The sequence below is a fragment of the Mytilus galloprovincialis genome, chromosome 1, assembly GCF_965363235.1.
Source record: "Mytilus galloprovincialis chromosome 1, xbMytGall1.hap1.1, whole genome shotgun sequence".
NCBI classification, from domain to species: Eukaryota; Metazoa; Mollusca; class Bivalvia; order Mytilida; family Mytilidae; genus Mytilus; species Mytilus galloprovincialis.
The window spans coordinates 132,214,657-132,336,552 of record NC_134838.1 but is presented as its reverse complement, the minus strand read 5'-3'; the positions used below and the strand labels follow the sequence as shown (position 1 = coordinate 132,336,552).

The 121,896-nt window shown below is 33.2% G+C and overlaps 1 protein-coding gene and 1 long non-coding RNA gene across 2 annotated transcripts; both read right to left on the bottom strand.

Moving 5' to 3' along the window:
- Positions 1-6,956: 6,956 nt before the first annotated feature.
- On the bottom strand, positions 6,957-34,535 carry LOC143058093 (QRFP-like peptide receptor). Its single transcript, XM_076231592.1, has 3 exons — positions 34,103-34,535; positions 11,324-11,419; positions 6,957-8,362 (listed from the first exon to the last, which is right to left on the bottom strand). Exons 1-3 carry the CDS (start codon positions 34,365-34,367, stop codon positions 7,167-7,169), a joined length of 1,557 nt encoding a protein of 518 aa, XP_076087707.1. The 5' UTR covers positions 34,368-34,535; the 3' UTR covers positions 6,957-7,166.
- Positions 34,536-54,222: 19,687 nt separating this feature from the next.
- Positions 54,223-56,456, bottom strand: LOC143060330 (uncharacterized). Its single transcript, XR_012974026.1, has 2 exons — positions 55,985-56,456; positions 54,223-54,432 (listed from the first exon to the last, which is right to left on the bottom strand). It is a non-coding gene; the product is annotated as an uncharacterized LOC143060330 (long non-coding RNA).
- Positions 56,457-121,896: the final 65,440 nt, after the last annotated feature.

Here is a 121,896-nt window from a genome sequence, read left to right as displayed (position 1 = left end):
GTACGAACCCGGGGATTAAAATATCTAAACGTTCCCGCCCGGTTACACGTTACAGAATCATAAGATGAATACATGTATATAATTGTTCTCGTTCTAAAACTCAAGTAAAAATTAATATCATAATACGACAGGATTTAAAGAACGTAATATTTGATGATCATAGATAAATACAGTTAGGTTTCAAAAATGTGTGATGATTTTTGTTGCTAACTGATATTATTCTTTTCGCTTCTTATCGCCAAAATTCTTCTTGTCGCTAATTGATGAAACCGAGTACAAGTAGACAATTTAGACAAATGTTTAATAAAGACTAGGCTGATAGAAAAAAAATACTACTCGGACCTATAAAAAAAGTAAGTTCTTTAATTACACTCACACAACATATGTGTTACATAAGGACAAATTACAAGTCAAATACAATAAATGACAGAGTAGATAGGTAACTAATAATAAAAGTGTACTTTCTAAAGATCATAAAACTTGTAAGATACATGCATCTTTCTAAATGAAGGTAGATAGCTTCTTGATAAATATAGCTAGATTATACAATAACTGACAGTGACACAATGACAGCATATTTTGCATTTTCAGTACAGATGGGTATGTTGTATCATATTTCGGTATGTATTTCCGAAGTTTAGTCAGTCAGCCAGTCAGAGTCGATTTTTTTCTTCCCTCGCCGGGATTCGAACTCATGTTGCTGAGATATCGTGACACCAAATCGCCTGCAGCGCTAGACTACTCGACCCCCTTGGCTTCATGATATTAAAGCTTTCGATGGCTGGGTGTTACCTTTCCTCGTCAGTTTTTATCTAGCGTCGTAATACAGTACATGATATATAAGGCATGAAGATGGAAGGATTACAGATCAGATGAAATATCTATTGTAAAGGATCCTACATATAAATGCAAGATACAGTCACAGAAATAATTATAAATATAAGTACGTCTGAACAAGTGACAACTCTACAACAGATTTATCCATCGGACCACCAGCAGTGATGGTGATACATGGCTGTGTACATTGTGTATATACAACTTGTCTAAACATCAGTTCAACAATGTTAGATCTGTAAGTTTGCTATCGCAAATTTTTTGTTCTTCCCTCGCCGGGATTCGAACTCATGCTACTGAGATATCGTGACACGAAATCGCCTGCACTGTACCCGACGCGCTAGACCACTTGACCATATTGGCCTCACAATAATAAACCTTTCGGTGGCCGGGTGTGACCTTTCCTCGTCAGTTTTTATCTAGCGTCGTAATACAGTACATGATATTTTAGGCATGAAGATGGAATTGTTACAGATCAGCTGAAATATCTATTGTAAAGGATCCTACAAATTAATGCAAGATACAGTCACAAAAATAATTATAATTATAAGTACGTCTGAACCAGTGACAACTCTACAACAGATTTATCAATCGGATCGCCAGCAGTGATGGTGATACAAGTTAACATGGCTGGGTATATTCTGTATATATATATATATAACTCGTCTAAACATCAGCCCAACAATGTTAGATCTGTAAATTTGCTTTCGCAAATTTCTTGTTCTTCTCTCGCCAGAATTCGAACTTATGCTACTGTGATATCGTGACACCAAATCGTCTGCACTGTATCCGACGCGCTAGACCACTGGGCCACCAATCTTCAATATGAAATCAAACAGACATAGAAAAAAAAATTCATTGAAAAGGTGTTCAATATATATTTACATCTAAAATTATTTTTATACCGGGTTATAAGACTGTTGACAGTCTTCGGAGGTCACCTCGATGGTTAACTAGATGGTGTCCAGACTAAAATATAAACTGCGAAATGCTGAAACATATTACCGACTACATGCATAGTTAATTATTTAATTTTTCAAGTTTATATGCATAATTTGGATTTATATTTTAGTATGTTATAAATCAAATATGAAAATTTTAGTCAAATTGGTGAATTTGAATGCTTATGTCCCTTAAAGAAAAGAACTGTTAACAAAATATTGACTGGACAGCTGATTCAGTCTGGTTAATTCATACCTCAACACAAACAAAATCTATATACTGGTGATTAAAACACAGACACTTGTCAGAGAGATTTTTTTTCTGAGACGAGTTCCTGTTAATTAAAACCAGCAATATGGATTCTGCTTAAAACATAAAAAAAAAAATGCATGCATAATAGAAATATAGCTGCGAATACGTAGCTCTATTGTCCTTTGATTTTTTTTGTCTATGGTTCTCAAATATCAAAAATCATCAAAAGGACCTTAAGATCTACGTTTTCGCAGCTAAATAGAAATAATAATAAAGGGGGAAAGCTCTTTAGTCAATGATGTATTATAATATATAGTGAATCTCTTTCTTAAGATTTTTTTTTTAAAAGTTAAGGAATTATATAAATGATTTCTGTGTCTTCGTTGTTTATAAGCTGGTTTTCATCCAAAAGTTTACTAAAATTACTATTATTATTATTTGAATGATCAAAATATGGTTAAGCATGTGCATTGAATTTAAAATTGGATTTCATCTTTAACAGACAATTTACATAAATGACATTTACGATATCTTCACTTCTCAATGTTGAGGTTGTGTGAGCTTACTTCAAGTTAAGTTAACAGTCTTCTTCCATTTTCATTACCACAACTTCAATATTTTTCCAATTCGATTTTTTTAAAACTTACAATATGTTAATAACTGGTTCCCAACTTTTAAATGTTTAAAACAAATGTTAAATTCCTCATGGTGACGAGATTTAGACTGTATGACCCATTTTTTGGCTGGTTGTAGTAAATATCCCTCTCGCCCTCTGAAGTCAATTAAAGGTCATATTAATCAAGAACTGTGTGTCATACGCATGTTGCTTAGTATGGCTATATCTTCTGTCCAAGTTGGAGCAAAACATGAAAATTATCTAATTTTCCCTCCATATATCAGTTAATGTCTAAAAGTGTATGTATATGAAATTGACGCAAGATTACACTAAGTATTAACCTCGTCTTACGCCTTGCTCTATTCTAAAAGTGTCTGATATTTGAATATTTCATTGTACACAAGAAACAGCATTATTATATAAATTATTAATTATCAAAACAAATTGTTCTAAAATTTTCAGTTGATATTATCTTCTTATTAGCTCTGCATGTTTTGCTGCATCACATGCCGACTTTGCTTCAAGCATCAGAATACATATTGATCAATATCATTTATGAAATTCTTCTGTATAATCGTGCTGTTCTTCTAGTAAACCAAGATGTCATGGATTTTGATATTTTATAATGTCAGATTTAATTCTGATCTTTAAAACTGCTTCAATGAGTTTAGATAATGTTGGAGTAATTGTAATTACAGAGTAATGTCTACGATCTTTACAGCTTCACCTTTTTTTTTTAAAGAGGAGTTACTATCCCTGACTTATGTCAATTTGGTATATAGTAAAGTATAAAAGTAATATCCCAAAGTTGAACTTAGAATCGTAAACATCATTGACAGACATTATGGAACTACCTAATGAACTGAGAGCCTTGAGAAGTTGGATATGGAAAAGAGACGGAATGGAAATTCACCGCCAAATCTGACCAAGTATCGGTTCAGCTCACTTGCATGAAGATAGGTCAAAGAACCAGATACTACATCTAGGAAACCTGAGCCGGCCCTGTAAAGCAAGAACAAGCCACCATCTACCAGGAGACACAACGCTAACCGTTACGCCCAGTGGATGGCCAACAAAACAGCCGTTGTGTATACCTGCTACTCAAAATCAACAAACCACCAGCGTAGACCACATCACGCAAACCGAGGCAAGAAACACCATAATCGGTCAAGTACTTACACCAACAAAGTACAAAGGGGAACCAGTTGGGGTTATAGTCAATAAGGATACTGTCACCAGTCCTTACAACCCCAAAAGGCCTGCCATCGCCTGGTATTCTACACCTCAAAAAATGACAGAGACAAGCGCAGTTGGATCGACTTTGATAAAGGGTTTGACATCAACGACCCATACCTACTGCGCACACCACCACACACATCGCCCGTCAACATTGAATCGAAAGAGGCAATACAAACAGCCATGCTAGCAGAACGACCTGATACTCCGTACCAGCCACAACAACGCAGACGGAGTAAAATGAAGGCCAAACGACAAACAGACACCGGTCTGTAAATAGGGTTTTCCAGTCCGCAATATCCAGACAGGATAGCCGGACGTAAAACATCCACATATCATCATATTCCAAAGTTCTATAAGATAGCAAAGAAGACTTGGTACACTATATTATAAATTTTCAGTCAAAAAATCTGGTACAAAAATAACTTCAAAGCTTCTTTTACTTCATTTTGAGTGATACGTTAGCGCTGAAACATAGCTGTGCAATTATCATGTATATCAATATAAATAAGTTTGGTGTATAAACTGTCTTCTGATTGGTTAAAAGTATTACTTTTATTTGCAATGTTGTCAATGTTTATGGTGACACACCCACTCTGACGTTGTGTATTCATACGCCAACATGTGTGAACTTACGTTGTTATTGTTTGTTTTTTTTTTCAAAATGATTCCCTTCGTTGTTCTTTAATCAAAACATATCATAAACATAGATCTAAGGATTTCAATTTAAAAAATGAACATGAAACAAAGAAATGCAAATTATTTTCTTCTGTTTTACAAAAATATATTTATTATCCTCAGAAATCTGTTCAAATGTTGTTTTTTTTTTTTTTTTTACAAAAGTAGTGCGAAGGAACCCAGAGCGAACATGCTTAACCATGATATGTTCCAATTCAACATGCAACTAATTTTCAGAAAGGTGGATTTCAACCGCCGGAACATCCCCTACCCCTGGATCTGCCACTGATTCGTATATATTGCTACGAAACCTAAGAATAGCTTGGCGAGCCTCACTTTTTTCTTTGTTTCTAAAGCTCGTCAAACTTTCAACATTGTACGAATTGTGCAGATTTAATCTAAAATAAGTCCACGAACTTTTTTTGTTTTCTTCATTTGTCACTTTCTTGTGAAACGTCTCTTGAAAACTTCCAAAATTCCAATCTGCCCGAGCAAATACCCTTAAAAATTATTGACTTTCCAATTCCTCTTTTACGTCAAATTTTATCTTTATGTGCTTGTTCGTATATTGTGAACAATTTGTGGAGAAATCCAGATGACTTTTTTTTTAGGTAGGACGTTAACCAACGGTATAGACAGCATTATCTACCTGTACGCAGGTTCGTTCTTTACAGTGACATATACATAAAAGACAAGACAAGAAAGGACAAAACATTATTATTTAAGTCTCACCTCTTCAGATACTCTCAAAAGAGTTTTAAAAGAGACTATCTTATTATTAATTATTATCTAAAATGTATATACATTATGTACACTTGAATTAGCAATATAAAATATATCTTCTTTTCATTGCAGAATATGGCAGTATAAAAGTACATATAAGAATATGAATTTACCGTCATCAGACATATGCATAAAATTAACATTACATAGAGATTCTTGATAAAACAAATATAACTATTACAATGAAAATCTTCACACACTGGACAATTCATGTATGCATGTTGTTCGTATGTAGTAAAATAACATTCATAACAAGTGTTTTAAAAACAAATTTTATTTTTAATTTAAAGACCATCAATCAGTCTCAATTTTCGTAAGAGCCAAAGAACAACCTGTATAAAGTACGTAGTTTACTACTCGTTTGACATTAAATTATGTGTGCTTCTAATTTCCCTTTTTATTTTATTTTCATGAAAGTGGAAAATGTGACCACTGCGTGTCACTTCACTGTCAATTTCTTATTATATAGGATATAAAGAAAAGAAATATTTGACCCCGATCGTACCAAAAAGTAAAACACTCAAATTACCGAACTCGAAGGAAAATTCAAATCGGAAAGTCCGTTTTCAAATGGCAAGATTAAAAGCACAATCACAACAAACTGATAAAAACAACTGTCATATTTCTGATTTTGAACAGACATTTCCTTATGTAGAAAATGACGGATTAAACCTGGTTTTAAAGCTTGCCAAATTTATCTCTCACTTGCATGACAGTCACTGACTCACAGAAAATTCCATTATATTGACAACAATGTGGGAACAAAACAAACAGACATATAGGTTGCACCTGTCCTAAGTCAGGAATCTGATGTACAGTAGTTGTCGTTTGTTTATGCAATTTATACGTGTTTCTCGTTTCTCGTTTTTTAAAATTTTATATAGATTTATTTAGACCGTTGGTTTTCCCGTTTGAATGGTGTTACAAGTAATTTTGGGGCCCTTTATAGCTTGTTGTTCGGTGTGAGCCAAGGCTCCGTGTTGAAGGCCGTACATTGACCTATAATGGTTTACTTTTTTTAAATTGTTATTTGGATGGAGAGTTGTCTCATTGGCACTCACACCACATCTTCCTATATCTATATAGGTAAAAATGTCAAAAAATTCTGATAAATATTATTACGCAAACAATTATGTAAACCTGTGTGTTACAGTTAATTTGTAATAACAGTCTCTATAAAAAAAACTCCATTTTTAAACTAGCGACCTCTAATATAGGAATAAATGCAGCGTTTTTTTTTTTTTGGCGCAAACAAAATATTGTCTGTGGCGCAATTGAATTTTTTTTTGGCGCAAACGAAATGAACTCATATGTACCTGTTTTTCTCTTATTTCCATAATCTGTAATATGAGAAGCATATTTTTTTTTACCTCGAATGTGAAAGTGTTACTGTTGTTTCCAGTGACGGATCCAGAATTTTTTATAAGTCCGCTACAGTCATGCTTCAGTGATTCCCTATATATAATATACCAAATTTTCCAACCAAAGCGCCCCTCTGGATCCGTCTATGGTTTCTGTATTCTATTTGAAACTGGGTGTTTCTTTAATTAGTATTTCCTCATTCTTTTAATATATGAAATGAACTGTACACGTGCTAGAATTATATTATGCGAGTATAAACACGAAAACATTTGGCTGTTCGATAGTCATTGCAAATATATAATTCATGTTTGATTTGCAGTTTCCGTGACTTTTCTATTTATCATTTGGTTTATACCATGAAAATTATTTTTGTGATTTTATAATTACCAGATCTCATGAATTTGAATTTAACGTGTTAATAAGATTCCACAAAATATAATTTAATATTAAATTTCAATGAAATTCATACGTCGTCTATTTCTTCTTCGCTGTCAATGTATTTGAGTGACAGTTCTGTTTTCGACACACTGAGATACAGCTGTATATCTTCAGGTGCCTCCTCTATCTCCGGCATTATATCAGCTTTAAAAGTAGTTACTACATTGACAGGACTAATTGATCCTAGTCGGCTGCTTTCTTCATTGATTGTGGAGGGAATACTTAATGAGGTATCAAGAATTTCTTTTTTATGAGCTTTAAGTAGTCTTTTCCCGCCATTGCCATGCATGACGACAAGAGGAAGAGTATAACTTTTTCTCTCGATCATCAATGTATCTTTATCCGATTCACGTTTCTTGTCACTCCTACTGTCACGTGATCGACTTGACAAGTTCGAAGATTTAAGACTCGTGTTTGATGACCTTGAAAATCTGAAACTTCCTGTACCCGAAGACTTGAAACTTCCTGTACTTGAAATTCGTATGCGAGGTTTGACATTAGCATCTTGGTGTTTATTGTTCTGAGCAGGGGTATATCGAACGGCAAGCGAACGTTTAGTTCTATTTGACCTACATTTCAAAGCTCTGTAAAGATACTTTCTGAAACTTTGACTTGAATAGAAATATAATATAGGATTGAAAGCACTGTTAGAATGCCCTAACAATATAGTGAACGGCAAAACTAGCAAAAAGTTCTTGACACCTTCTGTTGCGAAATCTAAGTACAAACTAACAACATAATAAGGCAACCAACACACGGCAAATAATACTGCTAATGCTATTAACATCTTAGCGACTCGCTTCCGCCCGGACATAACATGTCTCCCAATACCTTTACTCGTTTCCGACTCTGTTCGCTGTAGGTTTTTATCCTCGGTCCACAATTTATTACCAATAAGACTATATGCAATGAAAATAACAATACCCGGTATAACATAAACAAACAAAAACAAACAGATATCATAAGCTTGCCGGTGTGTGATATGCGGCCATATTTCATGACAGAAATGAATTGGTTCTTCAAATAGATGTAAAGTGTTGACTTTCTTGACAATAAGTAATGGCGCCATGATCACAATAGAAACTATCCAAATGACTATAATAATTCTGGTAGCAGCTCTAGTGTTACTCACTCGACGGAATATCATTGGATGGCGGATAGCTAAGAATCTATCTACACTTAGTGTTGATATCGTAAAAATACTGGCAGCAACGGTTACTCCTGAAAGAAAGAAGAACTTTTGTATGGTAAACGTATGTAACCGCTGATAAAACAAGGTTTATTAAGTAGTTAAACCTGGAATTTGGACTAGCATTCAGTATACTCCCATTACAGTTGAGTTTACATTTTGTTGTAGTGTTATTATGACAAAGGTTAGAAGGAGGTTGAGCATTTACAAACATGTTTAATTACGCGACATCTTTTATATACCATTCTTCGTAAGCCACGAGCCTAGCCGAGGCCTAGCCATGAACATGTGTTTTATGTTTTACATATTATTTCCAATACACTTAAATATTCAACCAAGATAAAAAGATTTTTTTCCTGTGTAGGAATTCAGTCAATTCATACTTCAGACGTCATGAAAATAAACATTTTTGTTGGCATGACGCTCACCAATAAAACTTTTATAACATACAATTAATAAATGTTAAATATATAAAATACAATAATAAACACTAGCACACATTTAATTCTCTTTTCTAACTTATATCAAATGAGAACGCGAAAACACATGTTTTTTTCAGTCCTAAGTTATAGATATTTCATATCTTTTGGACAGTTTTGTGGTGTTTCGTAAATTATACCATAGCTTTTGTTGAAACCCTCGGCATTAACCTCACGAGACGAAGTCGAGTGAGGTTGCCGAGGGGTTTCAACAAAAACTATGGTATAATTTACGAAACACCACAAAACTTTCCAAAAAATATGAAATATCTGTTTTAACCTATTGTATCTTTCGCTGTTAAAAATTGTGTATTTCATATATTTTTATTTATTTACATGGAAATTGTTTTAATAAGAATCTTTGAAATAACCCTTTTCGGACCTTACACTTAAGGCTCCGCCTACTTTTTAAAACTAGCGCGGGCTTCAGAAACAGCGGGTATTCAGTTTGAAAATATTTTTCGACAGCGACGGATGCATCTTTACAGTGGTGACGAAAAGATGTTCTGGATAAGGACACAAGAACTTTCTAGTACAGATTTCTGATATTTTGGAAGATTGCTGCAATCCCAAACTTACGTACAGTTGAACTGCAAAGGGTAGGTTTTTTAAATTTTATTATTTGCTTTAAAAATGTTTTAATTTTTTTATATTAATGATTTTCACAAGAATCTGTCTGAGAGTTGTATGAATTATTCCACTTTTAACTTTAAACCAGAAGTCCATGAGGGAGGTTGGAGGGGTCTTGATCCCGCAATCCCGGGCTTTAAAACACGAAGTCCCGAACTGCTGGGCTTAAAACTCAAAATCCAGAGGTCCCGAAATTCGAAAAAAAATTCCCGGATCCAGAAAGGGTCAATCCCGAAATCCCGAGCTTAAAAACACCCGATCCCGGAGTCCCGATAAAGTTCCTATCCACCTTTTGCCCATGGCGTACATTAATTAAATGGGATATCAACATGTTCTCCATGAAATTCATTGACATGCGACGATATAATTAAAGAAAAAAAAATCGCTCATTTAGAGCTGGGATCAGCATATCTAAAGTATATATATATTCCTGTTTAGAGTAAACAAACGCTATCTAATTTTAACGGTCAAACATAGAGTATAGCCCCATTAAAAGTCTAGATGTCAGCAGTGTTTAATAAAACCGGGTGTGGATCAAACACTTTTAAAGTGGGGTTGGGGGTAAAGCAAGCCAACAATAAACCGGGTGTGGATCAAACACTTTTAAAGTGTGGGTGGGGGTAAAGCAAGCTAACATTTGAAAATATTATAAAATAGGTTATTTGTTTACCATATTTAAAGTTTTTTAAAAGGGGCGTACTCCCTTTCCTCCCCCCCCCCATTATCCCCTAACAACTATCCCGCCTGCCGAACAAACGGTTAGATGTGATTCGTGTAAATGTAGCTGTACAGTGGAGCCTACAGGAAGTTTACCATTTGATAACCGAAAATCAACATATTTTTAAACCTTTTTTGTTTGTTCTAGTCCTGAGCGAATTTTGGTTCATTTAAAATATAGGACAACAGAGTTGGTGTATGTGGGTTCGATTCCCACCCTAAGCAATCATTTATTTCAGCTGGTGCAAAGCGGGCAGTTTAGCTTAGTGGCCCCACACTAACTTTGTTGTTTCTATCAAAAAATTCAGGCGGCCGCGACCAGGTCTCGACTTTTTTTCTTTTGAATTCCTTATACAACAAAACCATGGTATAATTGTGAAAATTATACCATGGATAGCTATGGTATAATTTTCGGTTATTGGGATTTATACTCGAGTTGCACTCCCATAGGGTACATTGTACAGCTATAGGTTAAATATAAATAAATAGGATTGTTTTACATGTTCGGTAATAAATATGGTACGAAGATAGATGATATCGACAATTATCCATCATTATACTCTGATATATTATCTGATGCCGAGGTCATCTCAAGTTTATTACACGTATTAGCAAACAATACCAGATCCTATTAATTGTAATAGGATGACAAGATAGTCGGACCTAACAACGCTAACTTTGATTTAGGAATCGGAGGCTTCTTTTTGTGATTTATTTGAGTGTAATAGCAATGACAGAAGCAATCTTTTAGATAATGTAAACGTGTGCATGACTTACGTTTTAACAACCCTATAGAACTACAAACAGAAGCATTGAAGTCGAATAATTATCTTGATTGTCCATGATGACATTTCATTTTAAGTGATTATCTCTTGTGTGGAGTTTTAACTTAACCCGACTGAGTGTCCCTGAGTTTTTGTTTGTAACCGATATTCTGAGTTGCTCTTTGATCTTGATCGCCAATGACCTTTGATAATTATCTGATAATCTCAGTGGACGGAGTTATTTGACCATGAGTGCCCTGACGTTTGCTGATTAACGGATACTCTCAGTGGCAATAGACGTAAGTGATAGATGACCTCGAGCAATACCGAAAATTTGAATATCTGTGATGCGTACCTTGTAAATAGGCTGTTACCTTACACATAAACTCCCCATAGATCTTACCTTGTAAATAGGCTGTTACCTTACACATAAACTCTCCATAGATCCACACTCTGTATAAAGCATGACCAACAGCCATAGGAACACATATCAAGCTCACTGAAATATAGATGTATAAAGCATGACCAACAGCCATAGGAACACATATCAAGCTCACTGAAATATAGATGTATAAAGCATGACCAACAGCCATAGGAACACATATCAAACTCACTGAAATATAGATGTATAAAGCATGACCAACAGCCATAGGAACACATATCAAGCTCACTGAAATATAGATGTATAAAGCATGACCAACAGCCATAGGAACACATATCAAACTCACTGAAATATAGATGTATAAAGCATGACCAACAGCCATAGGAACACATATCAAACTCACTGAAATATAGATGTATAAAGCATGACCAACAGCCATAGGAACACATATCAAACTCACTGAAATATAGATGTATAAAGCATGACCAACAGCCATAGGAACACATATCAAACTCACTGAAATATAGATGTATAAAGCATGACCAACAGCCATAGGAACACATATCAAGCTCACTGAAATATAGATGTATAAAGCATGACCAACAGCCATAGGAACACATATCAAACTCACTGAAATAAGGATGTATAAAGCATGACCAACAGCCATAGGAACACATATCAAGCTCACTGAAATATAGGTGTATTAAGCATAACCAACAGTCATAGGAACACATATCAAACTCACTGAAATATAGATGTATAAAGCATGACCAACAGCCATATGAACACATATCAAGCTCACTGAAATATAGATGTATAAAGCATGACCAACAGCCATAGGAACACATATCAAGCTCACTGAAATATAGATGTATAAAGCATGACCAACAGCCATAGGAACACATATCAAGCTCACTGAAATATAGATGTATAAAGCATGACCAACAGCCATATGAACACATATCAAGCTCACTGAAATATAGATGTATAAAGCATGACCAACAGCCATAGGAACACATATCAAGCTCACTGAAATATAGATGTATAAAGCATGACCAACAGCCATAGGAACACATATCAAACTCACTGAAATATAGATGTATTAAGCATGACCAACAGCCATAGGAACACATATCAAGCTCACTGAAATATAGATGTATAAAGCATGACCAACAGCCATAGGAACACATATCAAGCTCACTGAAATATAGATGTATAAAGCATGACCAACAGCCATAGGAACACATATCAAACTCACTGAAATATAGATGTATAAAGCATGACCAACAGCCATAGGAACACATATCAAGCTCACTGAAATATAGATGTATAAAGCATGACCAACAGCCATAGGAACACATATCAAGCTCAATGAAATATAATTATAATTAAAAACCAATTGTTCAGAGAACCATTGATGGTCTTTCCACCAGTAAGGATCTTTTTTATATGAAAATATTAAAATTCGGTTTTAAACGTCAATTTTAGCGTCAAATGACAGCTTATTGGACGCTGATTCCAAAAATATATGGTTTCTATACAAAAAGATATACATAAGGGAAATCATTTTTTACTTCCGGTTTAAAAGATGTTATTTCCGGTATGTTTTGATAGTTTACTTGACACTGATTCCAAAAATAGATGGTTCTATATACTTTTACATTAAATTAGTACAAAAAATGGCTACTTCCGGTTTACAAAAGGTCACTGCCGGTTGGCTTTTTCAAGGTCACATTGCTTGCAACCTTTTGCCAAAAGTCCCATGGCTTTATCATGTATATATAAGAGGAAAAAGCAAAGGTCAAAATCTAGAACGTTAAATTTACCTATGACCTTGAGCTCAATTTCAAGGTCATCAACCAAGGACCTCAAATCAAAAGACTCTAGGCCTCTACTTTATATTGTTAATGAGTTATATTACCATACAACTAATATTAGATATAAAAGGGGGCAAAACTCACATTAAATGTTACGTACCCTTTTAAGTAAAATTTACATGTTACGACATGTCGCAACTAACAATTGTGTGAAAATATTTTGTCGATATCTTGTATGATTTCTGAAAATAAGAGATAACAAGCCAAAATCAAAAATTTGAACATGACCTTGACCTTTGACCTTGACCTCATTTTCATACTTTTTGAGCAAGGGCCTAAAATCAAAAGACCCTAGGCCTCTATCACTTATGGTTTTCCAGTTACAAATTTATTTCACTTATTTCAATACAAAAGGGGAAATTACTCTCATATGGGGTCTTCGTAAAGCTTCGGTCAAAATAAAACGTAACATCCTGAGGATATAACGAGCAATTTGGAAAAATAAATTTGTCACTTTCTTTTACGGTTGCGGAGGAGATCTGATAACAAGAAAAACAGTGTTTGGGGAGATAACTCTTACAAAGAAAAGTGTTTGGTTAAACAGGGTAAGTTTCAAAAGCGTATAGACTGTATGATCTCAAATACAAAAAAACTAAGCGACATCTTTTGAAACATTTTTACACCGCAAGAATAAAATTAGGCGGAAGAAAAAAAAAATAATCAGAACAAAATCAATAGGTCTTTCCACACGAAAGGTGGAAAGACCTAATTAATATTATTGTTACCGCAGTCATGAAGAAAAAAAATATTCAAATATACCCTGATTATTATTTGTAACTTCAGGCGCGTGTTTCAACTACAAAAAACACTCATCATTTGCACGTGACAATAAAGTTTTAGAAGACCATATCAGATATCAGATAGGAAGTTGAGGTGCACTGATAATCTAAATTGTCAAAAAGTTCAGCCAAAATAAGGTTACAGCCATCTTTGCTCGGGGTAGAAAATCATAAGTGTTTCGAAGAATTTAAAATGTTTTATTAAGAAAATATGGAGAAAATAACTCTGGACCGTTTCAATGGTTTTAAAAGTCACCATAAAAGTGATGATTAAAAAGAATAGATAATATGTTATTTAAATGACAATCAAAAGCAACACAAGTCAAACAAAGTCCTCATTAATTTGCATATCAAGCTCAAGATCGTCACGGCACTATAAAAAATGTTCACTGCCGGACAAACATATTTAGATAAAACCACGGTGTTTCTTACTTGTGTTTAGCACCGATATGATTCATTTCACTGTACAAAGTGTACAACCCGATGAAACAAGGAGAAAAAAGAAGGAAACGATAATACTAAACACATTCCTGTTTCTGTGAGTGTTAGGTAATTGTGTTAGTTGTACAAGGTTATTGACATTAAAGGTTTGTCTGTATTGTGTCTATCTTTTGAATTAAAAAGTATACTAAATGTTCAAGAATCGATACAAACTAATGCGTTTATCGACTATTTTAATATTCAGTTGTAAAAAAAAACCCGACGTAGTAGTTTCGTATTCTTTCTAATAATAATGATAGCAGTATATTGATCAATAACATAATATTTTCTCCTCTTTGTTTTTTAAAAATAAAATCTTTAATTTTAGTGGACACAAATACTGCAATATTCCTAATGAACATTCTTTTCCTTTATTTTTTCTCCAACCTTTCATTTAGAAACAGATATAAGGTTTACAAAGTTTGATATAGTTATATGTAAAATAGAAACAGATGTAAGGTTTACAAAGTTTGATATAGTTATATGTAAAATAGAAACAGATATAAGGTTTACAAAGTTTGATATAGTTATATGTAAAATAGAAACATATATAAGGTTTACAAAGTTTGATATAGTTATATGTAAAATAGAAACAGATATAAGGTTTACAAAGTTTGATAAGTTTGATATAGTTATATGTAAAATAGAAACAGATGTAAGGTTTACAAAGTTTGATATAGTTATATGTAAAATAGAAACAGATGTAAGGTTTACAAAGTTTGATATAGTTATATGTAAAATAGAAACAGATATAAGGTTTACAAAGTTTGATATAGTTATATGTAAAATAGAAACAGATATAAGGTTTACAAAGTTTGATATAGTTATATGTAAAATAGAAACAGATGTAAGGTTTACAAAGTTTGATATAGTTATATGTAAAATAGAAACAGATATAAGGTTTACAAAATTTGATATAGTTATATGTAAAATAGAAACAGATGTAAGGTTTACAAAGTTTGATATAGTTATATGTAAAATAGAAACAGATGTAAGGTTTACAAAGTTTGATATAGTTATATGTAAAATAGAAACAGATGTAAGGTTTACAAAGTTTGATATAGTTATATGTAAAATAGAAACAGATGTAAGGTTTACAAAGTTTGATATAGTTATATGTAAAATAGAAACAGATGTAAGGTTTACAAAGTTTGATATAGTTATATGTAAAATAGAAACAGATGTAAGGTTTACAAAGTTTGATATAGTTATATGTAAAATAGAAACAGATGTAAGGTTTACAAAGTTTGATATAGTTATATGTAAAATAGAAACAGATGTAAGGTTTACAAAGTTTGATATAGTTATATGTAAAATAGAAACAGATGTAAGGTTTACAAAGTTTGATATAGTTATATGTAAAATAGAAACAGATGTAAGGTTTACAAAGTTTGATATAGTTATATGTAAAATAGAAACAGATATAAGGTTTACAAAGTTTGATATAGTTATATGTAAAATAGAAACAGATGTAAGGTTTACAAAGTTTGATATAGTTATATGTAAAATAGAAACAGATGTAAGGTTTACAAAGTTTGATATAGTTATATGTAAAATAGAAACAGATGTAAGGTTTACAAAGTTTGATATAGTTATATGTAAAATAGAAACAGATATAAGGTTTACAAAGTTTGATATAGTTATATGTAAAATAGAAACAGATATAAGGTTTACAAAGTTTGATATAGTTATATGTAAAATAGAAACAGATGTAAGGTTTACAAAGTTTGATATAGTTATATGTAAAATAGAAACAGATATAAGGTTTACAAAGTTTGATATAGTTATATGTAAAATAGAAACAGATGTAAGGTTTACAAAGTTTGATATAGTTATATGTAAAATAGAAACAGATGTAAGGTTTACAAAGTTTGATAAGGTTTACAAAGTTTGATATAGTTATATGTAAAATAGAAACAGATGTAAGGTTTACAAAGTTTGATATAGTTATATGTAAAATAGAAACAGATGTAAGGTTTACAAAGTTTGATATAGTTATATGTAAAATAGAAACAGATGTAAGGTTTACAAAGTTTGATATAGTTATATGTAAAATAGAAACAGATATAAGGTTTACAAAGTTTGATATAGTTATATGTAAAATAGAAACAGATGTAAGGTTTACAAAGTTTGATATAGTTATATGTAAAATAGAAACAGATGTAAGGTTTACAAAGTTTGATATAGTTATATGTAAAATAGAAACAGATGTAAGGTTTACAAAGTTTGATATAGTTATATGTAAAATAGAAACAGATGTAAGGTTTACAAAGTTTGATATAGTTATATGTAAAATAGAAACAGATATAAGGTTTACAAAGTTTGATATAGTTATATGTAAAATAGAAACAGATATAAGGTTTACAAAGTTTGATATAGTTATATGTAAAATAGAAACAGATGTAAGGTTTACAAAGTTTGATATAGTTATATGTAAAATAGAAACAGATGTAAGGTTTACAAAGTTTGATATAGTTATATGTAAAATAGAAACAGATATAAGGTTTACAAAGTTTGATATAGTTATATGTAAAATAGAAACAGATGTAAGGTTTACAAAGTTTGATATAGTTATATGTAAAATAGAAACAGATGTAAGGTTTACAAAGTTTGATATAGTTATATGTAAAATAGAAACAGATGTAAGGTTTACAAAGTTTGATATAGTTATATGTAAAATAGAAACAGATAGAAACAGATGTAAGGTTTACAAAGTTTGATATAGTTATATGTAAAATAGAAACAGATGTAAGGTTTACAAAGTTTGATATAGTTATATGTAAAATAGAAACAGATATAAGGTTTACAAAGTTTGATATAGTTATATGTAAAATAGAAACAGATATAAGGTTTACAAAGTTTGATAAGGTTTACAAAGTTTGATATAGTTATATGTAAAATAGAAACAGATGTAAGGTTTACAAAGTTTGATATAGTTATATGTAAAATAGAAACAGATGTAAGGTTTACAAAGTTTGATATAGTTATATGTAAAATAGAAACAGATGTAAGGTTTACAAAGTTTGATATAGTTATATGTAAAATAGAAACAGATGTAAGGTTTACAAAGTTTGATATAGTTATATGTAAAATAGAAACAGATATAAGGTTTACAAAGTTTGATATAGTTATATGTAAAATAGAAACAGATGTAAGGTTTACAAAGTTTGATATAGTTATATGTAAAATAGAAACAGATGTAAGGTTTACAAAGTTTGATATAGTTATATGTAAAATAGAAACAGATGTAAGGTTTACAAAGTTTGATATAGTTATATGTAAAATAGAAACAGATGTAAGGTTTACAAAGTTTGATATAGTTATATGTAAAATAGAAACAGATATAAGGTTTACAAAGTTTGATATAGTTATATGTAAAATAGAAACAGATGTAAGGTTTACAAAGTTTGATATAGTTATATGTAAAATAGAAACAGATGTAAGGTTTACAAAGTTTGATATAGTTATATGTAAAATAGAAACAGATGTAAGGTTTACAAAGTTTGATATAGTTATATGTAAAATAGAAACAGATGTAAGGTTTACAAAGTTTGATATAGTTATATGTAAAATAGAAACAGATGTAAGGTTTACAAAGTTTGATATAGTTATATGTAAAATAGAAACAGATGTAAGGTTTACAAAGTTTGATATAGTTATATGTAAAATAGAAACAGATGTAAGGTTTACAAAGTTTGATATAGTTATATGTAAAATAGAAACAGATGTAAGGTTTACAAAGTTTGATATAGTTATATGTAAAATAGAAACAGATGTAAGGTTTACAAAGTTTGATATAGTTATATGTAAAATAGAAACAGATGTAAGGTTTACAAAGTTTGATATAGTTATATGTAAAATAGAAACAGATGTAAGGTTTACAAAGTTTGATATAGTTATATGTAAAATAGAAACAGATGTAAGGTTTACAAAGTTTGATATAGTTATATGTAAAATAGAAACAGATATAAGGTTTACAAAGTTTGATATAGTTATATGTAAAATAGAAACAGATGTAAGGTTTACAAAGTTTGATATAGTTATATGTAAAATAGAAACAGATGTAAGGTTTACAAAGTTTGATATAGTTATATGTAAAATAGAAACAGATATAAGGTTTACAAAGTTTGATATAGTTATATGTAAAATAGAAACAGATGTAAGGTTTACAAAGTTTGATATAGTTATATGTAAAATAGAAACAGATGTAAGGTTTACAAAGTTTGATATAGTTATATGTAAAATAGAAACAGATGTAAGGTTTACAAAGTTTGATATAGTTATATGTAAAATAGAAACAGATAGAAACAGATGTAAGGTTTACAAAGTTTGATATAGTTATATGTAAAATAGAAACAGATGTAAGGTTTACAAAGTTTGATATAGTTATATGTAAAATAGAAACAGATATAAGGTTTACAAAGTTTGATATAGTTATATGTAAAATAGAAACAGATATAAGGTTTACAAAGTTTGATAAGGTTTACAAAGTTTGATATAGTTATATGTAAAATAGAAACAGATGTAAGGTTTACAAAGTTTGATATAGTTATATGTAAAATAGAAACAGATGTAAGGTTTACAAAGTTTGATATAGTTATATGTAAAATAGAAACAGATGTAAGGTTTACAAAGTTTGATATAGTTATATGTAAAATAGAAACAGATGTAAGGTTTACAAAGTTTGATATAGTTATATGTAAAATAGAAACAGATATAAGGTTTACAAAGTTTGATATAGTTATATGTAAAATAGAAACAGATGTAAGGTTTACAAAGTTTGATATAGTTATATGTAAAATAGAAACAGATGTAAGGTTTACAAAGTTTGATATAGTTATATGTAAAATAGAAACAGATGTAAGGTTTACAAAGTTTGATATAGTTATATGTAAAATAGAAACAGATGTAAGGTTTACAAAGTTTGATATAGTTATATGTAAAATAGAAACAGATATAAGGTTTACAAAGTTTGATATAGTTATATGTAAAATAGAAACAGATGTAAGGTTTACAAAGTTTGATATAGTTATATGTAAAATAGAAACAGATGTAAGGTTTACAAAGTTTGATATAGTTATATGTAAAATAGAAACAGATGTAAGGTTTACAAAGTTTGATATAGTTATATGTAAAATAGAAACAGATGTAAGGTTTACAAAGTTTGATATAGTTATATGTAAAATAGAAACAGATGTAAGGTTTACAAAGTTTGATATAGTTATATGTAAAATAGAAACAGATGTAAGGTTTACAAAGTTTGATATAGTTATATGTAAAATAGAAACAGATGTAAGGTTTACAAAGTTTGATATAGTTATATGTAAAATAGAAACAGATGTAAGGTTTACAAAGTTTGATATAGTTATATGTAAAATAGAAACAGATGTAAGGTTTACAAAGTTTGATATAGTTATATGTAAAATAGAAACAGATGTAAGGTTTACAAAGTTTGATATAGTTATATGTAAAATAGAAACAGATGTAAGGTTTACAAAGTTTGATATAGTTATATGTAAAATAGAAACAGATGTAAGGTTTACAAAGTTTGATATAGTTATATGTAAAATAGAAACAGATATAAGGTTTACAAAGTTTGATATAGTTATATGTAAAATAGAAACAGATGTAAGGTTTACAAAGTTTGATATAGTTATATGTAAAATAGAAACAGATATAAGGTTTACAAAGTTTGATATAGTTATATGTAAAATAGAAACAGATATAAGGTTTACAAAGTTTGATATAGTTATATGTAAAATAGAAACAGATGTAAGGTTTACAAAGTTTGATATAGTTATATGTAAAATAGAAACAGATGTAAGGTTTACAAAGTTTGATATAGTTATATGTAAAATAGAAACAGATGTAAGGTTTACAAAGTTTGATATAGTTATATGTAAAATAGAAACAGATGTAAGGTTTACAAAGTTTGATATAGTTATATGTAAAATAGAAACAGATATAAGGTTTACAAAGTTTGATATAGTTATATGTAAAATAGAAATGTTGATATCGAAATCATTATTTAACAGAAATTTTGTAGATGAAAAGAAGAAATTTTAATATAGAAATATGTACAGTAGACATTTTAATATAGAAATATGTAAAGTAGATATTTTAATATAGAAATATATAAAGTAGACATGTTTATATAAAAAAATATGTAAACACAATTTTTTAATATAGAAAGATGAAAAGTATCAGTTTTATTACAGGAATTTGTAAAATAGAAATATATAAAGTAGAAGTAATGAAAAGGCCAATCAAAAACTTTCGTCAGCGAGGGTTTCACCAGCCCAGTATTCAGCACTTTGGTGTTGACATGCATATCAATTATATGGTCATTTCATAAATTAACTGTTTGCTGTTTCGTATCTCAGGCATAGAAAACCTTAGCCGTATTTGGCACAACTTTTTATAATTTTGGGTCCTCAGTGCTCTTCAACTTTATATTTGTTTGGCTTGCTAACTATTTTGATATGAGTCTTATCTAGACGTAACTACAAAGATCTCTGATAGAAATGTAACAGAGAAAATATTTGGCTTACACCTAAAGATCGCTGATAGCCATATTACACAGATAATAGTTAGCTTACCATAAAGATCTTTGATAGCCATGTTGCATAGATAATAATTGGGTTACCACGAAGATCGCTGATAGCCATGATAGACAGATAATAATTGGCTGCCCACCAAGATCGCTGTTAGCCATGTTGCATAGATAATAATTGGCTTACCCCAAAGATCGCTGATAGCCATGTAACACAGATAATAATTGGCTTACCACAAAGATCGCTAAAAGCCATGTTACACAGATAATAATTGGCTTACCACGAAGATCGCTGATAGCCATGTTACACAAATTATAATTGGCTTACACCAAAGATCGCTGATAGCCATGTACCACATATAATAATTGGCTTACCACAAAGATCGCTAAAAGCCATGTTACACAGATATTAATTGGCTTACCACGAAGATCGCTGATAGCCATGATAGACAGATAATAATTGGCTGCCCACCAAGATCGGTGATAGCCATGGCACAGAGATAATAATTGGCTTACCATAAAAATCACGGATAGCCATGTTGCACAGATTATAATTAGCTTACCACAAAGATCGCTGATAGCCATGTTACACAGATAATAATTGGCTTACCCCAACGATCGCTGATAGCCATGTTACACAGATAATAATTGGCTTACCCCAAAAGATCGCTGATAGCCATGTTATACAGATTATAATTGGCTTAAACCAAAGATCGCCGATAGCCATGTTACATAGATAATAATTGGCTTACCCCAAAAATCGCTGATAGCCATGTTACACAGATAATAATTGGCTTACCCCAAAGATCTTTGATAGCCATGTTGCACAGATTATGATTGACTTAAACCAAAGATCGCTGATAGCCATGTTACACAGATTATAATTGGCTTACACCAAAGATCGCTGATAGCCATGTACCACATATAATAATTGGCTTGTCACAAAGATCGTTAAAAGCCATGTTACACATATAATAATTGGCTTACCACGAAGATCGCTGATAGCCATGTTACATAGATAATAATTGGCTGCCAACCAAGATCGGTGATAGCCATGGCACAGAGATAATAATTGGCTTTCAACAAAGATTGCTGATAGCCATGTTACACAGATAATAATTGGCTTACCACAAAAATCACGGATAGCCATGTTACACAGATTATAATTGGCTTACCCCAAAGATCGCTGATAGCCATGTTACACAGATAATAATTGGCTTACCCCAAAGATCGGTGATAACCATGTTACATAGATAATAATAGGCTTACCACAAAGATCGCTGATAGCCATGTTACACAAATAATAATTGGCAGAATTCCTCAGTGGTTGATACACAAACACAAGTAAAACAAATATTATATTCCCAACAAATCCAAGAAGAAATACAGGAATATATACAATTGTCAAGATAACATTGGTATAACTCAAATCGACGCCAAATATTTCATCAAACAAAGCCAATATTTCGGCTGAATTAGACATATTGAATGGCAATACAACTGAAAATTCTGTACTATCCATTCTTTCACAACCGTCACACATATGAATGATATTTTACTTAAACATTATGTTTTCACATATTGCTTCAGAACCCATTTTCATTTTTACCAATAAAATGAGTACTTCACACGTAAAAGTGTTCAGTATCCAATGGTGGAATTCAAATTATTGCAGATATTTAATCACTAATTATTTGGTACATTGACTACATTCTCTAACCTTCAATCAACTAATGTTCACAAATTCTGGAGAACGTCACTTAAAATAAATAAATAAAATGTCACAAGGTTGAACAATGACGTGGGGATCTTTTAAAGTAATGGTATTGCATGCATAATCATCTTACTGTCTTGCACTTTATTTGATTAATGACTTATTGAACATATTAATGCGTAGACAAATTTCAAAAGATTTATCCAAAATAATGTTTAGAAAAGTAAAACAATTTGTGTCTTAAAATTCAGACAATATTAATGGAAAGATCAGGCTTGTATAACTTAGGACTCAATGAGTTTATCTACGATTACTAGTAACTCTTCAAATTGAATGTTTTATTAAATCACTGTATAGAAGCAATGGCCAAATCTTTCTATTGTATATATGATAACTGCATCAAGAAACTCACAACTGTGTAACTTGTACATCATTCTATCTGACAAAGAAAATTTCACTCTGGTGGCCGTCGACCATCTGACACAGACACTCTTACATTTCTGTCCTATACAGGAACGCACACACTGGTGACATTAGCACTATGTCTAAAAATAAATTCTCACTCTCACCTCTCTGTTTGAGACATAAACTCTCTTTATTTAGTGCCTCTAAATGGAACGCACACACTAGCACTCTGACATATAAACTTTACACACATGTGACATTATATCACCACTCTAAGTGTCACATACAGAACTCTCATACTAGTTACAATAAAACTCTGTCTGACACAGAACTCTCATACTGTTGACATAGTATCACCAATCTAAATGACACAGGACGTGTGACACGTAAACTCTATCTGACACAGAACTCTCATTATAGTGACACTTAAAATATGTCTGACACAGAACTCTCATACTAGTGACACTTGCACTCTGTCTGACCAAACACCGTCGCTTCTCATCAATAATTTAGAAAATCGATGTGGAATGAGTGCGTTTCCCACAGTTATTATTGTTGCCTTAATGGTATCGCTCACATTTTAGTTCGTGCGTTTCCCACAGTTATTATTGTTGCCTTAATGGTATCGCTCACATTTTAGTTCGTGCGTTTCCCACAGTTATTATTGTTGCCTTGATGGTATCGCTCATATTTTAGTTCGTGCGTTTCCCACAGTTATTATTGTTGCCTTAATGGTATCGCTCACATTTTAGTTCATGCATTTCCCACAGTAATAATTGTTGCCTTGATGGTATCGCTCACATTTTAGTTCGTGCGTTTCCCACAGTTACTATTGTTGCCTTGAATCGATTAAAGAGATCTGAACCCCGGTAAACCACTGTCGCCTAAATCTTAATAACAATAGACCAGTTAAACTTTACAAGAAGACCATGAAATACACTTATTATTGGGAAGTAGAAATGTTGTAACGAACAATGGTTCTCCATATTGACCCTCCAATAATCTTATTTTATATTGAAACAAAAATGCAAATTAGGTTACTTTATTAGCTTAGTGAAATCATATTCATCAATCTTTTACACAAAGGGAATATATCAGAATGTTTATTAGGTTTAGATACAACATGTAAAAGCTTTTCAATCTGATCTTTTCTTTGAGTAAACCTATTGTTTACATACTACAGTATTTAACAAACGCCTCTGTTTCTTTTAAGAACATTTGCACCACATATGATAAATATCTGTATACAGTTATCGCAGATATATTTTTTTCTTTACCTCGTGTATATTTTTTTTTTATAAAATGAAACTGAATATATGTTATGATATATCGTCTTTCCGTCTTAAATAAACACTTTTTATTTCTCTTTTGAAATTGTTATTACTCTCTATGTATTTTCCCTTCGACATCTTCCTTGGTTTTAAATCTAGGTACTTTTGTAATGCCCCCTTTATATTTTCATGGCCCTTTTGGTGGAAATGTTTGTTAACATTGGTATTTGTTCTGTCCCTGCGTATTTTTCTGGTCATCTGGATATTTCAATTGTTCTTTTGTAACTTGATACTTTGTATTTGTACTTATACCTCCCTAATTGTATGGCCCTTTAGGTAATAACAATAACGGTACCATTGCACCAGATGCGCATTTCGACAATACATGTCTCTTCAGTGATGCTCGTGGCAAAAATATGTGAAATCCAAAGCTTATATAAAAGATGAAGAGCTATAATCCAAAAGTTCCAAAAAGTATAGCCAAATCCGTGAAAGGAATCAGAGCTTTGCATGAGGGAGATACATTCCTTAATTTATAATAATTTGTAACATTTTGTAACTTTGTTGTCGACATGGTATATATTTTGCACTTAGTGTTTTATTGCTCACACGATATTTGTATTGCTATCTTGGTATTTCTATTTCCAGTTTGGCATTTTTATAACCACCTTTGCATTTCTATTCATTCTTGATATTTTATCCCCCTTTTGTGTTCTCACCTGACATCAAAATATTATTATCTCTCGATCTATTCGTATATATTTGCATTCCCCTCTTGATATTTGGCCATCATTATACTTTGTGGCTCTCTATTCATACTTTTATTTGAAAATATCAAAAATGTCTGGTTGTGATAAAGCATGTCAATTTTGTGAAGGTCATGGTGATGTGCATTACATTTCTAGAGTGTGTATTCATATAGGAAAATGTAGGGGTTAGCGTACAATACCAACTTCAAAGATCAATATAAAAAAATATATAACCTGCACATTTAGACATGTTCTCCATAAAAAAGTTATTGATGACGTCGACTCATTTGATTATCTTCATGATTGATTTTTATATTTCATTGTTTTATCGGTCAATGTATGACATAAAATTGAGAAAGGAAATGGGGACAACAACCCGACCATAGAGAAGACAACAGCTGAAGGCCAGCAATAGGTCTTCAATGTAGCGAGAAACTCCCGCACCCGTAAGCGTCCTTCAGCTGACCCTTAAAAAATATAACATTTTTACCAAACCCCAAACCCGTTCTCTGAGATTGTCAATTGAAATCAGACATTCCTAACATCGTCAACGGTAGATGCCATCTTGATTTTGTAAGGTATGAGGTCAAAACTCGTTTTGATATATCTAAGTGATAGACAAGAAAGCAACTGTTTCTTCTTTGATATAAGGCTATTCTTCATTTTATATTGAATATGTTTAACTTATACATCTACTCGTTCAATCTACTCATTGAACGACAAAAATATGTGACGTATAAAATTTTCTGATGACACACACGCGAATTGTTCTTTTAAAATTGTAACACGATGATGACTGCTATACCCATATTTTGACTATTTTATTCATTATGTCGTTTAGTTCACGCATCACTGTAAATATAACGGAATTTGATGAGACTGTCATACAAAGTGAGAGGTCGAAATCTATAAAACCAGGTTAAATCTACCATTTTCTACATTTGAAAATGCCTATAAATCTTCTGTTGTCTCTGATGTATTTATTAACAACTGAACATACTGTATGGACATTTGTTAAAGAGTGGTGTTGAAGGCTTGATGTCTTTGGATGTATTTATTAACAACTGAACATACTGTATGGACATTTGTTAAAGAGTAGTATTAAAGGCTTGATGTTTTTGGATGTATTTATTAATAACTGAACATACTGTATGAACATTTGGTAAAGAGTAGTATTAAAGGCTTGATGTCTTTGGATGTATTTATTAGCAACTGAACATACTGTATGGACATTTGTTAAAGAGTGGTGTTTAAGGCTTGATATCTTTGGAAGTGAGAATGCATGTTATGCTTTTGAAACATGTAATACGAAAAAGAACGCTTCATTATATGGGAATGAACTATTAGCCTACGTCACAGATTTCATGACTTATTTCGTCATATACCTCATCTCTTTAATGACGACAATCTATGCGTGAAACTGTGCTGAGTTCTTAATTTCAACAATACAGTCCATGTTCTAACAACAAGTTAATTTGCTAAATTGTACATTTTAGGAGAAAGAGTTCTGTGAACATTTATATCCATTAAAACGTCAAGATTGATCAAAGACTTAATGAAATTCAAATGTCAAATGGTCAGCAGCTTTTAAAATCATTCAAGCTTTCCTTTATTAGTATTGATGACGCAACGAATTTTAATGAAATGTTAGCAAGTCAGAAAAGTTATTGAAAACCTTTTAGCTGCTAGCTGTTTCTTGACAACAAGTTAAGAAAAATGTTTTATTTCAATGTTTTTGTTACCGTGTTACAGTTGTGTCAGTCGATTGATGAAGATTTATACCAACAAGTTTTATTAGATATTAAATTTGATCAATCTGGTAAAACCCAAGTTACCATTAGGGTTAGGGTAAGGGTTAAACTAACCATTTATTAATGTTTGAGTTGAGGGGCAGTGAATATATTTAGTGCACGATATAATTATCTTTAATGGCACATACACTAGTGAAATAAATTTAGGTCTTAAACAGATATATTAACTATACATAATTTGAAACGTTTGCACGATGAATCATTCTAGAGATGTTCATTCTTTTAATCAATTTTCAGACGTATCCACTGCGGCAAAGTGAGTACTGTTAAGACAACTCCCTTGCAGTAAATTTGTCAGGAGCTTTTCAGTTTATGATTGACGTTTACAAGTAAATAATAACTACTGAACGGTCTGAAATCCAACTTAACATATCTTAAAATGTAAAATAAAAACTCCTGGAAAATAAAATGCAAGTAAAATGTATTATTAATACCAAATTTACTCAAGAAAATGGTGGAATAACAAAAATACCGAACTCAAAGGAAAATTCGAAACGGAAAGCCACTTAACAAATGGCAAAAAACAAAATCTCTACACACTCTCTTACACGAACGGAAAATAATTGTTATATTCCACATTTCGGACAAGCATTTTCATAAGTAGAAAATGGTGGAACAAACCTGCTATAGCTAGCTTTACCTTTCACTTGTATTATTGTCGCCAAAAATTCCATTATATTGACAATAATGTGTGAGTACAGGCATGATAGGTCAACATATCAATAGTTCGGTTTCAGCAGTCAAATTGTGTTATAATCTTAATCTATTTAGAAACAAACAAATTGGTCAACAAACAAAAACAAAATGGTATGTACACTCTATAGACAAAGCACATAAGCACACATAAAAAAAACAAAAATGGCTATAACACAATGACACAATTGCGAGATGTAAACATATTGAGCGACGACAAAAGATTATTACCAAGAAATGGTATAAACAGTAAAGGTTAGAAATATACAAAGACAAATCAAAATAACACTATAACACGTAATTGAGGTGTGAAACAATGTCAATACCTAGACTCTATATGTCATTGTATTATTTGTGATACGCAATAATTATCAACAAGGTCCTGGTTTCTTCTGATGAACTTCTTTCTATATTCTGGTTCATGAACTTTCTGGTGAGATACCGATGCATGCTCTTGATATATTTAGCATGAAGAGATGATAGACGATTCACAGTTTCTTTGTGTCTGAATATGGCGATATAAGGTTTTTCAAAATAACAATGGTAGCACACGCTTTAAATTTATTACTGGGATAAAATGCTATATTTTGTTTAAAATAAACAAAAAGATCAAACATGATACAGAGAGGAGCAGGTGATCAGTATGCTGGAGTTTCTTATTTGTTGATTATAGCGGTAGCCTTTTCCCTAAGTTAGCGGAATTCCTATGGGAACGATCTGTAATCTCTTCTTACCGACATATTCACTATAAGTCAAATTTCCTCCTAACACTTGCTTAAACAAGAATATCAAAGACTCCACATAATTTAATTTCAGATATATTGATGATGTTCTTTCCACTAACATTCCAAGCTTTTCTTATAAGGTTCCATTTGCATATACTTCAGAATTAGAAATTAAAGAAACTTCAAATTTGACATTAGCGGTTATCTGAGTACCAGAATCTTAGAAAAACGATACTATTTCAATTTTGAATTATCAATTACTTCACCTTAGAAACAATATACCTATTTCAACTGCAATTATGATATATTTATTCGGAATATGACAGTTCTTGTCCATTCGTTTTTAATGCGTTTTGTTATTTGAAATTGCCATGTGATTATGGACTTTCCAAATTGATTTTCCTCTAAGTTCAGTATTTTTGTGATTTTACCTTTACTCAGACTTTGTAAAACGTCAAGAGTGTCAAACAAAAAGTTGACGAACAAGGGTTATGTCGGAGAACGTTTCGTTCTTTTTCTAAAAACAATTAATCGGAAGATACTAAGCCCGTGTTGATAAATATTCACAAATAATATACGATGGTCTTGAAGTATATGTATTCTCTTTGTTTATCATATAAACGAGTTATTGTGTTCTTTGATCTGTCTTTCTAAATTATTACTTTTGGTAATATTCATTTGACGTGGTTTGGTACCTATACATACCGTCATTGTTTTATTGTCTTGTGACAATTTTTGTATTGTCGTCTTTGGTTTTGCTTATTTGCTTTCTCTGTATGTTTTCTTGATTTTCTTTGTTGATATATTTGTTTGTTTATAGTGATCAAGAAAACAACTCAATTTAACTGTGGTATCCCTATATTTTTTTAAATATTTTTACCAATAATGTCCGTTTGTTTTATTCACATCTCATTGTCAATATAATGGAGTTTTAAGCAACTATCATTCAAGTGAGAGTTTTAGCTACTTTAAAACCAGGTTTAATTCACTATTTACTACACAAGACAACGCCTGTACCAAGTCGGGAATATGACAGATGCTATCACACGGTTCGATTCGTTTCAACATCAAATACTCCGTACCAACTTCACAAATAATGCACGATGGTCTTCAAGTATAGATTCTTGGTACTGACATTGTTAATCATCTTAATAGCGTGTTATAGTATTCTTTTATTTGTCTTTATGAATATTTCTTTTACAGTTTAGTCTGTTCTTGGTTATATCCATTTCATGCGACGCTGTACGTATACATCACGTCATTGCATTATTGTTCTATGACAATTTTTGTATTCTTATTTTTCATTTTTGCTAATGTTCTTTTCTTTATGCCTTTTTGTGTTTCCTTGATACATATGAGGTGGGTCTTTATTTGTACATCCCGTCATTGTGCTATTGTTTTATGGTAATTTTTGTATTCTTGTCTTTCATGATTGCTAATTTGCTTTGTCTAAATGCATTGTTTGTGTTACTTTGATATATATGACGTGGCTCTGTATTTATACATCCCGTCATTGTGTTATTGTGCTATTGTACATTTTAGTATTCTTTCTTTCATGATTGCTAATTTGCTTTGTCTATATGCCTTTTGTTCTTCTTTGTTTCAATTTGTTCGTTTTTATACTGGTTAAGATTATGACACCATGTTGACTGCTGTATCCATATTTTTGACATTTTTACCTATTATGTCAGTTTGATTTGTTCACACATTGTTGTCAATATATTAATGTTACTATAAAAGTAAGATATAAAACCAGGTTTAATATACCATTTGCTACATAAGAAACTACATGTACCAAGTCAGAAATATGATCTATGACAGTTGTTATCCATTCGTTTGATCTTTTGATTTTTAATTAGGGACTTTCCGTTTTGAATTTTCCTCGGAGATCAGTATCTTTGTGATTTTACTATTTTGTAAACAGAAAATAAAGATATTTGATTGATAATGAACAAAGATGAGATCACTGTTCCATTTTTTTTGGAGAAAGTTCACTTATTCATTGTTCAATTGATTACTTTAAATTGTATGCCTGAAATTAAAAAAAAAAAAAAGAAATTGATAATAAGTTGACGATATCGAAAGTTTTTGGAATGTAAATATTAATTTGAATATTTCAAATAAGTTGCTTTTTAGGAATCAATAAGTTACCGTGTAATAATCAATGTTTACTTATACTCTACAAACAAAATTGAGGATAATATGTTTAGAGAATATAATAGAAAATAAGGGACAGCATGATAAACAATTCTTGTAAAAGTATGTCAAACAAATGACGAGTAGAGAAAAGAATACAGTAACAGGTCATTTGTCATCTAAATAAATCAACAACAAGTCGTGTAACAGCTGCGAAATAAAGGTTTAAATAAAAGTCTAGACTAAATAACTGGATAAAAGTAAATCTACTAACATATAAGCGGATACTTTATCATCTATCTATATTGAATAGGTTGTTGAATTTAAATAGGTTTCTAGGACCATAAAACATGTTTTCATATTGCACCTTATGTTGTATCAGAAATATGAATACAATATATAGGTCGTTACACATGCTCTCTCATAGTGGAATATAGTTTTTAATAATTGAAGTAAGTGTTTCGGCATTCAATGGTTGAAATTCGAAATTCTCCTCATCTACAAAACTGACCTTCAAGCAAAAAGAAGTCCCGAAAGTGGCGTTTTACACCAACACCGAAGATATTTCATTACCGTCTGGTCGTCTTATAGTAATATTATAAATATTTTACTTATAGCATCGTTATATTAAACGTTAGACGTTAAGTATTAATCAATTAGTCAATCAATGCATCATCACGTTTGGATTAGCCGATATACCTAAAGACCTAAAAAGATTAATTACTCTAAAATTCTGATAAAAAGTGTCTTACATAAGTGCTGTTATATACACACTGTAGTAATATCATACAAAAGTAATCTGATAATTTAATAAACAGACTTAGATCATTGAGAAGGTTTCGGTTTCCTGTTATCTCTTTTTAGAAACGAGATAAGAATGGATTTGCCGTTCAGCTTATCATCTGAATCCCAATAACAATAGGTTAGAAGACGATATCAAAACTCCAGTCATCATTTACTAAACATTATTTTGGTAAAGGTAGTATGAATGTCTTTCGCCATTTTGGATTGTAAATAACAGGGATGATAAAGTCCAAATCATCAATCAATTATCAAAATTTGATGTTGAATGCAACTTTTAAACTACTGTGACTGACTTTCTATTTCAAAAAAGATTTCACTTATACATTTAGATATTTTTACAAACGTAGATTATTTTGCCTGATTTTTAATGTTTTAAACTTGACATTTTGAATGGAGGTAACTCTACAATAGTGCACTTTCTAAAGGAACTACATGAAATTTCATTATTTATTTTTCAGCCGAAATTACCTACGGTGACCCTATCCTTCCTCTGATTTTCTCAACGCTTCCTTCTCGTATTTTTTTTTTTTAAGTTCTTTCATTTAGTTTAGCTTCTAATCACATAATGTTTTTACCTGTATAATCGATATTTAAATATGTGTCATTTTGTCACAACCTGCAGCTTGAGAAAATGCTGGGTAATCTATAAATTCTATAATATTTTTGAATATATCACAGTATGTACTACGTTTTGGCAAAATTTGAACAAACTCTATATTTTTTTATTTATTTTCCCTTAACACATAAACAGTTAAATGCGTGCAATAACAAAAACCCAAAATGGAACAAAACAAGACAAATGCAAAGCTGTACTAGAGTTACAACAGCAATAAATAACAATCATCAGTTCGTCAGAATCTTAGAATTATTGAAACTGACTGTATATTTTCTATTTGTCAAATATAAAAACGGCAAACAATGTATTTATGTAGATGCATATCTTAGTTATAACAAAAACAGTAAAATCATTGCTATAGATTTTAGTTTATGACCGTCAATTATAGGGAAATATATTATAATGGAGCACACATTCTTGACTCTTTGATACACATCATCGCAGATTGCTAGTGATATGCGGCGTAGATGAGATGGAACCATTTACGTGAAGTTCAACCACACGGTTAAATTTTTGGACAAGCAACTGCATTATGTTACAGAACATACTTACAACAACCAGTAAGGGAACTTGATATGAGTAGTGTTTTGAATGCTGAAATTTCTAAGATAATATCATTATACAAGAGCGGAGATGTGAATTGATACAACCGAGTCAATTATCCACTAACGACCAAACGGACAAGGGTTTTTAAAACTTAAGAATTGAAACAATACTGCATAGAGATCAACTTAAAACCCTGGAATAATTACATGTAAATGTGAAGCAATCGAAAACTGATGTATGATAAAATCATAAAAGAACAAATTAGGACAAACAATAGCTAAACTACATCATACTGTCTTCTTTATAATACATACGTCTTTCTTAGAATAAGAGTATCAAAAATCAACATGTTTGTTAGTTAAGGTTTTTGGATATTTACAAAACTAAAGAGAGATCCTTTACATTTAAATGTTGTAATCATTGAAGCCTTTTTCCCCATTTCATAAGGATTCATATGTGGCAAAGAAAAAAAGGGAAAACGACAGAAGGTGTTTATTAGCAAACCAGGTAACCATACATTGTGGAGATAATAATTGATTTAAAGTGTATTCCTGATAGTATGGATGAATATTGATTATAACGTAAACGTTAAGAAAGTTAAATTCATATAAAAAATATTGACAGTTATATAAAATATATCATATGACATGTGTCATGTCTCATTTCTGTAACTTTTTTCACATATAATGTTAACTTTTCTACACTCATACTTAAGGCACAGGTTTTCAACTAGTTAAATCTTTGATATTTCCTTGTATATATTGCAACTGTATATTCTGAGGGTAACGTTTTAACAGTTATTCTTATGAATAAAAGAGCCCTTCTTACTCAGTATTGTTTGAAATTGTCTGTTTGTTTCATACATTATTGTCAATATAATGGAATGTTATGCGACTGTCATACAAGTGATATTTTCAGATAGCTTTAAAACCAGGTTTAACACACAATTCCGTACATAAGGTAAGCACTGTACCAACGGCAAGTAAGAAATATGACAGTGGTTTTCAAGTCAATGAATTTATAAGCTTTTGATTTTGACGTTTGATAAATGAAGGCAACAGTAGCATACCTGTTCAAAACTCATAAATTCATGGACAAAAAACAAAATCGGGGTAACAAACTAAAACCGAGGGAAACGCATTAAATATAAGATGAGAACAACGACACAACACAAAAATGTAACACACACAGAAACGGACCAAGCATCAGACAAAATGCCACGAGAATAACAAATATAAGGGACTTTTTGATTTGAAATGTTCTTGGTGTTCGGTATTTTTGGTATTTAACTTTTTGTGTATACATTGTCATACAGATATATATCAGATTCAAACTATAAAGAGAATAAACAATGTCAGTGAATAAAATATAAACTAATATAATGTACACCAACAATTTCTGAATATTATCAAGTACAAGGTTTTCTATGTTCTGCAATCGATGAACAGCAAATTTTCATCAATTTATCCTTGATAAAAATCATATCAGTAGAAATGTTTGCTTTGTTGAACTGGTCATGTCCGCAAAGAATTACACAGATTGTTATAAATTCAATGCCAAGGACAGTGTAATGTTAATTTCAAAGAAGACCATATATAGCAAGCAAACTGTACAAAATAATATAGGAAGTTGATACCTTACCGAATAAGTCTGCTGCCGCCATATTACACAAGTATAGATTCGTAGAATTTCGTAGCTGTTGGTTAGTTAGTACAAGAATAATAACTATAAAATTTCCAAGAAATCCGAGTAGAAATACTGGTACATATAAAGCTGTCAAAACTATGCTTTCTTCGTGGAAATAGGTGTCAAATATTTGCAAGGATCTATACAGTTCTACAATGGTAGTTTCATTCATTCCAGATACATTCCTGTCCAATAACTTGAATAACGTTCCTTGATCCATCACTATAGATCCAAAAAGATTGTCCTCTCGTCGAGAATCAGTTGACGATGTTTCATTTTAATGATACATGCAATTATTAATACCCCATTGTCATAATTAGTTACTAATATCATACACAAATTACTCTTCCATCATTCCTGTCACATCAACTAGTCATTACTGAATGCTCATATAGATTTGATTTCTAATAGTATTCACTAAAGGAGAAAAATAATATAAACCATAATCCAATGTAAACACTTATCAAGTATTATTGGATGGAGTTAATATAAAAAAGTGAATATCTACGTATGTTTCAATCAAGTACTCAAACAGGACAAACAAAGTAATATACCTACTTAGCAGAAATGATAATTATTAAATCTGATTGAATTGAACCCAATCATTCAATTACATGTTGAAAGCATAAGTCAATAAATACCAAAGGGATATTCCCGTCATTGTAATTGGATTTTTTAACATTAAACATGCAATCATTTCTTTTTCATTTTTAGTCATTTTTTTACAATCGCTACTCAGTCGAGCATGACATGTGGTGATTTTTGTTTCCCTTGGAGCGGAAATTATAAATAATTTGTGCATAATACAGTTGGTTGTTAAACAGTATGATTTTTAATAGGATAACAAAAGTCTACTACAACTTGGAACAAGTTTCCAACCGTCTTAGAACAAAGACGACGGATATATATTAAGCATATTTTAAAAGGAGTCACTTCTATATGGTCAGAAAGGAAATTCCGAATGATTTTACACTAAAAGACAAAAATAACAGATTCAATGAATATTCCAAAACAATAAATCTTTAGAACGTATACCTCCTTAAGGTTGCATTTCTGTAAATATAGACAATACAATTTCACATATGAACTTCCTATTACTGTACCACTTTTACTTTAAAGTTTCGAGAATGATGATATTACAGAACGGAAAGTTAATATCCAATACTATTTATTCAAAGGTCAAAATATAGGGCTGTGCGGCATGTATATGTATATGCCCTGAATTTTCTAAGAGTTTAAACTAAAATTCTATACTAACCAAAACTCCATTTTTGAACATCATAAAAATTACATTTTAGGCGCTTCCATGTTTTTCTTTACTTCTAACATTCTCAAGTTATGTCTCTACGAGAGGAAATACAGAGAACATATCTCGGAATCAGTATGTTAACAAATAAACATATCTGTGAATATTAGATATCTTCCTAAAAGAGGCTTGACTTGTGAAACAGCTGTATTTACAAAGTTTAACCTTAAGGTAGATTTATGATATACTGCCAGCTTGGATTGTACTATCACAGTACACAATCAGTCTAGTTTTTTGCCAAAATCTGCAAATTTGTAGAATGATATGCAATGTTATTGGATAGACTGTTTCTTTATATGAAGAATACTTGCTAATTTATCACATTATCCAACATATTCAAACAAATACCAAACATTTGTGTTTAAGAATATTTTTTTCAACTTATCCATTTAAGGGGAGATAACTCTTTTAGTAAAACAAATTATACTGGAGGGATAGGGAAATTTCTAATTTTTACTTGAAGCAGAAAAACAAGTTCGCTGACACCTTTTTTGTTTTTTATTTTTTAAAAACAAATAATAAAACCACATAAATCTTCTCACAATTAATTTAAAAATTCGATCTCATAAATTTCTTTTTATGCACAAAATTTTTTCATGATATCCTAAGCAAATTTCAGCAATTTTCAACGACTCATAGCTTGCAAAACAGCACGGATACCAAACCTTTTTTATTATATTTTTGAGAAGAGTATATTAAAATCTTAATTTTGTCAAAGTATAAGAAAATTCTATCACGGGAAACATATCTCTATGATCTTCCTTAAACACACTCTTAACATTCCATCGCGGGAAACATATCTCTATGATCTTCCTTAAACACACTCTTAACATTCCATCGCGGGAAACATATCTCTATGATCTTCCTTAAACACACTATTAACATTCCATCGAGTAAACATATCTCTATGATCTTCCTTAAACACACTCTTAACATTCCATCGCGGGAAACATATCTCTATGATCTTCCTTAAACACACTCTTAACATTCCATCGCGGGAAACATATCTCTATGATCTTCCTTAAACACACTCTTAACATTCCATCGCGGGAAACATATCTCTATGATCTTCCTTAAACACACTCTTTACATTCCAATCATTAACGGTATTTTACATCTTTATATCATTTCACTAATTATGGTTACTTTACTTTCTGACATTATTGTCTTATACTGGCCAAATTTAAACGTTTAGCATTAGCCTATTTGTTATATATTTGCCATATTCAGATATTTTGACCAATTTGAATGTTTTAGTTTGTTGTATATAAAACTATGTTGATGTTTTATATTGGCCCATTTTGATGTTCTAATTTGAAATTTTGTGAATGTTTTACAATAACCTATAGCTAGCTGTTTGGATGTTTATTTAGACAGATTTTGAATGCTTTATATTTATCGTTTTGATATTCTATATTGGCTTATTGAGAATATTCTATATTGTGTTATTAGGTTGCTCGATATAGGTCCATTTTAGATATTCTACAGCGTTATTTTGAATGTTCTATTTTGACCAACTTTCAATGTTCTTCATGTATTTAGGCTTATAATCAATATTCTATGTTGGTCCTATTTGAAAGTATTATTTTGGCCTAGTGTGAATTGTTTATATTCAACTTGTTTTAGTCGAGCAAAAAAAAAAAAGACCTCTCAAGCAAATACTTTAGTCAGACCCCACTGCTGAAGATAGATGTCTTCTTATTTACTATGGAAATTGTTAAATCTATTGCACGCTCTTTGCGTTGCCTTTTATATTAATATTTACAAAGTGTATTTGCATTATAATTTTATCAGATTATTTTCGGTTGATATTGATTATTTTTACAACAATTTTTTTGTCACTTTTGTTATTGTTTTTATCAATCTTTTGTGTTCGTGTCCCTCTTTTCTGTACAGAACTGAATTAATTTTCATATGAATATGTTTCTTTTGACTTATCGACAGAATTTACATGTTCGTTTCTCCTTATCCTCTTACTGCAGCATGGTATTCAACTAAATAATATTTGCTATGTTATTATATTAGATGGTTAGATACTAGTATATCCGTCTGAGATGTCAGGATTATGATAGTTGTTGTTCATTCGTTTGATGTGTTTGAGCTTTTGGTTTTACAATTTGGGACTTTCCGTTTTGAATTTTCCTCGGAGTTCAGTATTTTTGTGATTTTATTTTTTTATGTTACCGATTGAGCCAAATTCGTCAAGTGTGGACCATGTGCCAGAATCTACATGTAAAGCATGAGTTGCTAAATCTGTCAACTCACTAGGCCTTGTTTCTCCTTAGAGTTCATGTGATAACCAAAGTTTTATGTCCTATTATATCTTAACATGTCAACTCACTAGGTCTTGTTTCTCTTTAGAGTTCATGTGATAACCGCAGTTTTATGTCCGTTTATATCTTAATCTGTCAACTCACTAGGTCTTGTTTCTCTTTAGAGTTCATGTGATAACCGCAGTTTTATGTCCGTTTATATCTTAATCTGTCAACTCACTAGGTCTTGTTTCTCTTTAGAGTTCATGTGATAACTGCAGTTTTATGTCCGTTTATATCTTAATCTGTCAACTCACTAGGTCTTGTTTCTCTTTAGAGTTCATGTGATAACCGCAGTTTTATGTCCGTTTATATCTTAATCTGTCAACTCACTAGGTCTTGTTTCTCTTTAGAGTTCATGTGATAACCGCAGTTTTATGTCCGTTTATATCTTAATCTGTCAACTCACTAGGTCTTGTTTCTCTTTAGAGTTCATGTGATAACTGCAGTTTTATGTCCGTTTATATCTTAATCTGTCAACTCACTAGGTCTTGTTTCTCTTTAGAGTTCATGTGATAACCGAAGTTTTATGTCCGTTTATATCTTAATCTGTCAACTCACTAGGTCTTTTTTTCTTTGGAGTTCATGTGATAACCGCAGTTTTATGTCCGTTTATATCTTAATCTGTCAACTCACTAGGTCTTGTTTCTCTTTAGAGTTCATGTGATAACCGCAGTGTTATGTCCATTAATTTCTTACCCTGTTAACTCACTAGGTCTTGTTTCTCTTTGGGGTTCATGTAATAAACGCAGTTTTATGTCCGTTTATATCTTACCCTGTCAACTCAGTAGGTCTTGTTTCTCTTTAGAGTTCATGTGATAACTGCAGTTTTATGTCCGTTTATATCTTACCCTGTCAACTCACTAGGTCTTGTTCCTCTTTAGAGTTCATGTGATAACCGCAGTTTTATGTCCGTTTATACCTTAATCTGTCAACTCACTAGGTCTTGTTTCTCTTTGGAGTTCATGTGATAACAGCAGTTTTATGTCCGTTTATATCTTAATCTGTCAACTCACTAGGTCTTGTTTCTCTTTGGAGTTCATATGATAACCGCAGTTTTATGTCCGTTTATATCTTAATCTGTCAACTCACTAGGTCTTGTTTCTCTTTAGAGTTCATGTGATAACCGAAGTTTTATGTCCGTTTATATCTTAATCTGTCAACTCACTAGGTCTTGTTTCTCTTTAGAGTTCATGTGATAACTGCAGTTTTATGCCGGTTTATATCTTAATCTGTCAACTCACTAGGTCTTGTTTCTCTTTGGAGTTCATGTGATAACCGAAGTTTTATGTCCGTTTATATCTCAATCTGTCAACTCACTACGTCTTCATTCTTTTTTGGAGTTCATGTGATAACCTCGGGTTTTGCTTGTTTACATCTTGACGTGTCATTTTCTAATCGATGGAAGAGATTGTTACACTGGTAAACTACTGTCGATTTAATTGAATGCTCTGCGTCTTCATAATAGCTTTCCCAGTTTTATTTGTCTATCTTTCTGATCAGGGCTTTAATGGTCGTTTCCGTTATCTTCTTTTGTATAATGATCAATTCTAGTTTGGTAAAGTCTATACCCATAATAGGCGCAACATAGTATAGTTATTCATCTTTTGTAACAAAGTACAAGATAACATTTACATATAAATAATTTATCCTTGAATTAAATAGAAAGGAATACAAATCAAAATACAAATCAAACTAGAAATCTAAATGACTGATAAATAGAATCATTAGGATCGAGAATACATTTGATAGAGAAGATGAAATATATCCCCACCGGCCATTTCCCTAATACAACATAAAGAAAGAATGAAATAAGGCGGCAATTGGAAAAAAGATATCAATGATGTAAATTCGTTTGTTTAGTTAATACGGTAATATAAGAAACGAAATGATTACATAAACAAGTCATCAATTACTATGACTGAAAACTTATTGCAAAGCAACCCAGTGACTTTAGAACAAACAATACCCTCCTCGCTCATGGGACGGATACTCAAATACCAAGGAGTAGAACGGCTCCATTCATTCATTATATTACAAAAAACATTTTCTAGTTGACATTCCCGCCATTGAATATGATCAATCAAAATTGCAGTCCGGTCATTCCTGTTTTATCTCTATAAACACGAATCATTTTTTAATAATTATTACACAAATTTATGAAAACATATATGAATTATCTATATATATCTTCTACTAGATTTTAAAAATAGCATATTTTTCATAGAAGTGTCCAAAAAATTAACACTAAAATAATAACGTCCAGAAATATAATGGTAATTCACAAACAAGAAAACGAAGAAAAGGAAGAAAAGAATTGATCAAACGAACTTCAGAACGAGTAAAACTTCGAGTAAAATGAGGACCAGAACGAGTGTTATATACTTTGAAGTCAACTGATTACTATAACGAAATATGATTTGATGTCAAACGAGGAATAGTGCAGCATTAACGTCAAACGAGGATACGTACGAGTTTATCATTAGATTTAAACGCGGATATATACGAGTATAACATTAAAGTCCGACGATTATCAGAAAGGCGTGAATTTAAAATTGTACGAGGATCAAAACAGGGTGAACTTTAACAACGAGGATCAGTACCAGTATATCATGAAAAACGAACAATAATTTTGATACCATTGAAAATAAACTAATCATAGATACCAGGACTAAATTTAGTATATACGCCAGACGCGCGTTTCGTCTACAAAAGACTCATCAGTGACGCTCCAATCCAAAAAGTTAAAAAGGCCAAATAAAGTACGAAGTTGAAGAGCATTGAGAACCAAAATTCCTAAAAGTTTACCAAATACAGCTAAGATAATCTATGCCTGAGGTAGAAAAGCCTTAGTTTTCAAAAAATTCAAAAATTTGTAAAAAGTAAATTTATAAATATAACCATATCAATGACAAATTCATGTCAGCACAAAAAGTGCTGACTACTGGGCTTGTGATACCCTCGGGAAAAAAAATCTCCACCAGCAGTGGCATCGACCCAGTGGTTGTAAATAAACTCATCATAGATACAAAAGAGAAAGTGTTGAATCAGTTGGCACTTAAATAATAATTTCATAATGTTATATATAAATATGGGTTTATAATGTCTATTATTTCTAACTTTATGAGTCGGTGTTCCTTCAGACACAGTCAAAAAACAAGAAGATGAAAGAAGTTAGGTTATTTAATTTCACATCCGATATATTGATAATGTTCTTTTCTATTTACAATCTACATGTTTATGATTAGGTTCCATTTATATATCCCCTAGAACTAGAAATTAAAGAAACAACATACATAGCTTCATCCGCCTCATTTTTAGACTTATACATCGAATCTGACATACACGGTCTAGAATCTATGACAAACGAGACGATATTGATAATGAAATTATCAATATTTCCTCGCCTTAGAAACAATATACCAACTTCCTCTGCATATGGGATATATATTTTTTAACTTATTCGCTATTCAAGAGCTAGCAGCTGCTACTCAGACTTTGTAAAACGTCAACAGTGTCTGAGTAGAAATTGATAATCCTGGGGTATGTTAAAGAACGTAACGTCATTTTCTTAAAAAAGTTCATTGGAAGGTACCAAGACTGTGTTGACAAATATTCCGTATAAACTTCATAAATAATACACAATGGTCTTGAATTATAGATTATAGGTACTGTCATTGTTTATTATCTTTAAAACGTGTATAGTATTTGATTGTTACTTTTAATATCAATTTGACGTGGCACTGTACTTACACATCCCGTCATTGTGTTATTGCATGTGCTATTGTAAATTTTTGTATTCTTGTCTTTAATTTTAACTAATGTCCTTTGTCTATATGCCTTGGTGTTTCTTTGTGACATATCTGTTTGTTTTTATAGTGAGTAAGATAAAAACTCAATAATGACTGTTGTACCCCTATTTTTTTTAAAAAGTTTTTACCTATAATGTCTGTTTGTTTTGTTCACACATCGTTGTCAATAAAATGGAATTTGATGCGACTATCATACAAGTGAGAGGTTTAGCGCTATGAAACCAGGTTAATCTACTTTTCAACATAAGAAAATGCCTGTACCCAATTCGGAATTTGACAGTTTTGTTGAGCTTTGTTTGGGCCATTTGAGTACGGTTTTTCCGTTTTAATTTTCCTCGGCGTTCCGTATTTTGGTGATTTTACTTTTTGTATTACTCGTTCTTTTCCTTGTCAGACTTTAATACTACTAGTTTTTCCTCTCGTTTAACAAAAACATATACTTTTGGAGTTTATATCGCTCCCAATGAAGTTTTTATTAGTGATTTTCACCGATTTGACCCGATTTCTAAAATAAATATTATCGCATTATTTTTGAAAATATATCCAGTAATAAAAAAAATATCTTTTCACCTCTTTCTAAAATTCCTGCCACCACAGGACCACGTTTGATATCCTCAACAATATGGAACATGTTTTATGTTTCAATGAAATTATAAAAATATATGAACTTCCAGTTTTGCAAAAGTAGGGCACTATACCGAAACATGCACTGTTTGAAACTTCATTTATTTTTTAATACATAGCATGATGGTTGCGCAAAAAAAACTAAAGTGAGATGGATTCCAATATTTAAACCGATAATTCGTTTCCTAATCACAGTTGGTCTGACGACATCTTGTAATTAGTTTACATTTATTTCCTTTAAAGACAGATGATATAACACAATCAAATTATAGACCAGAAATAAAGTTTCTAGGAAATTAAGGAAAGTCACCTTATGAGTCCTTAATATTTTGATTGTATAGCTTTATACATGTTACTCTCATACATAATCATGTCAGACAGAAGAAAAAAAGGATCGGAAGAGTTCTGTAAATTTTCCTCGAGATATATTGATGATGTTTGGTCACTCATTGACACTACAAAGAGGAGAAAAAAATGCAGGTCCAATAAGTTGACCTATGTGAAAGACTGTTTCAAAAAGATAACTTAAGATGTCTACAAAAGGATATAACGATGATACCAAAACTTTAATACGAATCATCACATCTCGATACAAACATCCGCTATAATCTAATATGTATTTGAAAATTAGATGTATGTTTTGATACCTTTAATCATTCAGATGTTATTCAGTTCGTAGGAGTAAGAGACTTTTATTTTAGATTTATGTAAATTGAAAATGACAACGGAAGCCGACAGAAGATTTCCGTAATGACTGACAAAGGATATCATCGGTGCTTAGAGAAAGCCATTACTGTACGATTCTATGATAAACTCATTTCCTTCATTTTGTCCTCTAAACACTAACATTAATATGACAACAAAAGAACTTTTATTACTCACATGGTAACAGATAAATCTGTTAAACTTATAGACAGCAATATTTAATATACCTCAAAGCTTTAAGGATTTTGTCAGTGACAATAAAAATAAGTCGCAAATTCCTTTTGATCTGTATATGTATGTATAATCATATCTTTAAATGCTTTATATCTGTTAACATATTAAGTATTATATTAAACGAAAGATATGAATCTGGTCAAATTCCTAATGTAATGGTGAAGACAATTTTACACAGATAATTACAGATGAATCTAATATTTGCTACAACATGTCTGTATTAAGATAAAACTGTTAGACATAATGAGACGATTCACAGTCGGTTTATTTCAAGTGTGTGTAAAGACATAACGAGACATTTCACTGTGGCGATCTATATGCTTTACATAATTCCAGAGCTACAAATAATGTTAAACACTCGTCGACAGAAAATATCTTTCAAACTAATTACAAGAGAGAGCATATATGTGAGTAATTTTCGTGAAGAGAGTGTAGGGGTGTGTGTGTGTGTTGGGGGGGGGGGGGGGTGTACAGCAGAGAACAGATAACTGAAAACTTGTGCATTCAGACATGGGTTTTTCCCTTCAAACGTGTCAAAACATTGCCAAATGCGTGATACGTCGATACGTATTCATTTCATCGATTCCAAATTATTTCATACCTTTAAAAGACAAAAAACCGATTTATATTTTTTTATGGACGCCCGAGATTAATAAAGTGTTTTTTTTTTAAATTATTTTTTACATATTATTATTTATTTTGTCAAGCATGTACGGAAAGAGGGATGAAAGATACCAAAGGGACAGTCAAACTCATAAATCTAAAATAAACTGACAACGCCATGGCTAAAAATGAAAAAGACAAACAATAGTACACATGACACAATATAGAATACTAAATAATAAACAACACGAACCCCATCAAAAACTACGGGTGATCTCAGTTGCTCCGGAAGGGTAAGCAGATCTTGCTCCACATGTGACACCCGTTGTGTTGCTTATGTGATAACAAATCCGGTAAATAGTCTAATTCGGTAGGTTACATTCATAAAAGGGAAGGGGATTGTAGTTACGACGTAAGGAACATATCCGATATCATTTGTGAAACGGTTATCCCATAACGGTTAACCAACACGTGATGGCGTCCGTAAAATTTACGAAGGGATGATTTCAACTTCATTATTTGGAACTCTTGGTTTAAAAGCTTCTTTGTGAGCAGCAACCCTTTATCACGAAAATCATGATAGCAAATGCAAGCACGGGAATATCGTGTATCAATTGGGAGATATCTACCCCGTATGCAGGTGGTACTGGAATGTTGCTACTTAGTAATGGAAGGTTCACAATTGGAAAGCTGAAATCATCTCTTTTGTCGTAAAGTTTTGTTTTCAACCAACCCTCATTGTCAATTTCTAGATGTAAGTCAAGATATGAGGCCGACTTAACTGTATCTGTTCTATCCTTTATCTCTAGTTCGATGGGATAGATGCGTTCCACAAATTCACCAAATTTTGAATTATTTAGTGAAAGAACATCATCTATATAGCGGAAAGTAGAGTTAAAGGATATTGCTAACTTCTTGTCTTTCTTCCGAATAAGCTCCTGCATGAAGTCAGCCTCATAATAATAAGGAAACAAGTCGGCAAGTAGAGTTTGTTCCCATTGGCATGCCGACAGTCTGTTGAAAAACACGTCCTCCGAACGTAACAAATATGTTGTCAATCAAGAAATCAAGCATCTTGATAGTATCAGCTTCAAATATTTTTTTGTTTCAATCAGAGTGATCCTTTACAAAGTAGCATTTATCCCTCCCTACGACAAAATACTTGTATCTCAATTTGTCTTTTAGTTTGGAATGTGGAATACTTGTGTAAAGAGTAGAAAAGTCACATGTTTTAATATTATTACAAGATGAAAGAGAGTTAGATTGTATGTACTCTAAAAGATCTTTGCAATTTTTAAGTATCCACATCTGATTCACGCCGTCTCTACAAAAGGCAGTTTCACAATAACTTTGGAGCCCGTCTTTGATTGCTGATAAAATAGATGTTAATAACTTAGAAAGAGGTTTCGTGGAGCACATGGAACACCCAGCAATATACCGTTATTTGTAAGGACATTTATGTAGTTAAGGTATCCAATATAGTGATGGAAAATCCAGTTCTTCATCTTTGGTTGATATTCCAAAGGAACATATAACAGACCTATGATTATCCAGGATTTCCTCTTTGGTAAGTGTCGTGAGGATATATGTTGAGTTTCTAAGTGAATTGTCAATACCTAATTCGTTTATCAAGCAGTTAATGTAATGAGTTTTACACACAAAAGCGATGTTGTTTGGGGCTTTATCTGTGGGGACAACAACATATTTGCCATGGAGGTAGGATAGATGTTTTTCAACATTTGGGTCTTTAAAGATTGACGTAGCATGGGCATTGATAGACCCATTCAGTTTCTTAATTCTGATTTCTATCAACGACCTCACTGCCTTAATACATTCGGAAAGAGTGTCTACGTCTTCCTTCTCGCGCTTAGCCCATTGCCTGGCATAATCCTCGACTGAATCCATCAAAATTTTAAAGTTGTATTTCCAATTGCTGGATTTAGGCTGACGATATTTCGGAGAGAAGTGTTATTGACAATGTTGAGGAAACTGACACTCAGATTTGAAAATACAGCTTTTTCTATCATCTCTGCGATTTTACTAGTTTTCCAATTAGGATTTTATTTATGAGTCTCAGTTATCTGCATTTAATTAGGCATCAAGAAAAAGCTGCGTTAAAACAGGGAATTTTCTATTTAAAAGTACAACAACTTTTTCAGAAATCAGATTTCTAGAACTTTTTATATTCATTTATCATAGGACTAATGTTCTTTCATTTATTTGTACTGTGACCTGTCATGTAATGTTGTCATTTTAATGTTATATTCAACATTACCATTAGAGCACGAGGTTTGGTTAGCCGCAAAACCAGGTTCAACCCACTATTTTGTTTCTTTAAATGTCCTGTACTAAGTCAGAATAATAGCCATTGTTAATTAAAATTCGTTTCTGTGTGTGTTACATTTTAGGGTTGTGTTTCTGTTGTGTTGTTCTCTTCTTTTTGTTTCCCTTAGTTTTAGTTTATAACCCGGATTTGTTTTTTTTTCAATCGATTGATGAATTTCGAACAGCTGTATACTGCTATTTGCATTATTAATTGTAAGATAAGGTGACAATCCATTTTTCTCTTACGTGGTCAGTTTCATAGGTAAATCTAAAACGTTTGCCCAAATTTTGATATTTTCAAATAAGATGGCATAAAAGATAATTCTTTTTCTTTTATCACAGACTATTATTTATTACTTTTGGTCCATCTTATTGCCTGATAAGCACTTAAAGAAGTCCTTTTATGCAAATGAAATAGTGATTAATAATATCTTGTGCATGTACCACACACATTGGAATTACGGTTTTCATTATTATTACAAGATCTCCAATTTGATGTCTTCAAGTCGGAAAGTACAGAATGTTATATTTGGTGAACTTAATACTGTCAAAAGGAAAATAAAAAAATACCAGCTGCCAAAAACCTACCAGTTTTTGCTTCGGTTTGAGTTGCTCTATCTTTAAAGTTTTGTAATGTGCAGTAGTGTTTGTCTTTTTACTTTTGTTTTATCACATTTGTATAGTACTGTTATATGCAGCAGTGTTTGTCTTTTTACTTTTGTTTTATCACATTTGTATAGTACTGTTTTATGCAGTAGTGTTTGTCTTTTTACTTTTGTTTTATCATGCTATGATTTATTCTTATTTTCAATTAAACAACACATCCATAATAATAGTACAAAGGCATAATAAAGGAGACATATACATTAATTAAATATAAATGGCGTACACTTGATGTGGAAGGATTTTTATCAAGTAACGTTTGTTAACGGTACATTCTTTTTATAAATGTATTCAAAAAGCAACATCACAAAAATATTGAACTCAAAATGAAAAGTCCCTAATCAAAGTGGCAAAATCAAAAGTTCAAACGCATCAAACGAATTGATAGCAATAACATTAACGGTGCCAATTTTCTGCACCAGATGCGCATTTCGACAAATAATGTCTCTTCAGTGATGCTCGTGGCCAAAATATGTAAAATCCAAAGCTTATATAAAAGATGTAGAGCTATAATCCAAAAGTTCCAAAAAGTATAGCCAAATCCGTGAAAGGAATCAGAGCTTTGCATGAGGGAGATACATTCCTTAATTTTTAATAATTTCTAACATTTTGTAACAGCAAATTTAATAACACAAACAAATCCGTATTTTCATGCTAGTACCGGAGTACTGGCTACTGGGCTTGTGATACCCTCGGGGACTAACAGTCCACCAGCAGAGGCATCGACCCAGTGGTAGTAATAACATTAACGGTACCAATGCACCAGATGCGCATTTCGACAAATAATGTCTCTTCAGTGATGCTCATGGCCAAAATATGTAAAATCCAAAGCTTATATAAAAGATGTAGAGCTATAATCCAAAAGTTCCAAAACGTATAGCCAAATCCGTGAAAGGAATCAGAGCTTTGCATGAGGGAGATACACACACACACTCACACACACACACATATATATATATATATATTTCTAATAAAATTGGGTAACCATTTCACAAAGATATATCATGTGTATATTATTAATACTTGATATGAAATCAATAATATAGTTTAAACATCACACGATCTATGGATAAAATTCATGTGACAAATAGATAAATTATGTATTGAAATTCTATCATATTATTCTAATACAATAGAATCACGCAGACACATAAAGCGGACAAAGTGTCAATTTGAGCCGAAATGACGAGTAAAGCTAGCCATATTAGAATACCATAGTTTTCTTGTCACATATTCACTATATTTTCTTCATAACAAACTGGAATGTATCTGCAATTGTGGTCACATACCGTTTTTGGTGATGTTTCTATTGCTCGGTTACATTTATAATTGACGCGTTCAATGAACGTTTCGATTTTTGCCTTTTTAGGTATTTTACCATAGTGTCTCCGAGTTTCTAATGACCTATGATGTTTGATTAACCACTTGGTATTACCCGTAAATATTGAATGTATTGGTAGAACAATAAGATCACACTTAAAATCATATTAGATTCATATGAGAAGTGATCATATCTCTGCAACAAACTATGTTCATCAAGGACACAATATTACAGGTACCAGCTTATTACTGTAGTTTACGAATTATAAGACAGATAACTCCCATACAACCTGATCTTTTGTGACAGACGCTTCCTATTAAAACTAACAGCAATACCTGCAATAACAACGCCTGCAAGTGTGTCGTGTTTGTTTTTCTAGATGTTTCGTAATCTCTTTTTTTGCCATCATATTATCTGCTTATTTATCGATTGAAAAGCTTTGATTGTTTCTTCGTTAAATTTTTACTTTCGTGACGATTTATTTGGTTTTGTTTTAAGTCACTCTTTATATTGGAAGCAATTTGTTGAATAAAATTCTTTTATCGGAAATCCTGTATTTCAAAACTCATTTATTGCAATTTCCATCAAATGTTTTTAATTAAATTATCAAAAGGTTTTGTAGATAATCTGATTGAGCGGATTAACAGATTTTTATTGATCATTAGTTTCTATTTTACAGAGAAGAAATTTTGTTACAATTAGCATTGCTTTCACTTTGAATTCTTTGTCTTATTCTTGGGAGAAAAACGATTTTTGTTTTGCGTGAAACAAACGAAGTAAAAATCATACTTTTTTACACAACAGTAATGTTAAAAATAAGAATATATGATCAAGTCAGCACCTTGCAGTAATTAACGACACTTGTTGATTCTAATGTCTGAATACTCATTTTAACTTATCATATAAAATATAGAGACACCAATATGACATAAAGTGAAACAGTTCAAACAAAACAAAAATGGACTAAAAGAGGGACGAAAGATACCAAAGGGACAGTCAAACTCATAAATCTAAAATAAACTTACAACGCCATGGCTAAAAATGAAAAAGACAAACAGACCAACAAGAGTACACATGAAATAACATAGAAAACTAAAGAATAAGCAATACGAACCCTACAAAAACTAGGGGGGATCTCAGGTGCTCCGAATTTGCTTTAATTTGTCTATACGCTTTTGTGCTTCTTTGTTACATGTTTGTTTGTTTGTATAGTGATCAAGATTATAACACAATGATGACGAAGCTGTACCCCTATTTTGACATTGTTTCTACTATATCTGTTTGTTTTGTTCACACACAGTTGTCAATAAAATGGAATTTTATGCGACTGTCATACAAATGAGAGGTTTAGATAGCTATAAAACTAGGTTTCATCTTCCATTTTATACATAAGAACATGCCTGTACCAAGTATAGACAGCTGCTATCCATCCGTTTAATGTGTTTGAGATTTTGATCTTTCCGTATGTTTGAGGACTTTCCGCTTAAAATTTTCATCTGAGTTTTTTTTTTGTGATTTATCTGCGTCTTCTATTGTGGGTATACAACATTTGTTTCAAAATTCTATATTTGGTCGTTCGCTTTAGAGGTAAATAGAAATAAACTCCCAACACGCATGCACTATAAACAATGTATTTCTATTTTTATTGCAGGTTCATGTCTGATCTTTACTCATTAAATATTTACGAATCGATAAAAGAATTCTAATAGTGTCTATGAAATTATAAAAAAAAACATAACAATAATGAGTTCTGTTTCCATTCGATTCATTCGGAAACCATGACATTTCTGTAATCTCACTAGAATATGTACAAAATAAAACCGAATGAGATTTTCTCAGAATAAACTGAAATCGGATGTTTAAATAATGTAGAGTTATAAATACATGTTATCTCTTTTTCTTTCGAATAAGACTCTTTGGCTTTGTACTCATAAGATAATTAGATCTGTTTAGACTTTGTGATGTATATTTGATACATCAGGATACAAACAGGTTTTGAAACAAACAATATTTGTTAGACAGTTTATCAATAGTTATTACATAAAAGTAGACATAAAATTGGGTAAATGAACTACTAATTCAAAGGGAAAAAATAATTAAGATAAAACGTCAGTGTTGTGTTTTAGTTTGTTTCCCCGATTTTGTTTTTTGTCCATAGATTTACGATTTTTTAACAGCGGTATACTACTGTTGCCTTTATTTGTGTACAAATTACCTGACTTAAGCATAATCCCATGAACACTGCTAGTAAGTGTAGAAATATTACTAAACTCATTGACAAATTTACATACTTTTAAATGAAATTTTGATTGTAATTAGATCATACAGAACTGCGTATGAACATCAACCTGATACTGGTATATATTGCTTTTGAATACCTTAATAAAGGTAACAGTAATATAACGCTGTTCAAAACTCATAAATCCATGGACAAAAAACAAAATCGGGGTAATAAACTAAAACTGAGGGAAACGCATTAAATATAAGAGGAGCTAAATGTTTATAAAAAATGCATGGAATGTACGTCAATATCCAGATAGAGGTCTGGAGCCTTGGCTTTAAATACATATTTCTCAACTGTTCGTCGAATTGTCTTTGACATTTTTTACTTTTGTAATTTTAAGAAGGTCAACGGCTTACTCTTTTTAGTGTGAAAAGTTTATCTTCTGGACAGTATTGACAAATCATCACCTAAATGTCAACAGTAAAAGTTACGTCGCGACTTCCGTGGGCCTGGTTATTTTAGCTTTTGAAAGTTAATAAGGAGCTATAGTTTTGGATAAAAAAAACACCAAATGAACTACTGTTTGTTGATCAAACGTCATTGACTCGTCTGATATGACTTTTATACTAGTACAACTAATGCCAAGAAAGCAGTTTTCACTTACAAAAATACAAATAATTATTCTTTGACTTGTATGCATCGTCTTGGTGCCAGAGGATTGTTAAGTCTTTTTCAATGATGAAAATCCGCAAATATAAAGCAAAGACAGTAGCCGTTTATATGTTATCAAACAATAATGGAAAGTTAGCAAATGGTAAAAGTACACCGTCTCAATGATAGCAGATATTTGCTTAGCTGTCTTTACGGTATCTGTAGTATTTTAAAATGTATACAACAGGGGAATTCTGACCAAAATCACAATAGCGTTATATTGTTTTATTCTGAATTTTGCTCTATTCATTTTATTGTAACGTTTTGAGTCAATGTCCTTGATAATTACGACATAGTCGTCATACTGGAGGTACAAAGAAAAGTAACTTAAGCGGGCATTAACCTTCAAATAGATATCCTAGGAGTCATTATTGTTATTATTAAATCTGGCCAAATAGAGGATAGATTGCTTTAACTTTGTCATGTTTGTTAAGTTGCAGTCGAAGATAGTATTTGAATTACTCTCCTCGACTAAGTTTATATATATATATATTATACATATATATATATAACTGCAATTTTCAGAAAATCAAACTTCAGGAGCCTGTAATTCAGTGGTTGTCGTTTGTTTATGTGTTACATATTTGTTTTTCGTTCATTTTTTTTTATATAAATAAGGCCGTTAGTTTTCTCGTTTGAATTGTTTTACATTGTCTTATCGGGGCCTTTTATAGCTCACTATGCGGTATGGTCTTTGCTCATTGTTGAAGGCCGTACGGTGACCTATAGTTGTTAATGTCTGTGTCATTTTGGTCTTTTGTGGATAGTTGTCTCATTGGCAATCATACTACATCTTCTTTTTTATATTCGCTTCTCGGAAAGGGTAATATGGACCAATGAACCCAAAACGTCTGTGATGGCAGTCCATCGTCTGCGTAAACACTTAGAAAGTTGAAGAAGAACCAAGCAGACATGTTTTGAGTTAAAGTCTACATTTTCTATAAATATATCTATCAAATGCGAAAAAAAATAAATATTACTGTGTAATGTGATAGATATATAAATATTTCTCTTCTATGTGAGAAAATTATCAATATTTCTATTATTTGTGGGAAAATTATTTATATTTCTATTATTTATAAGAAAAAAATGTAAATAATTATATGTAACATGAGAAAAATATAACTGTATATATGTTATGTTAGAAAGTATTAATCAGAAAGAAAGAAAAAACTGTGTTTGAACTTTTAATTAAATATATTATATTCTTGCGCAATATTTCTGCCTGCACTCTATTTACATTCGGTAAAAACATAATTCATAAGATGGTTAAAAGTGTTAATGCTAATATTCGGCGAGTTTACATAAATCAACCGGTAGCTTGCCGGAACCCAGAGTGAGACCAGTCAACAAATAATGTAACAAAGGCATTTATACCGAATTGATACTATTAATTATACTACTTTTATAACGCTGACACCTTAGTAGTACCAAGTTTAGTGAGGGTATACTGATACTGATAAGTTGAGGACGGAAGATAGCTGATAAGCAACGATCAACAATTTAGACTAAAACCAAACTAAGTTCGAGTAACGTAAACATATCTGAAACGTATACATTTATTCGTTCTTGAACAACAATAACAAACGATGTGGTAGTTCAATTGTCGGTTATCGTAGTAGCTGTTTAAAGATAGTCATTGGAAGCATATAAACTAAAAAAAATAGGGGGAAAAATCAATTAAATTGATGCACTTATGTGACTTAATACTTACTTAATCCTAGTCTTTCAACTGCCTACAAAATAACTTTCCAAATAACTAAGTCAAGGAAATATCTGCAAACCATAGGTGTAATGTAGAAATATATATTAAATAGCATATTAAACTCCAGTTTATGGGCTTTTTCCATGTTCTCATGTGTATCTCATGTGTAGACATGAAGATAAAATTCAAGCGACAGTGGTTTACAGATGTGTAAATAATTGTTCATCGTCTAAAAATGGCACTAGAGAAAGAGAGGCGATAGATGAAAAAGGTCATTTATATTCATCAGTCGGAAATTATTTGGCAACATCATGGCAACAAAGAAAAGACAAATGACAAAAAACAGTATTCATTTATAGCACATAATATTAAAGACTGAACAACCTAAACCCCACCAAAAACATACAAAAAACACCTGCGGGAAACTATAAAAAGAAGCGTGACCGTATGCGCCACCATGGTAAGCTTCTCTTGTTATAATACATCCGTTGTCCATCAGACACGAAATATCGCGGACAGTAAACCAATATACGGTTTCCTGAATCAGAATATATTATGATTTGATAAGAACTACGGACATGAACGGCATTCCATGTACCAGATTTATTTATTGAAGCTTTAGTGGCATTTTGTCTGATATCTGACATTAACTATTTGAAATAAGGCTTCGACGGAAATCTGATTTCTTTTTAGTGATGAACGTGTCATGTCTGCTGATAAAATCATATCGAAAAGATATGGTTTCAATTAGTTGGAATCATCTCCATGTTGGTTGAAAACCTTCACATATTTATCATATAATCGTTTTAGTAATAAAGGATAAAAAAAACAATTTTTTAAATATGAAAGTGTAAACATAATAGGAAAAAGTAAAATCTCAAAAATAATGAACTCAGTGGAAAATTCAAAAGGGAAAGTCCATAATCAAATAGCAAAATCAAAATCCTCAACACATCAAACGAATTGATAACAACTGTCATATTCAAATTAGTCTAAAACTATTCAAGATAAAATAAAACAAAATGACGTTACGTTTATGTACAACATCACAAATATAAATAACCGTATGAATATTTTACAGGTGACAAAATCCGAGGTATAAAAAACACGCGATTTCATTAGAGATGAAAAATCAGAGGTAGAAATAACGCCGTGAACTCATTACAGGTGGAGGGGGCATCAGTAGCCAATTGGGTACAGATGCGCATTAGTTTTTCCATAGGCCGTAATGGTAACGTTTTCTTCTGTTGCTCAGTCCATATCGTTAACTTGGATATGTGTGATGGCTCGTTTCGAAGCTGAGACATTTTGACATATGTGGTTAAATTTTCGGGGTACGAAGTGCGATTACTTTTTCCGTAAATTAGCAAACCCCGAGTATCCTTTTGTGATGCGGCTCCTCATGGTAAATAATCCCATTTTTAACACAAAAAGTTCTTTGAAAATTTAATACTTTGAACAAATTTAATAGCTCCATAGATTTTACACATTTATTCTGTGTTCCCCTACTTTCTAAATTAACTCAAATGGTTAAGCTCAGTCACTTGTTTATCATAGAAAAGTGTCAAATATCACTACACAGAGAATTTTTGTTTACACGTGACTTTTGAGTTCCTCATTTCAAGGCGCATTAGGGATCTTGTCCCATATTGAAATCCATACTTCTGATTTTTCCAAATATTTTTATGTGATCTTCATCGGTATAACATTCTGAATAAATCTGTGTATTTTTGTCCATTTCTGAAAAAAAAAATAAAGTTGTTTTAGCACTATAAGGCAATGACACTTTCGTCGCTATATTCATTTATTTTGAATACAATGAGTATGTATAAGTAATTTCTTCCAGAATACCTTCACTAGTCAAAACAAGGACAAAACTTCTGATTATAACCTCTTATTACAATACACAGACCCTGTTAAAGCATTCTACAAAATTGCCTTAAAGTGCATTTTGACAGAGAAATTATACAAAAATGAAGGTTGTATAAAAAAAACAACACCAAAATAATTATTCTTACTAGTGGAAATCTGGTATTTAATACTGTTAAAACCACTCTAAACTACTTGGAAATCATCCATATCATATAATTAGAGTACAATATAGTGCAAATTTTCAAAACTTGTCCTTTCACATAATTCTATTTGAGAAAAAAATGTTTTTTACATGTATTTCAGTGAAAACCTTTTATCAGTGAGAAATCCACAAGAGGTCTTAACGGAAACATTGTGACATCACATGTATAATGGCGTCATTAAATAACGACAGATCAAAGTAGTGCTAAATATAGTTTGCAGTGTTACATGAGAAACAGTTGCCGCAAGATTTAACTCGAAATATTGAGTCGTAACGATCTGTAACTAAGCCTTTTCATTTAATACCAAGACCATAGCAACAGTTTTCATATTAGCATATTTTTAACATACCGACTGTAATTTCAATTGCATAAATATCATAAAAAACAATTTAGAGCTTGCCAGTTATTCAGGACTTTTTAAAACCTCTAGTTTGCCATCTCAGATTGAAAATAATGATACGTCTGGAACTGAAATAAGACAAAAAAAAATACTCAGGCTTTGTCATCATTTGATTTAAATACATAAGTATTATTGAGAGAGAAAAATCTTATTCTTGAAAGTTTAATCACAAAGAAAGACAAATGCTTCTCCCTTGTGGCTTAGCCACCTTCATTTAAACCTTTTGTATTAGAAGCAATGGGTAGTAGCTAACTAGCTTAATAATTGAATAGGTGCAGAAATATTGTTTTCAAAAAAGTTTGACCCTCCCCCTTTTTCAGTGCTGAGAAATGACAATATCTTTTGTTTTGCTCATGTGCATTAAAAATAATAATTCATGATTTTCTTAAAGCATGTAAATATTTTTTCTGTTTTTTTATGCATATGATATCTACTGACCAGGGGTCAAATCATTGGTTAAAAGCACATGCGATGATGTATCTCACTTTACTCGTATGAAGTGTGTTATCTCCCTTGATTATCAGGTATTCCTGTAGACCAGAGTGATAATTACATAACAAAGACTATATTGTGTCATGTTTACTTACAATTTAATAATATTTAAAAGTTATTTCTTGCCTTTTCAATGTAGCAAACAAATTCCTTTCGGATCTCTCGGAAGTAAACAAAGTTATGATTGTGCCTAAAAAAAGTGTTCAGCCCTGTGCAAGTAATGTATTTTAAAAGCGAAAATTTCCTTGAGTTTTTGCTGATCTTTATCAATAATATTTATCTTAAACCATTTATGATAACTAGGTATAAATAAAAAAATACTAACCATCATTTTCGGTGGTGTACAGGTGAAATCATCCATAAATCAGTCCGACAACTTCTGGAATTGAGCTTCTAAATTGGGTACAGATGCGCATTAGTTTTTCCATAGTCCGTAATGGTAACGTTTTCTTCTGTTGCTCAGTCCATATCGTTAACTTGGATATGTGTGATGGCTCGTTTCGAAGCTGAGACATTTTGACATATGTGGTTAAATTTGCGGGGCTCCTCATGGTAAATAATCTCATTTTTAACACAAAAAGTTCTTTGAAAATTTAATACTTTGAACACATTTAATAGCGCCATAGATTTTACACATTTATTCTGTGTTCCCCTACTTTCTAAATTAACTCAAATGGTTAAGCTCAGTCACTTGTTTATCATAGAAAAGTGTCAAATATCACTACACAGAGAATTTTTGTTTACACGTGACTTTTGAGTTCCTCATTTCAAGGCGCATTAGGGATCTTGTCCCAATTGGTATTAGTAGTTGGTTCGTGCGGGTTCACTCGACTCTAATCCTACTTGACTAGGATTGTCATTTTTCCTATTGAAGTTCTGTTGCTTTCTCCGGACACTACTCAACCCATAATAACTGACCGCCACGAAATAGTGCACTAAAAAGAGCCGTTAAAACACCAACACTCAATCAATAACTTATTACAGATGATAAAATCATAGGTAAATATAATGTTGTGATTTAATCAACTCGTTAGGAATATGATAATTTTTACTATTCGTATGACGTGTTTGATCTATTGATTGTGTCCTTTTTTAGGGACTTTCCGTTTTGAATTTTCCATTTTACCTTTTATTACAGATGACAAAATCACAAGTATAAGTTACTCAGTAAGAAAGTTATAAGTAACACCGTGATATCAAAAAGAACAGTGCAAACATAATTCAATCACATAATTTACATGGTTATTGTTTAAAGGACAAACACCTGTTAATTTTTCAATAAATGAAATGAAACTATTGTTTTCTGGCTTTTCATATTCTCGGGTAAAAAAGGTAAGAAAACATCTTGCAAAAGCGCTAGCAGTAATAAACTATCAGGAACACTCAGAAAGGACGTAGTCTTTTTCAGGACAGTTTCCAGCATGTCATAATATCTATATATTATAAATCTAATTAATATACACACTGTATTTACATACAATTTCAACAGAACCCAGTCATATCATTTGATTTGTAACAAGAATTCACACCATAGACACACAATTAGTACAGTTTAAAATATAGCACATAGACACTCAATTAGTTCTGTTTCAAAGTAAGCAAATAGGCACATAATTAACATTTTCTAAAATTAGCACATATTCACACAATTAGTACTGTCTAAATGATAAGCACAAAGGCACACAATTGATATTTTTATACAAACAATAGTTTCATGTTTTGGTATATACAATAACTTTCAGTGCTTGGTGTATGACCAAACGTATTTCGTATAGATATGGAAAGCACTGACACATTACATTTAAGAAGTAATTAAACAAAACCCACTTCTTCGTTTTTGATGCGTTTTGTTATTTGATTTTGCCATGTGATTATTGACTTTCCGAATTGAAGTTCAGTATTTTTGTGATTTCACTTCTTAAAAAAGATCAGACTGAAGTTGCCACAACATAATTGATGTTTATATCTCATGTGCTTCTGAAGGGTTGGTAGATCCTGATTAAATAAAAGCATCCATGAAGTTACTCATAGAAAGAACAAATCCTGTGATGAGACTTATTCGCTTATTTGAAGAAAAGAGGACGGGATTGTGGTGACGATATTTTATACACATCCGTTAGTCAACTAATTGATAGTGGCGTCTATAAACTGAAGTTCCAAAGATGTCAAATGATCTCTAATTTATAGGGTAATATTCATATCGACATATTTTACATCTTTATGAGGTTTGTTTTCTCTCTTAAAACAACCAATATGAAAAGACAAACATGTGAACATATAGTATTTACTAATATTATGAATATCACACAAGGTGACAAGTCAATATAGATAAACAATACTTAAAACTAATTCACTTACCTGATAAATCTGCTATAACTAAATTAACAAGGTAGACGTTCTTCGCAAGTCTCTCTCTAGATCTAGTTAAACGAGTCAAAACCAACATTGCCAAGGAATTTCCAACTATTGCTATCAAAAAGATAACGATATAGAAACAAATGAGTACAACGGTTGCCAACCCATCAGCAGGATGCATAGAATTCATAAAATCCATTAGAGTAATCTGCTCATCTAGGGTAATGTTAATTGTGGCGGTAGTCATATTGTGCATTATGTACTCCATTAGAAATCTAGTAGTCTACTTAAAAACAAACTAGCATGCAAAATATTATAAAAGTTCATACTGTCAACTTCATTGTGCTCTCTCCAGTCAGATGATTGTTTGATTATCAATGTTTGGATACTGTCGTATTAAACCAATTGTTGAATTGTGTTAGTTTGACCATCATTATGATGACTGTATCTGTTTTGCTATCAGTTATACACAAATCAAAGTATTTGTCAATAAAAATAATTTGTCGATAACGACCTCTTAAGCCTCTTGTCACGACTCACAACTTCTACTTTATCCAATCTGCATTCCTAATGTGACATTAAAGCTCGAATCCGGAAACAAAACCTCCTACCCGAAATTAAATAAAGTTGTGAGATTTATCAAAAATGACATTAATTACTTCAAGTTGTAGTTTTTTTAAGCCTTCATGCCGAGTGATGACTTATTATACCTATCAAAACAACAATCGATACTATATATAGTAGGTAAGAACACCACCTGTGACAATGTGTTCTGTCATATCAATTAATTAAAATACTCACTCTAATTAAAATCTCTAATGAATAACCAGGCTTAAAGCAACAGGAGATGCCAATTCTATAATGTTTGGTGAAATAAATGTCCGTAAGTTATAGAATCCTATTCCGACGTGCGGTTACAGTGTAATGAAGTATATAATGGTGAACTAAATGTCACAAGTACGCTGTTATCAAGAAAAAGTACAAATCAAAGGTTATGACATAAAACACATAATTGGAAGATGAATTCGGATATTATAGAGTACACGAATACTAGGTTAAAACCAAGGTAACCAAGGTGACCAAATACTGACGTAGATGTCATTAGAGTGTTCAAACATTTAGTACCAACTTTTTGTAAATTGTTGGATTAGTACAAACTATTGTGTAAATTGATATTTTAATATCATTCTGTAAATTATTATTTGAGTGAAAGCTTTCTGTAAATTGTTGGTAAAGTGCCAACCTTTCTGAAATTGAAAGGTGATTACAAGCTATCTGTAAATTGTCAGTTTAATAGCAATGTTTTAGATTCGAGCATCAATGATGATCCGAGACACGGCTCCTGGCGTACAAATATTCCATCCTGGCATCAATGATGATCCAAGACACGGCTACTGGCGTACAAATGTTCAATCCTGGCATCAATGATGATCCGAGACACGGCTACTGGCGTACAAATGTTCAATCCTGGCATCAATGATGATCCGAGACACGGCTACTACAAATATTCAATCCTGGTATCATTGATGAGTGTATCTGTATATTATAATTTTAATACCAATCTTTCCGTAATTTGTATGCAGAATTGTTTGCGTCTTTCATACAAATGATATGTCAACCATTTTGCACAATTGAAAATGCCTGTACCAAGTCAGGAATATGACAGTTGTTATCCATTCGTTTGATGCGTTTAAGCTTTCTATTTTGCCATTTGCATGGGGACCTTCCGTTTAGGATTTTCTCGGAGTTTAGCATTTTTTGTTATTTTACTTTTTGTTAGTTTAATACAATCTTTTCCGTAAATTTATAAGTTTAATAACAACATTTCCTTAAATTGTTAGTTTGAAACTAACCCTTCCGTAAATTTTTAGTTAAGTTAGAATCTTTCTGTAAATTGTTGATTTTTCTGATTGTAAACACTAATTTAACAAACAGTAAATGTTATTCAATAATTAACGATGATAATACTAATACTACTAAAATAAAAATACATTAACTAGTTTAAAGATGTAAATTTTGGTTTCAGCTTCCCAATTGTGAACTTTCATTTTCTATGTAACAACATTCCAACATTCATACGGAGTAAGTATATATCCAATGGATACGATATTTCCAGGCTTGTATTTCCTATCATGATTTCCTTGGTAGATGGTTGCTGCTCACACGGAAACTATTAATCCAAGAGTTCCAAATGGCAAGATTGAAATTATGCCTTCGTAAAATTTACGGACGCCATCATGATTTGGTTAACCGTTATGGAATAAAAGTTTCACACATGGAATATGTTTCTTATTACAATCCCTTCCCTTTACACGAAAGTGACTAACCGAATTGGACGTTCTACCAGATTTGTAATTAAATAAGCAACACGACGGGTGCCACATGTGGAGCAGGATCTGCTTACCCTTCCGGAGCACCTAAGATCACCCCTGTTTTTGGTGGTGTTGGTGTTGCTTAGACTTCAGATTTCGATGTTGAATTTTGTGTACTTTTTTTGTCTGTTAGTCTTTTTCTTTTTTAACTATGGCGAGGTCAGTTTATTTTCGATTGATGAGTGTGACTGTCCCTCTGTTTTCTTTTGATCCTCTCTTATATAACGATCAGTGCTATTAAACTAAAAAGAGAAAAGAGGGAGTATACAGTTGGCAAATTTAGACCATAGCTCAAAAGAAAAAAAACCCACAATGACCCAAAACAAAAACGACGAAAAAGACAAAAAAGAAAAAGTGGTAGAAAGCATCGTAATGATTAAAGAATTCTGACACAAGCAAAAGGATAATTTCGGAAATGTGTGTATTTCATAATATGTATATGTATATGTTGTGAAAATATATCCAACCAACATCCAGTGATAATTCATTTGTACTTTATTTGGCCTTTTTAACTTTTTTGGATTCGATGAGTCTTTTGTAGACGAAACGCGCGTCTGGCGTATATACTAAATTTAGTCCTGGTATCTATGATGAGTTCATTTAGCTAGTATGAAAGACAAACCAAAAGTTTGGCAAAAAGATTATTTCTGTGGATTCTGAGCGACAGATTAAGAACGATCAAACAAATCTTCAATATATCCGGATGTTGATAAATAACTAATTATAATACAGGGACAGTTTAACATTTTTTGTTATTTGTGAGCAGAAAGGCCTTCTCTAGAATATCGAGGTACATACACCATATATAACCATTATTTGATTGATACTAATTAGAAATGAAAAATGCACAACGTGAAAATAAGAATTTTTCTTATCCTAACTTTAATTTCTATATTAATCTATATATGATGCGATAATCGCTATTAGCATAGTTATCAAACTTTGAGTTGTAAAGTAAATTTGAAGGCTTGGTTTTAGGAATTTTGTTACAAATTTCCTGTTAAAAGACGATAGCTAAAATAAAAAACAGTAAACAACGAAGAACAGCTTGTAATTCAATAAAGCAATATGCCCAAAAATTAATGTATATAGTTCAATAATAAAACATTCAAAGATCTCGATGAAATTCATTATTTTTATTTTTTAATCAGTGTAACTTTAGGTTCCCATTTTTCATACATTGTACATAGCACGTTACAGGAAATCTTTAATTAAATGGCAATTTTAAAAGCTCAATAACAACAAAGAAATGTAAAATACCTTTTATATTCCTGACTTTGTGCAGTTTTTTTCCTTATCTAGAAAATGGAGGGTTAATCAACGTTATAAAGTTAGCTAAACCTTTCATTTGTATGATGGTTGCACAAATAATTCAATTATTCGCATCTTCTCAATCATTGGTTTTGTATGCCAAAACAAAATCATTCAAACAGATCTGTCTATAAGTTAAGAGTATTGAATACTTTTACAAGGGATAAAAATTGATCTTCAAATGAGTAGGTTCTATTTGGGAGAGAGACGACCATTTAATTCTCAAAATCAGATGAAATCACTATTCGGCATCACAAAACACATGAAACAACTGTATGCAAAGTTGAAAAAAGCATGCGTAGTAACAGTCGAAATGACTTAGCTATGAGGGGGAAAATCCTACCGAAACCGTCCAGAATATATTAAATAACGGCAATAGAGGTATACCACTGTTCGTCCCTACGTCAACATTTTCCGGGCTGTACATGTAGATTGCTTATCTGAATTTAAAACATAAAGTGAATGCATGGACAAGACATATCTGTTAACACATGATGTTCTAACAGGTAACATATTTGACTTGAATATTAAGTTTGCCGAATCCTGCGCTCTATGTTTCTTATGTGCCATGCGTTCGATAAAAAGGTTTGTGAAAAGTATTACTACAATATTTAATTCATAACCCTTACGATTAAGTTATTCAAAGCTTTGCGTCAATAAAACTTAAGAATCGTATCTAAGTTTACATGTTTGAAAACATCATTACCGTTAGAATTGCATATCTCTTTTTTGATAAGAATTCTTTAAGTATACTGAAAATTTTACATCATTTGACATTATTTAAGAGTTCAGTTAAACATGTTAAGGAAATTATGGAATCAAAATTCATCACTTTATAATTTATCACAAAATCTAAAACGTCATTACAGACACGATCAAAGCAATCTAGCAGGAAAAGGGACAAAAAAATCATAAACGATGAAAATAGTAAATTAAACCTGCTTTTTTTGTTATCTATATGTTTGCGCTTGCACTTTAGTGTTTCAGTTGTTCCGTTGATTTCCTCTTCTAGTTGATGCGTTGTCCTCGTTTTGAGTTTGCTACCGAGATATATATTCTCATCACTTGGCGTCCGTCGTCCGTTGTCGTCGTCGTCGTCGTCCGGCGTCGTCTGTTAACTTTTACAAAAATCCTCACCTCTGAAACTACTAGGCCAAATTTAACCAAACTTGGCCAAAATCATCGTTGGGGTATCTTGTTGAAAAAATGTGCCCGGTGACCCGGCCAGCCAACCGAGTTGGTGGCCATTGCTAAAAATTGAACATAGGGGTGAAATGTAGATTTTGGCTTATAACTCTGAAACCAAAGCATTTAGACAAAATTACATGGGGTAGAATTGTTTATTCAGTCAAGATCTATCCGCTCTGAAATTTTCAGATGAATCGGACAACCGGTTGTTGGGTTGCTATCGCGTAATTTTTTAATTTTGAGGACATTTTAAGGAAATTTTGCCTTTTTTGCTTATTATCTTGATATTATTATAGATAGAGATAACATGTAAATGCAATAATGTTCAGCAAAGTAAGATCTACAAATAAGTCTAATGACCAAAATGATTAGTTTACTCCTTAAGGAGCTATTGTCCTTTATGGTCAATATTTCTGAAAGTTTTGTAATCTTTTTACAAAAATCTTCTCCTCTGAAACTATTTTGACAAAATGTAATCAAACTTAGCTACAACCATTGATGAGGTATTAAGTTTTAAAAAATGTGTCCGGTGACCCGTCCAGCCAACCAAAAAAGCCGCCATGGCTAAAAATAGAACATAGGGGTAAACTGTAGATTTTGGCTTATAACTCTGAAACCAAAGCATTTAGAGCAAATCTGTCATGTATGAAATTGTTTATTAAGTCGAGATCTATCTGCCTTGAAATTTGTAGATGAATCAAACAACCGGTTGTTGGATTGCTACCCCTGAATTGATAATTTTTATGGAAATTTTAAGGAAAATTTGGCGGTCTTGGTTATTATCTTGAATATTATTATAGATAGAGATAAACTATAAACAGCAATAATGTTCAGCAAAATCAGATCTTCGAATAAGTGAAATGACCAAACTGATCAGTTGACCCCTTAAGGAGTTATTGCCCTTTAGAGTAAATTTTTACCAATTTTGATAAAATTTTTTCTTCTGAATCTAATTGATCAAATTTAACCAAACTTGGCCACAATCACCGTTGGGATATCTAGTTTAAAAATGTGTCTAGTGACCCAGCCAGCCAACCAAGACGGCCACTATGGCTAAAAATAGAACATAGGGGTAAAATTTAGATTTTGGCTTATAACTCTGAAACCAAAGCATTTAGAGCAAGTCTGACATGGGGTGAAATTGTTTATTAAGTCAAGATCTGTCTGGAACAATATCCCTAATGCGCCTTAAAATGAGGAACTCAAAAGTCACGTGTAAACAAAAAATCTCTGTGTAGTGATATTTGACACTTTTATATGATGAACAAGTGACCGAGCTTAACCATTTGTGTTAATTTAGAAAGTAGGGGAACACAGAATAAATGTGTAAAATCTATTGAGTTATTAAATGTGTTCAAAGTATTAAATTTTCAAAGAACGTATTGTGTTAAAAGGGATTTTTTTTACCACGTGGAGCCACATCACAAAAAGATACTCGGGGTTTTCTAATTTACGGAAAAAGTCATCTCACTTCGTACCCCGAAAATGTCTCAGCTTCGAAACGAGCCATCGCACATAGTCCAAGATAGCGATATGGACTGAGCAACAGAAGAAAACGTTACCATTACCGCCTATGGAGAAACTAAAACGCATCTTGACCCAATTTAAAAGAATAATTCCAGAAGTATTCAGACTGATTTATGGACGATTTTACCTTGTACCTCACAGAAAATTGTGAAAATGATGGTTAGTAGTTTTTAATTTGCCAGCTGAAGGACGACTCCGGGTGCGGGAATTTCTCGCTACATTGAAGAACTTGTTGGTGACCTTCTGCTGTTGTTTTTCTATGTTTTCTATGGTCGGGTTGTTGTCTTTTTAACACATACCCCATTTCCATTCTCAATTTTATTTTATCTATACCTAGATATCATAAATGGTTTAAGATAAATATTATTGATAGATATCAGCAAAACTTAATAAAATTTACGCTTTTAAAATGCATTACTGGAAAGGGCTGAACACTTTTTTAGGCACAATCATAACTTTGTTTCCCACCGAGAGATTCGAAAGGAATTTGTTTACTATATTGAAAAAGGCATTAAAGAACTTGATATTGATAAATTGTAAGTAAACAGGACACAATATAGTCTTTGTTATGTAATTATCACTGGTCTACAGGAATACTTGATAATCAAGGGAGAAAACACACTTCATACGAGTAAAGTGAGATACATCATTATATGTGCTTTTATCCAATGATTTGACCCCTGGTCAGTAGATATCGTATGCAAATAAACAGAAAAAACATGTACATGTATTACAAAAATCATGAATTATTATTTTTAATGCACTCGAACAGAACAAAATATCTTGTCATTTCTCAGTGAAAAGGGGGAGGGTTAAACCTTTTTGAAAACAATATTGCTGCACCTATTCAACTATTAAGCTAGTTAGCTACTACTCATTGCTTCTAATATAAAAGGTTTAAATGAAGGTGCCTAAGCCACAAGGGAGAGGCATTTGTCTGTCTTTGTAATAAAACTTTAAAGAATTAGATTTTTCTTTCACGATAATACTGATATATGTATTTAAATCAAATGATAACACAGCAATTTTTTTGTCTTATTTCAGTTCCAGACATATCATTACTTTTTAACATGAGATGGCAAACTAGAGGTTTTAAAAAGTCCTGAATAACTGGTAAGCATTTTGTTTTATTAGGCAAGCTCTAAATTGTTTATTATAGTATTTATGCAATTGAAATTACAGTCGGTATGTTAAAAATATGCTAATATGAAAACTGTTGCTATGGTCTTAATATTAAATGGAAATAAAATTGAGAATGGAAATGGGGAATGTGTCAAAGAGACAACAACCCAACCATAGAGCAGACAACAGCAGAAGGTCGCCAACATGTCTTCAATGCAGCGAGAAGTTTCCGCACCCGGAGCCGTCCTTCAGCTGACCCCTAAACAAATATATATACTAGTCCAGTGATAATGACTTGGAACATGCACAGAAATTCGGAAGGGTTAAACATGTTTGTGAGATCTCAACCCTCCCCCTATATCTCTAGCCAATGCTGAAAAGTGAAAGCATAACAATACGCACATTAAAATTCAGTTCAAGAGAAGTCCGACTCTAATGTCAGAAGATGTAACCAAAGAAAATAAACAAAATGACAATAATACATACATAACATCAGACTACTAGCAGTTAACTGACATGCCACCTCCAGACTTCAATTAAACTGATTGAAAAATTATGTCTTCATCATATGAATATCAGGCACAATCCTCCCCGTGAGGGGTTTAGTATCATACCCTCATAACATATATGAGACAAACATAACCAGTGTCATGCCAACAACTGGTTTTTAAATAAATGTTTTTTAGTTCCGATGCAAAGACCCTATAAGAGAATCAATATTAACGCCAACATATGCAATCCTTAATGACCTGACAACAGTAAATGCTTAGTTACAGATCTTTTCGACTCAATATTTCGAGTTAAATCTAGCTGCAACTGTTTTTCACGTAACACTGCAAACCATATTTAGCACTATTTTGATCTGTAGGTATTAAATGACGCCATAATACATGTGATGTCACAATGTTTCCTTTAAAACCTCATGCGGATTTCTCACTGATAAAACGTTTTCACTGAAATACATGTAAAAAACATTTTTTTCTCAAATAGAATTATGTGAAAGGACATGTTTTGAAAATTTGCTCTTCATTGCACTCTAATTATATGATAAGAATACCTTTCCCAGTAGTTTAGAGTGGTTTCAACAGGATTTTCACTAGTAAGAATAATTATTTTGTTGTTGTTGTTTTTTTTATAAAATCTTCTTTTTTGCATAATTTCTCTGTCAAAATGACCTTTTAGGCACAAGAAAATTAATTTTATAGAATGCTTTAACAGGGTCCGTGTATTGTAATTTAAGGCTATAATCAGAAGTTTTGTCCTTGTTTTGACTAGTGAAGGTATTCTGGAAGAAATTAATTATACATACACATTGTATTCAAAATAAATGAATATAGCGACGAAAGTGTCATTGCCTTATAGTGCTGAAACAACTTTATTTTTTTCAGAAATGGACAAAAATACACAGATTTATTCTGAATGTCATACCGATGAAGATCACTTAAAATGTTTGTAAAAATCAGAACTATGGATTTTAATATGGGACAATATCCCTAATCAAAAGTCATTTGTAAACAAAAAATCTCTGTGTAGTGATATTTGACACTTTTCTATGATAAACAAGTGACTGACCTTAACCATTTCTTTTTAAAAAAATCAAACAAGGATACATTTGTATGTGCCTGTCCCAAGTCAGGAGCCTGTAATTCAGTGGTTGTCGTTTGTTTTTTTTACATATTTGTGTTTTGTTCAATTTTTTTATATATATAAATAAGGCCGTTAGTTTTCTCGTTTGAATTGTTTTACATTGTCATTTCGGTGCCTTTTATAGCTGCTTATGCGGTATTGGCTTTGCTCATTGTTGAAGGTCGTACGGTGACCTATAGATGTTAATTTCTGTGTCATTTTGGTCTCTTGTGGACGGTTGTCTCATTGGCAATCAAACAACATCTTTTTTTATATATACAAATAAATCTGACAAAGATGCAATCAAACAAAAACGTTATTGTAGGTGATAGTAAATGTGACAACGACGATAATAACAACATTTCGTTGTTGATACTAAACAAAACATACTTTTTCAATGAAGTATAAGTTGAGTAAAATATCAATACATAGGTAAAAACAATTAAACAACACTGTGAAAACCTCAGACGTCAGAATAACGTACCTAGACCATTCCAGGAACTTTCTAAGCTAAAAGGTAAAACAGCCGATGGCTTGATGCAGCTATAGTCAACACTCATACGGACAAACGAAATACAATAGCACAAAGAGAAACTAAAAGGTACACAATTTCAGCATCTAGAATATGTACTTGCAGACAATGTTGTGGCATCTGCGAAGTAGACAATGATATTAAAATTTTAGGTCATGGTACTTTCCGATGAAGATTTCGAGAAAAAGGTCAAGGTACGTCGCATTCATAAATTGAAAAACTGTGTGAATGATCGACCTAAGTCCGTTTTCAGTGACAAAGAGGCTGTAAAATGTCTATCATCTCTTCAAGATAAGTATGTTGGTGTTCCTGCGGACAAAGCTTCAAATAATATTGTCTTTATATGTAAATCGTATTACTACGAGTGTCTTGTAAAAGAATCAGGAATAAATGAGCACTCAGGTAATCCCACATACAAAAACATATCATTTGACAAGGATGAGATTTTGACGAATCATAAGTCCTTCATGGCTTCAATGAACATTGCATTGAACAACAAATCGGAGAACTTACCTTGTTTGTATTGGCTACCTAAACTTCACAAAATTTCGTACAAACAACGCTACATTGCCGGATCATCTGCATGTTCCACTAAAGAATTGTGCATTAGAATGACTTAAATTCTGTCCGCAGTGAAAGAGGGTCTTCTAATATACTGTGAAACTGTTTACTCGCGTAGTGGTATTGACCAAATGTGGATTCTTAAAAACTCTAAAGAACTTCTGGATAACTTTAAATCTCGGTCTTTTTTTCTGAAATTAGTTCTATCAAAACTTTTGATTTTTCAACCTTGTATACCACCATTCCCCATGTGAAATTGAAAACCGTCTAAAAGAAATAATCAACAATGCTTTTCATCATAAAAATGGAAGCATACGCTATAAATTTATCACTTTGGGAAACCATAAGGCATATTTTGTTAATAGGGAACAAAAAGGGAAAACATGCTACACAGACGAACAAGTGATCAGTATGCTGGAGTTTCTTATTGACAACATATTTGATGAATTTGGATGGAGACTTTTTCAACAAATTGTCGACATTCCTATGGAAACAAACTGTGCACCTCTCCTTGCCGACCTCTTCTTATTTTTATATGAATCAGAGTTCCTTCAGACACTTGTCAAAAACAAGAATATCAAAGAAGCCAGGTTATTTAATTTCACTTTCAGATATATTGATGATGTTCTTTCCATTTACAATCCGAACTTTTCTGATTGGGTTCCATTAATATATCCACCAGAACTAGAAATTAAAGAGACAACAGATACAGTTTCCTCCACCTCCTTTTAGACTTATACCTCGAATTTGACATACACAGTCAGCTCAGTTAAATCTATGACGAACGAGACTATTTTAATTTTGAAATTATCAATTTCCCCCACCTTAGTAGCAATATAACAACTTCACCTGCATATGGAATATACATTTCCCAACTTATTCGGCATTCAATAGCTTGCAGCTCCTACTCAGACTTTGTAAAACGTCACCAGTGTCTGAGCAGAAATTTGATGAACCAGGGGTATGTCAAAGAACGTCTCGTCCTTTTTCTAAAAAAGTTCATCGGAAGGTACCAAGAACTTAATGATAAATATTCTGTATCAACTTCACAAATAATACAAGATGGTCTTGGAGTATAGATTTTGCGTACTGACGTTGGTTATCATCTTAATAACGTGTTATATTATTATTTTATTTGTCTTATCAATATTACTTTTACTGTTAAGTCAGTTTTTTTTAGATACTCATTTGACGTGACTCTGTGCTTATGTATACTATCATCATACTTTGAATGACAAAATTATTTTATTTATTTATATTTCTTTTACTTATGTATCTTGTCATACTTTGAATGACAAAATTATTTTTTTTATTAATACTAATTTTTCTGTTAAGTCTGTTTTTTTGGTATACATTTGACGTGAATCTACTTTACCTGACTCTGTATTTATGTATGCCGTCATAGTTTGAACGACAAAATTATTTTATGTTTACCTATGCGAATTTCAAACGCGCAATTTTACACTAGTACTGAAAACCTGCCATCCTTTATCGATGGATTTTACATAGATAAATAACATCGTATAATATAAGCAAAATGAGGATGTTAAATTTGATGTATGCCTTTTTGTGCTTCTTCGTTACATTGTTGTTTTTATAGTGATTATGATGATAACACAATGTTGACAGCTGTACCCCTATTTTTGACATTTTTACCTATTGAGTCTGTTTGTTTTGTTCACGCATCGTTGACAATGTGATGGAATTTGATGCGACTGTCATACAAGTGAGAGGTTTAGCTAGCTATAAAACCAGGTTCAATCCACCATTTTCTACATGAGAAAATGCCTGTACCAAGTCAGGAATATGACAGTTGTTATCCATTCGTTTGATGTGTTTGAACTTTTGAATTTGCCATTTGATTTTGGACTTTCCCTTTTGAATTTTCCTCGGAGTTCATTTTTTGTGGTTTTACTTTTTATTTCACAGAATGACCTACGTTTAAAAATTTCTCGAAATTGTGTTGAGTTCCTGCGAATTCACATATTGTTGATACCACTTTGTGAGTAAACAGTTTTGCAGAATTTCTGCAATCCTGTTCTCACAGAAAAATCCTTAATATAACATGCTTTGTATAAACTACAATCTCCATACAGGGACAAAAGACAATTACTCACATTATGTTTATTCAAAGTAAGTTCCTTTTACTAAATATTCACAGTATTAGTAAGAATACTTAATTTTTATAGAAAAAAAAATTGTAATAATGTGTTGTAAAGTTTTTCTATATCTATAATATCACGTTTTACAATAATAAAGGAACACGTCTGCCGGAAAGGATGTGCAATTAGAATCAAAAATAATGGTTGAAAGTGCTGATAAGCCTGTCACCGAAACCTTGTAGAAAATGTACAGCTTTAAAGAGGCACTAGCTGTCAAATTCATGGTCACCGATTTGACTCAAATTCTCATATTTGATTTATAACAATGTAAAACATTTATCCAAACTATCAAAAGTCTAAAATAAACAGTTCACAGAGCATGGGGTAGATAATATATAGGTTCGTTTCGTGTGTATTTTAGTCCAGACGCCATCTAATTAGCTATCTATTTGACCTCAGATGACCATATAAGTGATGTAAACATAAACAAAGATATGAATAGATTAAACCAACACGTGCAATTGGATTTGTATAGGTCTGTTTGATTTTATTTTATAGATTAAAAATAAATGTTTCTCATTGTTTTTAACCGTATAAGAATGCTTTTATGTGCATCGAATTAATAATCAAATGATTTACCGTAGTTTCACTTTCATTGTTGACATTCTTTTTCTTTAAATAAGCAGTACACGTACAATGCATGCGTTGTCAATCTCTAGCTAGGGGCTAAATTGAAGTTCACATGGATACGGATTTAAAGAGGTCGACTCATTCACTTGCAAGTGAATTACTAATTATCAATGTTTCTTAGCGTAATTTGACAAAACTGAACCTTTTTGACTGCAAAAAGCGAATTGTTATTTCACTTTCATTATTGATTGAACAGAAAAAAAATCAAACTTTAGATTTTTTATATATCTCGTAGCTAGTGCCTCTTTAACCATCCTATTACCTGTCCAGATATTGTAGCATGTACCATCGTGTAGTGTACAGTACTTTGAGGTCAGATTCGTTAACCGACTTTAAAGGAATATATTAAGTACGTAGTTTTTGTAAAGCATCAAATATCATGAATATGTTTTTACACTCCCCTGTATTTAACATACGCATTTTCATTTGTTGTATTGCATAAGTCACGTCACAAGTTCTTTGATATTAGGGAAATAGTTTAAAGCATAGAAATATATTTAACAGAACAATTATTTGAGTTGTTTTGTGAATCTATCAACTAGACCATTGAACATAATGATAATATAATTAAATTACTCAGCCTACTGTACTCTATTATTTTTTATGTGCCATTGCATGTGTTTACGTCAAGAATACGAATTCAGGATATTCATTTGTTGTGGATAATTGTTGTTTATCCACAGTTAGAGTAAATAAGAAAAGAATTAATGACCATGTATTGCAATGTTTTGACATTTTTACCTATTGTGTCTGTTTGTTTTGTTCACGCATCGGTTACAATATAATGGAATTTGATGCGACTGTCATACAAGTGAGAGGTTTAGCTAGCTATAAAACCAGGTTCAATCCACCATTTTCTACATTTGAAAATGCCTGTACCAAGTCAGGAATATGACAGTTCTTGTCCATTCATTTTTGATGCGTTTTGTTATTTGATTTTGCCATGTGATTATGGACTTTCCGAATTGATTTTCCTCTGAGTTCAGTATTTTTGTGATTTTACTTTTTGCAAAATCATATTGCAAATATGCATGTTTCTTCAAAACTTAAATTGTTTTGTTAACTCTACAAAACGGACTAAAAGCCGTCAATTTTTTTAGTAATGTGTATGATAAATATAAAAAAGAAGATGTGGTATGATTGCCAATGAGACAACTATCCACAAAAGACAGCGTTATGTAAAATATGAATAATTGCACATTCTTTAATTATTAAAGAGAAAGACATCTATGTGTTCCAAGAGGAAAAAATGGTCAAATTAGACTGATGACCAACAATATTTATTTATGTTCTTAAATACATTTGACGTTATATCAAACGAGGGACAACCGATACCAGAGGTACAGTCAAACTCATAGATTGAAAAAAAAAACTGACAACGCCATGGCTAAAAATTAGACAAATAATAGTTCAGACACAACATAGAAAATTAAACACTAAGCAACACGAACCACAGCAAAAACGTGAGGTCATCTCAGGTACTCTGGAAGGGTAAGCAGATCATGTTCCACATGTGGCATCCCTTGTGTTGCTTATATCATTACAAATCCGGTAAGTAGTCTTATTCGGTAGGTCACATTCGTGAAAAGAGAAAGGTGTTGTAGTAACGACATCAGGAAGATATTCGATATCATCTGTGAAACGGTTTTCCATAACGTCAACCAACTTGTGATGGCGTCAGTAAAATTTGCAAAGGGGTTATTTCAACTTCCCCATTTTGAACTCTTCGTTTAATAGCTTCCTTGCGAGCAGCTATCCTCTATCAAGAAAATCTTGACGTTATATCTAAATTACAGCGAAACATTAACATTTTTGAAAAATTTGGTATCATTCATTAAACAACAATCCATCATTAATACATACAATCCCTTCATCTTTTATATCAGAGTGTTTAAAGTTATAGCAAACGATTTTTTTTGTAATTTTAACATTGTCGTAATTGTTGAACCAATGCATGCATATATTTAAAAAAAGTCCTGAATCCAAATTCTTTATATTTATTACTTATCTATAACGTATTGTCGACAAATAATGTTTCCATCGGTGAAATTGCATCGAACGCAATTAAACTTTCGATAAAAAGACAGTGGCAAGGATTTACAATAATACAGGAACAAGACTGCTTCTTAGGAGGGGTTAGCCGTATTGGGCATAACATTTTGAAATTTCGAGTCCTCAATGATCTTTAACTTAATACCTGGTTTGTTTTCGAAGTATTTCTATCTGAGCGTCACTGGCGCTTCAATTTTAGACGATTCAAGCGTTTTTGACTTGAGTTGTTTACTTCTGTGTTGACTTGAGTTATCATTGATATGTTCATAATTATGAATCAACTATTAACAAAACTTTGAAGTACTAAGGCTTTCTATATCAGGAATTGATTACCTAGCTGTATTTGAAAAAAAAAAACGTTCAGAAATTTGGCCTTTTTAACATTTTTTTTCAATTCGAGCGTCACTGATGAGTTTTTTGTAGACGAAACGTGCGTCTGGCTTAAATATAAAATTTCAATCCTGGTATATATGATGAGTTTATTTGGTGTATCAAATTATAAGCCTGGTACCTTTTATAACTGTTTTCTGCTATTAAATTGTTATGAAACTAATGCCCCTAACGTTACCTATTGTTTGTGTAAAACCTGTGTACACTCATTGTGAGCAACTAACCATTACATCAATAAAATTTGTAACGTACTTATCAATCAGAGCGAAGTAATAGCCACAACCTGAACGATAATTGTGCCGTGACTAATTTATGAATATAGATTATACGAGACGGACAAAGCAGATTAGTAAAAATGCCCATGACAAAATAATACAAAAGCGAAGAGTTGGCTGCTAAATTACAATTTCAGTCCGACAATAAACATAGCAGCATTGGGAGATTAAAAAAGAATATGTGCAGTTCACAAAGGAAAATAGTGATGGAAGAATAAATTGGTTCCACTATCACTAGCACCCTTACAAATTGGATGACATACAATGCTGCTCAATTATCATTGCGCAGTGGACTGTAATTAACGCACTCTGTACGCGACATGAATGAATTCGAAAATTCAGTATTGAAAGGTTCTGATTACTATTGGTACGTCGTAGAAGATAACGTCAAACTTCAGCTTGCAAGTTCAATGCTATGATGCAACTCAAAACAGAGGAAGTCGATTTCAAAGCAAGCTATCGAAACATGTTAAGTTCACCAATTTCATCGAAATTAGCGTATTCCTAGACAGGAATATTGCCGTTGTTTTCCTTTTTTTACGTCAGTTGACATAGTCTAATGTGTCGTTTTGTCTGATTTGTATTGCTGTTGTTTTCCCTTTTTTTGCGTTGGTTGATATAGTCTAATGTGTCGTTTTGTCTGATTTGTATTGCCTTTGTTTTCCCTTTTTTTGCGTTAGTTGATATAGTCTAATGTGTCGTTTTGTGTGATTTGTATTGCCGTTGTTTTCCCTTTTTTTGCGTTGGTTGATATAGTCTAATGTGTCGTTTTGTCTGATTTGTATTGCTGTTGTTTTCCCTTTTTTTGCGTTGGTTGATATAGTCTAATGTGTCGTTTTGTCTGATTTGTATTGCTGTTGTTTTCCCTTTTTTTGCGTTGGTTGATATAGTCTAATGTGTCGTTTTGTCTGATTTGTATTGCTGTTGTTTTCCTTTTTTTACGTCAGTTGATATAGTCTAATGTGTCGTTTTGTCTGATTTGTATTGCCGTTGTTTTCCCTTTTTTTGCGTTAGTTGATATAGTCTAATGTGTCGTTTTGTCTGATTTGTATTGCTGTTGTTTTCCCTTTTTTTGCATTAGTTGATATTGTCTAATGTGTCGTTTTGTCTGATTTGTATTGCTGTTGTTTTCCCTTTTTTTGCGTTAGTTGATATAGTCTAATGTGTCGTTTTGTCTGATTTGTATTGCTGTTGTTTTCCTTTTTTTGCGTTAGTTGATATAGTCTAATGTGTCGTTTTGTCTGATTTGTATTGCTGTTGTTTTCCCTTTTTTTGCGTTAGTTGATATAGTCTAATGTGTCGTTTTGTCTGATTTGTATTGCTGTTGTTTTCCTTTTTTTACGTCAGTTGATATAGTCTAATGTGTCGTTTTGTCTGATTTGTATTGCTGTTGTTTTCCCTTTTTTTGCATTAGTTGATATAGTCTAATGTGTCGTTTTGTCTGATTTGTATTGCTGTTGTTTTCCCTTTTTTTGCGTTAGTTGATATAGTCTAATGTGTCGTTTTGTCTGATTTGTATTGCTGTTGTTTTCCTTTTTTTACGTCAGTTGATATAGTCTAATGTGTCGTTTTGTCTGATTTGTATTGCTGTTGTTTTCCCTTTTTTTGCATTAGTTGATATAGTCTAATGTGTCGTTTTGTCTGATTTGTATTGCTGTTGTTTTCCCTTTTTTTGCGTTAGTTGATATAGTCTAATGTGTCGTTTTGTCTGATTTGTATTGCTGTTGTTTTCCTTTTTTTGCGTTAGTTGATATAGTCTAATGTGTCGTTTTGTCTGATTTGTATTGCTGTTGTTTTCCCTTTTTTTGCGTTAGTTGATATAGTCTAATGTGTCGTTTTGTCTGATTTGTATTGCTGTTGTTTTCCCTTTTTTTGCGTTAGTTGATATAGTCTAATGTGTCGTTTTGTCTGATTTGTATTGCTGTTGTTTTCCTTTTTTTACGTCAGTTGATATAGTCTAATGTGTCGTTTTGTCTGATTTGTATTGCTGTTGTTTTCCTTTTTTTGCGTTAGTTGATATAGTCTAATGTGTCGTTTTGTCTGATTTGTATTGCTGTTGTTTTCCCTTTTTTTGCGTTAGTTGATATAGTCTAAAGTGTCGTTTTGTCTGATTTGTATTGCCGTTGTTTTCCCTTTTTTTGCGTTAGTTGATATAGTCTAATGTGTCGTTTTGTCTGATTTGTATTGCTGTTGTTTTCCTTTTTTTACGTCAGTTGATATAGTCTAATGTGTCGTTTTGTCTGATTTGTATTGCTGTTGTTTTCCCTTTTTTTGCGTTAGTTGATATAGTCTAATGTGTAGTTTTGTCTGATTTGTATTGCTGTTGTTTTCCTTTTTTTACGTCAGTTGATATAGTCTAATGTGTCGTTTTGTCTGATTTGTATTGCTGTTGTTTTCCTTTTTTTACGTCAGTTGATATAGTCTAATGTGTCGTTTTGTCTGATTTGTATTGCCTTTGTTTTCCCTTTTTTTACGTCAGTTGATATAGTCTAATGTGTCGTTTTGTCTGATTTGTATTGCCTTTGTTTTCCCTTTTTTTACGTCAGTTGATATAGTCTAATGTGTCGTTTTGTCTGATTTGTATTGCTGTTGTTTTCCCTTTTTTTGCGTTAGTTGATATAGTCTAATGTGTCGTTTTGTCTGATTTGTATTGCTGTTGTTTTCCCTTTTTTTACGTCAGTTGATATAGTCTAATGTGTCGTTTTGTCTGATTTGTATTGCTGTTGTTTTCCCTTTTTTTGCGTTGGTTGATATAGTCTAATGTGTCGTTTTGTCTGATTTGTATTGCTGTTGTTTTCCCTTTTTTTTGCGTTGGTTGATATAGTCTAATGTGTCGTTTTGTCTGATTTGTATTGCTGTTGTTTTCCTTTTTTTTTGCGTTAGTTGATATAGTCTAATGTGTCGTTTTGTCTGATTTGTATTGCCGTTGTTTTCCCTTTTTTTACGTCAGTTGATATAGTCTAATGTGTCGTTTTGTCTGATTTGTATTGCCGTTGTTTTCCCTTTTTTTACGTCAGTTGATATAGTCTAATGTGTCGTTTTGTCTGATTTGTATTGCCGTTGTTTTCCCTTTTTTGCGTTAGTTGATATAGTCTAATGTGTCGTTTTGTCTGATTTGTATTGCCGTTGTTTTCCCTTTTTTTACGTCAGTTGATATAGTCTAATGTGTCGTTTTGTCTGATTTGTATTGCCGTTGTTTTCCCTTTTTTTACGTCAGTTGATATAGTCTAATGTGTCGTTTTGTCTGATTTGTATTGCCGTTGTTTTCCCTTTTTTTACGTCAGTTGATATAGTCTAATGTGTCGTTTTGTCTGATTTGTATTGCCGTTGTTTTCCCTTTTTTGCGTTAGTTGATATAGTCTAATGTGTCGTTTTGTCTGATTTGTATTGCCTTTGTTTTCCCTTTTTTTACGTCAGTTGATATAGTCTAATGTGTCGTTTTGTCTGATTTGTATTGCTGTTGTTTTTTCCCTTTTTTTTGCGTTGGTTGATATAGTCTAATGTGTCGTTTTGTCTGATTTGTATTGCTGTTGTTTTCCCTTTTTTTGCGTTAGTTGATATAGTCTAATGTGTCGTTTTGTCTGATTTGTATTGCCGTTGTTTTCCCTTTTTTTGCGTTGGTTGATATAGTCTAATGTGTCGTTTTGTCTGATTTGTATTGCTGTTGTTTTCCCTTTTTTTTGCGTTGGTTGATATAGTCTAATGTGTCGTTTTGTCTGATTTGTATTGCCGTTGTTTTCCCTTTTTTTGCGTTGGTTGATATAGTCTAATGTGTCGTTTTGTCTGATTTGTATTCCTGTTGTTTTCCCTTTTTTTGCGTTGGTTGATATAGTCTAATGTGTCGTTTTGTCTGATTTGTATTGCTGTTGTTTTCCTTTTTTTTTGCGTTAGTTGATATAGTCTAATGTGTCGTTTTGTCTGATTTGTATTGCCGTTGTTTTCCCTTTTTTTACGTCAGTTGATATAGTCTAATGTGTCGTTTTGTCTGATTTGTATTGCTGTTGTTTTCCCTTTTTTTGCGTTGGTTGATATAGTCTAATGTGTCGTTTTGTCTGATTTGTATTGCTGTTGTTTTCCCTTTTTTGCGTTGGTTGATATAGTCTAAAGTGTCGTTTTGTCTGATTTGTATTGCTGTTGTTTTCCCTTTTTTTGCGTTAGTTGATATAGTCTAATGTGTCGTTTTGTCTGATTTGTATTGCCTTTGTTTTCCCTTTTTTTGCGTTAGCTGATATAGTCTAATGTGTCGTTTTGTCTGATTTGTATTGCCGTTGTTTTCCCTTTTTTTACGTCAGTTGATATAGTCTAATGTGTCGTTTTGACTGATTTGTATTGCTGTTGTTTTCCCTTTTTTTTTATGTCAGTTGATATAGTCTAATGTGTCGTTTTGTCTGATTTGTATTGCTGTTGTTTTCCTCTTTTTTTACGTCCGTTGATATAGTCTAATGTGTCGTTTTGTCTGATTTGTATTGCCGTTGTTTTCCCTTTTTTTGCGTTAGTTGATATAGTCTAATGTGTCGTTTTGTCTGATTTGTATTGCCTTTGTTTTCCCTTTTTTTACGTCAGTTGATATAGTCTAATGTGTCGTTTTGTCTGATTTGTATTGCTGTTGTTTTCCCTTTTTTTGCGTTAGTTGATATAGTCTAATGTGTCGTTTTGTCTGATTTGTATTGCTGTTGTTTTCCCTTTTTTTACGTCAGTTGATATAGTCTAATGTGTCGTTTTGTCTGATTTGTATTGCTGTTGTTTTCCCTTTTTTGCGTTGGTTGATATAGTCTAATGTGTCGTTTTGTCTGATTTGTATTGCCTTTGTTTTCCCTTTTTTTGCGTTAGTTGATATAGTCTAATGTGTCGTTTTGTCTGATTTGTATTGCTGTTGTTTTCCTTTTTTTTTGCGTTGGTTGATATAGTCTAATGTGTCGTTTTGTCTGATTTGATTTGCTGTTGTTTTCCCTTTTTTTGCGTTAGTTGATATAGTCTAATGTGTCGTTTTGTCTGATTTGTATTGCTGTTGTTTTCCCTTTTTTGCGTTGGTTGATATAGTCTAATGTGTCGTTTTGTCTGATTTGTATTGCTGTTGTTTTCCTTTTTTTTTTGCGTTAGTTGATATAGTCTAATGTGTCGTTTTGTCTGATTTGTATTGCCGTTGTTTTCCCTTTTTTTACGTCAGTTGATATAGTCTAATGTGTCGTTTTGTCTGATTTGTATTGCTGTTGTTTTTTCCTTTTTTTTTGCGTTGGTTGATATAGTCTAATGTGTCGTTTTGTCTGATTTGTATTGCTGTTGTTTTCCCTTTTTTTGCGTTAGTTGATATAGTCTAATGTGTCGTTTTGTCTGATTTGTATTGCCGTTGTTTTCCCTTTTTTTGCGTTGGTTGATATAGTCTAATGTGTCGTTTTGTCTGATTTGTATTGCTGTTGTTTTCCCTTTTTTTTGCGTTGGTTGATATAGTCTAATGTGTCGTTTTGTCTGATTTGTATTGCTGTTGTTTTCCCTTTTTTTTGCGTTGGTTGATATAGTCTAATGTGTCGTTTTGTCTGATTTGTATTGCTGTTGTTTTCCCTTTTTTTGCGTTGGTTGATATAGTCTAATGTGTCGTTTTGTCTGATTTGTATTGCTGTTGTTTTCCCTTTTTTGCGTTGGTTGATATAGTCTAAAGTGTCGTTTTGTCTGATTTGTATTGCTGTTGTTTTCCCTTTTTTTGCGTTAGTTGATATAGTCTAATGTGTCGTTTTGTCTGATTTGTATTGCCTTTGTTTTCCCTTTTTTTGCGTTAGCTGATATAGTCTAATGTGTCGTTTTGTCTGATTTGTATTGCCGTTGTTTTCCCTTTTTTTACGTCAGTTGATATAGTCTAATGTGTCGTTTTGACTGATTTGTATTGCTGTTGTTTTCCCTTTTTTTTACGTCAGTTGATATAGTCTAATGTGTCGTTTTGTCTGATTTGTATTGCTGTTGTTTTCCCTTTTTTTGCGTTAGTTGATATAGTCTAATGTGTCGTTTTGTCTGATTTGTATTGCCTTTGTTTTCCCTTTTTTTACGGCAGTTGACATAGTCTAATGTGTCGTTTTGTCTGATTTGTATTGCTGTTGTTTTCCCTTTTTTTGCGTTAGTTGATATAGTCTAATGTGTCGTTTTGTCTGATTTGTATTGCTGTTGTTTTCCCTTTTTTTGCGTCAGTTGATATAGTCTAATGTGTCGTTTTGTCTGATTTGTATTGCCGTTGTTTTCCCTTTTTTTGCGTTGGTTGATATAGTCTAATGTGTCGTTTTGTCTGATTTGTATTGCCGTTGTTTTCCCTTTTTTTGCGTTAGTTGATATAGTCTAATGTGTCGTTTTGTCTGATTTGTATTGCTGTTGTTTTCCCTTTTTTTACGTCAGTTGATATAGTCTAATGTGTCGTTTTGTCTGATTTGTATTGCCGTTGTTTTCCCTTTTTTGGCGTTAGTTGATATAGTCTAATGTGTCGTTTTGTCTGATTTGTATCGCCGTTGTTTTCCCTTTTTTTGCATTAGTTGATATAGTCTAATGTGTCGTTTTGTCTGATTTGTATTGCTGTTGTTTTCCCTTTTTGACGTCAGTTGATATAGTCTAATGTGTCGTTTTGTCTGATTTGTATTGCCGTTGTTTTTCCTTTTTTTGCGTTGGTTGATATAGTCTAATGTGTCGTTTTGTCTGATTTGTATTGCCGTTGTTTTCCCTTTTTTTGCGTTAGTTGATATAGTCTAATGTGTCGTTTTGTCTGATTTGTATTGCTGTTGTTTTCCTTTTTTTTTGCGTTAGTTGATATAGTCTAATGTGTCGTTTTGTCTGATTTGTAGTGCTGTTGTTTTTCCTTTTTTTTTACGTTAGTTGATATAGTCTAATGTGTCGTTTTGTCTGATTTGTATTGCCGTTGTTTTCCTTTTTTTTTGCGTTAGTTGATATAGTCTAATGTGTCGTTTTGTCTGATTTGTATTGCTGTTGTTTTCCCTTTTTTTTGCGTTAGTTGATATAGTCTAATGTGTCGTTTTGTCTGATTTGTATTGCTGTTGTTTTTCCTTTTTTTGCGTTAGTTGATATAGTCTAATGTGTCGTTTTGTCTGATTTGTATTGCCGTTGTTTTCCCTTTTTTTGCGTTGGTTGATTTAGTCTAATGTGTCGTTTTGTCTGATTTGTATTGCTGTTGTTTTCCCTTTTTTTGCGTCAGTTGATATAGTCTACTGTGTCGTTTTGTCTGATTTGTATTGCCGTTGTTTTCCCTTTTTTTGCGTTGGTTGATATAGTCTAATGTGTCGTTTTGTCTGATTTGTATTGCTGTTGTTTTCCCTTTTTTTACGTCAGTTGATATAGTCTAATGTGTCGTTTTGTCTGATTTGTATTGCTGTTGTTTTCCCTTTTTTTACGTCAGTTGATATAGTCTAATGTGTCGTTTTGTCTGATTTGTAATGCTGTTGTTTTCCCTTTTTGACGTCAGTTGATATAGTCTAATGTGTCGTTTTGTCTGATTTGTATTGCCTTTGTTTTCCCTTTTTTTACGTCAGTTGATATAGTCTAATGTGTCGTTTTGTCTGATTTGTATTGCCGTTGTTTTCCCTTTTTTTGCGTTGGTTGATATAGTCTAATGTGTCGTTTTGTCTGATTTGTATTGCTGTTGTTTTCCCTTTTTTTGCGTTGGTTGATATAGTCTAATGTGTCGTTTTGTCTGATTTGTATTGCAGTTGTTTTCCCTTTTTTTGCGTTAGTTGATATTGTCTAACTTGTCGTTTTGTCTGATTTGTATTGCTGTTGTTTTCCTTTTTTTTTGCGTTAGTTGATATAGTCTAATGTGTCGTTTTGTCTGATTTGTATTGCCGTTGTTTTCCCTTTTTTTACGTCAGTTGATATAGTCTAATGTGTCGTTTTGTCTGATTTGTATTGCCGTTGTTTTCCCTTTTTTTTGCGTTAGTTGATATAGTCTAATGTGTCATTTTGTTTGATTTGTATTGCCGTTGTTTTCCCTTTTTTACGTCAGTTGATATAGTCTAATGTGTCGTTTTGTCTGATTTGTATTGCCGTTGTTTTCCCTTTTTTTGCGTTAGTTGATATAGTCTAATGTGTCGTTTTGTCTGCTTTGTATTGCCGTTGTTTTCCCTTTTTTTGCGTTAGTTGATATAGTCTAATGTGTCGTTTTGTCTGATTTGTATTGCCGTTGTTTTCCCTTTTTTTGCGTTAGTTGATATAGTCTAATGTGTCGTTTTGTCTGATTTGTATTGCCGTTGTTTTCCCTTTTTTGCGTTGGTTGATATAGTCTAATGTGTCGTTTTGTCTGATTTGTATTGCTGTTGTTTTCCCTTTTTTTGCGTTGGTTGATATAGTCTAATGTGTCGTTTTGTCTGATTTGTATTGCCGTTGTTTTCCTTTTTTTTTTTGCGTTAGTTGATATAGTCTAATGTGTCGTTTTGTCTGATTTGTATTGCTGTTGTTTTCCTTTTTTTTTGCGTTAGTTGATATAGTCTAATGTGTCGTTTTGTCTGATTTGTATTGCCGTTGTTTTCCCTTTTTTTGCGTTAGTTGATATAGTCTAATGTGTCGTTTTGTCTGATTTGTATTGCTGTTGTTTTCCTTTTTTTTTGCGTTAGTTGATATAGTCTAATGTGTCGTTTTGTCTGATTTGTAGTGCTGTTGTTTTTCCTTTTTTTTTACGTTAGTTGATATAGTCTAATGTGTCGTTTTGTCTGATTTGTATTGCCGTTGTTTTCCTTTTTTTTTGCGTTAGTTGATATAGTCTAATGTGTCGTTTTGTCTGATTTGTATTGCTGTTGTTTTCCCTTTTTTTTGCGTTAGTTGATATAGTCTAATGTGTCGTTTTGTCTGATTTGTATTGCTGTTGTTTTTCCTTTTTTTGCGTTAGTTGATATAGTCTAATGTGTCGTTTTGTCTGATTTGTATTGCCGTTGTTTTCCCTTTTTTTGCGTTGGTTGATTTAGTCTAATGTGTCGTTTTGTCTGATTTGTATTGCTGTTGTTTTCCCTTTTTTTGCGTCAGTTGATATAGTCTACTGTGTCGTTTTGTCTGATTTGTATTGCCGTTGTTTTCCCTTTTTTTGCGTTGGTTGATATAGTCTAATGTGTCGTTTTGTCTGATTTGTATTGCTGTTGTTTTCCCTTTTTTTACGTCAGTTGATATAGTCTAATGTGTCGTTTTGTCTGATTTGTATTGCTGTTGTTTTCCCTTTTTTTACGTCAGTTGATATAGTCTAATGTGTCGTTTTGTCTGATTTGTAATGCTGTTGTTTTCCCTTTTTGACGTCAGTTGATATAGTCTAATGTGTCGTTTTGTCTGATTTGTATTGCCTTTGTTTTCCCTTTTTTTACGTCAGTTGATATAGTCTAATGTGTCGTTTTGTCTGATTTGTATTGCCGTTGTTTTCCCTTTTTTTGCGTTGGTTGATATAGTCTAATGTGTCGTTTTGTCTGATTTGTATTGCTGTTGTTTTCCCTTTTTTTGCGTTGGTTGATATAGTCTAATGTGTCGTTTTGTCTGATTTGTATTGCAGTTGTTTTCCCTTTTTTTGCGTTAGTTGATATTGTCTAACTTGTCGTTTTGTCTGATTTGTATTGCTGTTGTTTTCCTTTTTTTTTGCGTTAGTTGATATAGTCTAATGTGTCGTTTTGTCTGATTTGTATTGCCGTTGTTTTCCCTTTTTTTACGTCAGTTGATATAGTCTAATGTGTCGTTTTGTCTGATTTGTATTGCCGTTGTTTTCCCTTTTTTTTGCGTTAGTTGATATAGTCTAATGTGTCATTTTGTTTGATTTGTATTGCCGTTGTTTTCCCTTTTTTACGTCAGTTGATATAGTCTAATGTGTCGTTTTGTCTGATTTGTATTGCCGTTGTTTTCCCTTTTTTTGCGTTAGTTGATATAGTCTAATGTGTCGTTTTGTCTGCTTTGTATTGCCGTTGTTTTCCCTTTTTTTGCGTTAGTTGATATAGTCTAATGTGTCGTTTTGTCTGATTTGTATTGCCGTTGTTTTCCCTTTTTTTGCGTTAGTTGATATAGTCTAATGTGTCGTTTTGTCTGATTTGTATTGCCGTTGTTTTCCCTTTTTTGCGTTGGTTGATATAGTCTAATGTGTCGTTTTGTCTGATTTGTATTGCTGTTGTTTTCCCTTTTTTTGCGTTGGTTGATATAGTCTAATGTGTCGTTTTGTCTGATTTGTATTGCCGTTGTTTTCCTTTTTTTTTTTGCGTTAGTTGATATAGTCTAATGTGTCGTTTTGTCTGATTTGTATTGCTGTTGTTTTCCTTTTTTTTTGCGTTAGTTGATATAGTCTAATGTGTCGTTTTGTCTGATTTGTATTGCTATTGTTTTCCCTTTGCGTCAGTTGACATAGTCTAATGTGTCGTTTTGTCTGATTTGTATTGCTGTTGTTTTCCGTTTTTTTGTGTTGGTTGATATAGTCTAATGTGTCGTTTTGTCTGATTTGTATTGCCTTTGTTTTCCCTTTTTTTGCGTTAGTTGATATAGTCTAATGTGTCGTTTTGTCTGATTTGTATTGCTGTTGTTTTCCCTTTTTTGCGTTAGTTGATAAAGTCTAATGTGTCGTTTTGTCTGATTTGTATTGCTGTTGTTTTCCCTTTTTTTGCGTTGGTTGATATAGTCTAATGTGTCGTTTTGTCTTATTTGTATTGCTGTTGTTTTCCCTTTTTTTGCGTTGGTTGATATAGTCTAATGTATCGTTTTGTCTGATTTGTATTGCCGTTGTTTTCCCTGTTTTTGCGTTAGTTGATATAGTCTAATGTGTCGTTTTGTCTGATTTGTATTGCTGTTGTTTTCCCTTTTTTTGCGTTGGTTGATATAGTCTAATGTGTCGTTTTGTCTGATTTGTATTGCTGTTGTTTTCCCTTTTTTTGCGTCAGTTGATATAGTCTAATGTGTCGTTTTGTCTGATTTGTATTGCCGTTGTTTTCCCTTTTTTTTGCGTTAGTTGATATAGTCTAATGTGTCGTTTTGTCTGATTTGTATTGCCGTTGTTTTCCTTTTTTTTTTTGCGTTAGTTGATATAGTCTAATGTGTCGTTTGTCTGATTTGTATTGCTGTTGTTTTCCTTTTTTTTTTCGTTAGTTGATATAGTCTAATGTGTCGTTTTGTCTGATTTGTAGTGCTGTTGTTTTTCCTTTTTTTTTACGTTAGTTGATATAGTCTAATGTGTCGTTTTGTCTGATTTGTATTGCCGTTGTTTTCCTTTTTTTTTTGCGTTAGTTGATATAGTCTAATGTGTCGTTTTGTCTGATTTGTATTGCTGTTGTTTTCCCTTTTTTTGCGTTGGTTGATATAGTCTAATGTGTCGTTTGTCTGATTTGTATTGCTGTTGTTTTCCTTTTTTTTTACGTTAGTTGATATAGTCTAATGTGTCGTTTTGTCTGATTTGTATTGCCGTTGTTTTCCTTTTTTTTTTGCGTCAGTTGATATAGTCTAATGTGTCGTTTTGTCTGATTTGTATTGCTGTTGTTTTCCCTTTTTTTGCGTTGGTTGATATTGTCTAATGTGTCGTTTTGTCTGATTTGTATTGCTGTTGTTTTCCCTTTTTTTTGCGTTAGTTGATATAGTCTAATGTGTCGTTTTGTCTGATTTGTATTGCTGTTGTTTTTCCTTTTTTTGCGTTAGTTGATATAGTCTAATGTGTTGTTTTGTCTGATTTGTATTGCTGTTGTTTTCCCTTTTTTTGCGTTGGTTGATATAGTCTAATGTGTCGTTTTGTCTGATTTGTATTGCAGTTGTTTTCCGTTTTTTTGCGTTGGTTGATATAGTCTAATGTGTCGTTTTGTCTGATTTGTATTGCAGTTGTTTTCCGTTTTTTTTGCGTTGGTTGATATAGTCTAATGTGTCGTTTTCTCTGATTTGTATTGCTGTTGTTTTCCCTTTTTTTGCGTTGGTTGATATAGTCTAATGTGTCGTTTTGTCTGATTTGTATTGCCGTTGTTTTCCTTTTTTTTGCGTTAGTTAATATAGTCTAATGTGTCGTTTTGTCTGATTTGTATTGCCGTTGTTTTCCCTTTTTTGCGTTAGTTGATATAGTCTAATGTGTCGTTTTGTCTGATTTGTATTGCTGTTGTTTTCCCTTTTTTTGCGTTAGTTGATATAGTCTAATGTGTCGTTTTGTCGGATTTGTATTGCCGTTGTTTTCCCTTTTTTTACGTCAGTTGATATAGTCTAATGTGTCGTTTTGTCTGATTTGTATTACTGTTGTTTTCCTTTTTTTTGCGTTGGTTGATATAGTCTAATGTGTCGTTTTGTCTGATTTGTATTGCCGTTGTTTTCCCTTTTTTACGTCAGTAGATATAGTCTAATGTGTCGTTTTGTCGGATTTGTATTGCCGTTGTTTTCCCTTTTTTTACGTCAGTTGATATAGTCTAATGTGTCGTTTTGTCTGATTTGTATTACTGTTGTTTTCCGTTTTTTTTGCGTTGGTTGATATAGTCTAATGTGTCGTTTTGTCTGATTTGTATTGCCGTTGTTTTCCCTTTTTTTGCGTTAGTTGATATAGTCTAATGTGTCGTTTTGTCTGATTTGTATTGCTGTTGTTTTTCCTTTTTTTGCGTTAGTTGATATAGTCTAATGTGTCGTTTTGTCTGATTTGTATTGCTGTTGTTTTCCCTTTTTTTGCGTTGGTTGATATAGTCTAATGTGTCCTTTTGTCTGATTTGTATTGCCGTTGTTTTCCCTTTTTTTACGTCAGTTGATATAGTCTAATGTGTCGTTTTGTCTGATTTGTATTGCTGTTGTTTTCCCTTTTTTTGCGTTAGTTGATATAGTCTAATGTGTCGTTTTGTCTGATTTGTATTGCTGTTGTTTTCCCTTTTTTTTTACGTCAGTTGATATAGTCTAATGTGTCGTTTTGTCTGATTTGTATTGCCGTTGTTTTCCCTTTTTTTGCGTTAGTTGATATAGTCTAATGTGTCGTTTTGTCTGATTTGTATTGCTGTTGTTTTCCCTTTTTTTGCGTTAGTTGATATAGTCTAATGTGTCGTTTTGTCTGATTTGTATTGCTGTTGTTTTCCCTTTTTTTGCGTTAGTTGATATAGTCTAATGTGTCGTTTTGTCTGATTTGTATTGCTGTTGTTTTCCTTTTTTTTGCGTTAGTTGATATAGTCTAATGTGTCGTTTTGTCTGATTTGTATTGCTGTTGTTTTCCCTTTTTTTGCGTTGGTTGATATAGTCTAATGTGTCGTTTTGACTGATTTGTATTGCTGTTGTTTTCCTCTTTTTTTGCGTTAGTTGATATAGTCTAAAGTGTCGTTTTGTCTGATTTGTATTGCTGTTGTTTTCCTCTTTTTTTGCATTAGTTGATATAGTCTAATGTGTCGTTTTGTCTGATTTGTATTGGCTTTGTTTTCCCTTTTTTTGCGTCAGTTGATATAGTCTAATGTGTCGTTTTGTCTGATTTGTATTGCTGTTGTTTTCCCTTTTTTTTGCGTTAGTTGATATAGTCTAATGTGTCGTTTTGTCTGATTTGTATTGCTGTTGTTTTCCCTTTTTTTGCGTTGGTTGATATAGTCTAATGTGTCGTTTTGTCTGATTTGTATTGCTGTTGTTTTCCCTTTTTTTGCGTTAGTTGATATAGTCTAATGTGTCGTTTTGTCTGATTTGTATTGCCGTTGTTTTCCTTTTTTTTGCGTTGGTTGATATAGTCTAATGTGTCGTTTTGTCTGATTTGTATTGCTGTTGTTTTCCCTTTTTTTACGTCAGTTGATATAGTCTAATGTGTCGTTTTGTCTGATTTGCATTGCTGTTGTTTTCCCTTTTTTTGCGTTGGTTGATATAGTCTAATGTGTCGTTTTGTCTGATTTGTATTGCTGTTGTTTTTCCTTTTTTTACGTCAGTTGATATAGTCTAATGTGTCGTTTTGTCTGATTTGTATTGCCGTTGTTTTCCCTTTTTTTGCGTTGGTTGATATAGTCTAATGTGTCGTTTTGTCTGATTTGTATTGCCGTTGTTTTCCCTTTTTTTGCGTTAGTTGATATTGTCTAATGTGTCGTTTTGTCTGATTTGTATTGCCGTTGTTTTCCCTTTTTTTGCGTTGGTTGATATAGTCTAATGTGTCGTTTTGTCTGATTTGTATTGCCGTTGTTTTCCCTTTTTTTGCGTTGGTTGATATAGTCTAATGTGTCGTTTTGTCTGATTTGTATTGCCGTTGTTTTCCCTTTTTTTTGCGTTGGTTGATATAGTCTAATGTGTCGTTTTGTCTGATTTGTATTGCCTTTGTTTTCCCTTTTTTTACGTCAGTTGATATAGTCTAATGTGTCGTTTTGTCTGATTTGTATTGCTGTTGTTTTCCCTTTTTTTGCGTTAGTTGATATAGTCTAATGTGTCGTTTTGTCTGATTTGTATTGCTGTTGTTTTCCCTTTTTTTGCGTTGGTTGATATAGTCTAATGTGTCGTTTTGTCTGATTTGTATTGCTGTTGTTTTCCCTTTTTTTACGTCAGTTGATATAGTCTAATGTGTCGTTTTGACTGATTTGTATTGCTGTTGTTTTCCCTTTTTTTACGTCAGTTGATATAGTCTAATGTGTCGTTTTGACTGATTTGTATTGCTGTTGTTTTCCCTTTTTTTGCGTTAGTTGATATAGTCTAATGTGTCGTTTTGTCTGATTTGTATTGCCGTTGTTTTCCCTTTTTTTACGTCAGTTGATATAGTCTAATGTGTCGTTTTGACTGATTTGTATTCCTGTTGTTTTCCCTTTTTTTTACGTCAGTTGATATAGTCTAATGTGTCATTTTGTTTGATTTGTATTGCCGTTGTTTTCCCTTTTTTTACGTCAGTTGATATAGTCTAATGTGTCGTTTTGACTGATTTGTATTCCTGTTGTTTTCCCTTTTTTTACGTCAGTTGATATAGTCTAATGTGTCGTTTTGTCTGATTTGTATTGCTGTTGTTTTGCCTTTTTTTGCGTTAGTTGATATAGTCTAATGTGTCGTTTTGTCTGATTTGTATTGCCGTTGTTTTCCCTTTTTTTACGTCAGTTGATATAGTCTAATGTGTCGTTTTGTCTGATTTGTATTCCTGTTGTTTTCCCTTTTTTTACGTCAGTTGATATAGTCTAATGTGTCGTTTTGTTTGATTTGTATTGCCGTTGTTTTCCCTTTTTTTACGTCAGTTGATATAGTCTAATGTGTCGTTTTGTCTGATTTGTATTCCTGTTGTTTTCCCTTTTTTTTGCGTTAGTTGATATAGTCTAATGTGTCGTTTTGTCTGATTTGTATTGCTGTTGTTTTCCCTTTTTTTGCGTTAGTTGATATAGTCTAATGTGTCGTTTTGTCTGATTTGTATTGCTGTTGTTTTCCCTTTTTTTGCGTCAGTTGATATAGTCTAATGTGTCGTTTTGTCTGATTTGTATTGCCGTTGTTTTCCCTTTTTTTGCATTAGTTGATATAGTCTAATGTGTCGTTTTGTCTGATTTGTATTGCCGTTGTTTTCCCTTTTTTTACGTCAGTTGATATAGTCTAATGTGTCGTTTTGTCTGATTTGTATTGCTGTTGTTTTCCCTTTTTGACGTCAGTTGATATAGTCTAATGTGTCGTTTTGTCTGATTTGTATTCCTGTTGTTTTCCCTTTTTTTTGCGTTGGTTGATATAGTCTAATGTGTCGTTTTGTCTGATTTGTATTGCTGTTGTTTTCCCTTTTTTTTGCGTTGGTTGATATAGTCTAATGTGTCGTTTTGTCTAATTTGTATTGCCGTTGTTTTCCCTTTTTTTGCGTTGGTTGATATAGTCTAATGTGTCGTTTTGTCTGATTTGTATTGCCGTTGTTTTCCCTTTTTTTGCGTTAGTTGATATTGTCTAATGTGTCGTTTTGTCTGATTTGTATTGCCTTTGTTTTCCCTTTTTTTACGTCAGTTGATATAGTCTAATGTGTCGTTTTGTCTGATTTGTATTGCCTTTGTTTTCCCTTTTTTTACGTCAGTTGATATAGTCTAATGTGTCGTTTTGTCTGATTTGTATTGCTGTTGTTTTCCCTTTTTTTGCGTTAGTTGATATAGTCTAATGTGTCGTTTTGTCTGATTTGTATTGCCGTTGTTTTCCCTTTTTTTGCGTTAGTTGATATAGTCTAATGTGTCGTTTTGTCTGATTTGTATTCCTGTTGTTTTCCCTTTTTTTACGTCAGTTGATATAGTCTAATGTGTCGTTTTGACTGATTTGTATTGCTGTTGTTTTCCCTTTTTTTACGTCAGTTGATATAGTCTAATGTGTCGTTTTGTCTGATTTGTATTGCCGTTGTTTTCCCTTTTTTTGCGTTAGTTGATATAGTCTAATGTGTCGTTTTGTCTGATTTGTATTGCTGTTGTTTTCCCTTTTTTTGCGTTAGTTGATATAGTCTAATGTGTCGTTTTGACTGATTTGTATTCCTGTTGTTTTCCCTTTTTTTACGTCAGTTGATATAGTCTAATGTGTCATTTTGTTTGATTTGTATTGCCGTTGTTTTCCCTTTTTTAACGTCAGTTGATATAGTCTAATGTGTCGTTTTGACTGATTTGTATTCCTGTTGTTTTCCCTTTTTTTACGTCAGTTGATATAGTCTAATGTGTCATTTTGTTTGATTTGTATTGCCGTTGTTTTCCCTTTTTTTTGCGTTAGTTAATATAGTCTAATGTGTCGTTTTGACTGATTTGTATTGCTGTTGTTTTCCCTTTTTTTGCGTCAGTTGATATAGTCTAATGTGTCGTTTTGACTGATTTGTATTCCTGTTGTTTTCCCTTTTTTTACGTCAGTTGATATAGTCTAATGTGTCGTTTTGACTGATTTGTATTGCTGTTGTTTTGCCTTTTTTTGCGTTAGTTGATATAGTCTAATGTGTCGTTTTGTCTGATTTGTATTGCCGTTGTTTTCCCTTTTTTTACGTCAGTTGATATAGTCTAATGTGTCGTTTTGACTGATTTGTATTCCTGTTGTTTTCCCTTTTTTTACGTCAGTTGATATAGTCTAATGTGTCGTTTTGTTTGATTTGTATTGCCGTTGTTTTCCCTTTTTTTACGTCAGTTGATATAGTCTAATGTGTCGTTTTGTCTGATTTGTATTCCTGTTGTTTTCCCTTTTTTTTTGCGTTAGTTGATATAGTCTAATGTGTCGTTTTGTCTGATTTGTATTGCTGTTGTTTTCCCTTTTTTTGCGTTAGTTGATATAGTCTAATGTGTCGTTTTGTCTGATTTGTATTGCTGTTGTTTTCCCTTTTTTTGCGTTAGTTGATATAGTCTAATGTGTCGTTTTGTCTGATTTGTATTGCCGTTGTTTTCCCTTTTTTACGTCAGTTGATATAGTCTAATGTGTCGTTTTGTCTGATTTGTATTGCTGTTGTTTTTCCTTTTTTTACGTCAGTTGATATAGTCTAATGTGTCCTTTTGTCTGATTTGTATTGCCGTTGTTTTCCCTTTTTTACGTCAGTTGATATAGTCTAATGTGTCGTTTTGTCTGATTTGTATTGCCGTTGTTTTCCCTTTTTTACGTCAGTTGATATAGTCTAATGTGTCGTTTTGTCTGATTTGTATTGCTGTTGTTTTTCCTTTTTTTACGTCAGTTGATATAGTCTAATGTGTCGTTTTGTCTGATTTGTATTGCTGTTGTTTTCCCTTTTTGACGTCAGCTGATATAGTCTAATGTGTCGTTTTGTCTGATTTGTATTCCTGTTGTTTTCCCTTTTTTTTGCGTTGGTTGATATAGTCTAATGTGTCGTTTTGTTTGATTTGTATTGCCGTTGTTTTCCCTTTTTTTACGTCAGTTGATATAGTCTAATGTGTCGTTTTGTCTGATTTGTATTGCCGTTGTTTTCCCTTTTTTTGCGTCAGTTGATATAGTCTAATGTGTCGTTTTGTCTGATTTGTATTCCTGTTGTTTTCCCTTTTTTTTTGCGTTAGTTGATATAGTCTAATGTGTCGTTTTGTCTGATTTGTATTGCTGTTGTTTTCCCTTTTTTTGCGTTAGTTGATATAGTCTAATGTGTCGTTTTGTCTGATTTGTATTGCTGTTGTTTTCCCTTTTTTTGCGTTAGTTGATATAGTCTAATGTGTCGTTTTGTCTGATTTGTATTGCCGTTGTTTTCCCTTTTTTACGTCAGTTGATATAGTCTAATGTGTCGTTTTGTCTGATTTGTATTGCTGTTGTTTTTCCTTTTTTTACGTCAGTTGATATAGTCTAATGTGTCCTTTTGTCTGATTTGTATTGCCGTTGTTTTCCCTTTTTTACGTCAGTTGATATAGTCTAATGTGTCGTTTTGTCTGATTTGTATTGCCGTTGTTTTCCCTTTTTTACGTCAGTTGATATAGTCTAATGTGTCGTTTTGTCTGATTTGTATTGCTGTTGTTTTTCCTTTTTTTACGTCAGTTGATATAGTCTAATGTGTCGTTTTGTCTGATTTGTATTGCTGTTGTTTTCCCTTTTTTTTTTACGTCAGTTGATATAGTCTAATGTGTCGTTTTGTCTGATTTGTATTGCTGTTGTTTTCCCTTTTTTTGCGTTAGTTGATATAGTCTAATGTGTCGTTTTGTCTGATTTGTATTGCTGTTGTTTTCCCTTTTTTTGCGTTAGTTGATATAGTCTAATGTGTCGTTTTGTCTGATTTGTATTGCTGTTGTTTTCCCTTTTTTTGCGTTAGTTGATATAGTCTAATGTGTCGTTTTGTCTGATTTGTATTGCCGTTGTTTTCCCTTTTTTACGTCAGTTGATATAGTCTAATGTGTCGTTTTGTCTGATTTGTATTGCTGTTGTTTTTCCTTTTTTTACGTCAGTTGATATAGTCTAATGTGTCCTTTTGTCTGATTTGTATTGCCGTTGTTTTCCCTTTTTTACGTCAGTTGATATAGTCTAATGTGTCGTTTTGTCTGATTTGTATTGCCGTTGTTTTCCCTTTTTTACGTCAGTTGATATAGTCTAATGTGTCGTTTTGTCTGATTTGTATTGCTGTTGTTTTTCCTTTTTTTACGTCAGTTGATATAGTCTAATGTGTCGTTTTGTCTGATTTGTATTGCTGTTGTTTTCCCTTTTTTTTTTACGTCAGTTGATATAGTCTAATGTGTCCTTTTGTCTGATTTGTATTGCCGTTGTTTTCCCTTTTTTACGTCAGTTGATATAGTCTAATGTGTCGTTTTGTCTGATTTGTATTGCCGTTGTTTTCCCTTTTTTACGTCAGTTGATATAGTCTAATGTGTCGTTTTGTCTGATTTGTATTGCTGTTGTTTTTCCTTTTTTTACGTCAGTTGATATAGTCTAATGTGTCGTTTTGTCTGATTTGTATTGCTGTTGTTTTCCCTTTTTTTTTTACGTCAGTTGATATAGTCTAATGTGTCCTTTTGTCTGATTTGTATTGCCGTTGTTTTCCCTTTTTTACGTCAGTTGATATAGTCTAATGTGTCGTTTTGTCTGATTTGTATTGCCGTTGTTTTCCCTTTTTTACGTCAGTTGATATAGTCTAATGTGTCGTTTTGTCTGATTTGTATTGCTGTTGTTTTTCCTTTTTTTACGTCAGTTGATATAGTCTAATGTGTCGTTTTGTCTGATTTGTATTGCTGTTGTTTTCCCTTTTTTTTTTACGTCAGTTGATATAGTCTAATGTGTCGTTTTGTCTGATTTGTATTGCTGTTGTTTTCCCTTTTTTTTTTACGTCAGTTGATATAGTCTAATGTGTCGTTTTGTCTGATTTGTATTGCTGTTGTTTTCCCTTTTTTTGCGTCAGTTGATATAGTCTAATGTGTCGTTTTGTCTGATTTGTATTGCTGTTGTTTTCCCTTTTTTTGCGTCAGTTGATATAGTCTAATGTGTCGTTTTGTCTGATTTGTATTGCTGTTGTTTTTCCTTTTTTTACGTCAGTTGATATAGTCTAATGTGTCGTTTTGTCTGATTTGTATTGCTGTTGTTTTCCCTTTCTTTTTTACGTCAGTTGATATAGTCTAATGTGTCGTTTTGTCTGATTTGTATTGCTGTTGTTTTCCCTTTTTTTGCGTTAGTTGATATAGTCTAATGTGTCGTTTTGTCTGATTTGTATTGCTGTTGTTTTCCCTTTTTGACGTCAGTTGATATAGTCTAATGTGTCGTTTTGTCTGATTTGTATTCCTGTTGTTTTCCCTTTTTTTTGCGTTGGTTGATATAGTCTAATGTGTCGTTTTGTCTGATTTGTATTGCTGTTGTTTTCCCTTTTTTTTGCGTTGGTTGATATAGTCTAATGTGTCGTTTTGTCTGATTTGTATTGCTGTTGTTTTCCCTTTTTTTTGCGTTAGTTAATATAGTCTAATGTGTGGTTTTGTCTGATTTGTATTGCTGTTGTTTTCCCTTTTTTTTTGCGTTGGTTGATATAGTCTAATGTGTCGTTTTGTCTGATTTGTATTGCTGTTGTTTTCCCTTTTTTTTGCGTTGGTTGATATAGTCTAATGTGTCGTTTTGTCTGATTTGTATTGCTGTTGTTTTCCCTTTTTTTACGTCAGTTGACATAGTCTAATGTGTCGTTTTGTCTGATTTGTATTGCTGTTGTTTTCCTTTTTTTGCGTTAGTTGATATAGTCTAATGTGTCGTTTTGTCTGATTTGTATTGCTGTTGTTTTCCCTTTTTTTGCGTCAGTTGATATAGTCTAATGTGTCGTTTTGTCTGATTTGTATTGCCGTTGTTTTCCCTTTTTTTACGTCAGTTGATATAGTCTAATGTGTCGTTTTGTCTGATTTGTATTGCTGTTGTTTTCCTTTTTTTGCATTAGTTGATATAGTCTAATGTGTCGTTTTGTCTGATTTGTATTGCCGTTGTTTTCCCTTTTTTTACGTCAGTTGATATAGTCTAATGTGTCGTTTTGTCTGATTTGTATTGCTGTTGTTTTCCTTTTTTTGCATTAGTTGATATAGTCTAATGTGTCGTTTTGTCTGATTTGTATTGCTGTTGTTTTCCCTTTTTTTACGTCAGTTGATATAGTCTAATGTGTCGTTTTGTCTGATTTGTATTGCTGTTGTTTTCCCTTTTTTTGCGTTGGTTGATATAGTCTAATGTGTCGTTTTGTCTGATTTGCATTGCTGTTGCTTTTCCTTTTTTTACCTTAGTTGATATAGTCTAATGTGTCGTTTTGTCTGATTTGTATTGCTGTTGTTTTCCCTTTTTTTGCGTTAGTTGATATAGTCTAATGTGTCGTTTTGTCTGATTTGTATTGCTGTTGTTTTCCTTTTTTTGCGTTAGTTGATATAGTCTAATGTGTCGTTTTGTCTGATTTGTATTGCTGTTTTTTCCCTTTTTTTGCATTAGTTGATATAGTCTAATGTGTCGTTTTGTCTGATTTGTATTGCTGTTGTTTTCCCTTTTTTTTGCGTTGGTTGATATAGTCTAATGTGTCGTTTTGTCTGATTTGTATTGCTGTTGTTTTCCCTTTTTTTGCGTTGGTTGATATAGTCTAATGTGTCGTTTTGTCTGATTTGTATTGCTGTTGTTTTCCTTTTTTTTTTGCGTTAGTTGATATAGTCTAATGTGTCGTTTTGTCTGATTTGTATTCCTGTTGTTTTCCCTTTTTTTTGCGTTGGTTGATATAGTCTAATGTGTCGTTTTGTCTGATTTGTATTGCTGTTGTTTTCCCTTTTTTTACGTCAGTTGATATAGTCTAATGTGTCCTTTTGTCTGATTTGTATTGCTGTTGTTTTCCCTTTGCGTTAGTTGATATAGTCTAATGTGTCGTTTTGTCTGATTTGTATTGCTGTTGTTTTCCCTTTTTTTGCGTTAGTTGATATAGTCTAATGTGTCGTTTTGTCTGATTTGTTTGGACTTCCTTCATTTTGAGTATGAATTGAAGTTTGATATTATTGTTTATAGTTTTTGGTTAGTTCACCTTTCAAGGTTAAAATTTAAAGATGTGAATCGAATAGTTATCAAAGGTACCAGAATTATGATTTTGTACGGCAGATGCGCGTTTTGTCTAAATAAGACTCAAAAGTGACGCTCAGATCAAATTAGTTATAAACCCAAACAAGTACAAAGTTGAAGAGCTTTGAGTACCCGATATTCCAACATAACGAGACAAGAGAAGAAAAACATAATTTGTTATGAAAATTTTGCGATAGTGAACTTTAATCTTACTATTATTGGACATAGTTTGTCATTTTTCATAAGTCAATGTGTTGTAATGAAGCAGAGTTATTCATCTTTTGTCAGTCTTCTTTATTCTTATTGACTTCACAAAAAGTTTAACAAAGGCAGTAAATTACTTATGTTGAAATCTATAATTTCAATTAAAGATATCAATCGAAAACTGTGGATATAAAACGAATCAAACCAAGGATAAACCGGATGCTTTTAAAAAGGACTACAGTAGTCAATACTCACGTTAATATATCAAATTAGAACATTCAGGATAGAAAAAAACCTTAGGAATCACATGTAATAAAAACAACATGAAATCAGGTGCGTCGAAATTGAATTGTCACTTTACGTCATCACTAAACATGCGAACCCATACCCTGATCACATTTTGAAAAAAAAAAAAAAATTGGCGCAAATGGGGAAATATGGCATCAAAACACTAAAATGTAGGTTTTTAAATGACGGGATAAAACTGATATATTTATAAAAGTGAAATGAAAAGTTTGTAATATTCAATTGTTTCGTGTTTGCAAAGGTTTTGTGTGACTTTTAATAATCTTAATATATTAGTGAATTAGCAGTCATTGGTCAGGAGTAGTCTTTGGTTGGTGAAATGCTAATCCACAAACTCAAAAAATATGTGGTCAATTAAAACGTCCAGTATGATTATGATTTAAAAATAGTTGGGCGTAGTTCATACATGGGAAACCAAAAGTCATCTTATATATCAAATATAAAAATAGGATGGACAGTACGTTGTTCTATAGAAGAATAAGTGTAAGTTTGGTGAACGTGTGAAGTACTAATGGAAAAATTCAATATGTAACCTGTTACATAAAGCCTATTTCTAGTTTATAACAGTGTTTGGACTGCACACCTATTCAATATACGCATGTGTATATTTAAATGTCAGTGATAGGACAGTACAGCAATTCAACCCTTTACTCATGTGAATATTCATATGTCAGTGTTAAGACAGTTCACCAATTTAACCATATACCCTTATAAATATTGATATGTCATTGTTAAGACAGTTCACCAATTTAACCATATACCCTTATAAATATTCATATGTCAGTGTTAAGACAGTTCACCAATTTAACCATGTACCCTTATACATATTTGAATGTCAGTGTTTAGACGGTACACCAATTTAACCACATACATATGTGAATATTTATACGTCAGTGTTTTAGATAGTACACCAATTACAACTATATACCCATGTGAATATTTAAATGTCAGTGTTTGAGCGGTTCGTCCATTTAACCATTCACTCATATAAATATTTGTATGTTAATGGTTAGACGGTTCACCAATTTCACCATATACACATATGTATATTTAAATGTCAGTGTTTTGACTGTAAGCCAATTCAACCATATACTCACGAGTATATTTAAATGTCAGAGCTTGAACAGTACACCAATTTAATCATACGCTTATATAAATATTTAAATGTCAGTGTTTAGACTGTACAGCAATTCAACAATTTACTCATGTGAATATATATATATATGTCAGTAGTTGGGCGGTTCCCTATTTAACCACATACTCATATAGATATTCAAATGTCAGCGTTTGAACAGTACACCAATTTCACCACATACTCATGAATATTCAAATGTCAATAGGTGCACAGTATACCAATTCATTTGACGAGGGCATAGTTGGCCGACTAGAATAGATACCAAACATTAATTCATTTTTTCTCAGTTTTGCAGTTACATATTATTCACCTCATCGTATGGCGTTTAGATACCTCGTTTGTCGCGCTTATCGTTTGCTTGTTGCCGTTATACTTACTTCAATAACAGGTATTGGTTGATGACACAAAAACTGCTCTATTAGTGTTTTGAGGATAAACAACTGAAACCGATACTTATAGATTATCAATAGGTTTTTAAATGAGAGGGTGTTACTCAGCTACAATCTCATCGAATAACGACATGCCTAGAATCTCCTGGGTAATCACTTTATGTCTCTATTTTACATTAGTATTTAAAATATATACTATGTTAATTTAATTGTATATGTCTCTGTACCATTGTACTTTGGTTTATGAGAATAAAGATATATAGCTTGTATACCTTACCACAGCCCTAGAATAAGATGTGGCTGAGAAACATACTCGAGTTTTACAGAGAAATTATTATAGTTTTGTGCTATTTGTCGTTGATGTGAACATTGACAACGGCATGTCCTTAGTTTCTGACTATAATTGTTGATCTAAATCGCGGAGAATGATATGAAAAATTATCACAAAATAATATCAAAGAAAACAACACAAAATGGTGATAACACAAAGTTAACGGTCACAATCACGTGTCTTTTTTCTGATACGAATCGAGACGATTTTAATTTAGAAATTATTTAATCCCCCACCTTAGTAGCAGTATACCAACTTCACCTGCATATGGGATATACATTTCCAAACGTATTCGGTATTATATCAATTTCTGAGCACAAAGTTGATGAACCAGGGGTATGTTAAAGAACGTCTCTGTGGCAGAGAGATTTTGTTAGGCTTCATAAAAAATTCAATTTGCACTTTGGAGATCATTGATTTATATTAAAAACATACTTATCAAATAAGAGTCTTAGTTTAATTATTTCACTCTTGCAAAGTATTGTTACTAAAGGATTGTTATCCTTTTAGATTTAATTTAGTTTTAAATAATTTACGTAATGAGTAATGCTACTCAGACATATTGATGGGGTTGAAATTGAACTCCTGTTTTGATTAGTTCTGAGTAATTGGCGGTTAAGTTGAGTTTTTCATTTGTGCTTTTTGGTAAGAATTTACGTGGACAGTGGTCAAGGAAGGACGTCCATTAGTTTGTTGCGACACCATATTTACAGATTGTATATTACTAGATTCAACTTTATAGTTTTCTAGACATGACTAGACTCTGATGTAGATTACTTGTCTCTACTTTGTGCCAAGTTCCTAATTTACTGGAGAACTCACTCTCCAAGTGGTAAGCGCATAGTCTTAGTTTTTGTACTATTTTATACTATAGAAATAATAGTCATTGATTATTTCTTTTACGATTTACACGTTTTTAGCAAAGCAGTTGTATATAATTTATATGTCGACATTTAGACATAGTTAATACAAGTTATTTTAAAAAATGCATTTAATTCTATTTGGTTGTAAACTGACTAGCAATATATTTAAATGTCGGTTACAGAAACCGGTTATATAAGTACATGTGACATGTGTTGAAATTGAGAACGGACATGGGGAATGTGTCAAAGAAACAATAACCCGACCATAGAGCAGACAACAACCGAAGGCCACCAATGGGTCTTCAATGTGGCGTGAAACTCCTGCACTGGAGTTTTCCTTCAGCTGGCCCCTAAACAAATATGTATACTAGTTGAGTGAAAATGGACGTCATACTAAACTCCCAATTATACACAAGAAACTAAAATTAAAAAAAATCATACAAGACTGACAAAGGCCAGAGGCTCCTGAACTAGGACAGGCGCTAGTTGAATGATTGAACATTCCATAGTATATGTGTATCTACTGTTTATAGTATCACTATTATATTATAATTAGAAATTGTTTAAACTGTATTACAATTGTTTGTGATATAATATGTGTATATGCTATGTAACATTAACTATCATTAATGTTAATAATTTTGTTATTTCAGAGTTATTATTCTCTAGTATTAAATAAAGACAACAGCAGTATACCACTTTTCGAAATTCATAAATCAATTGAGAAAAAAAAATCTGGGTTACAAATTAAAACTGAGGGAAAACATCAAATATAGAGGAGAACTACGAAACAACAGAAACAAAACACTGAAATGTTACACAACAGAAACAAACTATAATATAACAATGACCATTTTCCTGACTTGGTTCAGGACATTTTAAGAAAAGAAATGTCATAGTGTTATAATTTTGTATTCTTGTCTATATTTTTGCTAATGTGCTTTGTCTATATGCCTTTTTTGTAATACATATCAAGTGTCTCTGTACACCCTGTCATTGTGTTATTGTGCTATTGTACAATTTTGTGATTTTGTCTTTCAGTTGTTTTTTGCTAATGTGCTTGGTATATATACCTTTTGAGCTTCTTATTGTTTGCTTTTATATTAATTAAAATCATAACACAAAGTTGACTGCTGTACGTCATTTTTCTTTCTTACTTTTTTTACCTTTTATGTCTGTTTGTTTTGGTCAGACATTGTTGTCAATATTAAGGAATTTGATAAAAAAGTAATGCAAGTGAGAGGTTTCGCTAGATATAAAACTTCCCTCGGAGATCAGTATATTTTGTAATTTACCTTTGTATGTCCCACATCAATACTGGCATGTTTAACTGGTTTAGATTTCCGTCAGTAGTGTACCGCTGTTCGAAATTCTTTAATCAATTAAGAAAAAAAACAAATCCGGGTTACAAACTAAATCTCAGGGAAATACATCAAATATATCAGGAAAACAACGACACAACAGAAACACAACACTAAAATGCAACACACACAAAAACGAACTCTTATATAACAATGACAATTTTCCTGACTTGGTACAGGGCTTTTTAAGAAAAAAAATGGTGGGTTGATTCTGGTTTTGTGGCTAGTCAAACCTACCGCTTGCATGGCATAATATAACATTAAAATGACAACATGGCATGATAGAACTACAATACAAATAAATGGGGGAACATACAGGACAGATAAACACACAAATAATAGCTATCAAAAGGTACCAGACCTATAATTTAATACGCCAAACACGCGTTTCGTCTAAATAAGACACATCAGTAACGCTCGAATCCAAAAAAGTTAAAAAGGCCAAATAAAGTACGAAGTTAAAGAAATGTTTTGAACTTTAATGAAAAAATCGTATGCAACGTATGAGACGGTATGGCAGGTTTTACTTGAATATTCTTTTTGGGTTTTCTGTAACATTTCAAAGAAATCATTAGGGTAGCTTTACATCGCGAGCAAAAGGTTGGACAAATATCATATGTTACATATTTGAAATGATTTGGTATACAACTGGGTTAATTGCTTGTTTCAAACGTTTGAAATATTTACAGTAAGAGTAAACTATTTCAAACGCAGAGACAATGCATACATTTTGAATACTTTTCATGACACATAATCAATCACAATTGGAAACAGGTGTGAAAATCTAACTGCACTGTTCTTTGATATACCACTTAAAACAAGAATTGTTATGTCAATGCGTCCCAACATTTAAATGTTTGGTAACAGCAAAACACTTATCAGGCCAAGAGAAATGACCTTCAGTTAAGAAGTAATCACCACTTTGCTTTCACATATATATCTACTAGTATATAGTCATTCTTAAAAATTTACTGTTATCAAAAATATGAATTATTCTAAATACTAAGGATTTTCTGTCCAAGGCATATAACCTTAGTCGTATTTTGCACAACTTTTCGGAACTTTTTGTCCTCAATGCTCTTCATCTTTGTACATTAAAAAAAAACTCTTATTAAAAATTTCGTGGAAGGGAAGACTAGATATTTTTAGTGGTTGAAGACTATATCACACACCAATCGTTAATTATCCATTTTTAGATGGTGACATTCCCTTGTCACCATTTTATGGTGTTTATACTAAATGCTTGATTTTATTTAAATGACAACAAATGAATTACATAAAGAGGGTATATTTTCAATTAACAATCGGCGTCCCCATAAGAACTTACTCTCATCCTCTGCTTGTAGAGTTGTCTCATCATTCAAGAGCTTCTAAAGCATAGACAAATAGAAGCTGACATTATCAGTCAAGACTTCATTTAAAAGCTTCTCAAGTCACCTAAAATGTCTGCTATATAGAAAATATATTTTCAATGTATAACCGAAATTAGGGAACTATATGGACTGCATATACCACAATTAACTTGACATAAAGGGATCAACAGAAGTAGTTAAAGTCTGCATCATATCAAGACTTTTATCTAGAAATTATTTAAGAGGTCGGGTTCAAAATAAACTTGATGAGAAATGATTTTAATTTCCAATAATGAACTTTGATTTTCTGTAGCAAATTTTACGATTCCTACTTTCATTTAGCATGTTTCTCTTTTGTCATAAAAATTCATAATATCTAATAAAATTAATAGATTTAGCTAACAAAGTCCTTATATTTCAATAAGGTAACTTTATTTGTTAATTGGAAATTGTTTTAATGTTAATTAGGCTTAAATTAAAAATTGTTTGCTTTCCCCTCTCTGTGATTAAAGTAAGATAACTCTGGTCAATTTTCCTAACATTCAATCATTATAGGAAGATGATATAGTTCTGTTTTCATTTATAGTCTTTTTCAGAAAAGTTCTAATTGTTTTGGGTAGGTCCCAATTACAATTTTACAGTCTAGCACTCGGCATCAGTTGGAAGCTTCTGGAATAAAATGGTGGCTATGGTGTACTGTTTTGTGTTTGTGTTAGTCGTTATTACACTTCTTTCATGTATTTGTTTTAAGGGATCGAATAAAGCAAATAAGTTACATCAGCTTTCTGCTTCATTTGAGTTCTGGCATAATGGTATACACCATACCGATCTTAGAAACACATGCCTTTACGAGTAGGATGACGAATGCTGTTGGACAGTTTTTGATGCATACCACAACTTGAAACAGTGTATTCATGACAGCACAATTGGTGTTTTTCACCGGCATATTGTACCTCAAATTAAAAGTAGGAAAAAAGTAGGTTTTTTTAATAATTTCCAGGATATGGCTTTAGTAGAGAGCAATTTCATGAATACTGGGAAGATGCTTTTTCTGTGACATAGTCACTTGTTTCAGAATATTTACCCCTATATACCTTAATTGTATATTAAGGTATAACAAAGGAAAGTTTTATTCTGTAACGAGTGCCTGTGATCTGTGATTTAGATCAGTTTGTCTCATCGCTCTATGAAAGTTAGTGATGATGAAGGCAGATTTGACCTTGGTTATTTTTTACGTATAAACACGGTTAAATACTTACAGATAACAAAAAAATATTTATAAGATAACAAAATAATTCTTTATATTGGTATATATTAATTTTAAACATTTCAAAACAAATAAAAGAAATTATAGATATACATAAATGTCTTTGATAAACTAATGAAAAATACGAGTATCTAGTACATTACAGATTTTGTAACGATTTTAAATTCATTAAAAAAAACTATATTTATAAGATATAATTATAACCCTGTTCAAGGTAGACAATCAACATATTGACTTTATGAAATTAAACATAGACTCATAGTTCAAAGGAATATAACTCTTGTATACAAATGACACATCAATCGAGTTATTTAGCTGCGAATTCGTGCGCCACCTTCAAGGAAGATTCTAAATTATCAATATAACCACAAGTTGTTAATCTATAGATACTGACGACTAATGAATTCTAACCACAGTAAAGAATATTTGTTTGAAATTTTTTAACACTTACTCAGAAAAATGCTCGAACTACTTGACTTTCAAAGCTCATAATTAACGTGTTTACACACTGATGTAAATATGGTTGTTAAACATTACAAACCTGTAATCGTATAAGACACTATACACCTTGTGTGCTTGCATTAACTTATCCAAAAATATATTTATTTTAAGCCTAAATATTTCGACATGTTATTTACATTTAATAAATTTTAGAATCACAATTTCCGGTTAAGATTTGACTAAATACCAAATTCTTGATATCGTCAGGTAAATATGCTATTTCATTGCTGCTAATTATATAACAAAGAAGCCGCCATTGAATAAATAGTCCAAAGTAGAAATGCTTGCATCACCCCCTTCAAAAGCTTTATGGGCACAGCTGTGATTTAGTTAAATTAGAAATATATTACCCTTCCGTGTCATCTTTGTGTTATGGTTCGTTTCGCTGATTCCTGATTCATCGGTTTTCTTTCTGGCCTGATAATATTTAAATCATATTTTTGATTGCTATCTCAATATTTTCTTTTTTAGTGTACTATTCATTCGAAGATCGACCTAAATCATTCTGGTCTTTCGAACAGATGTCTTCAGCTATGACAATATAAACCCTTGATACAGATTGATTTTGATGTGGATCCTGGTATTATTCTGAATGTTTAAAATCTAAACAAAACCATAACTGTGTTAGTGCGAAATATATATGGGAATATGTAATCCTATTAATCTTTTTAAAATTCAACAAAAATCCTTTTTTTGTCATTTTGCTCGTACAATTACGTTTCTTCTTCGAACTATTCTGAACTCAAAATAATTTAGAATGAATGGGAATTTAAATGGAATCAAGTTTTGTTAAACTTATAAACTAATGGTAATAATCCTGTAATAATATCCGGAATAATGGCTTTAAGACTATACCTTATATAGTCAATACTTCCGACAATTGTTTCATCGAGGTGGTTTGCGGAATAGATTATAAAAATTAAATCCTATATACGCCAAACGTCCTGTACAACTTAACTACAAGGTAACCGTGCAAATAGTCGATACATTAACTACGGGAGAACATCAAAGGAGTGAAGACATGTGTGACATAAATCATTCTCATCAAGACCATAGGAAGAACATTGATTAGGTCATCAGGACCATAGGCAGAACATTGAATAGCTGCGAGAAAAATCAGGCTGTCATTAAGTAGCTGCCCAAAATCAACAGTCCCATACTAAAGTCTAACATAAAGTTTATAGACAACAAAAGTACAAATAAAAATAAAACAAGAGAAAACAAAATAATTGAGCAACATTGTTCCAATTAATCCTGGTTTTAATTCCAAAAACTTAACCAACATTCATAATCTTCTATCAAACAATTTTATGAGTTGGAAGGAACTTTTAAATTTTGATAACGCTGTCAGTAATGCTTTTGGTTTTAGACATTATGGTCGCTTAACTATGGTAACAGCAAGATGTCACCAACCTTTACTCTCATTTGACGAAATTACGAAATTGAACAAAAAGGTACAAAAAAGATATATGAATAAACGGAAAACATTACGGACACAAAATCAAACTCTTTGACTGAAGCGATACGACGACTTCTTATGAGAATTCTTCACCCTTCCGTATTTGATATATATATATTATAAATAAAATTAAATTTCAAAATGCTCTTAAAGTCCTTTAATTATCTACATTTTTCTCCAACCGGTTTCACATCTTCGTGATAATTATGGATGAATGTAACTAACGGTAACGTAACGTCACGATAATAAGTCTGTAACAATGCATTAAAGGGACGTAACCCTTACAAAAGTAACGTCTTATCTGTTTAGGCTTGGTTTGTACTTTTGTATAAACATATTTTCTTTATTAATTCTCATTTCTTCGGTGAATTGGTCGTCACATTGGTAAAATGGGAAAACATAGTATTTGGGTGATTTGTTGCTAGCGCATAAATCCAGGTGTTCACTTACGTTAATCATCCTAATTTCTTTATGTCGGATTTGTTGACGGTGAACAGTAAATCTTTTCCGTAAAGTGTTTCCTGTTTGTCCAATATAATCTTTTTTTACACCCATTACATTTGATGACATAAATTAAATTGCTCGATGCACACGTAAAAGAGTTTTTAATAGTGAAAATCTCTCCTGATTTAAATTCATATGACTGTCCTTCCATAATGTTTTGACAAATACCGCAATTTGAACGTCCGCATTTTTTTACAGAAGGAATTGTATCATCTTTGCTTAATTTCGCGCTGGTGAGTAATTTCTTCAAGGATTTTGACTGTCTTTTACTCTTAATAATTTTCTGTGTAGCAAGGGCTCTTTTCATTCTTTGATCTTTCATTAAAGTTGGTACATTTTGATATAGTATGGTATACGCCTCTGCATTTCTTGGGTTATACGATGAGACGTATGGTAAAATTTGATTCGTATCAATTACTGTGTTTTTCGGTCTTCTTAGTTCTTGAATATTTATAGCCTTTGCACGTTCTATTCCATTATTAATCAAAGTTTTTGGATATTGTCTCTCTAATAGTATTTGGTTCTTCGAGTCTTTTATTTCTCAATTCAATACTGGAGACAATAGTACATATTCTTCTCGCCAAATTGAACGGTATGTTTGTTCTTGTGTGTTTTGGGTGACAAGAATTGAAAAGTAAGTATTGTTTAGAGTCTGTATATATATGGTTCGAATCCCGGCGAGGGAAGAACAAAACATTTGCGAAAGCAAATTTACAGATCTATCATTGTTGGGTTGATGTTTAGACGAGTTGTATATACATAATGTACACAGCCATATATCACCATCATTGCTGGTGGTGATCCGATGGATAAATCTGTTGTAGAGTTGTCATTGACTCAGACGTACTTATAAATATAATTATTTTCTGTGACTGTATCTTGCATTAATTTGTAGGATCCTTTACTATAGATAATTAAGCTGATCTGTAACAATAACATCTCCATGCCTTATATATCATGTACTGTAGTACGACGCTAGATTAAAACTGACGAGGAAAGGTAACACACGGCCACCGAAAGCTTTATTATGAAGCCCAGGTGGTCATGTGATCTAGCGGGACGGCTACAGTGCAGGCGATTTGGTGTCACGATATCTCAGTAGCATGGGTTCGAATCCCGGTGAGGGAAGAACAAAAAATTTGCGACTGTATCTTGCATTAATTTGTAGGATTTTTTACGATAGATAATTGAGCTGATCTGTAACAATAACATCTCCATGCCTTATATATTGTGATGTCTAAAGCACTTCTTTAGCAACGTGGGTCCTATTTGCACCACAAACAGCAGATATCAACAAAAGCTTGGCTGTGACAAAATGACGTCTGCAGTACTCAAACTTTATTGATAGAACGAACAACATAAAAACTAGTACACAATCCCGAACCCAATTACCGTTACACTATTCCCCTTTTCTTTATAAACAGACAGTTCTCAATGAGAATATCTCTAATTTTTTTGCACAATGTTTATTGTCCATCTTTGAAACGTAACGGTTGGTTTATTTAGCGTCCATATCTACTGATTTTAGGTGGGTGCTCTTCTTACGTCATCTGATGATTCCCATGTGAGCCTGGAGCCTGTGTCCTCGACTCACTGGAATCTGAACTGTCATCCGTCTTAGTTGAAATCTTTGGATTTAAGGCATCATTGAGAGACTCTGTCTTTTTGGTTATGTTTAAATTTGTCTTACTACCACTTCAGACTGGACTCAGTGTCCCCGAATCAAATGATATAATCTCCTTTTGATCTGTTTCCGCATCTTGTATTATTGAATCTTTGATTGTATTTCCGGTTATGCTGACTCCTGTATCCAAACTCTGTATATTCTGATCAACTGAAACGATGGTTTGATCTTGTAATCCTGAATTCTCTTTCCTTTAACTGTCAGGTTCATCGTCAGTAAACGCATCATCATCCTCATCTGAAATTACGGCAACCAATTCATGTGATTGTCTGTCGTTCTCATTCACAGTCCCCTTCTGAGTCTGGATCCTGTGTCCTCGGCCCAGGTGTCACATTTGAATTGTTCAAGCTTACCTCATCATAGTCTGTTACTTCATCGTCAAGAACTTCTTGTAGGCAAGTTTCCACTTCTGGGATATCAAGCACGTCTGCTTCAATGTTTTTAAGTTTTCTTCGATGGCGAGTTATCCATAGAGGTATTGAATGCAACATAGCTGGCTTAAGTCTATCATTATGCAGCACAGTTGTAGTCTTTTGATTACCGATTTCATATAAAACTGTATCTAAACGTTTGCTCACCACATAAGGTCCTTTTCATTTAGCTTGGAGATTTGGGCTTTTCCCCATTTTCTTTGCCGTATCCATAGCATAGACAAGATCTCCTGTTTCAAATGTATGCTCATGTTTTCTGAGATCATGTAGTCGTTTCTGGTGTTCTGATGATTTCTTTAGGGACTTTCTTGCAAACTCGTGGCATTTCTATAAAGAAGAAGACAATCTATCAACATAGTCTTCATAGTCACCATCTAATTTCTATTGTATTCCAAAAATAAGTTCTTGCGGGAGATGTACCTCACGGCCCAACATAAGTCTGTTAGGTGTCAGTCCAGTGTTTGTGTGAGGTGTACTCCGATATGCACCTGTTAATAAATACAGATGTTTATCCCAATTATCTTGACTTTGACTGACAAAACATCTTATCATTTGTAACAAGGTCCTGTTAAATCTTTCAACAAGCCCATTTGAACTAGGGTGGTAAGGTGTTGTTCTTGTTTTTGCCCATCCAAGTACTAGTAGTTGTCCTAGTCGTCGCATCAAGCCACAATCGAAATTTTTACCTTGGTCCGTATGGACTTCTACCGGTATTCCAAAACGAGAGAAGAATTCTATGACCACTGTTTCTGCAACTGTTTCAGCTGTTTGGTCTGCTAACGGATAGGTCTCTGTCCATTTTGAGAACTGGTCCACCTAAGACGTATTTACTTCCTCGGCGGGATTTGGGGAATGGTCCAAGAATATCTAGCTGTATGCGGTCCATTGGGGCTCCAGTCTGATAATTTTGCATTGGTGCACGGCTAGTTTTCGTGCTTTTCTTCTTAACTGCACACTGCTGGCAGCAAGATATATAAGAAGCTACGTCATTTCTAATGCCATACCAATAAAAATTCAACCGAACCTTTTCAACTGTGCGGTGAATTCCAGGATGCGCTGCAAGTACTGATTTGTGACACACTTCTAAAACTTCCTTCTTTAGACTCTCCGGAACGATAAATAACTCCTTCTTACCATCAATTGTTTTCCATTTATAGTAAACGACTCCATCTTACATGCTTAGTTGTTGAAAGCAAAGCCAATAATGTCTTAAGGCGTGACATTCTTTAACTATGTGTTTGCGTTCTGGAGGTCCGTGTTTCATCCATTCCATTAAGTTCTTAGTGACTGAATCTTTAAGTTGTTCCTCTTGAAGTTGCATGCGCGAATAGCCCTCTATCCACGTACGATGACTATCTGTGTTATCAATTGCTGTAATTCTTCTCGTGGCTATTTGGAGGACATCATCAACGTTTGCTTCGAATTTTTCCCATTGTTTGTGCAGTTTGCTGCAGTGTTGACAGCCATTGTATGGCAATGTCAGCGGGTCCATTCCACAAACATGACTTGTCTCTGGATATCGAGACAGTGCGTCAGCGTTGCAGTGGTCTTTTCCAATTCGATGCTGGAATAAAATGTCAAATTGGCTGAGCTGTTCTAGCCAGCGGGCAAGTTCACCCTGCAGGCTCTTGAAACGATAGAGTCAGGTTAGGGAGCTATGGTCTGTCCTCAAAGGAATCTTTGTCCAAGTAAATAATGCTTGGATTTCTCTGTAAAAGATATCACTGCAAGAAGCTCCTTACGAGTCACACAATATTTCTCCGGAGCAGGACTAAGACGTCGGCTGGCGTAGCTTATAACTCTTTCCACACCCTCCTGTATCTGTGACAGAACAGCTTTAATTGAAGTGTTTGATGCGTCGGTGTCAAGAATAATTATCTGTTCCGGAAGTGGATAAGCTAAAATAGGCGTTGACGTTAGGAGAGTCTTTAGCGAGTCGAATGCCAACTGTTGGTTTGTCCCCATGTAAACGTACATCCTTTGGGTAATAGACGGTACAAGGGATCCGCAATATCAGCATATTTGGAAATAAATCGCCGGTAGTAGTTGGTCAGTACTAAAATGTCTGAAGCTCCGTAACATTGGAGGGAACTGGCCAATCTTTTACAGTATCTGTAAGTCCAGAACTTGTCTCTATACCCCTTGCACTGACATAGTGTCCCAGAAACAGAACTCTCTTTAGAAATAGTTTACATTTGATGGGTTTGGGTGTGAGACCATGATCACTAAACCTTTCAAATACATGAGTAAGGTGACTTATGTGGGATTCAAAGTCCGGCTATTATCACATCGTCAAGAACCATTTCCTACTGCAAAACGGCATTCGAGTGTATTCAAACAGTCCGTAACGAGTTGTGAATGCTGTTTTGCATCGATCCTCGGGTGCAACTTCTATTTGATGGTACCCGCTCTGAAGGTCCAGTGTCGAAAATACACTCGCTCCTGCTAAGGTGTCTAAGCATTCTTCGATATTTGGAAGAGGATACGAGTCTTTGCTGGTTACTGCGTTGATTTTCCTGAAGTCAATGCACAATCTTATACCTCCATCTTTTTTCCTCGCAAGAACAACTGATGCTGACCATTCAGAGTGAGACGGTACAACTGTTTCACTTTGGAGTAGCTTATAGAGATGCGCTTTTTCTTCACCTTGGAATTCTAACGGAGTGCGTATGAGGGGCTAACGAATTGGCCTAGCCTCGCCAGTCTTTATTTGGTGTTGAATACCAGAAAAGCAACCAAGATCTTCATCATTCTTAGCAAATATGTGTTTGAATTCCATTAAAAGTCTTGCAACCTCTTGTTTCTGGTGAGATGTAATGTTGTCTCCTGTTGAATCCATAATAGGTCCTAAATATTCTGGCAAACTGTCTGTATAATCAGGTATTTCGATGTCTCTGTTGTCGGTATCAGGATCAGGATTTTTTCTTTCATTTCCACTAAAACCGATCCAGTGTGGCAACCGTTTTGTAATGATGCCGGGTCCAAAACACCAACAATACTTTCTTTTGGACAGTCAACCGTTCCAATCACATTTGTCTCTGCCATGGGCTCCAAAGTTGTTTCCATTGCAACTGTGACTCTAGATATTTGGTAATCAGTTTCTTTTCGATACCGTCCTGGAATAAGCCCATCTTTTATTATCAGATCACCTTGTCTAGCCATTATTATACCATCTACTTCTTTCAATAAGTTCATTCCAATTAAGATATCGTCTCTTATCGGCGCAATGCATACTTGCCAAATGATCTAAGTCTTTCCCAGGCTAAGCTTTGCAACCACATTCATGTCGGCCTCCATTTCTTTCCCGCTTTCTGCATTAAAAAAAACATGCTTTCATTCCCGTAGTACCGCTCAATCCAATACCATTCGCAAAAGATCTAGAAAGAACCGTTACATCTGCTCCTGTGTCAACAATAAACATCAACCTTATTGCCATTAACTTGAATCGGAAAAATAAACCTTGTGCCCTGCCGATCTTATAAACAGGTCTCCTTTCACGATCTTTGAGGACAATCACGTTTATAATGGCCTTTATCACCACAAGAATAACATCCTGTTGACCATGTTGACTGTGTTGTCGAGGAAGTTGGTTTTGAATCTTTCAGCATGGACCTTTCTAAAAGATCTCTAAGTGCTTTGATTTCATTCTGTAAACTTTGATTATCTGGTTTCCGAAATGAAGTTGCCAACTGTCTAACGTTTTCCATCTCTTCATATTGGTCATAACTGTTTTCATCTTGGTCATTCTCGTCTTTCCAGGTAACGCGTCTGGACCGTTGTTTTGTGTTAAAATCAGCATCTCTTCCCAACGTAGCATGGTAGTTGTGTTGTAGTTGTACTACAATATCTAGTGCTGAAGATACTGTCTTAGGCTGACGATTTAAAGCTTCATAAGCTATTTTAAGGTTCTTATGGCCCTTCAAAAAGTGTTCCGCTGCTAGTTCCTCTTGTAGCCCGATACTACTTGTTTGGTATGCCCTAGAAACTAACCGCCTGAATTCTTCAGCAAACTCTTCATTCTTTTCATTGTGTTGTCTAATATCGGATAATTTTTTACTTGCAGTGGTTGGGGACTCTTTTCGGTTGAACCTATTTTACATGTGACGTGACAGGGATTCAAAATTATCTCTTTCCTGACGAGGAACTGCTGTCATAAATTTACTCGCCTGCCCTCGAAGACATTCAAAGTACTTATCTAACTTTTTCTCTTCTGTCCATTCGTTTCTCCTAGCTGCCCTGTTGAATGGGATAATAAACCCCTCATAATCATCCTTCCCGTCGAATGTTGGAAGTTTTTGGCGGGGAACGTCATTCTTTGATACTTTTTGTCTTGTCTGCTGTAAATTGTTACTACTGTGTATAGCTTCAATATCACTAGAAAACGAAAGTTGTATGTTTCTTGTCGAATCTTGTCTATTATTTATGTTCATTGGACTCGACCTAGACTCCCATCTTTCTAAACTTCTACTTTGTTGGTAGAGAAGCTGCATTGTATTGGCAGAAACCTCATCCTGTTTTCTAAACATATTAGTCATGGTGTCAGCCAAGGTTCCCATGTCGTTACCCATTCTTTCTAACACGTTAAGCATTTGTATGCCTAACTGATCACCATTGGGCTGGGAATCCTTGCTGACTCTTCTATCAGAACCCGTCTCCACTACGGTATCGTCATTCATGTTTGTTATATATATTTAATTGCAATTTATAAAGATTGTAATTCCTGTGGATCGACGTGTACTGAAAATGATACCCTATCTAACCAACACTCTTGACATGTGTCAATTTGTAACCTTTTCAACCACTTTTGTGCCAATATTGTTTTAGGATGTAGCCCGTCTCTTAGCAGGTAAAAATTGATATGTTGTCTATTGCGTGATCTTGTTTTAACAATATCTGTCTGAAATTTTAGTGTATTCCTCCAAAGAGTTGTGTTTAACTGTTCTTTTTTTTGTGTTCAAAAGCTGAACTTCCTGTTTGATGAAATCGTCTGTTTCCAAAAAAATTTTATGGTTTTTTATGTCCTATCTCTTGGTTATAGATTGACGCAGAATATGGGGGAATGCAAATAAATTTTATAGTTCCTTGTTTTTGAATGATTTTACACTAGTAATATTTGGGCCCTTTTTAGCTTGTTGTTCGTTGTGAGCCAAGGCTCCGTGTTGAAGGCCGTACATTGACCTATAATGGTTTACTTCTTTAAATTGTTATTTGGACGGAGAGTTGTCTCATTGGCACTCACAACACATCGTCCTATATCTATATACATCAAGCTATTTTACTATTGAAAGTGTGATTATCAAAAGAGAACGAAAAACGTCTTTTTGTCGTAAATCTTTATAAAGAGTTTTGTGTGTGAATATGAAATAACAAAAATTAAAATAGACATATATTGTTGAACTTATTAGATTTATTTGAAGTTCTCTTTGGAAAAATTGATCATTAAACTTAGAAATTTTTTATTCATTAAAACAAAATTGTCATGAATGTAACGTTCATTGTTTTCAAAATATTTAACGGAATTTCGACAGATCTGAACTGAATGTTGGCCATAAACGTTTATTTCGACTAATACAGGAAAAAGTCTGCTATCAGAGGATCCCAACATGCCCTAAAAGAAAGGCATACGACATGTCGAAATCCTTTATTGCCGAGATGACAGTTCTAGTAAATTAATCTATCATAGTACCCCTCTCGTTAGAGAGGAATGCTTTATATTAGTTGCCGCAAACAAATGTGCAATCAGATTTTTTTTTTTTGATCATTTGATTAAATAGTGAATCTTGATGGATTAATTAGAGTGTATGCAAGTGTAGTAAAAAAAAGCTGATAATTCAAATCTATCAATCGAAATAACCATCAAAAGTGCTTAATGTATCTCAACAAATCCTAGGATTGTTTTAAACTCCAAAAAAAAAACACCTCATTTCACTATTTTTGTATGCTTTGTTACAAGTTCTTTTTTAGTAGTTGAAAGCACTGACAGATACGTTGCAGAACACTTACTGGAGATCGAAATGAAACAATATTTTATGACTTTTTGTGTAGTTAAAGTAACAATGGTAAGGACCTCAAAATATTCAGATGTTTGATTGATAAATATATGATAATCTGTGGAGCCCAAGGACCTGTATGTGAAGGCATATATATTTCCATTCTTTAGAACATCTGCTAAGTATTTTCGTCATAGAACCGCCTAGCGGCTAAGGAGAGCTCAACTTTTGTGAACTGAAATTTACGTAACTATTCTTCCCAAACCTGAAATATCATTTCAATTTAAAGTCCATGTGACTGTCATCTTTCTTAAAGCGTCCTCTGATGAATAAGACAGTCGAGATTGATTACATTGTAATTAACTAAAACGGCCAGCCAGCCACATTAATATACTTAACCTTTACTGGGAGAAATTAAATTTCATTTCTTTCTCGAGCTTTTTTTTTCATTTCTGGCTTAAGATTAAGAATCTATAACGTGGGATTAAAAAAGTCACGTTATCTTTATCTCGTGAGTCGTTATTTTCTTCTTATTTTTTTTGGAGTTAAAATCTCTTTTCAGGAATAAAATGTGTATTTTGAATAAAAAAATAGTTGTAGGTTTCGTGTATATAAAAAAAAAATCTGAATGCAGAAAATACTTGGCACATTATATCAGATAGAAAGCTAATAGGGTATTCAAAACATTAAGTGGAATACTTATTGAATACTATATATTTGTATCTCCCTTGGTCCTGAGACCTTAAGTCATCACTTGGCGTCCGTTTACGTCTTGTAACTGTCGTTGGATGTAATTCTTTTCAAGGAACTTCTCCTCTGAAACAACTGAAGCTCATCGATCAAACGTGGTTAGTCAACATATATGGCCGCCATGTTCATAGATAGATTTTAAAAGTTGTCTTAAATCTTGGAAATTATAATAGAGAAAATATGACTTAGCTAAAATAATCAAACTGTCAAGTTCTATCTACTTCATATTTTCACTTAATTTTCAAGGAGTTATGTATGTCTTAAACCAACTTTAACCACAGACTAAACCTAAATGTTGACGACGCCGACGCCGACGACGAAATCTACAATTATAAAGTGTCGCTTTTGCATAACTATTTTCGTAGGCTCGAAAATAATGGATATGTGTAGTAGTCTGCAAAGAGATGTCAGTATGTATATGGATGGATTTGTAGAATTCTTTCCGCCATAAAACGTATTCGACAGTGAACACGCCCAATGTACAAGCATCCGCTATCCCATCTTTTGTCGTAAAGTCATCTCCATTCCTCAGGTATTTGACACAATCAACATCAAGAATCATTATGGATCACTGATGAAAGTTAAAACATCAATTGTGAAAGGTTTAAGTCACGGAAGATTCACTGTCATTAATCATATACGACTGATTAGAAATACTTGAGGTGATTCTAATTTCAGTTTTGATACAATAAGTGAAGATCAGGACAGATTCACGCCTACAGTTCATCCCACCTTTTCTGGACTGATTGATAATAACATAAAATTAAATTTTATAAATAAAGGCTGCTGTATGACAGGATAGACGAAAAAGCAAATTTACAGATCTAACATTGTTGGGTTAATGTTTAGACGAGTTGTATATACATAATGTACACAGCCATGTATCACCATCACTGATGGTGATCCGATGGATAAATCTGTTGTAGTGTTCTCCCTGGCTCAGACGTACTTATAAATATAATTATTTTTTGTGACTGTATCTTACATTAATTTGTAGGATCCTTTACTATAGATAATTTAGCTGATCTGCCTTATATATCATGACTAGTGTGGATCTAGCCGGCGTTAATATTCATGAGGCTAGCCGTCAATAATATTCATGAGATCAAAACCGCGTTCGATGAAATGTTTTGGGTAGTTATTAGATTGTGACAATAAAATAACTTTTGCTGTTAATATCCATTATGGTTATGCTATTTATAGCAATATAAAGTAATTAGGAAATAGTAAGCCAATAGGTGTCTTCTGCAAGGTCCGCGTCATTTAAAATGAAAGTAAATGAAAAGTTTAATTACATTGCCTCACACAACACAAAACAATTATGAACATTAAAATGTTGTTATTATTGAATCAATGTAAACTATAGTAATTAAAACAAGATGATTAAATATAGGGTAATTAAATGGAATTAATTGTCATATGGGCATTCCATAATCTGTTCGTTGTCTACAAATATAGTCCAATTCTAAAACTAAAATATACAATACATACGATAGTATCACACAATTAAAAAGATCAGAAAAACAAGAAACATAGTTTATTGAAGGAATATAATAAACAGAAAAATAGAAACTGTCAATTACTATTTCAATGACATAATTCTTCAAAATTACGGAGATCAATCAGAGTCTTTAATCTCAACATTACCAGTCCATTGAATTGCCTCTAAAATGTCCCATAGCACTTATGCTCTAGACCCGTACGACTTAGTCAGAAAAGGATAAGGGGGGTACCCTGGTATATCACAAATTCGAAAATGAACTATTGCCGGCTGGCCAAACGAAGAGATTCTCCACGTGGGCAATGATACCAGAGGAAGAGGTACTTATTGCCTTTAAAATGGCCCATAGCACTTATACCCTAGACCCGTACGAGTTTGTCAGTAGAGGGTTCAAAGGGGGGATATGGTATCCCGGATACAACGAATTCGAACTGAACTATTGCCGGCTGGCCAAACTAAGAGATTCTCCACATCGACCATTATACCAGAGGTAGAGGTTGGTATTGCCTCTAAAATGGCCCATAGCACTTATGCCCTAGACCCGTACGACTTAGTCAGAAAAGGATAAGGGGGTATCCTGGTATATCACAAATTCGAAAATGAACTATTGCCGGCTGGCCAAACGAAGAGATTCTCCACGTAGGCAATGATACCAGAGGAAGAGGTACTTATTGCCTTTAAAATGGCCCATAGCACTTATACCCTAGACCCGTACGAGTTTGTCAGGAGGGTTCAAAGGGGGGATATGGTATCCCGGATACAACGAATTCGAACTGAACTATTGCCGGCTGGCCAAACTAAGAGATTCTCCACATCGACCATTATACCAGAGGTAGAGGTTGGTATTGCCTCTAAAATGGCCCATAGCACTTATGCTCTAGACCCGTACGACTTAGTCAGAAAAGGATAAGGGGGGTACCCTGGTATATCACAAATTCGAAAATGAACTATTGCCGGCTGGCCAAACGAAGAGATTCTCCACGTGGGCAATGATACCAGAGGAAGAGGTACTTATTGCCTTTAAAATGGCCCATAGCACTTATACCCTAGACCCGTACGAGTTTGTCAGTAGAGGGTTCAAAGGGGGGATATGGTATCCCGGATACAACGAATTCGAACTGAACTATTGCCGGCTGGCCAAACTAAGAGATTCTCCACATCGACCATTATACCAGAGGTAGAGGTTGGTATTGCCTCTAAAATGGCCCATAGCACTTATGCCCTAGACCCGTACGACTTAGTCAGAAAAGGATAAGGGGGTATCCTGGTATATCACAAATTCGAAAATGAACTATTGCCGGCTGGCCAAACGAAGAGATTCTCCACGTAGGCAATGATACCAGAGGAAGAGGTACTTATTGCCTTTAAAATGGCCCATAGCACTTATACCCTAGACCCGTACGAGTTTGTCAGGAGGGTTCAAAGGGGGGATATGGTATCCCGGATACAACGAATTCGAACTGAACTATTGCCGGCTGGCCAAACTAAGAGATTCTCCACATCGACCATTATACCAGAGGTAGAGGTTGGTATTGCCTCTAAAATGGCCCATAGCACTTATGCTCTAGACCCGTACGACTTAGTCAGAAAAGGATAAGGGGGGTACCCTGGTATATCACAAATTCGAAAATGAACTATTGCCGGCTGGCCAAACGAAGAGATTCTCCACGTGGGCAATGATACCAGAGGAAGAGGTACTTATTGCCTTTAAAATGGCCCATAGCACTTATACCCTAGACCCGTACGAGTTTGTCAGTAGAGGGTTCAAAGGGGGGATATGGTATCCCGGATACAACGAATTCGAACTGAACTATTGCCGGCTGGCCAAACTAAGAGATTCTCCACATCGACCATTATACCAGAGGTAGAGGTTGGTATTGCCTCTAAAATGGCCCATAGCACTTATGCCCTAGACCCGTACGACTTAGTCAGAAAAGGATAAGGGGGTATCCTGGTATATCACAAATTCGAAAATGAACTATTGCCGGCTGGCCAAACGAAGAGATTCTCCACGTAGGCAATGATACCAGAGGAAGAGGTACTTATTGCCTTTAAAATGGCCCATAGCACTTATACCCTAGACCCGTACGAGTTTGTCAGGAGGGTTCAAAGGGGGGATATGGTATCCCGGATACAACGAATTCGAACTGAACTATTGCCGGCTGGCCAAACTAAGAGATTCTCCACATCGACCATTATACCAGAGGTAGAGGTTGGTATTGCCTCTAAAATGGCCCATAGCACTTATGCTCTAGACCCGTACGACTTAGTCAGAAAAGGATAAGGGGGGTACCCTGGTATATCACAAATTCGAAAATGAACTATTGCCGGCTGGCCAAACGAAGAGATTCTCCACGTGGGCAATGATACCAGAGGAAGAGGTACTTATTGCCTTTAAAATGGCCCATAGCACTTATACCCTAGACCCGTACGAGTTTGTCAGTAGAGGGTTCAAAGGGGGGATATGGTATCCCGGATACAACGAATTCGAACTGAACTATTGCCGGCTGGCCAAACTAAGAGATTCTCCACATCGACCATTATACCAGAGGTAGAGGTTGGTATTGCCTCTAAAATGGCCCATAGCACTTATGCCCTAGACCCGTACGACTTAGTCAGAAAAGGATAAGGGGGTATCCTGGTATATCACAAATTCGAAAATGAACTATTGCCGGCTGGCCAAACGAAGAGATTCTCCACGTAGGCAATGATACCAGAGGAAGAGGTACTTATTGCCTTTAAAATGGCCCATAGCACTTATACCCTAGACCCGTACGAGTTTGTCAGGAGGGTTCAAAGGGGGGATATGGTATCCCGGATACAACGAATTCGAACTGAACTATTGCCGGCTGGCCAAACTAAGAGATTCTCCACATCGACCATTATACCAGAGGTAGAGGTTGGTATTGCCTCTAAAATGGCCCATAGCACTTATGCTCTAGACCCGTACGACTTAGTCAGAAAAGGATAAGGGGGGTACCCTGGTATATCACAAATTCGAAAATGAACTATTGCCGGCTGGCCAAACGAAGAGATTCTCCACGTGGGTAATGATACCAGAGGAAGAGGTACTTATTGCCTTTAAAATGGCCCATAGCACTTATACCCTAGACCCGTACGAGTTTGTCAGTAGAGGGTTCAAAGGGGGGATATGGTATCCCGGATACAACGAATTCGAACTGAACTATTGCCGGCTGGCCAAACTAAGAGATTCTCCACATCGACCATTATACCAGAGGTAGAGGTTGGTATTGCCTCTAAAATGGCCCATAGCACTTATGCCCTAGACCCGTACGACTTAGTCAGAAAAGGATAAGGGGGTATCCTGGTATATCACAAATTCGAAAATGAACTATTGCCGGCTGGCCAAACGAAGAGATTCTCCACGTAGGCAATGATACCAGAGGAAGAGGTACTTATTGCCTTTAAAATGGCCCATAGCACTTATACCCTAGACCCGTACGAGTTTGTCAGGAGGGTTCAAAGGGGGGATATGGTATCCCGGATACAACGAATTCGAACTGAACTATTGCCGGCTGGCCAAACTAAGAGATTCTCCACATCGACCATTATACCAGAGGTAGAGGTTGGTATTGCCTCTAAAATGGCCCATAGCACTTATGCCCTAGACCCGTACGACTTAGTCAGAAAAGGATAAGGGGGGTACCCTGGTATATCACAAATTCGAAAATGAACTATTGCCGACTGGCCAAACGAAGAGATTCTCCACGTGGGCAATGATACCAGAGAAAGAGGTACTTATTGCCTTTAAAATGGCCCATAGCACTTATACCCTAGACCCGTACGAGTTTGTCAGGAGGGTTCAAAGGGGGGATATGGTATCCCGGATACAACGAATTCGAACTGAACTATTGCCGGCTGGCCAAACTAAGAGATTCTCCACATCGACCATTATACCAGAGGTAGAGGTTGGTATTGCCTCTAAAATGGCCAATAGCACTTATGCCCTAGACCCGTACGACTTAGTCAGAAAAGGATAAGGGGAGTACCCTGGTATATCACAAATTCGAAAATGAACTATTGCCGGCTGGCCAAACGAAGAGATTCTCCACGTGGGCAATGATACCAGAGGAAGAGGTACTTATTGCCTTTAAAATGGCCCATAGCACTTATACCCTAGACCCGTACGAGTTTGTCAGTAGAGGGTTCAAAGGGGGGATATGGTATCCCGGATACAACGAATTCGAACTGAACTATTGCCGGCTGGCCAAACTAAGAGATTCTCCACATCGACCATTATACCAGAGGTAGAGGTTGGTATTGCCTCTAAAATGGCCCATAGCACTTATGCCCTAGACCCGTACGACTTAGTCAGAAAAGGATAAGGGGAGTACCCTGGTATATCACAAATTCGAAAATGAACTATTGCCGACTGGCCAAACGAAGAGATTCTCCACGTGGGCAATGATACCAGAGGAAGAGGTACTTATTGCCTTTAAAATGGCCCATAGCACTTATACCCTAGACCCGTACGAGTTTGTCAGTAGAGGGTTCAAAGGGGGGATATGGTATCCCGGATACAACGAATTCGAACTGAACTATTGCCGGCTGGCCAAACTAAGAGATTCTCCACATCGACCATTATACCAGAGGTAGAGGTTGGTATTGCCTCTAAAATGGCCCATAGCACTTATGCCCTAGACCCGTACGACTTAGTCAGAAAAGGATAAGGGGGTATCCTGGTATATCACAAATTCGAAAATGAACTATTGCCGGCTGGCCAAACGAAGAGATTCTCCACGTGGGCAATGATACCAGAGGAAGAGGTACTTATTGCCTTTAAAATGGCCCATAGCACTTATACCCTAGACCCGTACGAGTTTGTCAGGAGGGTTCAAAGGGGGGATATGGTATCCCGGATACAACGAATTCGAACTGAACTATTGCCGGCTGGCCAAACTAAGAGATTCTCCACATCGACCATTATACCAGAGGTAGAGGTTGGTATTGCCTCTAAAATGGCCCATAGCACTTATGCCCTAGACCCGTACGACTTAGTCAGAAAAGGATAAGGGGGGTATCCTGGTATATCACAAATTCGAAAATGAACTATTGCCGGCTGGCCAAACGAAGAGATTCTCCACGTGGGCAATGATACCAGAGGAAGAGGTACTTATTGCCTTTAAAATGGCCCATAGCACTTATACCCTAGACCCGTACGAGTTTGTCAGGAGGGTTCAAAGGGGGGATATGGTATCCCGGATACAACGAATTCGAACTGAACTATTGCCGGCTGGCCAAACTAAGAGATTCTCCACATTGACCATTATACCAGAGGTAGAGGTTGGTATTGCCTCTAAAATGGCCCATAGCACTTATGCCCTAGACCCGTACGACTTAGTCAGAAAAGGATAAGGGGGGTACCCTGGTATATCACAAATTCGAAAATGAACTATTGCCGGCTGGCCAAACGAAGAGATTCTCTACGTGGGCAATGATACCAGAGGAAGAGGTACTTATTGCCTTTAAAATGGCCCATAGCACTTATACCCTAGACCCGTACGAGTTTGTCAGGAGGGTTCAAAGGGGGGATATGGTATCCCGGATACAACGAATTCGAACTGAACTATTGCCGGCTGGCCAAACTAAGAGATTCTCCACATCGACCATTATACCAGAGGTAGAGGTTGGTATTGCTTCTAAAATGGCCCATAGCACTTATGCCCTAGACCCGTACGACTTAGTCAGAAAAGGATAAGGGGGGTACCCTGGTATATCACAAATTCGAAAATGAACTATTGCCGGCTGGCCAAACGAAGAGATTCTCCACGTGGGCAATGATACCAGAGGAAGAGGTACTTATTGCCTTTAAAATGGCCCATAGCACTTATACCCTAGACCCGTACGAGTTTGTCAGTAGAGGGTTCAAAGGGGGATATGGTATCCCGGATACAACGAATTCGAACTGAACTATTGCCGGCTGGCCAAACTAAGAGATTCTCCACATCGACCATTATACCAGAGGTAGAGGTTGGTATTGCCTCTAAAATGGCCCATAGCACTTATGCCCTAGACCCGTACGACTTAGTCAGAAAAGGATAAGGGGGTATCCTGGTATATCACAAATTCGAAAATGAACTATTGCCGGCTGGCCAAACGAAGAGATTCTCCACGTGGGCAATGATACCAGAGGAAGAGGTACTTATTGCCTTTAAAATGGCTCATAGCACTTATACCCTAGACCCGTACGAGTTTGTCAGGAGGGTTCAAATGGGGGATATGGTATCCCGGATACAACGAATTCGAACTGA

Bases quoted from the DNA above. Each gene is read 5' to 3' on its own strand.
- LOC143058093 (XM_076231592.1), bottom strand. From the start codon at position 34,367: ATGGATCAAGGAACGTTATTCAAGTTATTGGACAGGAATGTATCTGGA. The intron at 11,420-34,102 runs GTAAGGTATCAA...TCTATATTTCAG, and splicing joins GGCGGCAGCAGACTTATTCG to TGAGCTTGATATGTGTTCCT. The intron at 8,363-11,323 runs GTAAGATCTATG...TCTTTCTTTCAG, and splicing joins GGTAACAGCCTATTTACAAG to GAGTAACCGTTGCTGCCAGT.